The 144,179-nt window shown below is 48.0% G+C and overlaps 3 protein-coding genes across 5 annotated transcripts; 1 reads left to right on the top strand and 2 right to left on the bottom strand.

Moving 5' to 3' along the window:
* Positions 1 to 36,592: 36,592 nt before the first annotated feature.
* Positions 36,593 to 91,355, bottom strand: LOC105699429 (ankyrin repeat and sterile alpha motif domain-containing protein 1B). Of its 3 annotated transcripts, none has more exons than XM_012424407.2 (18): positions 91,145 to 91,355; positions 81,956 to 82,036; positions 81,459 to 81,615; positions 80,721 to 80,866; positions 80,287 to 80,409; positions 76,178 to 76,404; positions 75,767 to 75,986; positions 72,798 to 73,016; positions 71,464 to 71,737; positions 70,342 to 71,010; positions 66,584 to 66,758; positions 47,073 to 47,387; positions 46,238 to 46,365; positions 45,752 to 46,129; positions 43,337 to 43,633; positions 42,764 to 42,922; positions 42,171 to 42,308; positions 36,593 to 42,040 (listed from the first exon to the last, which is right to left on the bottom strand). In XM_012424407.2, the coding sequence occupies exons 1-18, from the start codon at positions 91,246 to 91,248 to the stop codon at positions 41,465 to 41,467; spliced, it is 4,386 nt and encodes a 1,461-aa protein (XP_012279830.1). In that variant the 5' UTR covers positions 91,249 to 91,355; the 3' UTR covers positions 36,593 to 41,464. The 3 variants fall into 3 exon arrangements, with proteins under 3 accessions (XP_012279830.1, XP_012279831.1, XP_012279833.1); XM_012424408.2 differs by having other exon boundaries at positions 43,337 to 43,630; XM_012424410.2 differs by lacking the exon at positions 72,798 to 73,016.
* A 402-nt stretch (positions 91,356 to 91,757) lies between these two features.
* LOC105699579 (transmembrane 7 superfamily member 3) lies at positions 91,758 to 99,164 on the top strand. Its single transcript, XM_012424709.1, has 8 exons — positions 91,758 to 92,007; positions 92,406 to 92,777; positions 94,544 to 94,812; positions 95,668 to 95,839; positions 95,974 to 96,120; positions 96,426 to 96,578; positions 98,339 to 98,596; positions 98,742 to 99,164. The coding sequence occupies exons 1-8, from the start codon at positions 91,908 to 91,910 to the stop codon at positions 98,864 to 98,866; spliced, it is 1,596 nt and encodes a 531-aa protein (XP_012280132.1). The 5' UTR covers positions 91,758 to 91,907; the 3' UTR covers positions 98,867 to 99,164.
* A 5,242-nt stretch (positions 99,165 to 104,406) lies between these two features.
* Positions 104,407 to 133,757, bottom strand: LOC105699322 (paired box protein Pax-6). Its single transcript, XM_012424194.1, has 9 exons — positions 133,745 to 133,757; positions 125,045 to 125,297; positions 124,328 to 124,508; positions 120,891 to 121,167; positions 114,641 to 114,805; positions 113,850 to 113,932; positions 108,654 to 108,877; positions 108,060 to 108,295; positions 104,407 to 104,495 (listed from the first exon to the last, which is right to left on the bottom strand). Exons 1-9 carry the CDS (start codon positions 133,755 to 133,757, stop codon positions 104,407 to 104,409), a joined length of 1,521 nt encoding a protein of 506 aa, XP_012279617.1.
* Between the last annotated feature and the right edge of the window lie 10,422 nt (positions 133,758 to 144,179).

Raw genomic sequence — 144,179 nt, 5'->3', positions numbered from 1 at the left:
GGAAGAAAATCTTAAGGTGTTATGAAAGGGTCATTCTATGTATATTGTTACATATAAGCCGACCGGGCACTTTTAAAGGATGCGGAAGAAAATCTTAAGGTGTTATGAAAGGAGCATTTTATGTATATATATTGTTACGTATAACCTGATATATATCATCTTATCTAATCATATCATATCTAATCATGTATCAGCTTATATATATATTTATGATTATATATTATATATATATTAAACGTCAAAATATTTTTAACTTTTTTTTCAAACTGAAGGTCCATTCGTTTGAAACTTCAGCACGTGATTATGGAGAGCCTAAGGAAGAACGCGATGCCTATGAAATTTCACTTTTAAAAGAAAAGCTTTTTATTTATCCCAGAGTAGAGCCAAGGATATATATTTCTTTTGAAATATGAAATTTCATGAGTATTGCGTTCTTTCATACGGCCTCCATAATCATGTACTGAAGTTTCAAGCGATTCGGTGTACCCAGTGTGGAGATGAGTTTTGTATATATTTTGGGGTTTTGATATATATAGGATGACCCTTTCATAACAACCTAATCAATTTAATGAAGGTTAAAGAAATTTTACAGACTCTTTCGGACGTCAAACAAATTCAGGGGGTATTTCTGAAGGACTCAATCCCAGTGTTGGACACCGTACTAACAAAATTCAAGGGCAATGGTGAATACTTTTCCCCATAATTAATAAATTAACTACGCATTAAGGGATTTTTAGCGGTTCTCTTAACATGCCCAGTAGGTCGAGGAGGCGTTTCCAAAGGACTCGGTCCCAAGGATGGGCACCGTATTGGCAAAATCCGAGTGAATCAGTGCGCACGGCCCATTGGCCGCCTAATACAGCGGTTAGCCGCTGCACCGCCCTGGAACCGCGTCCTCATTGTGGCGGACCCGAGGCTTAATGGGCTGTGACCCGTGGCGCATAGTGCTCGGTCCCGCAACCGGCAGAACCGAAACTTCGTTATTCCTGGGAAGGCGGAAGACCGAGCGTCCCGACGCCGCGACGCGCCCGCCAGGCGTCTCCGGTCGCGTGGCTTTATTGCCCCGTAAACCCCCTCGAAATCGAAACCGATCCCCACTGCCTCCCCCCTACCGTGTCGGAAAAAAAACTCCATACCCCTCGAAAGTTCCGTTCACATTCTCCTTCGATCACCAACAAGAATGATTAACCCGTTATCTACGAAGCGTGATAGTAACTTGATGTGGAGCAGAAATTTATCCACGTTTAGTATCAACCTGTGACACTTAATCGGTGTTTTCGGCGCGGATTAAGTGCTAACTCCTTCATTATTTAACAGCGAAACAATTTTTGCTCAGTGACATAAGGGTTAGAAGATTAGCCGAGAATTTTAAGGCAGCCAAAATCATGAGAGATGTGGAGCACAAATTCATCCGCATTTAGTATCAACCTGTGACACTTAACCGGTGCTTTTAGCGTGGGTTTAATGCTAACTTCTTGATTATTTAACAGCGAAACAATTTTTGCTCATTGACATAAGGGTTAGATGATTAGCCGAGAATTTGAAGGCAGCCAAAGTCATGAGAGATGTGGAGCACAAATTCATCCGCATTTAGTATCAACCTGTGACACTTAACCGGTGCTTTTAGCGTGGGTTAAATGCTAACTTCTTGATTATTTAACAGCGAAAGAATTTTTGCTCATTGACATAAGGGTTAGAGGATTAGCCGAGAATTTGAAGGCAGCCAAGTCACGAGGGACGCGGGACGCCGATTAGACGTCCAATCTTGAGGATAATTTTCCCGTTAGCTGTGAAATCCAATCAAGTCGGTGGGGCGGAAGAGACCCGTGCCCTTCCGGAGACGTCGGCTGCATCCAGCAGGAGCCAAGAGGAGGCTGGAGGCGTCCCGAGGAGCCGAAGGGAGAAGGTGGGAAGTCGAAGGTCCCTCCGCGCTCGGCGGCCCGGAATCGAGTTAACCGGCCACGGGTCTTTCTCACTTATTTCGTAACCCGCGCCACATAATGCGATTCCGCGGCCGCCCTGGAAGACCCTTTGTTTTCTACGAGAGCCCTTCCACGGGGTAAAAACTCCCCGAGCGAGGGAGCGGCCATCCCTGGGGAACCGGGAGCGCCGGTCTCCTCAAACGAGCCGCGAGATGTCCTGCGGGATCGCCGATTGCGGAGAACGGCAATCTGCACCCGTTATCAGGGGGAAACAAAAGTCAGGGTGGATTGCTGGATCTCTTTATTTCCATTCGATGAACGGACAAATTGAATTAAACCGACGGACAGGTGGTAAAGGAGAGTGCCCTGTTTATTAAGGCGACGTGAAAGTGGCATCAAAGAGGTCTCCTTGATGACTCCTATTTTTTTTTTTAATTTGTTTATAAATGTTTTAAAATTACAAAAAGAAAAAAATGTAATCTCACATGTGTCAGGACCTCCTTTATAGCCTTTATGATCGCGATGTAGTGTTTCGAAATGGGGCACCCAGTTTGGAGGAAAGTTTCGTTAACGATAGACCCCTCGGATGCTCCTTTCACATCCCCTTAATCGGAAGGAGCGAATCGAAGTTGAAAGAAAAAGAAAGAGCGCCGCTATCATTTATGTATTTCATATTTTTAATGACTGGCTCCGCAACCCTTGAAAATATTGTTGAATCCTGTTCTCCGTAGTGTTCATCCAGGGGACGATTTCGTCGAATCCGGCGATACGTAAAAAAAAAAAGAAATAAAAAAGAAACAGAAAAGAAAAACTGTAGGAGGAAGCACGAGTTCCAGGTGATGCTTCCTCACCAAACAATGACACATCCCGCCGGAGAAGAGACCATGGGAAAACAAAAGTTAAGAACAAATCTGTTCATATCTCTAAATTCTTTAACCCTCGCGTTTCCCACGTCTCTTGGAATCTTTCACTTACACCTTTATCATCGCGATTTCTAATTCATCATTTTCTCTCCCTTACACCTTTGTGTAAGTTGAAAGAAAAAAAGAATTTTGAAGTCAGCGGCATTTAGTAGCTAAGAAGATAATCCGGATAAGGGAATCTCAGTTGGAAGAAGAAGGAAGAGCGCCGCTATCATCTGCGTATCACAGAATTGTGAAGCATCCGGCTCCGCACCCTGGGAAATATCGTCGACCCCCGATTGATCGATCTCCAGGGGACGATTTCGTCGAATCCGGCGATACGTAAAGAAACAAAACGGGAAAAAAGGGAAAAGGGAAAAACCGTAGGAGGAAACGCGCGTCCCGGGCCCTCGCGGCGCGATAGGCGGGATCGATCAGCACTTCCGGCGGCGCTCATCGGCACGCGTTGTTCCATATTACCCGGAGCCATTCTTTCCGCTCGCAGGAGGAATATCCCATTGTGTACGACCCCCGGACGCGAGTGATACAGTCGCATCCCCCTCGCGCGTCCCGGGGTGTCTTCGCCCCCGACCCCGCGGCTCGATTCCTCCGTACTTCCGTCATTGTGCCAAGAGAAGCTGGGCGCACAATATCTGCAGCCCCGTAAATGGGGGAGAGACGAGTCCCCTTCCCCTCGCGATCCCGGTTCCGGATTAAACTTTAATTGATTCAACTCCGTGGTCTGTAGTCAGCGAGGCGCGCAGAAGAGAGGAGGGCACTCGCCCTCTCTTCGCCGTTCTCTTCGGGACGAAGGGGCAGGAGGTTCCGGAGGTAGCGAAGGGTCGCCGAAGGTTCCCGGAGGTACTCCTGGATGCGCCCTTTTTTTTTTCTTCCCCCAACGTTGTTAACAAAAAACATTCATACACTTTTGGTACATAAGCAACGTAGTGAATTTCGATAAGGGGGTGTCAAAGTGGCATCCGAGGGGTCAATCGTTCATGAAATTTCGTTTCAAACTCTACAATGTGAATTTGCATATGCTAATGAAAATTGCCGGAGGTACTCCCGGATGCGCACTTTTTTTCCCACCAACGTTGTTAACAAAAAACATTCATACACTTCGTACACTTTTGGTATATAAGCAACGTAGTGAATTTTTTTAAGGGGGTGTGAAAGTGGCATCTGATGAAACTTCATGAACGATTGACCCGTCATTTCGTTTCAGACTCTACACTGTGAATATTGAAGTTACAAGGAAGGTCTTGCACCCGTGGAATATCATTTTTCTTATTATACCAAATTTTAAAAATGTCTATAAATTAATTTAAAACAAAAAAATTGAAATTTCGTAGGGGTCAGGACGTTCCTTATAGCCTCCATATTCAGGTTGTAGAGTTTGGAACGATATGGTAACCCAGCTCGAAGGAGTTTCATAAACAAGACCTCTTTGACGACACTTTTACATTCCCTTAATAACATAGTACTCAGAGCTCAATTGTCAAAGTTCAGTTGTCAACTCAATTTCGTTTCATTTTAATTTCCAGTACTTCATTTTACATTACCATCCCTTATTTCCACGTTTCGTTTCACGTTACACTACTGTAAGGAAATTTCGAAAGTCGTAACGAAAGACAGGGAGAAAAAGAAAAAGGGGGTGAAATTATATACACGTGGAGGGAGAAACTTCGGGCAGAGAGTTCCAGCTCGATACCTGGCGAGTACTTTGGAATAGGTAAGGAGGCACCGAGGAATTATTCCCGACTCGGGTCCGGGATCGAATAATTTCAATGTATAAACCACCTCCGCTCTCCCTAACGAGGCAGAATCTCTTTGCTCCCCCAATTAGGTCCCATTCAGCCCCGGCCTTTCCTTTTTCCGCGATTCCTAGTCTCGAGGCCGCTCGACCAATTGAGCATGCCTCGGTCGTTAGTAGATTAAACTCCCCGGGAAGAATCATCCTTCGAGGACATCGGGCTTTCGCGGAAACTTTCTCACCCTTTCATTCCCCGATTATGCCGTGAGTCCGGGCCAAAAGGAGAGCCGGAAAGGGCGGATAAAAGGAAGGAGACGATTTCCGATTCAGAACTCGACGTCGGTCGCCCCGATCGAAGGGCGATTAATTAATAATTAATTAATTATTAATTATTTTACGAAGGGGAGGCGCTCGAAATCATCCAGGGAAGAACGGAAGGGCGCCCAGGAAGTGGAAAACTGCGAGCAATTATCTCTCGTTACCTCTCGTAAATTATCATTTATTTTTTCCCTCTTCCTCTGCCTCGGGAAGAAAAAAGGCCGGATTAACGATCGATGTTTAAGGGGGCTCGTAAAGTCGGTGTTTTTACCCTGTCAATAGGTATGAGGCCTCTTAAGGGTGTCTAAATGGAGTCGATGCTATATTTACATGTTTTGTTTAATTTTTCTCTGTACCTGTAAAAAAAAATCGGTGTTTTCACCCTGTGAATAGGTACGAGGCCCCTTAAGGGTGTCTAAATGGAGTCGATGCTACATTTACATGTCTTGTTTAATTTTTCTCTGTACCTGTAAAAAAAAATCAGTGTTTTCACCCTGTCAACAGGTACGAGGCCCCTTAAGGGTGTCTAAATGGAGTCGATTTGCCCATCAGGGAACTCGGGGATTGCTGGATCTCTTTATTTCCATTCGATGAACGGACAAATTGAATTAAACCGACGGACAGGTGGTAAAGGAGAGTGCCCTGTTTATTAAGGCGACGTGAAAGTGGCATCAAAGAGGTCTCCTTGATGACTCCTATTTTTTTTTTTAATTTGTTTATAAATGTTTTAAAATTACAAAAAGAAAAAAATGTAATCTCACATGTGTCAGGACCTCCTTTATAGCCTTTATGATCGCGATGTAGTGTTTCGAAATGGGGCACCCAGTTTGGAGGAAAGTTTCGTTAACGATAGACCCCTCGGATGCTCCTTTCACATCCCCTTAATCGGAAGGAGCGAATCGAAGTTGAAAGAAAAAGAAAGAGCGCCGCTATCATTTATGTATTTCATATTTTTAATGACTGGCTCCGCAACCCTTGAAAATATTGTTGAATCCTGTTCTCCGTAGTGTTCATCCAGGGGACGATTTCGTCGAATCCGGCGATACGTAAAAAAAAAAAGAAATAAAAAAGAAACAGAAAAGAAAAACTGTAGGAGGAAGCACGAGTTCCAGGTGATGCTTCCTCACCAAACAATGACACATCCCGCCGGAGAAGAGACCATGGGAAAACAAAAGTTAAGAACAAATCTGTTCATATCTCTAAATTCTTTAACCCTCGCGTTTCCCACGTCTCTTGGAATCTTTCACTTACACCTTTATCATCGCGATTTCTAATTCATCATTTTCTCTCCCTTACACCTTTGTGTAAGTTGAAAGAAAAAAAGAATTTTGAAGTCAGCGGCATTTAGTAGCTAAGAAGATAATCCGGATAAGGGAATCTCAGTTGGAAGAAGAAGGAAGAGCGCCGCTATCATCTGCGTATCACAGAATTGTGAAGCATCCGGCTCCGCACCCTGGGAAATATCGTCGACCCCCGATTGATCGATCTCCAGGGGACGATTTCGTCGAATCCGGCGATACGTAAAGAAACAAAACGGGAAAAAAGGGAAAAGGGAAAAACCGTAGGAGGAAACGCGCGTCCCGGGCCCTCGCGGCGCGATAGGCGGGATCGATCAGCACTTCCGGCGGCGCTCATCGGCACGCGTTGTTCCATATTACCCGGAGCCATTCTTTCCGCTCGCAGGAGGAATATCCCATTGTGTACGACCCCCGGACGCGAGTGATACAGTCGCATCCCCCTCGCGCGTCCCGGGGTGTCTTCGCCCCCGACCCCGCGGCTCGATTCCTCCGTACTTCCGTCATTGTGCCAAGAGAAGCTGGGCGCACAATATCTGCAGCCCCGTAAATGGGGGAGAGACGAGTCCCCTTCCCCTCGCGATCCCGGTTCCGGATTAAACTTTAATTGATTCAACTCCGTGGTCTGTAGTCAGCGAGGCGCGCAGAAGAGAGGAGGGCACTCGCCCTCTCTTCGCCGTTCTCTTCGGGACGAAGGGGCAGGAGGTTCCGGAGGTAGCGAAGGGTCGCCGAAGGTTCCCGGAGGTACTCCTGGATGCGCCCTTTTTTTTTTCTTCCCCCAACGTTGTTAACAAAAAACATTCATACACTTTTGGTACATAAGCAACGTAGTGAATTTCGATAAGGGGGTGTCAAAGTGGCATCCGAGGGGTCAATCGTTCATGAAATTTCGTTTCAAACTCTACAATGTGAATTTGCATATGCTAATGAAAATTGCCGGAGGTACTCCCGGATGCGCACTTTTTTTCCCACCAACGTTGTTAACAAAAAACATTCATACACTTCGTACACTTTTGGTATATAAGCAACGTAGTGAATTTTTTTAAGGGGGTGTGAAAGTGGCATCTGATGAAACTTCATGAACGATTGACCCGTCATTTCGTTTCAGACTCTACACTGTGAATATTGAAGTTACAAGGAAGGTCTTGCACCCGTGGAATATCATTTTTCTTATTATACCAAATTTTAAAAATGTCTATAAATTAATTTAAAACAAAAAAATTGAAATTTCGTAGGGGTCAGGACGTTCCTTATAGCCTCCATATTCAGGTTGTAGAGTTTGGAACGATATGGTAACCCAGCTCGAAGGAGTTTCATAAACAAGACCTCTTTGACGACACTTTTACATTCCCTTAATAACATAGTACTCAGAGCTCAATTGTCAAAGTTCAGTTGTCAACTCAATTTCGTTTCATTTTAATTTCCAGTACTTCATTTTACATTACCATCCCTTATTTCCACGTTTCGTTTCACGTTACACTACTGTAAGGAAATTTCGAAAGTCGTAACGAAAGACAGGGAGAAAAAGAAAAAGGGGGTGAAATTATATACACGTGGAGGGAGAAACTTCGGGCAGAGAGTTCCAGCTCGATACCTGGCGAGTACTTTGGAATAGGTAAGGAGGCACCGAGGAATTATTCCCGACTCGGGTCCGGGATCGAATAATTTCAATGTATAAACCACCTCCGCTCTCCCTAACGAGGCAGAATCTCTTTGCTCCCCCAATTAGGTCCCATTCAGCCCCGGCCTTTCCTTTTTCCGCGATTCCTAGTCTCGAGGCCGCTCGACCAATTGAGCATGCCTCGGTCGTTAGTAGATTAAACTCCCCGGGAAGAATCATCCTTCGAGGACATCGGGCTTTCGCGGAAACTTTCTCACCCTTTCATTCCCCGATTATGCCGTGAGTCCGGGCCAAAAGGAGAGCCGGAAAGGGCGGATAAAAGGAAGGAGACGATTTCCGATTCAGAACTCGACGTCGGTCGCCCCGATCGAAGGGCGATTAATTAATAATTAATTAATTATTAATTATTTTACGAAGGGGAGGCGCTCGAAATCATCCAGGGAAGAACGGAAGGGCGCCCAGGAAGTGGAAAACTGCGAGCAATTATCTCTCGTTACCTCTCGTAAATTATCATTTATTTTTTCCCTCTTCCTCTGCCTCGGGAAGAAAAAAGGCCGGATTAACGATCGATGTTTAAGGGGGCTCGTAAAGTCGGTGTTTTTACCCTGTCAATAGGTATGAGGCCTCTTAAGGGTGTCTAAATGGAGTCGATGCTATATTTACATGTTTTGTTTAATTTTTCTCTGTACCTGTAAAAAAAAATCGGTGTTTTCACCCTGTGAATAGGTACGAGGCCCCTTAAGGGTGTCTAAATGGAGTCGATGCTACATTTACATGTCTTGTTTAATTTTTCTCTGTACCTGTAAAAAAAAATCAGTGTTTTCACCCTGTCAACAGGTACGAGGCCCCTTAAGGGTGTCTAAATGGAGTCGATTTGCCCATCAGGGAACTCGGAGTCACAACGTCGACTCGTTGGAACAGACGCTTATGATATCGCATATCATCCCTCATAAGCACTTTCGAGCCACCCTCCGGGCGCGCTCCCCTAATATCAAGTGCACCCCTCCGGATGAAGGTTGCACTCATTGAATAAGAAAAATGTTGATTCAAACAAACTATTATATGGCCGCATAGCCGGCAAAACTGTTGACAAACATTTTGCGATCCAGGAGGGGGGTAGAGAAAATGCAGGGGTAGCTCTACAAGGCAGGGGATAAAGCTCTCTTCCATTAGGGAATCCGTCCTTATCTCCTCCATGAAGTGTCCCGTCACAATGACGGCATAATCCCATTAATAATCTTGACACTTATAACAAGAGGAAACAATTTGCAGGTTTCCTCCTGTTTTAAAATGAAAAAAAAAAAGAATAAATGTGCGTAAAGAATCTCACCTCTCAGACCGTCATTACCAAATAAAATACGGACAAGCATACTCAAGCATAAACCGAATAAATTCTATAATTGCACAAGTTAGTGTTTATGGAAAGTACTGTCGTTTTTGAACACGTACACTTCTTTACAAAAAATTGACAGAACTTTCCCTTACATCTAGCATATTCACTATACACCGCTGACATACACCAACTACTCCCGAAGCTCATATAGAAGTCTTTGCAGCTGAGATTACGATAATGTGCAATGCGAGATGAAATAAATCGGATTTTTTATTTATGAGGCCTGACATCATTTTATCATTAGCGATATTTGTTAGAGTATCTTTGGGGAGCCCGATTTTTATTTCGAATTATCAGAAAATAAAGGAGGGGAGGCCGAAATCAAGGCGATTCCTGGTTCAAGAGCAAGCTTACCCAAGTCGGCCTTTCTTTATTCTCTTCACGGATCGGGCGATGTCTTCGGCTCTTCTTGGGATATCCAATCACCCGAGAGGCTGCTGGATATCTGCCAAGAAGTAATCCACGGACGCGAGACGCCATCGTGGCATCGAAGATTTCCTGGAGCACCAAACTCATATGGTCCCTGTTTACCAGAAATCGAGAGAGAAAGAGAGAGCTGCCGGAATACCCGAGGAAGAAGTTAAATTAAGAAGAAATGCCGCGTCGGTACATCCTGAAAACCGAGGGAACAGTGGGGAAGAGGAAAGAGGAAAAGCGAGCGAAAACCGCGAGCCCAATATCCGCGGGGTTCTTAATAAGAACCGTCAGGCCGTTTTAATGAAAAACGCAGCGAGTCTTTTTAATAGATCGCCATCTTGGAACAATGGCGGACCGCGACTCGTCGTGCTTTCCCCTCGACTCTCCTTCTCCCCTTTTTTTTTTTACAAATGCTCCCCAAACTCGGTGACCCGTGCGGTAATTTCTCATTTTTTCCACCCCCCGGCACGGACAAAAGCGCACTAAATCTTATTGTTCTTTTGTCGGTAATTAAGGAGCCCGAATTAGTTCGCAATTGTTCTCCCGCGGATAATAAATAAGATTCCTGAGAAAATTCCGCGCGGTTCTCCCTTCCTCCTTTTCGTCCCCCCCTCTCTCTTCCTCTCTCGGCCTGTTCTCTCCGTCTCTCTTCGTCTTACCGGCGAGATTTCCCTCCCAGTTTCGCATTTCCGCAATCTCGCTACGCCCAACTGGCCGCGTAGAATTAATGAGTACCGAGGCTGCACCTTTACGCGGCCGCTCTCCTTTTCCAAAGCGATCGCAATAACGGATCCTTGCGAGTCCCGGCTGAGAGGGAGAGGAAAATTGAAAAGAAAAGGAGGAATCGGGAACCCTACCGAAACCGAGGGAATTTTCGCGCCATTATGGTCTCCGATGCCGAGCTTTTCTGCGCCCGCCATTATGGTCTCCGCGAAAGCGTCCAAACATTTCGCACTTTTCTCTTGTTTTTTTTTTTTGCGGAAAAATTCCGCTCCTTCGCTGCTCTCACTCGAGAGTCGATGAAGCATTGAGTTCAGCGACTTCTTTCCCGAATGCGGAGAAAATTGAAAAATAGAGAAAAAAAGACAATATTTAAGAAGTGGGGCTTACATTCGTTAACGATTTTTTTTATTCTCTGTAAAGCGATCGCAATAAGGGATTCTTACGAGTCTAGAAAGAGAAAACAATTGAAATAAAAAGGAGGAATTGGGGCCTATCAAAATCGATGGAAATTTCGCGCCCGCCATTATGGTCTTTACAAAAGCGTCCAAACATTTCTTTCTTTTCTGAAAAGAAAAAAAACAAACATTCAGTTCCTTTATTCTCCTCACTCGAGAGTCAATGAAGCATCAAGTCCAGCGATTTCTCTGCTGAATGAGGAGAGGAAGAATGACAGTATTTAAAAAGCAGGGAATAAATTTTCAATTCCTTTCCCCATTGTTCTTTTCATAAAAGGGAAAATGCAGGAAGGGGATTCTATTTTTCTTTTATTCGAGAGATTCCGCGGATAGTCAACAGTTCACTTTGATTTGGTAATGCGGAATGCCGAAGTTGCGATTGCAAAAACTTGTCTGCCCAGGAAACAAGGGAATCTCTTCAAGGGGCGAAAGGACGTCCCTCCGAAGTCGAAGTTGCATCCCAGGACCTCGGACTGTATTTCGTTCCCCCCTAAAAAAAAAAGTCTTCCCTCCCGACAGTTCGAACTTTATTATCCAGCCCTTCGAGAAAGCCAGAAGGGAACCGCGATCCATACTTGGCTTTAGCTCTGTCTTAAATTCAGAATAATGGAAAAGAACTGCCCGCAAAAATTCCCAGCGGTCGGATGAATTTCATTGTCCTTCCTCCACAATGTTATCCGAAGGACGCGATAATTTATTAAACACACATTTCCTTAACAATCCTCTTCGAGACTCGTTAGGCTCTAAACAAAAGCATTTGCCCTGAGAAAAAAAAAATTAATTGCAACTCCGAAAATATACAAGAGAGACCCTTAAATATAAATATGAAAATATTCGGGACGACGTCCCCTCTGCAATGTATCAAAGTTATATGAAAATCGAAAACAACCACCCCCGCATGCATAATCACTTACTTTTTAAATCCACTCACGTTAATGTCATCCCTTGGCCGATCGTGTTTCTCATAATCCTTATCGTTAGTCCTCGCCAATTAAATTGTCTTGACCTAACTTACAATCAAAGAATTAATCTCTGTATCAACAGAATATTTTTTCGGTTAAATGAATTCATTTTCTCCTCGGTGTAAACGCTGGACAGAAATATTCTAATCAACCAGAATCGCGAATCTTTCCGATTAATTGACATCTTGAATTGTCACCGTTATCACTGGTCCATGGTGGACGTTGAAGGCAGCTCTCGTTTGCATGCTTAAATCGAATCTCCCGTCGGTATGTTTAGGGTTAAAAAATGGGAAAAATGGGAAGAAATGGGAAAGGAAGAAAAAAAGAATCGCAAAGAAGTCACTGGAAAAGGTTGGGTTAGGGTAAGGCGAAGTCGGGCGGGCTCTTTCGAGGGTGAAAAGTGAGACCGGCCGTCAAATGGGGGGTGGTTAATCGAGTTATCGCAGGCAGTTCGAGATATCAGAGGGGTGGGGTTTGACAGCCGCGGCTGACACCGCGGGTCCCGGGTGGGTGGGTGGGTGGGAGGCCGGGAGGGGGTGGCGCGGCCCGCGCGGATAGCGGCGCTGATTGCAGCGGGTAATGACAGCGTGGGGTGAGCAGCAGCCCGGAAGTAAGTTGAAATTTTAAATTTAGTTACGGGGTACGCGTGTGTTTGCTATGCGGCCGAAGGACGTGACGGCCGTTCCCGTAGGATGAGTCAGCCTGCGGGTCGCGTCGGGACACGGCCACTCGCTGATAACGTCCCCGCACGGTACGACACCCGTTATCACTGGGCAGATCCTTCGCTCGCTTACCTTCCCCGTTCGGAAAAAAAAAAAAATACTCCTCATCCCCGAGTTGTCCTTGTGGCTGAAAAGATTCATCCCTCTCTTGCCTTCCCTCTTCGAAAACCATACTCTTCATCCCCGAGTATTCTCCTTATCACTAAAAAAATTCCTCCGTCACTTATCTTCTCCGCTCGGAAAGATACTCGTCATCCCCGAGTTGTCCTTGTCGCTGAAAAAATTCATCCCTCTCTTGCCTTCCCTCTTCGAAAACCATACTCTTCATCCCCGAGTATTCCTTATCACTAAAAAAATTCCTCCGTCGCTTATCTTCTCCGCTCGGAAAGATACTCCTCATCCCCGAGTTGTCCTTGACGCTAAAAAAATTCATCCCTCTCTTGCCTTCCCTCTTCGAAAACCATACTCTTCATCCCCGAGTATTCCTTATCACTAAAAAGATTCCTCCGTCGCTTATCTTCTCCGTTCGGGAGAGCACTCTTCATCCCCGAGACAATTCCTTCTCCCTCCCCGCGTTGACAAGGATTCTCGATAAAAAAATCAACATTCCCAGATCCCTGGAAAAATTCTCCACATCCTCCTTCCGCGAGTGTAATCTCCATCCTTAAACACCCCTCATCACCTGCGAAATTCCCTCTCTCCTTAATTTTCCCTCTCTTACATAAGAGGTACCCCTCCTCTCAGAAGTACTCCCCCTCCCTCTCATCCCTGAAAAAAATTCCTCTCCCACCCCCGTAAAAATATTCATCATCCCCAAGGTTCCCCTAATCGCTGTAAAGATTCCTCCACTCTCTCCCTCTCTTTCCAGCCCTCCATCTAAAAAGTGCTCTCCCTCTCTTTCCCTCCAGCCCCCGGTCTCAAAAGCACCCTTCATCCCCGACTTTCCAGAACCGGAGGACCAGAGGCGAGTCGAAAGGAGAAAAGGAGTGAGCAAAGCACAGGAGAAAAAAAGAAAAAAAAAAAAGAAGATGTAAGAGCACAAATGAAATTCCCAATCCGGTTCTCGCAGGACTTCGATTCCCCGCTCCCCTCCCCCCTGCCTCTCCTCCTCACCCCTCCAATCGGCGCATACGGGCGCACGCATGTAAACGACGGGCAGGGGGTGCGAATCGCAGGCGCCGAGGACAGCGCGGGAAGGACGGATAGATGCGCGCCCCAATGGGAGCGAGAGAGAGGGACCGATGCACCTATGCGGGCGGGAGAGAGAGAGGCAGATAGGAGAGAAGCGTGTAGTAGGCAGTAGTCGCGTTACTTCCGGCCGAGCGGGCGCTGCGCCTGGCAGCTGCGGAGTTGCCGTGGGGTGGGCGGTTGTAGGAGCGTAGTCGGGCCGCGGGGAATCCCATCTACGCGCCCCTTTGCGTAGATCCCCCCCGCCCCCCGGTATCGCCCATATCGCCACATCGGTTCATTCACTAATTCGATTAGTTTAAATGGCATTAAAACAATCCCGGGCGGGCCTCCGTCGGCGCAGCTGCAGCTGTTCGGCCTCGAAGCTAATTCGGGAGACGGGACGCTAATCCAGGATCTGGGGAGGACGGGCCAGGGAATGCGGAAAGACGGATTTTCCGAACGGCGGAGAGTATCTGGAGTTTGAATGGGACCGTTACAGGTTTTCTGATCTCATTGGATCGAAGGGAAGGAGGAGTGGGGGGGCTTTTGGCGCCGGCCAATGGGACGGCGCGAAAGGGTCACGTGGGTTGGGCCCACGTGACCTCGCTCTGCCGATGCGCTCCGCGCGCGCGACTCGAACGGCAGTCGCCCGCGGGCCCTGGAGGAGGGCGCCTTGGGCGTGCACGGTTTGGGGACCGACGCCGTCGCGACGCTCTCTGCGCCATTAGCCTCGTGAGTTATGGGACGAGTTCTGATACTCTAATAATCCGAGCCGTCTATCGGCCGAAGGGCGCTCCGGACTCCCTGTCCGAAGACTCCCTCTGGCTCGCCCTCGGTTTTACCGATGTCTCATCATTTATCCTTGACTTTTCATTACTATGACTATTCAGGTCTTATTAAGGTTTAAGCACTTCTCATTATTGGGCGTAGCTTACATGACCTTTGAACACGGATACGTGGTCTCACAAGGGCATGGAATCCATTTCTGGTTTTTTCTTCGTACATTCTATTCATATGATTTATCTTATTCATTATCAGTCTCATTTCGTTAGTCTAGGTCAGTCCCCTAAAAGGGTTAACTTTCTTAAAGTTTAGTCCTTACTTCCACTTCGCGGTGGAAGGATTACGATGCTCTCCGAGACCACGTGTGTATGCTCGTGGTCCTAAAAAGACATATCCATTGTTAAGGGCTTATCTTGATTATCGTCTAGTTTTAGATCTGCAATTTATCGTATCGGGTCGTTCCTAAAATGACGCCGTTTTTATGGCACACTTTACAAAAGGAGAATTAATCAATGATGTATCACGTCTGCAAAACAGATAATGATTATCAGAAATCGCGTGAAATTACCTGCGTAGCTTTTGAAATTACCTAATATATTTATCTCCGAAGTGCCCATATGGAGCATTGCGCTCTTGGGCAAATAAAAATAGCCTCTCCCTCCCGGTCCATATTTCGAGCGTCCCCTTCGGCTCGCGAAAAAGGGCCTTTGCGGATGCGACCCACTCGGGCCAAGTCAGTGTGAAATTCGGCAGCCCTTATTAAAGCTTACGCCCTTGCGCAACAAAGCCAAACGCCCCGTGCGAGCGATCGCTCCCGCGTAATCGCTGAGAACCGACGCGTCCGACCGGCGTTGCGCTCGCTCGTTGCTGAAGGGGATCTAGATCGGCACCCACGCCCGGAAGATTCGACTCGAAACACTTGCAGCCCCCAAAGAGCCCAGGAATCCTCCCAGAAGGTTTTAAATGCGGAATTAAGGGGGGACGAAAGTGGCCTCTCTCTCGTTTATGAAAATTCTCTCCGAACTGGGTGTACCGAATCGCTTCAAACTTCGCAACGTGAACGCGAAGGCGATAAGGAAAGTCCCGACACCCATGAAATTTGAATTTTTTTCAGAATTTTTTTGTAGATAATTTTGACACTTCATGCCACGTGTCCACGTGCTCGCGAGAGTTTCTCTCAGACAGTTCCTTCCATAGTGCGTTCAAACTTCGCAACGCGAACGCAAAGGCGATAAGGAAGGTCCCGACACCCATGAAATTTGAATTTATTAAAAATTTCTTTGTAGGTAATTTTGACTTTTCTTGCCATGTGTCTACGTGCTCGCGAGAGCTTCTCTCAGACGGTTCCTTCCATAGTGTACACGGTCCTGGAAGTGAACTCGTGCAAATTTATCGGTAGAGTACATGGAGTTTCAAGACTGCTCTAGGAAGAAATGTCGCAAGTTACTTGCACTTGCATTACAAGACAGGAAGTTCCATGGGTGTCCCTGTTTATGGCTCTCTACGTGGCTCTATCTCTTCTTTGTTCCCTTGCTCTCTCATTTACCGCCAAAACGTCTTCTTGACGGATACAAAAAGAAAATAGATAGCATCCCCTCCGTTCTCGCTCCCATCCTCTGCCGTCATAGTAGGTCATCGAGGACCTCGCATCTTCCCGTAAACGCGGAGGAATCTTTGAGGAACTCGTGGGTGGAATTTTTCAAAGTCCCTTTTCCTTCTCTTTGACAGCTCTCCGTCTCTCTTTCTCGCTCGCGCGCGTGCGCAGGGAGCGCAGGAAGCGCGCGCCGTCGACCCACCCTCCGAGGCCGAGCGCGGCTCGCATCCCCTATCGACGTCGCTCCGCCTCTCGTGCCACCCCTCTGGGGGTTGGCCGCTCGGGCATCCCTTTCTCCGCGGGTGGCAGCCCTTCCGCCCTTCCGCCCGCTGTCCGTCCACCTTCCGCGATCTACATTCCGCGCCATCCATCCGGGATGCCGTCAGCCCGAGATCCGTCCGGAGTCACGTAGCGTGCCGCCGACGCACCCCCATCTTGGCTGCGACTACCCCCGACGCCTTGGCGTTGAATCAATCTGGGATATCTTGGAAAAATCGGGAAAAGCCTCCCTAATTCATCCTTGACCTTCTGAGAAAATGAAAAAAATTACTTAGTTACAGGGAGGAAAATGCCGCCGACCCCCGTCTTGGGTGCGACTACCCCCGACGCCTTGGCGTTGAATCAATTTGGGATATCTTGGAAAAATCGGGAAAAGCCTCCCTAATTCATGCTTGACCTTCTGAGAAAATTAAACAAATTATCTAGTTACAGGGAGAAAAATGCCGCCGATGCACCCTCGTCTTGGGTGCGACTACCCCCGATGCCTCGGCGTTGAATCAATCTGGGATATCTTGGAAAAATCGGGAAAAGCCTCCCTAATTCATCCTTGACCTTCTGAGAAAATGAAAAAAATTACCTAGTTACAGGGAGGAAAATGCCACCGATGCACTCCATCTTGGATGCGACGCCTCGGCGTTGAATCAATTTGGGATATCTTGAAAAATCGGGAAAGCCTCCCTAATTCATACTTGACCTTCTGAGAAAATGAAAAAAATTACCTAGTTACAGGGAGGAAAATGCCACCGATGCACTCCATCTTGGATGCGACGCCTCGGCGTTGAATCAATTTGGGATATCTTGGAAAAATCGGGAAAAGCCTCCCTAATTAATGCTTGACCTTCTGCCAAAATTAAAAAACTATGGCATTTTCTTTATCAAGAACACTTCTATCTGTTGATATTTGGTGTCCAGTCAACCTGCGTCACCCTGTAGGAAATGAGGTTATGATGGCTCCGTAGATGTAAAGAGCTTATGTAGTACATAGTGGAGGAAGCGCGCATGTTAGTTCGCGGGTGCGCCGACAGGGGCGCTGGCCTCGCTCTTTTCCCGGCGGCGGCGCCCCGCCCGTTTCCTCCCGCGGCGCGTTAGCCATTTCTTTGTTTATGGACCCCTCTCTTTATCCGCAACCTCCGTACCGTCTCGATTCGAGCTCCATGGACGACGCCTCGACGCTCACGGCCGAGATTTCGACGAAGTTCCACGCCATAACCCGACTCCAATGCGTCAGAAAGAGACGGACAGATACGAGATTGGGGACATAGAAAGAGACAGAGAGAAAGAGTGGACAAGAGTACCTGTAGAGGAAGGTGCCCCCTTTTAATATCTCAATTAACCTCCCGACGCGATGAGATCCCATACGTTAAATCCATCACGCTTGAATTCCCGATTACCTCGGTTCTATTTCAGATAACGCAGGGAGATAGCCCGAAAACATCGAGACATTTTCCCAAACGAGGTCCCAACGCGTCGCGTGCCGCCGCCATTTTGTCTTGCCGCGAAGGGAAGAGTCAGGCACTTCGGGAAACATTAACCGAAATATTTGCCGGCCCGGTAGGTGCGATAATCGCGGGCATCCCGCGTGCCCACGGGCGCAAACTTTGATTAACTCATAAATATGATAAATGGCTCGCGGTCCGTGCAATTAGGCCGCGATGCCGCGGATAATTTAATCCCGTGAATTCCACTTCGCGGTCCCGCGAGGACAGAAGAGACCGTCCTGGTCCCCGTTGAAAAATCCTGGACAAGCAAACGGTAGGAATTATTCCGTCAAAAATCTACACGCGGAGATTAATGTGTTCCTACGAGTATAGTAGTTCCTACGAGCATAGTAGATGTAGGTTCGAGCAGGCCGGGAGGGCGGCCATCTTGGATGGGACCGGTCGGGCCCATCTTCAAAGGGGCCGAGAACGAGTTCGCCAACAGGTCGGACACGCATTAAATGCTTAAATGGAGGAGGAGAAGGTGTCCTCGGAGATGAGGAGGCGAGATAAGGTCCTCTCGGAGAGGGATCCTTAGTTTCTTCGAAGACCGAGCCATAAGCCACGGCGGTGGCGGGAGGGCCGCCGGGCGCGGGCTAAAAGAGGACACATCGACTTTAAACCAGCCAACCTCGGGGCCGAGTTTCCTTTCATTAGTCGGAGTAGGAACCGGTGTACCAACCAGCCAACCAAACTACCAACCACCAACCAACCAACCGGCGAACCAACCACCTATCCCGTCCCGCGCGGCCCCTCCGCTTCGAGATCCGCTCTCGTTCCTGGCTCTCATCTTGCGTGCGGTTGACTCGCTTTCAATGAATACAATGCCGAGCAGATCATATTGAATATGAAAACGGAAAATCAACGAGCTGCGCCCCCTCCCACCCGGCCACCCACCCACCACCCCCCCGATGCAGATTTCCAGCGGGTCTGCGCTTTGTCGGGGGGGAGGAGAAAAAAAACCAAGAAAGGAGAGAAAACGACCGACTGGAGGGGAGCAAAAATTGGGGAAAATGGGGAAATAGGGGAAATCGCCACCGGGGGAGAGGGGAGGCATGGGAAGAAGGGAAAATTTATTATATATATCGCGCCCGGCCTTCCTGATACGCCATGCCGGATCGGCCGAAATCTGCGCCCCGATTTCCGACAATGGGGCTTCAACTGGCACGCGAGAGGGATTGCTGGGGACATCGGTCGAATTGCCGATCTTTTTTTTTGGCTAGCCCAGTGTCCGCTTTTTTTTCTTCTTTCTCTATTTTTTTTATTCCGCCATGCGGACGCGGATTTGACCGGATTGCCGGCACTTTGTCGGGAGGCCGCAAAGTCGGGGGCCAGGGATTTCGAGCCCTTGTCAATGACCTAGGTCAACAGATAACCGATATGTAGGAAGATATTTGGTTCTTATTTAATTAAATATGTTTCCGCCTTTTCCCTCTTATCGCGAATTTAAAAGCACCTCTTAGACTCCCTTAAAAAAAAAAATGGAATACCTCTCGCGCAATGTCCTCCAATATCTCGTCTCACAATTTATCCTTCATAATCACCGGGCAAGATTTTTTTAAACGGCAGATAGTTCTCCAAAATGATTCGAGAGGAATTATACCGAGGATGACTTTCAGCCCCGATTTCCGGCCTCGAAATCAGAGGCGACGCGTGTCCGGGCTCTGGAAAGCCGGTGTTTTTTCCGCCCACCCAGGGGGTGGCGCACACCGGAGGGCTTTATCGGGACCGCCGACATTCCCGTGTCCCATTTCCATAACACTGGGGACTCGGCCGAGCTTTTTGATCCCGTGTTTTTATCCCACCCACCCCCACCCGGTGGAGGGTGGAGGAAGGGAGGGGGCGGCGGATCTTGCAGAGGCCCGATTGAATTTTTCGCCTGCGGCCTCTCTAATTAAAAGTTCATCCCGGCCGCGACGCGGAAACGGTTGCGGGGCTTTCCCTCCTTTCCCGGGGGTTCTCCTCGTTTCCTCCCTTTTCCCTGAGCCCGAGAGAGCCACGGGAACACTGGCGGATACTCGTTATCGAGTTTCCATCGGGAAATCCCGGACCCGCCCGGGAACGATCCTTCCTAGGGAGGGGAAGAGAGGGGGAGGGCTCTCGGCCGCTCCCGAAACCGCGAGGCAGGAATCCCGAAGGATCCTCCGGAGCACCCTGGCGATCGGATGGGAGAAGGACGTTTTTCGGAAAACCGAAGATGCCTCTGAAAGAAGGATAAGCAGGGTGGAGGGTTTATGAAAATGAAGAAAACCCTGATGGGCTCCAAATGGAGTCCAGGATGGAGCCTCCACCAGGGTGATACCCACCCATCCCGATGTTCCGATTTTTCCACCTTGGTTACGAGGATGCAGAGGACCCAGAAGAGCTCCAAAACGGTGAAATCGTGTCTTCCACCCCTTCTCTCTTTATCTCGATCCGGGCTCCCTGGAGCGCCCTTCCGCCCCCGAAACGTAATCCTCGATTAAACCGGCCCGAAAGGGCGCTCTCCCTGGAGCGACGGAGACGGAGCGACGGGGCGCTTCGCGGGGGCGAGAGAGACGCCGATAGAGGTCCTTTCCTGTCCGGGCCGAGACGGTAATTAGCTTTCGGTTTTTCGACAACGAGGTCTGCGTCTGGCGCGAGGACCCGCCCGGAGGATCCTCGATCCTTCGAATGCCCGCGTCAGGAGACACACTCTGGAGGAGGTTCTCGAGGTCGAGAGAGAGGAGAGTATGGGGCTGCATGGACGCAGAGGGAGACGGAGATGGAGGCAACCGAGGCACAAAGCTTATTATGCCGGTTGCCTCTCTTGGCTCGACTCGTGCTCCTGGGCCGGGATCGCTGGGCCGTGCCGCGAGTTAACTCGATGGCCCTCCACGGTACGTCCTTCCTCTATCTGCATCCTCGAGGACGTCGACGGCGAGAGGGAGCTTCTTCTCTCGGCTCGGTGCCCTCGCCGTCTCGCTCCGAGCCCGAGGAGCCCCGAGGAGGGCCGCTTCATGCCGAGGACCTCTTTCCTTCGGAACCGGGTCCCGGGACCGAGCATCCCCTGGGACGCCCTCGGAAACGGATCCTGGAGAACCTCTTCGGGGTCCGCGCGAACTTCCTTTCAAGAACCACGGGATCAACTGGTATATCGGGCCTACTCGCAGGACCCGACGGATTTTTCCTATTTTCTTCGTCCAGGGTGATTATGGTGGGTATGTAGACAAAGCTGATATCGAACCTCCTCGTAGGACACGCAGCTTCCGATAAGACTGTTCTCTTATCACGGTGAACGTGGATAGTATGTAGCCAACAAGGTATCCGATTGATAAGACAAATTGCTCGGAATGCGCGCCCCAAATCTCGAGGATTATTTAGGGTTAACTTCGTCGTTAAAGATCGATTGAAAATCGATACACCGCCCAGGATCATCCAGGTGAGATGTCTCTTCCTGTTTCCTTATCAAGGTCCTGACAAAGGGCCTTCGCGCGCGTCCACCACGATGCACTCTCAGTCGGACCAGTCGGTTCGGATCGTCTCGAAATGGCCGAAGATCGATTTTTCTTCTTTTTTTTTTTCTCGCACCCCTCTTCTGGTCCAGGGCGTCTCCTTTCCTGGGGATGCTGCGCCGGCGAGCTCCCCGGGTCGACTGATCGCCTCCTCGTTCGAAAACCCTTATATAGGGTTCCCCGAATTTTGTGGTCCACTTAACTAGAAAACCTCGTGCTTATCCAAGTCGGTGCCGCTGCAAAATTACACGCTTCGGGTTATCAAACCGTGAAACCGGTATTAAGCGTCAGGCGAACGGCCCGGTAAACGCGGGAATCCTTCGCGTCGGCTGCTCAATGCATCGTTGGGTTTCTGGGTAGAAGGTGTAGGTCAGTACCTACACGGAACCTGGATAGAAGGTGTAGGTCAGTGCCTGCATGGGACCTGGATAGAAGGTGTAGGTCAGTACCTACACGAGGACCTATACAACGTCCTGGCGCCCATTCGGACGTGGCTAAACGGCCTCTTGTCTCCAGAGTCCTTTATTTTTCCCTCCTCCTTGCTTCCTGTCTTCTTTAAATCATTTTTTCCTGATTTTTATTTACACGTCATTCGGTATTAATGATTATATCGCATTTTTTTTCCCTCAGTACCTACACGACGTCGAAACGCCCATTCGGACGTGGCTAAACGGGCTCTTGTCTCCAGAGTCCTTTCTTTTTCCCTCCTCCTTGCTTCCCGTCTTCTTGAAATCATTTTTTCCTGATTTTTATTTACACGTCATTCGGTATTAATGATTATATCGCATTTTTTTCCCTCAGTACCTACGCGACGTCGAAACGCCCATTCAGACGTGGCTAAACGGCCTCTTGTCTCCAGAGTCCTTTATTTTTCCCTCCTCCTTGCTTCCTGTCTTCTTGAAATCATTTTTTTCTGATTTTTATTTACACGTCATTCGGTATTAATGATCATATCGCATTTTTTACTCCTTCAGTACCTACACGACGTCCAAACGCCCATTCGGACGTGGCTAAATGGCCCCTTGTCTCCGGAATCCTTTATTTTTCCCTCCTCCTTGCTTCCTGTCTTCTTGAAATCATTTTTTCCTGATTTTTCTTTGCACGTCATTCGGTATTAATGATTATATCGCATTTTTTACTTCCCCAGTACCTACAAGAAGGGCGTCTCTAGTAATGTGGCAATTTTTTTTCCTCTCATTGTCAGTGTCGATACCAGTGTTATTATTCCTTTTAAAATTTTGATAGTTATTTAATTTGGATGATTTTGATACAAAATCAATTTCTTCGAAGCTTTTTTCGTGACTGGGTAATTTCTTTCCTTGACGGTGATAATATTTTACTTGTCATTTTAAACATTTTGAAAGAAAATCAGACTCTTCAGGGAGTCTCCTGCGATTGGCGAATCGCGGCCCCTCGGCCAGGTTACGCAAGCGGGGAATCGCGCGACGCCGCTGCAATCGCATTTGCATGATTCGCAAATAAATATACATGGAATGTAAACCGAATCGGGCGACCACGTTGCAGGCTGCCGTCGAAATCGACCGTGAAGCGACAAAGCATTTCCGTGCTCTCGTACACGTGCACGAGTTGGTACCTCCTCGTGTCCTCACGTACTCGTCTGTACATGCATGCATCTCTCTCACATATATGATAAAATATGTATAAATGTAAATATAACGCGGTAAAAATGTGTGAAAGTACTGCCTAAAAAGCGTCCCAAATATATGTCCGTACATACATGTCCCTTGTATATAATTTTTTTTAATTAATACCTCATGTATATGCATGCATCCCTCTCACATATATGATAAAATATGTATAAATATAAATATAGCGCGGTAAAAATGTGTGAAAGTACTGCCTAAAAAGCGTTCCCAGTGGATGTCCGTACATACATGTCCCATATAATTTTTTTAAATTAAATCCTCATACGTCACATTTGAACACATCACATTAGCTCACGTTCTCCGGAAATTGTTACTGCTTTTAAATTGGGAATTTTTGTGGGTGAACCAGTACTGTGGTTCATAATTCCTCTCCGATGATTCGGATACTGTATGGACAGCACATGATAGGAAGAAATTGGAAAAGAACATACGTGTATGTATATTGTAAGAGTATTTCATTATTCACTTTGACGCGGTTTTCCACGCTCTTACGCGGTTCTAAGACCGTTTCTGCTCTGTCTCGATCGGCTCGCCGTGTTAGTTGTGATCCGGGAGGATTTCCGGTGGTAAAGTCGCATGAAGCGACACGTGACGTTTCGCAGAAATCGCGAAAGGACGGGGGACGCGGATGACGGAAGGATGTGACCTCCGCGTGCGAAAGACCGGCTGCAGCCAACCCCCGGTCGAAACGTACTCCACCTTCGACGTGCCTCCACCCGACACCTCGATCCACCCCATCTGAGTTTCCCACATCCCGATAAATCTCTGGCAAAATGTATCTCACTTTCAGATACAAAAATAGAAAAAATATTATCGGCATTAAATTCTATTTTCAAAATGGAACCATGAAGATTAAAGGACGTAGTGTTTTTTTATAAGGCGTTCTCCACCTTCGACGTGCCTCCACCCGACACCTCGGTCCACCCCATCTGAGTTTCTCACATCCCGATAAATTTCTGGCAAAATGTATCCCACTTGCAAATAAAAAAAAAATGGAAAAAAAGGTTATCGCCATTAAGTTCCATTTTCTGTTATCTGAGACGATTGAATCGAGTGAGGCAATAAAGGACATCCTGATGAGTATTCCATTTTCAAAAAGGAACCTTCAAGACGAAACATCATTTTCATAAATCAACATATCTCAGCGGACCAGTTATATTTTCATTTTACACCCAATTTAAGAAGACTAATACCCAGAAGAAACCCTAGGCGTCAAAAGACATCCTTTAGTCATTTAAGATAATGTCTTTTAACGTTAACACGTATGAGCAATGCAGTATACAAATAGAAGAAATTCATCCTTTCAAGTGGACCCACATCTTTTACTCAGGATTTCTGAATATAAATTAATATCTTTTAATCAATTCAATGCGGCGGTGCACGTTAGGGCTGTCGAAGATGAATCTCAATCCAAGATGGCGGCCCCGTGATAGCTGGCAAACCGCGGACGGACGCCTCGTTTTCGCGAGTCCTGAGGGACGCATCGATTCCGGGAACAATGGTCCCGGCGTCGGGATACGCGACTCCGAGCAAGTCAAGCGTTCGGCATACAATGGAAGCGGCTTAAACGGCAGTAATTATATTTGCGGCTGAGTGGCGGCTGGATGGGCGGTTAGTACCGCGGGTCGCCGCCTTGCGCCACCTACAAAACGCCAACCTACGACCTACAACGCACACGAGGACCCCATGAAAGGTGCTTAGCAAGTAGCAACTGATAATCAAGTAACAAGTCCAATACAATGTACACTGATCGAGAGCCTAACCTAACCCAAAAGTAAAAATGCCACAAATGAAGGATCAGTGATGGCCAGGCATGTAACGACATATCGTAGCGACATTGCGAAATGTGCAGGTAACAATGTATAATCAAATTTTTAAATAATTTAGGTTCCATTAGTGTAAAGACCTTCCTTACAGTCTCCACATTCACGTTGTAAGCTTTGAGAGGATTCGATGCACCCAGCTCGGAGAAAAGTATCACAAGGAAGGCCCCTGAGCAACTTTCACACCACCTTAAGGTGTAAATCCCAGAAGCTGCGGTAAGGGGTAAGGAAGAGGGGTAAAGAGAGGTATCCCGAGGTTAAATTCGGGACAATGTCGGTTCGGCAAGCAAGGAGGAACAATCCGAAGTGCGACACCGGTTCCCTGTGTATAGCTACCAGGAGGAACGAGGTCCACGTCAAGCCCCGACCCCGGTTGAGCTCCCCTCGCCGATTATTAATGGCAATCCAGAATCTCGAGAGTCATCGAGCGCTCTTCAATCTGAATGCCTTCTGCTCGTGACGTCACGTTGCGCGCACCACGGCCGTTTCTTCTGTTTTTATTCCAGCGAATGACTCAATCGTTTCGGGGTGTGCATCGGCCGAGCCCTAACTGGGTGGGGGGCACTCGAGGGGCAACCGCCCCCGCGGCAGGGACCTTCAATTAACTCCGCTGATTGCGCCGGGAACCTCTTTGACGTGGGTGCGTACCTCCTGGAATTATTCCCCGCCGCTTTCGGCACCGTCGAGATGTCTCGCCCCTCGATTAAGGTGGTCCACGCTTATCAGTTATCAGTTATCGAGGGTGGACCATCGGATTTATTGGAGGGACCCGGTGGGAGGGGATTCCGAGGCGCGCCCTCGAGTCCTGGAAACTGGTTACTGATGAAGTTCCTAATTAAACGATTCTTCAATTTAAAGGGTTTGCCTCGGGCCCTTTAATCGCGACATCAAAGTCTTTCCCATTCCCACCTCCGGGCGGAGAGATCTCTATTAGGTGTTCCGGGATAACGACCTCGGTCGTCTACGTCGGGCCTCGACGTTCCAGCGGATGGGTACGTTAACACCGGTTACACGAGGTCTAACAATAAGTACCGTGGCTGTTACCTGATGAAACTAATATCTAGGGTAGACTAGAGTAGGTGATGGTCCTCTGTATCGGGCCACATAACCAGGGTGGGTGGCCAGATCATGTCTGGGTGTCGATGACTCCACCTGCACCAGGTCTCAGTCGTCTTCACCAGGCTTGAACATCATCGCGACCACTTGCGATATACTTCAACGTCATGGTGGCTATCTACCCCAGATTTGAACATCGTTACAACCCTGTAAGCCACACCTGAGTTTTATCACAAGTACCTACATCAGACCTAAGCATTACAATGATCTTCCACTCCAGGTCAGAGCATTGCGACGGTCACCTGCATCAAATCTAAGCATCGCCACGGCCATCTACACCAGACTTAAGCATTGGAGCTAGTCCTTACCCCAAACCTGAACATCATGGAAGCCAAACCTGAACATCCTCACAGCCTTCTACCCTAGAACCGAGAATTGCAAAGACCACCTACATCAGATCTGAACATCGCTACAGCCATCAACACCCGATTTAAGCGTTACAGTAGATCCTTACCCCAAACCTGAGCATCATAGAAGCAACCACGCCAGACCTGCACATCACCACGGCCTTATACATCAAACTTAAGCATTGTAACGTCCACCTACGTCAGGTCTAAGGTTCGCTACGGCCATCTACACCAGATTTAAGTATTGGAGCAGGTTCTTATCCCGAAACCGGGCATCATAGGAGCCACCATCACCAGACCCGAACATCATACCATACCACCTACCCCAGGCCTGGGCATTGTGCGCATCCTCCAGAGCAAGCCTGACATAATGCCAGCCGACCCACGGTGCACCGAGCCTCGGTAACGAGATGCAGGAAGTGCAGAGGGCTCCGAGGATAGGCTGGACCAGGGGCGAGGGTTCCGATATCCGCCCGAACGACTGCCACGTAATCACCGGCTAATTATCCGATGGGTATCCAGGAAGAGCCACGGCTGCGACTCGCAGACCCGTCTCGGCGGTTCCATTGACCCTGCCATTTTGCTTCACCCTGTACATCGAGCTATTGCACATGAAATCAATCCCGTCCCCCGTCTTCGGCGGCGTTTCCGAGACAACTTCAGATCTGATACATGGCCTGGCGATAAGTATAACATTTCTCTCGAAAGATTAAATTCCGCGAGGTCCAAGGCCTTCGTTAAGAGTATATGAAAGAGTCAGCCTGTACATATCTGAAAAGTCAAATCGTTGGGTATGAAGGCCCTAAAATGAACGTGAATATGGAGGTCCTAAAGTAGGTCCCGAAACTCATGAAATTTCACCTTTCATCAAAAATGTATAAAACTTTTCTCCATACTGGGGGCACCGAATTATCTGAAACTAACACGTGATTATGTAGGCTATAAGAACGCGATGATCCTGAAATTTTATTTTTCGAAGAAAAAAATGTTTCTTTTCGTCCTTGTCCGAGATAAGTGCAAATCGTTTTTGGAAAAATGAGGTTTCATAGATTTTTTCACTTTTCTATACGTATGTCACACTTTTGTACCACCTTAAGTGGAGACGTAGCTTTGATGGTTAGAAGGGTTCGAGTTGAGGCGATCGAGGTCTGGCAATGCATGCAAATCTTTTTTGGAAAAATGAGGTTTCACAAATATTTTCATTTTTCTATACGTATGTCACACTTTTGTACCATTTGTTGGTTAGATCGGCTCGAGTTGAGGCGATCGAGGTCTGGCAATGCATGCAAATATTTTTTTGTAAAAATGAGGTTCCACAAATATTTTCACTTTTCTATACGTATGTGACACTTTTGTACCACCTTAAGTTGAGACGTAGCATTGTTGGTTGGAACGGCTCGAGTTGAGGCGATCGGGGTTTGGCGTAAGGCTCGGTGGAGGTCCCTGAATGGAGACCTCCATTCGCAGACTCACCGAGGGGTGCATCGGGAATAATTAGTCAACGGCTCGGCACGGGCTCGGGAAAAAGGGAAAGGCCTCCTGCTCCCAGGACTCGATACCATCTTGATCCTGTTCCCCCGGCTCCGGGGCACGACCTAAGCCTGACTGACGGGCATTGTGGAGGCGTTCATGGGTGTCCTCGTCCGAAGTGGCTCCTTGCTCGAATTGCCTCCTTTGCGAATGGCCTATTTGTCGTCGCGCGTTACCGTCGCTTTCTGCGGTCCGACTTGTCCCCAAGGAAAGCTCATGGCGTCCCGAGGGATGATCATTCGGGGAAGGTCGCTTGTGCCGTGCACCCTGGAAGACATGAACGCCTTCTTTCTGGACATTCTGCCACCACTGAGAGAAATATCTCTTTGAACAGTACACTGTTAAAAGGATTCATAAAATTCATTTATTTTTAGTACATAAGGTTGTAATGAAATTATAAACTTGACGTCTTAAAAGTGGATTTTTTTAACAGTGCACCAAAGAATAATTATCTGACTCGAATAAATTGGATGAAACGTTTCTTCGGGATTGTGACAATTTATTAATGTTTATTCGAGTCAAATGATTATCCTTTCAATTAACAAAGTACTATTAGGTGGTGTTCAAAGAAATATTTCTTCGGTTCAGTGACTTCTTTTTCTTTCTTACATTTAACCCCGGCGGAAAGTCTTGCAGTACATGTTGGGCTTTAGATCAATTGATGTTATTGAAAATGTACTCGATAATAGGATTAATGTTTCGACAATGAAGGTACAAAATTAAGGCCTAAGTGAGGTACATTTGCGTCACTAACGCTTCGGTGGTAAAATGGAAAAGCGGTATTTTTGCAAAAATTGTGGGAATTGTATGAAAACCCCAAATGCACCGGTACACTTGTGTAATGACTCCTTTTTAAAGTAACGGGTATGTATGGATTTTTAGGAAAATTGGCGTAAATAATATCGCCCGTTGGGAAATATATTTTCGGTTGTTACAAATTAAATCCCCCCCATCCCACGGGAATAACGAAATCCCTCTGGAGAATGAAATGTTTTGACATTCCGCATTGTCAGTTTAAAATTGCCCATAAGATAAATTAAAATTGTGTAAAAATTTCTTTACTGGTATTTGAAAAATTTCTTATTAAAAATGATATTTCATGGGCGTCAGGACCTTCCTTATAGTCTCCGTATTCAGGTTGTAAGGTTTAAAACGATTCGGTAACCGCAGTTCAGAGAAAAGTTTCATGAACTATGGAGTCCTCGGATGCCACTTTTACATCCCCTTAAACAATCTCTTTTTGTAGCAATGCAAAAGTTCCAGGGAGCATCCAAAGCGTCAGGGACAGTTCTTATACTGTTTCGGAGATCAGGGATGAAAAGTTGGTAAAAAGCGGGGAAGTGAAAAGTTAAGACTGGAAAAAGTCTCTTTCCTCCTGGCGAAAGAGGACGGGCATTTTTTCCGTCGAGCCCGATTATCGGCGCCGTGGGAAGATTATTCCGCCATCGAGGCGGCCATCTTTCAGAGCCGGCCAGGACGGTGATAAAAAGGGAGACGAAAGAGCCGGCCCGTTGCCCGATAGAAAAATACGGCCAGTCATTCGAGTGAGGAATTTCAATGAATATGAAAGTGACGGGAGGTAATCCGGGGCAAATTTATCTGACCTCCGTCGGCGTCCCGACGCCACCCCAGGTCCTCCCGAACAGATAACGTATCGCAGCCACCGCCCTCGCCGAAGACCGCCATTTGTTTTATCCAGTGTGTATATAGAAGTGTATATATATGCCTATATGTACATATATGTACATACCCTTGTGGGCTACCTAGAGATTGATATACAGCCCGTCCATAATGACGTTTCCCCCACACTGTCGAGCCAGCGTTAATTAATCCCCTGTCTCAGGATCGGCCTGCACCGGCGAGTGTCGATAGATCCTCGATTTACTCCCGTAATTCCGCGAGATATCGAAAAACGCTTCGGGAGAAACTTGTTCCTCGCCTTCTCGGGGACAACTTTCGTGGGGAACATTTTTCTCCTAGTCGACCCTTTCGCCGGGAGTCACCCCCCGATTCCCCCGCATCGCTCTGCTACAGGTCGCCGAGACCCAGAGGTCCTGATCTTCTCCCTCGCTTCACGGGAAAAAGAGATGCGGTATGGAAAAAACGCTTCAGGGGAAAATTGTAGCTTAGGTCTCTGTCTACAAACTTTGTAGATAGCGTTTTTCATTCTGACGTCATCGACGCGCGGTGTGTTCAAGCCTGCTGCCGATAAGCTTCCCTGAATCACTTTGTACCTACTCTTCTTCCCCGCTTCATCCGGAAACGCGTCGTGATATGGAAAAATTCTTCGGGAAAATGTTGTAGCTTAGGTTTTTAGCTATAAACTTTGTATGACACGGTTTTCTATTTGAAGGCTCTGGAGGGAAATGGAACGTCGGATGTCACCCGACGCGCTGTCCCTGAATCACTCTGTAGCAGTCGAGTACCACTCGGCACAGAGATTGCCGGAATAACCCGTGTGACAGTCGACGTTCGAGGCCTGCGTTTCGAAATTGGACGCGAGAGGGAACGCACCAAAGCCGGGCTAAACTGTTAACTGTGGAGGGCGCAATATTACACACAAGCCCGCGTTCAATTATACCGCCGAGGCTGTTATATTACAGTCTGGCATGCCCTCTCCTCCGAATAACCCATCTTCGAAATTGACCTCTTTAGTCAGCCCTTAACCTCGTCGGATTCCCTCCAATCAAAAACCCAAAAACGCTCCTATCCCTTATCCAAAACAAATTAAAAAAAAAACCAACACAAAAAATAAAATCTTTTATATCGTTTATATAAATCGAGGAGTTGTATCGAAACGACAAATGTGATATCGAGATTGAAATTAGTACGAGACGTTTTCAGACGAGTTTTCAATTTCATGAAACTTTTCACGAGGGAGGAATAAAAATCCCAAAATGCCAGACTAACCAACATAAATTAATAATAAAAAATAAAAAAAGAAATTGGGGAATGTAAAAGAAGTATTCTTGCGCTAATGGAGGCCGTTCGATGGCTTTGAACACGCGAGCTTATAAATATGAATATCGAAATAGAGGATTTTCCGATTTCCCGATGAATGTTTCAAGACTTGATCCGCAAAGAAGAATGATTTCGATTCCGATCGGCGAATTGTCGACGTAAGAAACTCGCTCGAGGGGGACCGGGGCGAAAAGGCGCGGCGATTTGTCCGGAAAATCGCCGGTGACGGAAAGAAAAGTCGGGGATCCCGGGGGCGGAAAAAAGGGGCCGCGGTGCGTGCCACGCGTAGAAAGTCCTTCCACGTTTCTAGGCCCGATATCCTGTTGTTTGCACGCGCTTATATAACAACGTCACGCACATACAGCTCGCTCGTTTATTTCTTTTGTTCCGCTCTGCAGCCAGGGGTGGCAGGGCGTCACTTCGGGGATTGCCGTAGGGAGGGAGAAAACTTCGCTCGGTAGACGCGGAAAACCGCCGCCCGATTTTTTCGCCCTCCCTCCCGCACCTTACCTTCAGAGCCGTTTCGACATTTCCCGAAGTCCCAGGAACTCCATATCCTTCCCAGCCTGCAAGAAGAGTCTCGATGGCGAGCGAATTTTCCCGCAGGATCTGAATGTCCTTCCAAAAAGAAAAAAAAGAAAAAAAAGAAAACGAAACCCAAAAATCGGCCTTTTGTACCCGGAAGTGGGCCTAGATCTCCCCCAAGCGAACCAAGAGCTACCCTGGCCTTTCCTGGAGAACCTCGGGCACTTCCGAGGACCCTTCAGCGTCTTCCTCGGGAACTCCAGGACTCCCTGAAAGAAAGTTCCGGGAAAATGCCAGTCTTCGGCATCCGGGGGAGCCGTAACAATGGCATTTCCAATGGTAATGGTAATGCACAACGAAATTGTACGACGAAGGCCCCCCTTACTCCCCCCCCCCCTCCCCGCGAGAGTTTCCATTATTTCCCGCGGTATTCGCGCGATCCGCGATTTCCGGTCTGCTCGGTAAAACAAATCTAACGAGGTCCGCCCAGCCCGGAGGGGAAAACTCCTGGGCATCGTGCAACAATTTGCCGGCTAATCGAAAAACTTTGTTAAGACCGAAACTTGGTTAATTAGCATCTTTGCCGACCCGCCTGCTTACCCTGCGGCCCCGTCTCTCTCCTCTCTCTCTTTGCCAGAGAAGAGGAAGGAGAATTATTCAAAACACAAACGCGGGGTCCCTGTTGGCTCGCCTTTTTCGAAAATGCACTTCCCCTTTCCCTTCCCTCGGGAATCCCGCCGTCCGGTGGCCTCGGGAAAATCCTATTCCGTGAAATAAGGGCTCCTGCCAACTTCGATAAATCCAATTCACTCTGGATGTTTGGTTTACCCAGTTTACCATTTTTCGAGTCCGTGAAATAAGGGCTCCTGCCAACTTCGATAAATCCAATTCACTCTGGATGTTTGGTTTACCCAATTTACCATTTTTCGAGTCCGTAAAATAAGGGCTCCTGCCAACTTTGATAAATCCAATTCACTTTGGATGTTTGGTTTACCCAATTAAATAAGGGCTCCTGCCAACTTTGATAAATCCAATTCACTTTGGATGTTTGGTTTACCCAATTTACCATTTTTCGAGTCTGTAAGATAAGGGCTCCTGCCAACTTCGATAAATCCAATTCACTTTGGATATTTGGTTTACCCAATTTACCATTTTTCGAGTCGCGTTTACCGTGCTCTTGGACGTACTACGCTGAAAAAGATTCCCGACACTTGAAAATAGAAATCAAGGACTAACCGCATATTCCGTACTGTTAAAAAAAAAAAAGAAATTATAAATTCGATGTCTCAATAGCGAGTTGGTGTACATTTATCCCGACATTCTAAATAAACTTGAAATTTTATAACATCTCGTCGTCATTCCGTCAAACTGCGGAGAGATATGACTAATTTGATATTCGGATGTCATTTAATACGTACTGTTTATAATTTTTCCTTTATATGAGTTTTCAGCCATATGATCGATTGTATATTAATATTTTAATATTTCTTTTAACAGTGTAAGATAATGGAGAAATGGCGAGTTAATTTCGGCATAGAAATAAAAACGTGCAATTACCGAGTTCTGATCGTATCTGTCATTATGCCAAATTTATATGGTTTTGGCGAGAAGAAATACAAATACGTTTAAAAATTGTTAATACAAACATCATTAATGTGGATTTAGAGATATTGCATGTTTTATTTTTTTTTTTTTCACTTTGGAAGGAACAGGGGAAAAGGTCAGGAATTAGTCGGACGACAGCCGGCACTTCCTAAACGAGGAAGAATGATTTCTTGAAATTAATAAAGTGCACAAATTGCGTGGTTTTAAATAGTATCAATAGTCTAATGATTGTTCAAGTGATCTAATATCCTTTGGTTATTTAATTAGAATATGACGGAACTTTTTTTCTTCCCCGTAGCAGTGCCGGCCTAATCGCTGTCGCAGTCCACGGAAATCCACATAATAGTCTCTGATTTATTATGTATATATTTATACATATAATTCTAATAAACATGAACAATAATAAATATAACGTATGCGAGAACATAGGAAGTCTGCGACTAATCAGGCTGAATCAGATTAAAATATGTCCCTAGAGCGCGCCTAACGACGTTAATGAGAGCTTCGGAAGAGCGATCAGCTGTTCATACAAGCGATCAGCTGTTCATATCAGCGATTTTGATTTTGGACGACCCTGTTATCAGCTCTTCCCGAAATCGACGATGCGAGATCCTAAATGTACACCTGACAACACATCTCGTTGAGAAAACGAGCCAAGCTCTCTGCTCTCGATTAAATCCCCATTAAGTTCGGAATGACTGAAAACCAAAGATGAAAGGAAGAATTAAAAAGGAAGAAAAATGAATGAGAAAAAAAAGAACACGGAACGTAACGAAAAATAAAAATCGTCGTTCGTCCCCCGCTCTCTGATAAATTAATTAATAATTTTCCGGCTTCCGCTACGGAGGCAGCGAAACGCCGCGTATACCTTTCGTTCCGATAAATAGTGAATTAAAATCCTCCCCTCCGAAGACTATCATCTTAATATTTATACGCGGACATTTAATTGCTGCAGAAATCTCGATACGTAAATCTCCTCTTCGAGGGACTCGCCGAGAAGGACCGACCGCTGATTTATCCAAAATTATCGGTTTTCTCTAATGCGCTGACTAGGGGCTTCTCTTTCTCGGTTTTTCTTACATGTACGTGTATATATATATAAATAAGGATCTGGTAAAAAAAAAAAAACAATTATTGCATATTAAAAACGCCCATCACAGCGGTTGATCGTCGCCTCGTCGAGTCCCGGTCGTCGGAATCTCTCGGAAGGTCTCGAAAGTGAAAAACGAAATGATAAAACGATCACACGCCTCACTCTTTCGTATCTAATCACACATGTATAGTAAGACGAAATTACCTCTCCTCTAAAAATCACACCGAGTGCAGGCGGGAGTGAGTATTTTTTCTTTATTTTTTATTTAAACATTGGCACTTTAAACGCCATGCTACGGAATCTTTCAAAATCCTTCGTCGCAACCATCGGCCCGAAAATGGCGACCACGTGGCATAAAAACCCCACACATATCATCGAGATAAACATGAATAAACACTAAACATAGTAAAAGTGGCGGGTAAGATCGCGAAACACTGAATAACACCAAGAGAATGTCACTTAATTCGAGGTAATTGAGGTTACGAACGAGAGGACGAGTTCATTATCCTTTGGACATAGCGTCATGGCCGCCATTTTGTCTTTCCCCTCAGGCTGCGCTAATCGGCGGATCATCTCCCTTTCTTTTCTCTTTTTGAGGTTAGTTCTTATATTTCTATTTCTAAGACTCACTGCCGCCTTTTCTTATGCCGCCTGGCCGCGAGAAGCGTCAGAGGAACGCAAGTGTCCTACGTACGGGTAAATTGCGGGGTTACTAATATCGCAAGAGTTGGAAAATATAGGGGAAATCCGTCGCGGGGCCTTTATCTAATCTAAGGCCCCTTGTCGAGGTATGAGGAACTCCGGGCGAGTACTTGCGAGGGTTAGAAATATCGTGTCGAATGGTGTCACCGCCATTTCTTTGGCGCCATCTCTCCCGCCATTTTAGTCCCTAGAGCTAATTTCACTAATCTCTAGGTCTAGTGACAATGGAACGTGGAACTACATTCGTTATAGCGAGGTCTGCTCGAGCACCGCGCACGCAAATTCCGGCTGTAAGAGGTGCCGCCATTTTGGTGCACGCATCACATAGTCGTTACGCGGCGACTGAACGTCGAGGAGGGCTTTAAACGAGAAAAAAGAGAGAAACGGATGAAAAAAGGAAGAAAGCAGCTCCCTCGAGGTAAACTTAATATCCGGGAGAAGGGCGAGGCGTTTTTTTCGAGCATTTACGAGGGAAACTCGAAAAGGAAGAGTCGAACCGGAGGAACCAAGATGGCCGCCGGGAGCGTCGCTTCCGCCAGCCGATACAGATAGGAATTCTCTGTCTTCACAACTCTATCAAATGTCCTCTAATTACAAATCCGACGACAATCATTCCCCAATTTTACATTTCCCTATTTACACCCCCGGAGAGCGGTCACTAACTTCGGAAGGGCGGAAACCTCGCCCGGCGACCTCGGGCTAGAAGGTCGCAGGGAAAAAAGAAAGTAAAAAGGGAGAAACCAGGGCGAAAAAAAAGGGACAATAGAAGGAGAAAACGGAAAATGCGACGGGACAGGAATTCCTCGACTCGAGACGTCGAGAAAGTAGCTTAAAGTTAGAATCTAAGAGGCGGCTGGAAAAATCCTCCCGAGGGTGGCCTCCGCTCCTTCACCCCGCCATTTTGGATTTCCACTTCTCCCCTTTCCTAAAACAATTCTCGATAAATCTCTCGATCAACTCCCCCGAGCAATTCAAGAAAGATTCAAAATCACCCCTACCGGAGTTTCGCGAGACCCACCTCCGTTATCCACCCTCTGGCCCTTTTGCAATCCAGATGACTGATTAAAAAAAAAAACGCATTATTTTTCGGGCAAGACCTTCCAGCCACCTCGGCCTACAAAATATTGTCACGAGAGGAAATACAGTGCGAGAAAGAGTCGAAACGCCGAGTCCTCGACGCCCCTGATTTTCCGAGGGGGCGAGTTCCAGATTTCATCCCCATTCGTTACACATTTCCGCCGTCTTACATATTCTCGCCGTTTTCTTCTTTAAATTACCATCTTCTTCGGGAGCGCCACGTGTATCGTTTTGCGAGTTGATAAGTAAATGCCCGCAAATATTGCTGCGTTTAGAGAAGCGGACGGGGTGCGTACCGAGCGCGGGTGAACGCTCCTTAAACCGAGCGCGGGTGAGCGCTCCTTAATCCGAGCGCGCGTCCATGCATTTATGTATTTATATTTAAATATATATATATATATATATACGTATGTATAGAGATGTATGTATAATATCACACCGCTACCTAAACTCAACGGATTACGCGATTTCACACCCCGTCCCGGAGCTGCCACAATAGCTGCCGAGGGAGTCGACCCTACACGCGCGATTCTCCCCGTGTTAGCGCGTTTATTCAAAATAATGCAGCTTCGAAATATACAGTGCCTGTATAGGGCGACGGCCCCGGAATCAGTTCTCATGAAGCGATAAATATTCCTTTTCTTATTTTTTTCCCTCCCAAATTTCCTCCATTTCTTCGCACCCCTCCCTCCCACGCCCCAACTGCGACCTCGGATTTGCATCCTTTATCTCATTCCCTTTTCCTATCTTGATCTTGAGAAACAAAAAAATCCCTTTTCGAGTCTCCGGAATCAGTTCTTATCAAGCGATAAATATTCCTTTTTTCTCCAAAATTTCCTTCATTTCTTCGCACCCCTCCCTCCCACGCCCCAACTGCAACCTCGGATTTGCATCCTTTATCTCATTCCCTTTTCCTATCTTGATCTTGAGAAACAAAAAAATCCCTTTTCGAGTCTCCGGAATCAGTTCTTATCAAGCGATAAATATTCCTTTTTTTCCCCCAAATTTCCTCCATTTCTTCGCACCCTTCCTTCCCCCCCTCGGAAGAAATTCACTTTCGACTCTCTGGATCGTCATCAGAGATTATGAACAGACGTTTATCAATGATACTGGTAAGAATTAGAACGTGACCCAAAATGTATAGAACAATTAGCTCAAAGAGGTGTACACGAGAAAGTGCGGACATCGATAAAATGAAAAAAAAAAAAAAGAAGAAGAAACATCACGAGTAAAAAAAATTTCTCAATGATAGTCGTAAGAATTAGAACGTGACCCAAAATGTGTAGAACAATTAGATTAAAGAAATGTACACGAGAAAATGTAGACATCGATAAAATGAAAAAAAAAGAAGAAACATCACGAGTAAAAAAAATTGGTGAAAAAGGGGGAAACGTGTAGTCCTCGATAACGCGACAAAATGGCCGACCCGATCGAGTATCGCGAAATAATTGACGAGCAGAGATCGAACACCAAAACGCGCGATAATGGAAGAGAACGGTGATAACGCGGCGCGACAAAGAACGATTAATATCGACCATTGATTATTGGAAAGGGTTTATCGTTATCGCGAGTGCGACGAAGATATACATAGAGACATTAAAAGTCCGGATACTGTAAAAACACATAGAAAAAATTGTGCGGAACGATCGGAATCGTTTCCTCATTGCAGATCGTCGATGACCGATCGATCGATCGATCGGCTCTTTGGTGTTGGGGGGTCGATTCCCCCCTCGGTCTCGAACTGATTCCTGGTGGCCGTTTTAATAAATTAACTAATTAGTTAACCCTTTAAATACAGTGCCTACCGATGCTAGCCTACGCTCATCCTATTGTTAATATTAATGCTCGACCGCTAATCACATAAGGTATTCAGGATTGGTATCGACGAGCGACCCGAATGACAATTCGCCGTCATTGTTCCCGGCTACGATCGCTGGATTAATTAACGTAAGTCTTTCTGGTAAGCCTTATTATTCGTGCGGTCGTTTGGTCCGGAATTTCTCCTGGCTTTGCGCGCGATTTGCCCGGCTTTCTCTCTTTCTCTCCGTTTCTTTTTCTTTCTCGGCTTTCCACGGAAACGTCCACCGTGGTGCGCGATTATGTCACATGGACGATATGAATGATAGAAATGTTAGAAAAACGAGGAAATGCGACTAAACTAGCATAGTCCCGAGACGTGAAATATGAATTAAAAGTTTATAAATCTTTATTTAACCCTTTGAACACGGAGCCATTTCGACATATGTTCCATCGTTAAGACGGAAAATTACAAAATTCATGGATTAAAAAGAAAAAAAATTGTAATTCGCAAAAATCATTCAACACAAAACAATGGATCTTTAAGTTAAATAATTGAAAGTTCCTGAGGGAAATCCTTGGTAATGAAAAAAAGTAAAAAATTCCTGAATTCAAGATTTAAGATCCAGAAAGTAATTCAACACAAAAGGATAGATTTTTTTTAGATAAATAATTGAAGAATCCTGAGTTAAATAGAAGTTCCCTTGATAGTGTGAAAAATCAGATAATTCCTTGATTAGAGGAATTAAAATTCAGGAATTTTTCCGCGTCATCCACGGTGGACCTTCCACTAATTAGACCGCGTCTTTCGGAGATTTGTGCGATGCAGAATATCTAGGCTCGACCTCAAGGTCCTTAAAAAGGACCCTTGATAGTCCTTTGGCCGGTCGAGGAGCTTCATCAAAGGTACCGCCCTACCGAGTACTACCTATCGATACAATCGACGTGCGCGGAAAAAAAATAAAAAAACAGGAAACGTCTCCTCGCAAATATGAATAACGATAAAAAGTGGGCCCGCGAACGAGCGTCGTTCCTCCCTAAATTTGGCAGTTTCCGAAGGCCCTCCCTTGTCGCGGTCCCGCGTCGATTCCTCCCCCTCCCTTTTCTCGAGCAAAAAAAAAACGAAAAAGAAAAGTCACAATCCCCAAAATCACCCCCTTTTTTCGATCCCTCTGGGATTCGTCGATCCCGTCGAGGAGTCGTCCGAATCTTTCGCCCTTCTTCGTCCTCATCGAATTCTCGTTCTATTTCCTTTTTATCTTTTTTTCTTTCATTCTCTCGATCTAGGGGAGACATCTTTCCCTGGGGACTTTTTTTCTCTTTCCATCCCCAGGAACCGCGCGACCGACCTGACAGGTGCCTCGACGATTATTCGACCCCCTTAACCCTTTGAACACGGAGCCATTTCGACATACGGGCGAAATTCCTCTGACCGTGCAGGCAATATTGGACCAAACGTCGGGCGCCTTTAGGCGCTCTTAGTAGCCAAAGGGTTAAATTAGGGGACAGCCTAGCTCTTTGGTTGACCGCGTTCTAAGTCTTAGTCGAGTCCACGATTACGCTAGACTCGGTAATTATAAGTCGTAATTACGCTCGATTATAATATCACCACGCCGACTGGCGACGCGACAGTCCCCTCCTTAGGACCGTTCGCTGAAAAATAGACGTCGCGACGCCGACGGCCAAAGTGCACCCCCAGGTGGGTCCGAATTTCAGGGCCTCGTAAGACTCCAGTTTTATGGAACAATCATGCGAAATTATCCTCCTAAGATACATCTGCCGAATCTAAACATTTCGCAGCCCCTCTATAAATCCCACCGTGTTTTTCTTCTTTTTTTTTTTTAAACTCATATATACTCATCGGAAAATTCTTATCGCAAAACTCGCAAAACTTCCAGTTCCACGATAGAACTTCAACTGTTTGCTCTTCTAAAGTGCTACAAAACGATAATCCCATAAAAAATCCACGGTGTAATTTTTTTCGAGGGGGAGGGGGCGCAACATTGCACTCCCTCGATGAAAGTTATTCTGAATTTTCTTGGGGTCTCACAAGATTGAACCCCCTTAAGAAACAGAGTATCCCTCTGGAGCCTCACAAAGTAGCAAACCCTCGAAAAGTTGCACATTTCTGGGGGCGAGGTTCGCACATTGCCGCCTTGGTGCACATATTGAACGGCTTAGACATCGCCTTAAAAGCGTAGCTCCTTAAAAGCGCGGTACTTTGGTATCCGAGTGTCAGCTCCGACACCCCTGGTTATGAGGACCCCTCCGAGTCCTCGGATCGATGCTTAATTAAATATCTAAAGCTTATCGATAATATATTTCGACCGTTCTCCAGGGGAGGCCCCTCTCCCTCGGAGGTCATCGTCGGGTTCCAAATTTTCCGCATTCCCCCTTGATCTTTTTTCTTTTTATTTTTTTTTTTCCCTTCCTTCCTGACAATTTCCCTCAAAGTAAAACGTCGACTCTCCAGGAAGGACTAAATTCAAATCTATAATCTCGTGTGAGATTGATAAGAACCTCCGAGACCCTCCCCGAAAGAAGGGCGGCACTCCCCCAGGTGAGTGAAGGGTAAATCGCACCTGTCCCCGGGGTTCGACAGCCCTTTAACGATAAGTCTCCCTTATTTAATTACCGCTCCCACCTAATTATTATATCGACAAACGACTCGTATCAGTCTTGGAGAATTAATCAGCGAAGGGTGTCTCTGCGCGATACGGACGCGCCCCTCGAAAAATGCCGCCCGCCGTCTTGGGGGGATTTCCCTAGGGTTTTACAAAGTTTACAAAAAACCGCGAACACACTTGTCGGAGGTCGGATGCGGCTGTAAAACCGGCTTAAAGCGAGATTGAGCAGGTGCGTTTGTCGACTGGCAGGGGAATGTCGCGAGCGTTCGATATATCGACGGCTGATCGGCCCCGAGGGCAGGTGTATCGAGTACCGATATCGATGGTATCGATCACAAAAAGTGCCTTTCTCATAACTTACGTCGAAGACTCCTAGACGCGAAATCCCGAGATATTGCTCGGGATTTTCTGTGATTTTTTCCGATTTTTTTTTACCATTTTTTCGCATCTTCTTCGGCGATTTCCGGGGAATTTTCGATCTCGTATCGAGGAGCGAGCGACCTTATCAATCGGATTGGTCGTGAAAGGTAGTGCCTAGATCGCCGATCCCGCCTCTGCAATCTACTCGCTAATATCTACTCGTGATAGCCGGCCAGAGGTCGAAAACGCGAGAGGCGGCACGGCTGACCTTGAACCGGGATATTTCAGATTAAGGTCTCGCCAAAGCGCGAAACCACCTCCAGCCTCGACGTTTGGCTGGTCAGGTGCAGGCTGAAGGTGGCTCTGTTGAGGATTCTCAAAAAAGTGATTTAATTTCCAGTGAAAAAGCGGTATCTCGATCGGTATTGCGCTCGACCCGACAGGTGTCGAGCGCCCTGGGCTCTTTCCCCTCTAGGGGAGAGGTACAAAAGTGAAAACGTTGCCGAGCGACGATCTCGTAGGTATCGCTGCCACTTACCTCGACGATAGTCAAAGGTCGGTACCGACCGAGACCAAGGTGGAGGAAGGTCAAGGTGGTCTTCACCACGTTTCAGGGTCGCTGCACAGTCGTCGCAAAAATTTGGCCAAACTTCCACCTTGGAGGTACTCCGCGCCCACCTTCATCCAAGGTGTAGGGCGCTCACATTAATGACAACCAAAATGCATCTTCAAGGTACCTCCACCTAATTCCTCAAGGTCTAGGAACCTCACGTTTGTAGCCAACTTCGTTTATCTTTGCCGAAGAGACCATGTGCGTGGAGAAGGCCTCCCTCCAGCAATGAATCTCATGATCCCTGAAGCCTCCCGGTTGCTGAAGACGTGGCGACCTGGCTCCGCCACCTCTGGACCACCTCCCAGCAGGTTCCCACCTGGCTGGGGGTCACCTCGGATGCAAAGCCTGCTATCCGATGGAATTACAACTCCTCGGAGAGGACGATCGGCGCCCGGAACCCTGGTTTGAGGTCCTTCATGTCCTTAACCGCGATCCCGATGTCGTCGACCGGTGTTGGGGCCAGCTTGAGCTGGTTCCCGTTGACTTTGATGTCGTTTACGGAATGGGACCTCCCATGGGTGACCTGGGGCTTCGCGTTGGGGTTCGAGTTGATGCTAACCTGGTTGGGGCCCGAGTGGCAGTCGGAGTTGGAGTTGGAGTTGGAGTTGGAGTTGGCACTGGGGTTGCCGGCGACGTTTGGACCTGCGTGGAGGTTGGAGCTGGGGTTCGACTTGGACCTGGGCTTGGGCTTGGGGTTGGTCAAGGAGTTCCCGGACTGCAGGATCAGGTCCGAGTCGTGGTTGAGGTCGGGCATGAAATCCGGGGTCCCGGCGTTCCTGTTGGACCCGGGGACCGTGTTCGGGATCCCCGTCAGGCTCGTCAGCTGATTCGCGGATTGGGACCGGATCGTCTGGCCGCCCAGCTTATCACGCAGGGCCATTTGATAAGCCACCTCGAACGCCTGGCCCAGCGTCAGGATCACCTCCGTGGCTTGGTCCTGAAAAAAGGTCCCCTCCTTCATGGCGCGATCCTATTTCATGCCAGTCCGTTTCTTCCTCCCTTTAGCTCTGATTTGCTTTGCCCTCGTTAAGGGGATATGAAAGTGAGAAATTGAAATCATCACTCACCATTGTAGGCACGCAAAAGACGTGGCAAAAGTGCGTACGGCTCGCGTGGTCCTTCGTGATATACGCAAAGTGCGTGAGGTCGTCCGCGTCCTGGCAGGCGCAATGAATATTCCGAATTTCATGCTCGCAGATCGGTTCCTATCAACAAAAGTCACGCCAAAAAAATCATCATTACATGTACCATACTGTCCACTCACCAGAAAAAAATTAGAAAAAAAAAATAAAACACCCCCCAATTAATTTCTTTGCCATATAAAAATGAAATGTCACAGGATAAAATGAGGGTCGTGTCTAAGGAAAATTACGAGTACCTCGGTAAAACGAAGGAAATAAAAATAAGGTCAGATAATAAATAAGAAGGAACAGGAATAAATAAGATAAAGTCAGATTAAAGCCCTTCTTGCTCGGTTCCAGGATTAATTTTCCTGTCTCAGCGAGATGAAGAGCAAAAGGAGAAACGAGAGAAGGAGAAAGAGCGCCTCGGTGAAACGAATGAAATAAATGGGAATAAAGTCGGAATAGATAAGAAGGAGTAAGAAGTAAGATTAAATCGGATAAAGTCGGACTGTAATTCCTCAGACTCTGGTCCTCACATTCGTCAGGGTGTTCAAGAAGCGGACTCCGCGGAAGGAGATGGCCAGGGTGATGTCGGGCGTGACCCTGGGGTCGCGGCAAGTCTTCTTCAGCTTCTGAATGGACTTCTTCGTCGACTCGGTTCCTCGGAGTTCCTTCACCACGGTGGAGCCGAGGTACTGCAACACGCGGAAATCAAAAGGGGGATGACATTTCCCTTATATTAATTATTCTCATCTATCCACTATGAACGAGAAATTCCGCCACCCTCTGAATTCCTGTTTCCCTTCCGAAAAAATTTAAAAAAAAATAAAAATACGCTACACTTCACATTTTTACCCTAAATTCACAGTAAATCTTTCATAGAATTAAACTTGTATGCAAATGTTTAAACAAAAATTGAAAAAAAAATTAAAATTGAAACTGTTTGCACGAATCGACCAAAGTGTTTCGGTGAATCGTTTCGTTAATTTTCCAGAGTCTCTTGGTAAGGAAAATATTCCGATTATTCCTCTCGACGAATTAGATTCTTCTCCGGGTGCGGAAAAATAAGAGAATAATTCCCAGAAACTTATAGGAAAGTTTCCGCTTACGTTGGCGACATAAGTGACGCAGCCAATGACTAGAGCCTTCGGCTGGTGCCTCCACTGTGTCTTCAGGGTGGAGGGCACGCCGAAAAGAAGTTCGGAAGGTGCCCTGATCTCGAGTTGCTCTGTCGAGGAGATGGCACCATTATGGGAGCTGGGCCTCTGGGGGGGTTGGGGGGCGGGCCTGTTTTTACGGTGTCTGAGGGTCCCGACGTTGGTCCCAGTTATGGGGACCCCGTTCCCCTGGGCGCCTTCCGGCAGTTTCTCCCGGATCTCCTCCTTTAGCTGCTGGATGTTGGTCTTCTGGAGAGGGAACCAGACGCGAAAGGAGGAAAAATACGAAAGATCAGTAAAATAAGTAGGAACCAAAGAGAAAAGAAAAGAAAAGAAAAAAAAAGAGATACAGCCTTCTTGCATGTATTAACGCAGAATGTCCGGACGATGCAAAAAAAAATTAAAAGGCGGCTATGTATGCATTTTTTTTTTTATTAGGTGACAAATTATGACACCATATGACGAAACGTGACGAAACGAGAACATGGAACGCATTTACAGGTAAATGTAAACATGTTACCCGACAAATTCATGGGGCACCAGGGCAATTGGTAATGTTTCTGACAATCGCACCTCCCCATTCTGCACAATCTGCACCCCGTACCAATCCACACAATCGACCAGGAAAAAAAAGAAAAAAAAAAGAAAACGTACTCCAACGTCAAAGCCGGAAAATCTCGCCATTTTCCAAGGTTCCCCTTCGAAACATCTGACGAAACAGAAATATCCCCGAAGGGGGCCAGGAACCCCATAGTCTCGCGGAAGGGTGATCGATCGGCTCGTTATCGCGGAATAGCGAAAAAAGAAAAAAAAAAGGGGGGGGGGAAGAAGGAACCCGAATGAAAGGGGGGTAAAAAAAGAAAGGGTGCAATTTGCCACGCCACCCCCCGATGGGCACATTAGGCGAGCTCGATAAGCTAATTAACGGGGATCCGGCGATAAAAGGCGAGAAGTGGCGCGCGGATGAGGTGGCGGGAACAGAAAGCTCCCCCTGGAGGGGGGTGACGCTCGAGCAGCGGTGAAAGCCACCCCCGAGTGCCACCCCCGGCACAATGTCGGGGGGCCTCCAATTAGCCGCGATATTTACATTATAACGCGGCCCGGCGCGCGATATCGGATGAAAAACCCTCGGGATGATCGCGCCCCCCCAAGGGGGTGGGGGCGATGGGGGAGATGCGACCCTTAGGAGGCGCCGCCACCCCCCGATCGCGACACATTGTCTCCGGGAAGCTCCCGTTGTCGCGCGGCGCGCGCTGGAGCGTGCTCGAGGATGCCAACCCTTAACGGAGACGTCTCCATCGAGGGGGTGCGGAGAAATGGGAGAGACTGGGGGGGGGAGGAAATCCGCGATTAAAATCCGGGACAAGTCGAGTGGGGGGGTCACGGGGGGGACTTATTCCACCCCCCGAATTCCGCGTAACTCGAGAGCGATTAGGGGGTGTCGCGATTAATGGCGCTGCTGAAGGGGTTCCGGGGGATAAGATCGGGTCGCGGGTCCTCGGGGATGATTACTTTCCCCGGATTTCAAAAGAAATGGGCTGAGAGGTGGGACGAAAGCGCAGAGGGGGTCTCTCGTTTTCGAAATTCTACTCCGAGCTGGGCGTACAGAATTTTGGGAAACTTCGCGAATTCGACACGGAGGCCCTAATTCCGCGTTTTCGAACGCGCGGAAAGCACGCGGAACTTCTTCGAGGCAGCCAATTCCGCGTTTTCAAACGCGCGGAGAGCACGCCGAATTTCTACGAGGCAGCCAATTCCGCGCTCCGCATCGCGTAAGGGAGGAAGCTTAAGGGAGGGCCTGACATCCGTGAGATGAAATTTTTGTTATTCAAAATTTAAGGAAATTTCATAAACAAATGTAAAAGAATAGAATTTCAAGGGTCCGGGTTCAAAGGACCGCTTTGGCGTGATAAGAAAAAAAAGAGAGACCGCTTTAGCGTGATAAGAAAAAAAAAAAGAGAGACCGCTTTAGCGTGATAAGAAAAAAAAAAAGAGAGACCGCTTTAGCGTGATAAGAAAAAAAAAGAGACCGCTTTAGCGTGATAAGAAAAAGAAAAAGACCGCTTTAGCATGATAAGAAAAAAAAGAGAGACCGCTTTAGCGTGATAAGAAAAGGACCGTCGATTAGCCCAGAGGAACTAGCCGGGGGTTACTTCGCGTTCCTTTATTTCGTCCGCAGAGTCCGCGGTGTCCTCAGGGCGCCTCCAGGAGGCGAGGAGGCGAACGGCTTCGGGTGTTTCCGAGTGATTTGATTAGGACTGATTTGGTCGGGAGAGGCGACCGGGACCTCCCCCAGGAGGAGGGTCGCCTCGGCAAACTCATGTATAATGGATACAGGGTAATCACCGTCGGCCTAGAAGGACTCACCAGGGCGTTGAGGTCCTTGTTGAGGTCCTCGAGGTTGGGGCCCCCCGGGTTGCGGCCGGGGGCCCGCGGATTGGGCCCGCTCACCGAGGCCAGGATCCGCTTCCGGTGGGCCGGCTTCTGGATCTCGAGCACCGCCGCCAACTCCACCTCCCACACCCTGCGGACCCTCTCCATGTCCGTGTAGAGGTGCTTCCTGAACGTCTCCACGTAGTTCTCCAGGCGGATGCTCTTAAGCCACTCGTCGACCGACTGGCCCAGGGTGCCGGTCCTCCTGTCGACGCGCCTCTTCAGGGTAGACGCGGCCTCCAGGACGGAAGCTCGCTCCTGCTCGCTGCCGATGCCCATGTCCTTCAGGTCGGACTCGTCGATCACCCCGTTCTGCGGATAGAAAAATCGGAACCATGACAAAATTGAGCACGACCCTACTTAGCTCGGTAGAGTTTCGCGCCAAGTATGTTACAAGAGCAGGTGGGAATTCCCACTTACGATGAAGTCCAGGTCGTCGTATCCGTAATTGACGAAGAGCGACTCGTAGTCGGACAAGTTCATCCCGGACAGCCACTGTCCCACGGTGGTGGAGACGACCGGACTGCTTCCGGAATCCGAGCTCAGTCCTGAAGCATTCCACAAAATAGTCTCCATTGAGGTTGTATTATTTTCCCGAGATTAAAAGAGGAACCAAAAAAAAAAAAGAACAAAAAATTACCGGATAAACTACCCTGTCTTTTTTTGGATCTAACTTTTGTGGTATTCTTTGGTTCATCTTTACCCTCTTGCTTAGTCGCGTTTGGAGCTCCCCCTCGAAATCGACGACATCCACAGTGTAAATTCCCCTTCAACCCTATAACTTCTCTACCCCTAAAAAAGCAAACTTCACATAAAGACCCAAAAACTGACGAATCTCCCTTTTTTTTTTTCCTTGGACCGAATTATTCGCATTATTCCTATATTAATCTTCCCCCTTTCCCCGTCACGTCTCAAACATCCCCTCGAAATCGACGACATCCACAGTGGAAATTCCCCTTCAACCCTATAACTTCTCTACCCCTAAAAAAGCAAACTTCAAATAAATACCCAAAATCTGACAAATCTCCCGTTTTTTTTTTTTTTCTTGGACCGAATTATTCGCATTATTCCTATATTAATCTTCCTCCTTTCCCCGTCAAACATCCCCTCGAAATCCTATCAACCCTATAACGTTTCTACCCCTAAATTAAACAGCAAAATTCAAAAGAAATACCCAAAAGCCTGACGAATCTCATTTTTTTTTTTTCTTGAATCCAATTATTCGCATTATTTCCTTATTATCATCCCCTCTTACCCAGTCGGGTCTGGAACTCCCTCTCGAGCTCGGTGACGAAGACCGACTCGCGGACGAGTCCTGTCCCGAAGGAGGCCATGATCTCGGAGATCTTGGCCCACTCCTCCTGCTCGTCGAAGGGACTCATTATCCCGAGGGTCTTCTCGTCCCTCTCCCGGTCCCGGTCGGCCATCCGGAAGGAGGCCTCGCCGTCGTCGAGCCGCTCACCCCCGGGGTCCGCCCCGGTGCCCATTCCGCAGGAGTTCGGCGTGCAGACGTTCCGCAGCCGGCGGAGCGTCCGGGGCCGTTCGGCCGCGACGGAGCCCTTCAGGAGTCCTGTCGAACAGGCAAGGACTACTTCAGGAGATAAGGAAGATCGATCGATCCTCTTAAAATCAACTTGCCCCTTTTTTCCCTCCATTTGCGGCCCATCAAACTCTTATCGCGCCTCCCACGGGGCATCTTAAGGCTCGATCGCTCGATAAGAATGATAACCGCAATAAAAGTCAGGATACGAGTCAAGGTGTTCATTAATAAATTAGTCCCCCCCTGCATCATTATACTCGTCCATTAAACTCTTATCGGACCTCCCACAGGGACACGTCTTGCGCCTCCAATCTTTTCAAATTAAAAAGAAAATTAAAAAAAACTGATATACCAATTGTAAAAGTGAACGATATTAATCTTCCGACACTAAGTAACTGTTTGCTTAGAAATTCAGAATTTACGCATATCTCTGCAAAATTAAGACCTTCGTGAAATGTTTAATTAATAAACACATCCCTCGGTTACGAAAGAGCGGCACGAGAGAGTAAGAAGTTTCATTAAGTTTTCCCTGAAAAATCGTATAAGAGTAAAGGAAGGCCGATATACAGGTACGTGGCTTGGAAATCATTACAGGACTGATAAGCGCAATGAGAATGACAATTACGAGTCGGTGCTCGTTAATAAAACAGTCCACGTAGCGAAATCCACCTCTCAAAGATTCTGATAAAACCTCCCGTGACGACACCTTAAAAATCATCATCGCTTGATAAAAATGATAACCACGATAAAGATAGCAATAAGAGCCAAACTCTACAGCCCCGAAAAATCTGATCCTCGATATCACGAATCCTTACACCCGTGTCCCTAATTATCCTGCCACCTCTTACCGCACCTTCCACGACGACATATCCTAATCATCTTAATTATCATAATAACCATACAATAAAAAGGGCAACCGCGATAAATAATCACGACAAGAGTTAAATTTTACAATTAACACAACAGTCCTTAAAAACCTGATCCTCGCCGTCGCGAAACACGGGTCACCTCTCGTGCCCCCTCTTCCTCCACCTTCTGGGGGGGGGGGATCTTATTACCGCGCATTATTTCGCCCTCTCGGAGGACAATTCGTTTCTCGCCGTGAAATTTCTCCCCTTCCTTTTGGCCCCCGTTTCCTCTTTCACCCTGGGGGGAGGGGTGCTCTTTCACTCGCGACCCGCGAATGGGGTGCCTCCCCCCGCCGCGGTCTTCGCGGGGGGTCGCGCGCGCTGGCCATGTCTGCCTTTCAGAGATGGCCCCCCGCCCCTCGGCCCCACCCTCTGGTACGTGTCCGCGTAATGAAAAGCTCATAAAAATCCTAAATAAAGAGGCGACGCCGTTACAGGCGCGAACCTACGTAATTTTAATTAAAGCCACCGCGGCAAGTGAGNGGGGGGGGGGGGGGGGTGGGGCGTATGCACGCGGCCCTGTATGGATTTCCTCTGTACGCGGGGGAGACGTACCGCCCCCCCCAAGTATATTGTGCGGGTAGTTATTCAAGTCGTATACGTGTAATTACGTGGATCCCCACCTCCTCGCGACCCTCCCTGGGGGGGTCGGGGGCAAGGCCCCCCAAGGACCCCTAAGAGAGGATGTACACCGGGGTTACCTTGGAAGGTGACGCCTCGTCGCTTGGAGTATAAGGAACAGAATTATACTAGGAGAAGAAAGGAGAGGAGACGAGACCTCGTAATGGGTATTGTAACTTAATTCTGTTAACGGACCCCGAATTAACGCGGGGGCACTCTTAATAAGCCATTGAGATTAGAGATAAGTGCATCCGGAGATGCTTTCTTCTGTCGTTACGACAGTTATCAAGGACGACGTTCGCCGTTGGTATATCGTTATGGCGATCCGAATCCGGCGTCCTAGGTGTAACGTTTATACGAAACGCTTCCCTATTATTATTATTATAGTAATTAGCGGCGTTTGAAGTGGAACAAAGGGATAAGTAGTTTCGCTGCCAACTTTTTTTTTTCTCCTTCTTTGTTATTGTTCTTTTTTTAACGCGCCGTTAATGCCGTTTAACGTCGTTACACACTCGGGGAGTTTCCCGAGGCAGTCTCTTTTTCCAGATGACGTTCGACCGCGGCCAGCCGTGAAATTTCGAAATTCCGAAATTCCGGGGACACACCTCCCGGTTTTGACGCGACACAAAAGCCCCCCTGTACCACCCACCCACCCACCCACCCCAACGGCTCGACGCCCTTTCGCGTTAAATCAAACAAACGCGTTCCTCATATTCAGCGACCGATAATTGCAGGAGAGAGAGAGAGGGTGAGAGTCCTCCTTCGGTCCTCCCCGAATAATAGTCGACGTTCGGACATCGTTTATATTAATTTCGGGAATCGGTGGAACGGTTGAATCGATGTTTGATCACGTTCGTCGATTCGTTAAAACAAAAACGAGACCATTCAACAATTACGCGCAATATTGAAACGAAACTCTTTCTTTCGCGTTAAAATACGAGGTTATTTATACCTGGTGACAATTACGTTAGACTAATGATATATTAACAAGATTATTGCTTCATTCAAACCCCATCTCTGTATATGTAAAAATGATGACCTCGTGATAACTAAAATATGAATCGCATATATTCTTGACCGTAAAGTATATAAATATTTTGCTAGTGCAATCGTTATTAATTATTAAGGTGCACGGAGTCAATGGCGGACCCTTAAGGTGGTTATATCCGTAACGATAAATCGCTACGATAAATATGTACCTACAAATCGATCCGTACGGACTTATCTGACGCGTGATTAAATTTCGACTCGACATAACTATACAGATTAGAAATCGCTACGATTTATCGTGCAATTTAAGGTTCATTCATTACCGGCAGCATTTTGTTTCTTAACGAATATCGTTAGTGGTAGATCACGAAGACCGGTCATGAAATAATCGTAACGAGGCCAAAAACCATTTCCCTTCAAAAGAGATCGATGAAGGATCGTTCTTAGCCAGGCTGAAGCGTTTTACAGTGAGTTCTTCGACGGATTGTAAGGGAAAGAGAGGCCGAGTTGACGCTAACTGCATAAATTCTCCGGCCGTTAAACGGCGCCCTTAAAGCGAGATAGGGCCGGGAAAGGGCTCCGTTTCGGGCATCGGGGCACAAAAAGCGACAAAGTAAGGGAGCGGTCGTCGGTAACGATCCCGTGATCCTCATAGGAGGCATGACTGTTAAACCAATCCTTGCGTAAGTAAGTGCGCCGCATAACGGCGGAGTTTGCGCCGCTAAAGAGAGGTCCTCCTTCCCCTCTCCCGTAGAGCGTATTAAAAGTCTATGGCTCCTCGAGGGATCGTAAAAGCCGCGTCGTAGCGTCCCCAAATCGGTCAGGGCATCCGGGTGGCGGTTATTAAAAAGCTCGCTAAACGAAAACCACCCCCTAGGTCGGAAACGGAAACGGGAAATGGCCGGCTCGACGTTAATCTAATCCCCCTCATCGAGATGTTTCCCTGAGACGCTCGTTTTCTATCCGAAGCGACTTTTCTCTTCTTAACGACCAGGCGAATTTTCGTTAATTGTTTGACAATGAACTTCGTTTAACGGCTGAGGTATATGAAAAGTGGGAGTGATGAGAATCGCTCGTTAAAATCGTCATTCAGGACATAGTGTGCTTCGGTGGACGCAGAAGTGAGCATAGCCGCCGTTAAACGGCAGATCACAGATTGGAAACGCCGTTAAACGGCGCATTACAGATTGAAAGCGCCGTTAATCTAATCTCCCTCATCGAGATGTTTCCCCGAGACGCTCGTTTTCTATCCGAAGCGACTTTTCTCTTCTCAACGACGAGGCGAATTTTCGTTAACTGCCTAACAATGAACTCCGTTTAACGACGGAGGTATACGAAAAGTGGGAGTGACGAGAATCGCTCGTTAAAATCGTCATTCAGGACATAGTGCGCTTCGGTGGATGCAGAAGGTAGCATAGCCGCCGTTAAACGGCAGATCGCAGATTGGAAACGCCGTTAAACGGTGGATTAAAGATCGAAAGCGCCGTTAAACGGCGGATTACAAATTGGAAACGCCGTTAAAAGATAGCTTACAGATTGAAGACGCCGTTAAATGGTAGATTACAGATTGGAGACACCGTTAAACGGCACATTACACATTGGAAACGCCGTTAATCTAATCTCCCTCATCGAGATGTTTCCCAGAAACACTTTTTTCCCATCCGAAGCGACTTCTCTTCTCAACGACGAGGCGAATTTTCGTTAATTGTTTGACAATGAACTCCGTTTAACGACCGAGGTATATACGAGAAGTGGGAGTGACGAAAATCGCTCGTGACTCGTCATTCATCACAGACTGCGCTTCGGTGGATGCAGAGGTGGGCGTAGCCGCCGTTAAACGGCAGATTAGAGATTGAAAACGCTTCGAGGAAGGCCTTGGCCAATCATGGAGCTTAACAACGAGTCGCGAATGAGGATAAAGCGAGTCCTTGTCGGCCGTTTCCGGTTCATTAATTCGTTTAACGGATTGATCGTTTGCGTTTTTCCGGCACTTCTGCGTTAAATCATTCGATACGGCAAAACCGCCGTATGTAAACTCAGGACGTAAGCCGAAGACGTCTGCACGCAAGGCGACCTGTCAACGTTGCCGAGTCAATATCATTCTGTCAATATCATTGTGTCAATATCCCCTGCCAACCGGGTTTGAATAATAAGATCGTGTAATCTCGCCCACCAAGACTCTCCGTGTCGAGTTCCCGTCGAATGAATGCAAAACAAAGATACGAGTTCGCTAAGCGTCCGCGAATGAAATTATTTAAAGATATTTTTTTAAATTAGTTATTAAAAAAAAAATGAAATTTCTCGGGACCATCTATACAGCCTTCACATTCACGTTGTAAAGTTTGAAATAACTCGGTACACCCAGTTAGGAGAAAATTATTAATTTCCGATCCCTCAGGTGCCACTTTCACGTCGCCTTAAAGAAAATGGAATGAAAAAAAAATGATAATTAAATTATGAAAGATGGGGATAAGAAAAAATTGACTCGAGGACCTCTGGGCTTATTCTATCGATATGATTGTATGAAGGAATGTTTATGAATAGGTTACACGTTTTTTTTATATTAATTATATATAAGAGCGTGAATTGTTGAGGTCGTCAAGGTGGAGAGTCAAAGGTCCCCCATTTTTTTCATTTACTTTTTATCGGTTTGCGGTCTCATTGCCAGGGTCTCCTCCTTATCGGAGCATATTTAACGTTCCGTACTTCTTTCTTCAAGTACGTCCCCGGTGTTATCACGACCTCGTCCTAAAAAAAAATCAACTATCGCGTGCCCCACGTGCTGGACACCCGTCCTAACCTAAGATTTCCTATTATCGCCTGCAAGCCATAATCTTAAATCAGGACCCAAGCCTGCCGGAAGTTTCGGCTTACGAGCATGGGAAAGAGAAGCTCCCTTGTATGTTGACACGACCCGTAATCCAAACTAGGGAAAAAAATTTATAATTAAGGGGCTTCATATCAATCAATGGTGTTGAGTCTACCCACTTTTCAAACGGATACAAGAATAAACTAAAAGGACATTTAAATACAGTTTACTTGTGTTATCAACCGTACTCTTAGGTACCAATTGATACAATTGATATAGAACATTATTTACGATACTTGTGTTATCAACCGTACTCTTAGGTACCAATTGACACAATTCATATAGAACATTGTTTGCGATACATTGTAAAGAACCGTATTTTTTACGTACATCCTCGTTTGTCAGAAAAGATGGCATTAAAGTTTCAGGTGAATTTTTTTATGTAACATGATATGCACCTAAGGGTATGGTCAATGGATGGTAATCACTAGGAGTGATAAGGAAATTTCATGAAGATGTTCATAATTACTTATTTATCTCAGAAGGGAATTACTTTACACGGGGATCGCTTAGGTGAATAGCAACAAGGACGATGTAATAAATAATCCTTGAATAGGAGGGCGGCCTTCCCGGATGCGCAATGACGCAGGAAAATCGACGTGGAATTATGCGTAATGATCCCGATAAATTGCCGGCCCACGCTCGACTGATTTCGAAAAATCAAGGCCTCTTCTCACGCGACTGATTTTCCTGCGCCCACGTAGAGAAGCCATTCGGTTGAATAAATAAAATTGGTTGCCATACCAACCAAATGATTACATGAACAATCAGACATTTAATCGATATTAAAAAAAAAATTCTTCGGTTAATAACTTTTGATATCAACCATAGATCACGCCAAAATGAGGTACCCAGGTATAGCCAACCAAAGAATTTGCTTCATCGGCTGAAATACTTTCCAAGAATTAACGAAACGATTTAATTGATACACTTCGGTCGACCGAAGCAAACGGGCTCGGTCAAGCGAACGTAAAATTTGGTTAGTTCTACCGAAACGTTTTCGGAAACGCACCGAATGCATCGAACGAATTTGTTCAATAAGCCATTTTTTCTTTCCGACGCACGATCGGCACATTTGATCGCGACCTGTGGAGCGAACGTAAAATTTGGTCAGTTCCACCGAAACGTTTTCTGAAACGCACCAAATGCATAAAACGAATTTTCTCAATGAGCCAATGTTTTTTTTTTCTTTCTTTCCGAGGCACGATCAGCGCATTTGATCGCGACTTGTGGAGCGAACGTAAGATTTGGTCAGTTCTACCGAAACGTTTTCTGAAACGGACCAAATGCATCAAACAAATTTGTTCAATGAGCCAATATTTTTATCTTCCAACGCACGATCGGCACATTTGATCGCGACCTGTGGAGCGGACGTGAAATTTGGTCAGTTCTACCGAAACGTTTTCTGAAACGCACCGAATGCATCAAACGAATTTTCTCAATGAGCTAATGTTTTTTTTTTTCTTTCCGAGGCACGATCGACACATTTGATCGCGACCTGTAGAGCGAACGTAAAATTTTGTCAGTTCCACCGAAACGCTTTCTGAAACGCACCGAATGCATCGAACGAATTTGTTCAATAAGTCATTTTTTTTTTCTCAACGCACGATCGGCACATTTGATCGCGACCTGCGGCGACGCGTAGAGTGTTCCGCATGTTGATCTCTTGTCTTTGCCATTTCGGAAAGTTTGCAGCCGCACATTCCGCGTTACGATCCCACCACCACGGACCATAAACTTCCATCCGCGAGTTATCGCCGCGATTATTCGCGGCTCGAGTCGCGTCCTCCGCGGTGTCACAAAACCAGCTCCTATTCCTCCTCTCCCACTTACGGAGGAGCTCCGTCTAACTTTTGCCTTTTTACCCTTTTCCCTTTAATAACTTTGCCCCATAAAACGTGCGAGTATATTTCATTTATACAGTGGTATAACATAAAACAGTGAACCTGCAATACGACGTGGGTATCCATTTGGCATGAGCTTGTTTTGTCGAAACTCCGTACAAGTACGATCAGCCATATTTACGAGTACTTGATGTAAATGCGAAACGAAGTAAATGTGAAACAAAAATAGTAACGCGTGCTACGATGCATGCACCGATACTGTATATATATATTTTGGAACAGTAACTTTTGAGGGTTCAAAATGGTAACATCCCGTACTACTAGTTCCTCATTTATGAATGAATATGCATATTAAGCCTTCGAGTCTGTTAAAAAAAAAAATAATAATTTCTGTCGTCGGATCGATGTTTATGAAATTTAAGAATTTTACCGAGTGGTCCAGAATTTAGATACTAATTTCATATACTGGGTTTTTCCATAAGTTCATGGCCTTGTTTTCTTGCATTTATTTAAGTTCACTTTAGGAAATTAAATTTTAATAACGATTGTTCAATAATCCGCTTTCGTTGTCTTCAGCTTCTTTTCAACTTTCAGGCAACAGCTTGACAAAAATGAAATAAAATGTTGAGTATTTAAACGGTACTTATGGGCCAACTCATGTTTTATATAACGTGGAAAAGCTGCTTATATTTCATAAGACTCAGACATCTCATTTGTTAACAAATTCCGTTTACCTTAGAATTTACAACTGCATTCTCTAAAAAATTAATTAAAAACAACGTTTAGCTACAAATGAAGTGTCGTATAAAATCTTAGTACCATTATTTATCATTAACAGATGATGACTCAATAACATACATGGCCTCCCTGAGAGGCAAATAAACATCCGACAATTTATAAAAAAAAAAAGAAAGGGATGATTTTTAATCCCGAGTAATCAGATATTTTATCAGGTAAGTCTAAAGGTGCATTCATTAAATAATATACATTGTTGCTTTCAAGATGGCGGGAGCTTCTTTCAGGGCGGGTGTTATAACTCCATTACCGTCGTCATCGCCGTAATTATCATAAAGCGCTCCGGTCCCGGGGTCGTAAACCGGGAAATTTCATCCCGCGATTTGTCGCGGCATAAAGTACCGCGGTGCGCCTGCGCGCTCCTTTTCCCAGGCGCGAGCGAATAAATAGAAGCGCGCGCCCGCGAGTTCCGGCACGCGTGAGCGACCCCCCTCCGGTGTGACGTAACTATCGCGGCTATTATTACCGTGAACTCGTAACGAGCAACAAGTACCGCGGTTTTTGCGCGGCACGCCGGGAACGCGAGGCACGCGGGATTCCGCGGCGCCGCACGTGGCGCGAATGCGGGCCCTCTCCCTTCGCCGCCCGCTTTTATATCCCTACGGGGGGACCTTGCGTCTCTCTCTCGCGCCCTCAGTGCGCGCTAGCGCCCTCTCACTTGCTCCGCGCCCGAGCGCGACCGGCAGGGCCTCGCGCCAAACGCACGCAAGACCGAACACACCACGTGCAACCGCACCCCGGCAGATATATATATAATATAATACGCGATATTTTATACCCTCAATATATAATTTTAAAATTAAAAAAAAAAAACTAACACCGAGAGTATTACGTCGTTAAGAATACTTTCAGGAAAGATTTCAGTGTTACCTAGAGTACGTGGGAGGTCCTTACTTCAGTGCATCGAGGGGGCCCTAGGCGGGTTGAATTTCCGAGGCCCACCGGAAGCAGCTCACTTGCCCGGCGAGCAGTAACGTGCGTTTCCTCGACCGTCACCTGGTCAGTATGCATCGGATGGCTCACCTGAGGAAGCGATCCAGGGAGAGAGATATCCCGTCCCGAACACTAACCTCAAAATCCCGCACTGACTCACTCCGCGCGTCACCGGGCTTCGTCTCTTCGTCGCGTAAACCGAAACGTAAATAAACCGAGGAAAAAAATAACCGAGCAAGATTCGACCGCTTCTTTTGTAGGCTTATCACACTCGAGGTCGTCCGTGCGCGTGTGACCTCGCTCGGCTCCCTCTAGACTGGTGGTCGGACCCGATTAGCCCGTTTCGCCGTCCGGAGTTCCGAGGTACTCGCCACTGGCGCGACGACTGACTGCCGGCAGCCCGCGTCTCGCCGGTGTTAGTCACCGACTCGCTAACTCGCTCGCTCGGCCGCTCGCTCTGTCTCTCTCGCTCGCGCGCGGCCCGGCTCGCTCCGTCTCCCTCGCTCCGTCGTCGGGCCAGCGGCGCGCGCAGGGGCCCGGAAAAGTGACCCCGGCGGGCCCGACGGCCGCCGGGCCGACCTCTCGCGGAGCGCCCAGAAACTAACCGCGCCACCCCTCTAATCCTCCGTCCCCTGGTCATGTTAACTTTTTTTTTCCGTTCATCTCTGTACATTGTAAAACATTTTCTTACCCTATCCTATTTATAAAACTAGAAATTATTAAGGTTATAACCTCTAATCCTCCGTCCCCTGGTCATGTTAACTTTTTTTTTCCGTTCATCTCCGTACATTGTAAAACATTTTCTTACCCTATCCTATTTATAAAACTAAAAATTGTTAAGGTTATAACCTTTAGGAATTAAACCTAACCCTCGGGCTCTTCCACTTTCGAGGTTTTTACTTCCTTCTTCTAATGCTCTCTGGGAACGTCTCGTTATTTAAAATTGATTAGTGGATTGTTGTATGTAATTGCACGCTTGAAAGACTTTTTTCAATACGTCTCAGAGGCGGCAATGGAACCTGAACCTACAAAATTGAATTTCACTCGGACTTTCACATTCGAGAAAGCGCTCGAAATTACGAAATATCTAGTCAACGACCGCCCGGAACACGAGGAGTTGACACTGCTACAACCTTTCCTAAATTACGTACAATTTGTGTGTATTAGAATATTACACATTTCATATGATCATTTCAATTAGTACGTAGCGTTTGTAAACGTATGAAGAGGCCTCGTGTATTTCGACATTTTGTCGGGAATTGTTTAGATGATGAATGCCTCCCCTGCAGATACGACATCGCCTGTGCAGGGTGGGAGGGCATTGATGTCTCCCAGTGTACGAAGAATCGCGTAACGTGAAAACAGAAGTCGCAATATCTTCGACGCGTTATAGGAATTCTCGTTGTAAGGGAGTCTACTATATGGCGATAACTGATTACACCTATCTAAACATTTGCTTTTCGCATTAGGCCCTAACCTAACTTTTTTGGACCAGATGTTCGCTTCTCCTGACGAACGTGAGGAGTTCGGTACAATCAGTTAGGAGATAAGTTTCATAAACCAGACCTTTTCACACTGCTTTCACATCACCTTAATGTGTCTCACATTGTACAATGGCGGACATGAATGCCTCCCCTGCAGATACGACATCGCCTGGCAGGGTGGGAGGGCATTGATGTCTCCCAGTGTATCAAGAATCGCGTAACGTGAAAACAGAAGTCGCAATATCTTCGACGCGTTATAGGAATTCTCGTTGTAAGGGAGTCTACTATATAGCGATAATTGATTACACCTATCTAAACGTTTGCTTTTCGCATTAGGCCCTAACCTAACTTTTTTGGGCCAGATGTTCGCTTCTCCTGACGAACGTGAGGAAGCATCGACCAACACCGGCCTCCTCGTGTCAGGAGGCCCAAAACGGCCCCGGACATATCGAATGACCGTAACCGACACCGGAAAGGAACTGCACAACATCTCCGTGGTCATTACCTCCGGCAATGCTCAAGGGGAGCAATTGTTTCCCCTCTCGGGAAGCGTTTCCGCCATTGTTCCTTTTCCACGCCTCGTCGGCCGCGACGGAGTCTTGCACGAGTTACCGTATCACCCAGACAATGCACTTCCCTCCGCGTTATCTGTACTAATGTATAAAGACGACAACATTGTATGTCTCAATGTTCCGAATAATCTACATTAAGGTGAGAAAGTGACCTCTCGGTCTCGTTCATGAAACCTTTCTCCCACCTGGGTGTGCCTTGTCAAACATTACAATATTAATACAGAGGCTATAATAAAAGTCCCGACACCCGTGAAATATCAATTTTTTACAAATTTCCTCCTAGATATTTCTTTTTTAATTTTATCTAAAAAATCACATTTTCCCGTCGGGACCTTCTTTACAGCCTTCATGTTCACGTTACAAAGTTCGCTACGATTTGGTATATCTAACTTAATAAGTGAATAAAAATAAAAAAAAAAAACCCTGTGTTGGAATTTCACTGCAACATAGTAGTTTGTGACCAAACGTCATACTCTAGATATATCCTCCCAAAGAAATAAATTATTTAACCCCTTCAGCGCTAAGCACTATTGGCGTATGGGCGAATTTCATCAGGGCGTGCAAGCAATATTCGACCAAACGTCGGACGTACTTATGGAAGAAACGCTGAAAGGGTTAAAAATGATTTACTGCACCGTAGGGTTAGCATTGAACGAAAAAAGAGAAAAGAAGAAAGGGAGTAATCCTAGTCTTGGCCCTTGTCGATCGAACTTCATGCTCGCATAATTACGCGTACTTGACCTACGCGTCCCGGTGACGTCACTGTCTGCTCGGTGACGATCGCTGATAGGGCTCGTCGGGTTCGTTGATTCGCCTGCATTCCCGAGGAGAGCTTCCCGGAGGTCATGAGTAATCTGAATTGCGGCGAAGTCGGGCTTGCACATGCACTTGGCGCGCGCTCTACATGTGCAGCGGCGCATCCGCGACTGTTTCTTTTCCCCACCCCCCTGTTTCCTGATACCCTTTTTCGATCTCTGACTCTTACTTTATTTTCAGTTTGCCGAAAGGAAGGAGCAACATTCTGGGCCCGGGCCCCTTTGGGAGCGAAAGGAAAGGAGAAAGAAAAAGGAAAGTAAATTCACTCCCGGGAATGTGCCGGTCCATCCGGGAGACTGCTTTATCGCCGTTATCAACGCATCTGCACAGGATATAAGGCCCGAGACAGTTGCGACCGGAACTAACGTTCAGGCTCTACTGATAAAAATCCTTGGAAATTGCATAACTTAAACCAAGTTGTAGGGAAATTTGACATTCGATACCACTCATAACGTATAAAAAAAAAAAATGTAGCTGTCAACTAAATGGCATGGAAGTTCTAAAGTATTTGGCGAAAATTCTTAATTTAAGTTTATCACGAGGGGAAAGAGATTTTCACGATTTCTGCAATTAATCTAGGAAAGATGAATTTATTTGAGCGACTTTTTGATCATCGAAGGTGTGTTTTGAGGGGATTCAGTACACCGTGTATGAATGAAATTATGGATACAGGTTACAGGAATTTATTAGGTTTTTCTCTTTTTTTTTTAAAGAGACTTGGGAGGTTTAATAAAAAAAATTGATGGCCCCTTGATTGCGCGGGATTTCGGGTGGCCAATGAGAATTGATGAGAGCTTGTTAGGTGGGTACGTATTTGTTGTTAAGTAACGGAATCTCTACGGACAATTGTTTTCCCTCAGTTAACGCATGAGGCGTTATCTCGCTACGGCCATACGTCTCTCGATAAATCGACTCCGTAATGCCTCAATTATCGCCAATGTACCGGCGGCGAGATCAAAGCGTTCCCGGCTTACGTATGCCAGCACACGCACGGGGTGTCGGGAATATTCCTGTAATAATTATTCTTCTCGTTCCATAAACTAACAATACATAGACCATGCCCACGGTACAAATTTTCATTCATTTAATAAGTAATACCATTAGTACTCATTTTCACTTATTGCACTCGTACGCATCTACGTACGCTATCAAAGTGTTCTGTAAGTAAAGAAAAAAAAGGTTACTAATAAATCCGCAAAACATCTCGGGCCATAAACCAATAATTTAAGTGGTACTGCAACTTTCGAATAACCTGATATTCCCTCTTGCATTATTTTTATACATTTTAACAGCTGATTTTTTTTTCTTTCTATTTATTTCATTCCCTTCCCCGATTTATTTCCTCAAGTACCTCGGGTTTAAGTACCGGTACACCCATTATGTACTCTATGCACTTGTCGTATGATCCTCGGGTCGCGTAATTTGCACTTGTCGCACTTGTCGAGCAATCAGTCCGCGTTATCGCGCCGCGGGTCGCGCAATTGCGCGGGCTAATCGCGTGAAAGTTGGGCCGCGCGGAAGGACCGCGCGGAAAAAACGCATGAGTCAGATACGACACGGTATGATGTCATACGAGCAGATACACGTACACGAAACATACATGACCCGTTGGTGGGAGGATACGCTTCTGGCGTCTCTTCACTCCATTTTTTATTTTTTATTTCTCTCTATTCTTCTTACTGGAATTCGTCGCGACAATATCGACTTTCGAAGAGGCAGGATAAATCCGGCCGCAAAATTCAAATTTGAAGAAATAATAATTTTTAAGTGACAGCGAGATACTGGGATTACATATCGCCGACATGTAATAGCTGATTTCGCGCCTCGAGACGTTTTTTTTTTTTAATAAGAAAATTTGCGAAAATTATCCTATTTTTTAATGTAATAGTGAGCTATCGTAATTATTTATCGCCGACATGTAATAGCTGAAAGTTTTGCACCTCGAGACTTAATTTCTTTTTTTCAAGAAAATTAGAGGAAATGATAACAATTTTTAAGCGACAACGAGATACTGGGATTATTTATCGCCGACATGTAATAGCTGATTTCGCGCCTCAAGACGTTTTTTTTTTAATAAGAAAATTTGCGAAAATTATCCTATTTTTTCATGTAATAGCGAGCTATCGTAATTATTTATCGACGACGTGTAATAGCTGATAGTTTCGCGCCTAAAGATTGTCGAGTTGTATGGACGAGTGGCAGGCCTATTTTTCAGGGCGGCCAAGTAGTCTTAATGAGCGGAAATTACTCTCGACACAATGGAGACACTGACACACGAAGTCATGGTCCTCAAAGAGCGAGAAAGAGAGAGAGGGAAAAAAATGAAGAAAAAAGAAGAGCACCGAGTGTTAAGCGGATGGCTATTCAGAACTGCGACGTTTCGGTTCTCTTATTTTCTTTTTATTCCCTTTATTTTCTTCTCATTCCGCAATCCACAAGTAGCGACCTCAATTGATCAATGGCGGAAGCAATTTGCGGAGATTCGATTCGATGGATCGAAATAGGCCCCGATAATTTATCTCTCTTCGCTAGGGTTTTGTTCTATTTCGGTAGAAAATGTATATCATGTATAAAATAATTATATAAATGCATGGATATTAGGACGGATGGATAAGTTCATTACCTGATAACGATTTAAAAGATTAGAAAAAAAAAAATTGATAAGGCGTCGAAGACTGAAGAACTGTCGTGGTCCACGAGATGTAAAATTGACAGAGAATTGGCAAGGAATCCTAACAAAAAAAATCTTTGATATAAATAAGGATAAGTTCATTACCTGATAACGATTTAAAAGATTAGAAAAAAAAAAATTGATAAGGCGTCGAAGACTGTCCTTGCTTTTTGCAAGCGAAATCAGCGACATTAGGGGCGAGTGTCAAAATTTGAAGATCAGTAGACAGTGATATCGATATTGATATCAGTGGACATTGATGTTAATCGTGAAACAATTGTTTACAGAGCTGATCGATAATCGAACAATGGAGTCAATGGATTTTCAACGAGAGAAGATATGCAACTCGAGGACCGTCGAGTGTCTGGCACTCCACCGGATGTCGTAACGCGACTTGTCTCATTGTCCTCGAGTTCATTAACATTCACGGCTCGTCGTAAACTCCACAACTGACAAGGAAGGACGAAAGTGAATTAACTGAAAATTAAGAGGCCTGTCAGCGATAACGAGACTTTCTGAACGCTCCTTTGAAGGACCCTGCCCAAGAAAGTACCCTAAACTCGACCGACATTATCTAATTATACGATTATCAAATTCATCACTATCAACTGACTAAAAAGACTTAATAATAAATCCCCTCATAGTACAAACCTTTATCCACCAATGGATTTAATTCTTACAGGCGCTAAATAGTATAAACTCTCCGAAATAATTCTGTACGAAATTCCTGTTTACTTACGGACTTATGTAGAAGAGGTGGTTGGATTATCAAGCGCACGCGTTTTTAATTAACAATACCACACGGTTGGTAATTATTTTTTTTTTTTTTGGGCAGAAATAACGCAACGCATGCTCGCGTGGAAAGACTGTCACAAATTGTGGATAAAAGAAGGAAAGGTATCGACGGTGCAACGAGTTTCTCGAAGAACGTGCAGATAACGTTATCAGCCCGTCGAATACGTACGATTCGGACAAATGATAATTGCCACCTCGTGAATGACACTAAATGATCATACAAGAGCGGATTAAACGCCAACCGGGTATTTATTTCCCCGTAAACTCGAATCTCGGTTTCTGATTGGTCGGTAGATTCATGTACATTGCGCCCCTCCGTGCTCGCAATTACCTAATGCACGTACAGTGACCCGTTTCCGCCGGTTGTACATTAAGCTCCAATTAAAGCGCCCCCCCTGGTTCGTCGAAAAATATCAGACCTTAATGATTAATAGGAAATTTAATTTCATCCCTTTCCTTTCAATTTTAATAACCGCGAATGACCACACACCAACACTCGATGTAATTACACGTGCAAGAAAATTTAAATACCTTGCCCCGAATAAAAATGAAATTTCATATTTTCTTTTCTTACGCGTACTCGTACAGAGATTGCATTTTAATTCTTATCAATTTTCATTCAGGCGCCAATTTCATATATCGGCGGTTCAACTTGAAGCTTATTATTAAATGAGCATACACAATGTGACTTGACATCTAACAACCATATATAACATTGAAATTAATAAATTTTCTTTATAAGACATGCGCTCTGTTTTCCTTTTTATTTTTTTTTAGTTTTTAAAGTGGCATAGGGGAATTTTCACGTACATAGAAGAAACAGGTACTGTCTATTTGTAGGAATAATTAGGCAATCGATTAGTACTTGCTAGTGCATATCATCTTTGATTGGCATTTAATCAAGAGGTATGATCTCGCGTCTGCGCAATGACGCGTGTACCCACGTACGGCCTCGATGCAATGACACGCTTAAATCGCTCGGAATTGCCAGGAAGAAGGATGTCGTCATTACGAGAGGAGATCTGGGCCATGCTGCCAACAATTGGCCGGATTAAACATTTAATAACAACGGGACAGTCCGCTCTGCGAGGCTATCGCGCCGGGGTTCGATGAATAATTTAATCAGTCGCGAGCCTCCTTTCATTACCTCCGCAAATGTCATTAATCCCGGCAATTGCGCACCTCTGCGTGCCCCCCTGAAGAAATCCGTAAAACACGAAAAAAAAAAAATAAGAAAAAAATTTACGACATATAAAAAGAGTACTAATTTTCCCCTCAGGTTTTCAGCACAACCAAGTACACGTTAGATATTAAAATAAACAATTATACATTCCTCCACGTGCGAGGTTGCATCTCCTGGGATTTTTTTATCATCGGTGTTGATTTTCAAGAATTTTTGTATAATTAATTATAGTGAGTTCAGCCCCAAGTATTTCGGTATATATATATAAACAATAACGTTCCGTTCACCCCCAGATATTCATGTTTAAATAATTATGTATCATTCATCCCTAAGTATTTATGTATAAATAAATACTTTGAAAAAGCTGTACTTTTTTAAATGGCATTTTCAAGAATTATGACATTGGAGGGATCATTTTAATCCTGAGGGAAGGTATGGTGCAGGTCTGATATTTCGGCATGATTCTTATAACCCATCACCATGACTTATCAAACTTATATATACACTATCAGCGTACTCACGTTCGCTGATAACAGACCATCGGGCTTAAGATCTTCTACAGGCTAGCCGGCACATACACTGATACAACTGACAACCTCAACTCGCCGAGGCAAGCAATAAAATAAATCAAGACATCGGCATACGTAATAGCATAATGTTTATTGGCAAATCAACGGTACTTATAATGCACTATATAATCGCTTAGAGAACACACGCGCGTGTGCACCGCCAATTATATACTTGTGCGCGTTTGCGATTTCTACGTACACCTCAGCCGTACAAGTACAATAAGAGCTATCAAGCGTCATTCCGGGAAACTGATAACAAGCTGACAAGAAACAATTAGTTCGTTTAGCGAGACGTAAACGCGAAGGGAAACGTGAGACATACGTAGATATATATATATATATAATACGTATTGTACATATATAGTATTTTTTGTACGGCTGAAAGTGAACCTTAGACATTACACTTGGTCGCACCGGATACACCACGATGCACATTACCCAACGATAAATACAGTACACATTACGCAAAATAAAAAAAAAAGGTATGCAGGGTAGATAACAATGGGGTGGAGTTCACACCTCCGCGACATGCGAATTAGGAATTCTCCTCTCTTCTATTCGCCGGCCATTTTTTTTTTATATCCTTCGCGGAATACTTGTAAAGGAATATCCGATAATAATACTTTTCTCGGGTATTAATTATAATTATTTCCGATAACTGCACCGATAATACGTGTGTGTGTATGCATATAATATATGTATCACAACATACATGTGCGGCATTTAGTGGCTTTGACAGAATACTTGTGCACTTATTATTTATTTATAAAATATCTATTCGCGATAGCAGTAGGATATGCTTGATAAATAAATGTATATGTATATGAATATCGTTATCTGAATCATGGGCCTTAATGTAAATAATAATGACCCTCTTTGTACAAATTGTCAAAGCTAGGATATATGCTAATAGACGATTAATTAGACGATAAACCTATCGGTTGTTAATTATCACCCTCGAGATATGGCAAAAGACTGTTATGGAAGAGACTGTAATTGCGATAATTGTCCCCGGAAAGGAGATGAATGATTGCACCAAGATGACTGTAAGATAAAACTAAATATATTTCTCCGTCATCTTCAAGCAGTTTAAATTCCATTTTTTTCTAATAGATTTTAGCAGATCTTTTTTTTTTCTTCTTTTCATCGAACGAGACGAAATGCGCTTTTTCCGCGGTTTCGAAATTCCTGGCGAAAGTTGAAATGCAATTTTTGAAAAAACATGTCCGCTGCACTTTTTCACCATGTTTGAGTATCAGATACCTGGCGGAGGTTGAAATTCGATTTCCAAAGAAATTTTTCCTAATAAATCTTTGATTGCTAAAACGCACTTTTTCCGTCGTTGAAATTTCATAACCTAGCAGAAGTTTAAATTCGCTCATTGAAGAAGCCGTCTGTCTATAAACATTAATTTCACGAAACTAAACAACATTCCCTCCATTTTCGAAACTCCAGAACGTAATAAACATTTAAACGCGACTTTAGAACAAAGATTCACATACTAACGGGCAAGATCCGCAGCCGAGCGAATCTCCATTATCGCATCCCGACAAGTGGACAATGATAACATAAAAGTAAAGGCCAGCCTAATAATGCACAAAGGCCATCGATTACACGTACGCAGGATTCGGATCACAGGTTATGAACTATTAAGCCTAATAACTACCGACATCTAAGGAACTAAGTACTCTCCGAACAATATCAGGAGACGTGATATGATAAATATCGCGAGAGAGAGAGAGAGAGAGAAAAAAAAAAAGAAAATCGCTAACCACCGATAACCACCGTGACAGCCCCGAACTAATCGACAAAACCCGATAGGACAATATAAATAAAATAAAATAAAATAAAATAAAATAAAATAAAAAATGCCCATTTCCTCTTTTTGCGTAAATCCTCGGGAAGATTCGCCAGGACGGAAGACCACGTGTGTACCAAAATCATAACTGAGTTATGAATTTAAATTAATACTCAATAAATACTTTTCTCCCCCTTTTCCCTCGACCGATAGAAACACCGTATCTCTTATCCATCTATTATTAATCAGTTTTTCCTTTCTCGGTGGGTTTTCGACTCCACGGGACCCCGGGGATACGATTGCGCAAACCAACGATAAGACATGCACAATTGGCCAGGAAGCGTCATGCGGTGCATCCAAGGGATCGTTGGGGTTTACCTGCGAAGGGGACGTCCCCAAAGAACTCCTCGACATTGTCCGTGGACATGCTCTTGTCCGAAAGGGAGACACTAGACAGAGACCCGCTGGACGCGTCCAGGGAATTCCCTGCCGGGAACTGGAGCAGGTCCTCCTCGGTCTCGGTCTCCATGTCCCGGGAGCGACGCTTGTACACCTGTAACCGAAGAGCAACGAAATCTTGACACATTAACTCTTTGGCTACTAAGAGCGCCTAAAGGGGCCCGGACGTTTGGTCCAATATTGCCTGCACGGTCAGAGGAATTTCGCCCATATGTCGAAACGGCTCCGTGTCCAAAAGAGTTAAAGAGAGAACTTTCCGATCATTTCTTTTTGCCAAATTTCTCAACCAAAAGAAAAATAAAACTTTCCATAGAACTGAGTGTCTCAAATCATTTCATACTTTAAAACGTGAATATGGAGACTCTAAAGTAGGTCCTGAAACTCGGGAAATTTCATTTTTTACAAACTATTTTTTAAATACCTATAAACAAATTTTAAAAGAATTGAAATTTCACGAGTCTCAGGACCTTCCTTATAGTCTCTCTATTCACGTAGTAAAGTATCAAACAATTCGGTAAATCGATTTGGGAGAATTATTTTATAAACAAAACCTCTTCGACGCCACATTCACATCACCTTAATGCACAGCGCGCCCTGCAGCGCAACAGGGCCTGGTCCAGCGAGTGCATCGGGAGTGGGCGGATAAATCGGGTGGGTGGTATATGACGATGGCGAATCCCTTTAGAACATATTGCACGCCATCGGGGCGGAGGGACGCCCATCGCCGCGCTTTATGACATTCTCGCCGAGGTAACGTAAACAGGCCGACATGATGAAAAATCCCTCGGCGAGAACGGGCGCGCGTTGGGCGGGCAGTAGGGGGTGGCAAATAGCGGAGGGGGTGGTGGGACAAGAGAGGGGACGCTGATTTTTAATCGAGTGGCCCTCGTCTTTGATCCCCGGAATTATGACCGTTTGATCGCTTCCTGGAGCGCGAAATGCGCGCGTTACACTCCGGGGGTGGGTGGGTGGGTGGTTGGGAGCAAGGGGTAGGGGGTATTTTCGCGTGCCGTATTTCCGCGAAACACGGGGGGGGGAGGGCGGTAGTTGATCGCGCTCCTGGATTTCTCTTTCATTTTTTATCCTTTATTTTAACCCCTCTTTTCCCCTTTATTTCTTTTTTTTTCCTTTTTTTTTCTTCGACCCCTTGTTTCATGCGACGGCCGGGATCCCATTTGGGGACCATTACTCCCTACTCGCGTTGCGCCTGCATTTCGCGAATTGATATTCATCATCGAGAGCGGGTTTTCATAGGGAGTCGTGCACACAGATAGTCGATAAATGATGGGCAGAAATAATACCGAGCACCCATGGGCGGGAAATTTTCGCGCTTATATATTATATATATACAAACTCCGGTGGGACGTCGTCGGTTTCCTCCGAATGTAGAGAAGATGCGCAAGAGACAGAGAAGATCCGGAAGTCGCGTCCGCCACGTCTTCTCTCGTTAGTAGAAGACGAGGAGGGGTACAGAGGGGGGTGCAGAAGGGGGCGCGATATATCCCGGAAGCCATCGCTACAAATTCGGAGATTTCCCTCGCGGAGCTCAAAGAGCGAAGTCAGACAGGCATGGAAGCCGAGGGCTTCATTATTCAAAGGGTGTCGGCGTCTTGCATTCTGCCGCTCCGTCGGTTTCCCAGCGGAAGTTGACGGGCTGAGGTCCCAACTCTGCCCCCCCCCCGTCCTCCTCCACCCCTTCTCGTCTTCGGTATCCGCATCCGCGTTTGCATCCCGCGGACCACCCACCCACGTCTGCCCCACCTCCCTCCCCCCGGGCCGACGTCGCGCGAAACGATGCACACCGAACCGTTTCCGATGCACTTTGCGTGGGGGGGGGTAAACGGGAGGGAAAGGGGGAGGGAAGTGCAGGGTCAGCGCTGACCAGCGAAGAGCCGCTCGGCTGGAGATTCGACGGAGGGCTCGGCAGATCGGCCTCTGGACTACAGTTGGGATCGCCACTGGGAGGGGAGGGTCCAGGGGGAGGAATCACAGGAGTGCCTGGGATGATCCTTGGAAGTGGTCCTGATGGGTCGCTTCTGCTGGAGGTTCGGGTCCTGAGGGCTGATTGAGGGGTTCGCGGGGTTCTTCAGGGTTCTCTTCGGGGCTCTCTTCGGAGTACAGCGGATAGATGGGGAGGACTGGCCAGAAAGTATGGATCTAAGAGCATGCAGGAGTTTCCGAGATGATCCTTGGAAGTGGTCCTGGTGGATCGCTTCCGCTGGAAATTCGGGTCCTAAGGACTGATTGAGGGGTTCGCGGGGTTCTTCAGGGTTCTCTTCGAGGCTCTCTTCGGAGTACAGCGGATAGATGGGGAGGACTGGCCAGAAAGTATGGATCTAAGAGCATGCAGGAGTTTCCGAGATGATCCTTGGAAGTGGTCCTGGTGGATCGCTTCCGCTGGAAATTCGGGTCCTAAGGACTGATTGAGGGGTTCGCGGGGTTCTTCAGGGTTCTCTTCGGGGCTCTCTTCGGAGTACAGCGGATAGATAGGGAGGACTGGCCAGAAAGTATGGATCTAAGAGCATGCAGGAGTTGCGAGAGTTTCCGAGATGATCCTTGGAAGTCTGGTCCTGGTGGGTCGCATCCGCTGGAGATTGGATCCAGAGGGTTGATAACGGGTTTCAGGGGGTTCATCAGGGTTTCCTTCAGGGTGGACCAGCTGGAACCAGGTGGATAAGAGGGGGACCACCCATGGTACCAAAGAGTCACCCCCGCGAGCCTGGAGCGTTTGAGAAATTCCACCGGGGAGATGGATCACCTCTGCCGTGCGGCAATCCCGGATTGCGGGCTGGGTGCGGAGGTGCACCTCCGGTGACATCCGGAGGGCCCTTTTCCCCCTACACCCCCCGCGATGTCACGCTTCTCCACACATCCTCGGGCGGCAGGAGGTGGAAGCGAAAGGGAGACGTCTCACAGCAGAGCGATCACAGGAGGACGCCGGCAAACTGGAAGCGGCCCCGCCACGCGGGGCGGGGGCGGCCGGGACGCGGAAGAGAGACGCTCCTTGTAAATCGCATCACAGATCAAACACGCTTGTATATTAAACGCAACCCGGGGTAGCTGCCGATGTACTGTCCGGAAACTGCGGCAGGTTGTTGCACCCCATAAGGCCCAGGGTTGGTCCCAAATGAGAAGCAAGGGGTCACCAGCCACCGGGCCACCTGGGACCAGGTGGACCCTCGGGTTGCGGCGGATTAACCCTGCGGAAAACGCATCCGGATGCTCCGTCACACCTGTCCGCGCAGTACTTTCCCGGGTACCAGGCGGGAGTCACCCTCTGTTAGGTGGAGGAAGGGGCTGACACACGACGACGAGATGCCACACTTCCGGCGCAGCGGAGGGTGTCGAATCGAGCGCCGTTTGCCGCGGCGTTTCCCCCACACCCCCCAAGACGGAGGCCCGGGGAGAACGCCCGGAAAAGGAGCAATGACTCCAGACCCCGAAGAGAAGCTATCCTGAGACATTCTCACTTAACTGAGAAGCTAACTCGATCATTGATGAACATCAAACCCTGAGGAGCAGCCATCCCAAAACACGCTCATTTATCTAGGAGGCCAAATACGATCAGGGATCGATGTCAGACCATGAAGCTATCCAACCTTACCTGGCTCAGAGGCCGAACGCGATTATTAATAAATGTTAAACCCCGAAGAGAAGCTATCCTAAGCCATTCTCACCTGGCTGAGGGGCCGGATGCGGTCGTGGATGGACTTCTCGGCCTGCAGGGCCGATGGCGGTGGGTGGTCCGGGGTGGGTGGCTGCACGTAGTGGGTGGGGCTGGTGGGCAACATCATCTGGACGCGCCTAAGCCGCTTGTCCGTGGCCTCCCGGCCCTCCAGCGGGTCTCGCTTCTCATCCAGCAGGCTCTCCTGGGAGGACTTGAGGGTCAGGAAGGCGCTCGAGACGAAGGTTCGCTCCTGGCCAGGTCCGCCCTCGACGCTCGACGGCGACCCGTCCACCCCTGACTGGCCATCCGGTTCATAGTTCTCGTAGGGCCGGTCGCAAAACCTGCGCAGCTTCCGCCTCGGATTTTGTGCCTTGATGGGTCGGTTCTCGTATATCGACGTGATGGCCACCGGCTCCTCGTGCTGGTCCCGCTTCTCCCCGTGGTGGCGCGCCTTCATGTCCACGTACTGGTCCACGCTTCTCGTGACGTGACGCAGCTGGTCCCGCCGGACCTGCAGCTGCTCCAGGTCGATGTGGCTCCGGGCCCCGCTGCGCGCCAGGAAGAGGTACTCGTAGTTGCTGGGCCCCAGAGAGCAGTCCGCCGACAGCGACATCTGCGTCTGCAGGTGCGTCGGCGACACCGACAGGTTCCTCCGGGGTGGCTTCTTCGGCGGGGTCGGCTGCAACCGAAAAATACCCCCTTCTTCATCTCCCAAACCTCCACCTATCGCTATACGTATATAAATTACCCTGAAGAACCAAAAAAAATGATGTGTGGCATCCGAAGGGTCAGCGTTCATGAAACGTTCCTCTGAACTGGGTGTACCGAGTCGTTTGAAATTTTACTAAGTGAATATGGGGGCTGTAAGGAAGGTCCCGACACCCATTTCCGATTTATACAAGATTTAAGAAAAATATCAACAAATTTTTAAAAATTGAAGTATCATGGGTGTAAGGACCTTCCTTATAGCCTCTGTATTCACATCGTGGGTATTGAAATGATTTAGTACAACCAGTTTGGAGAAGAGTTTCATGAGCGATTGATCAATCACTTTCCCATCCCCTTGCGCTGTTCAGAGAAACTTCACCGAGAATATGAAGGAACAAAAGTGGAACCTGGGAGCAACGCTTACCGAGACCTTGCTGTTGGACGCAGGGCTATGCAGGGAACTGGAAAGCGGCGCCATGGGCAAGTAGATCCCAGGGTTGGTCTCGTTGGGGAGGCAACGTCGGTCCCGAGGGCTGGGTCCACCCACGCTCGAGGACGAGGAGACACTCAGCTGATCGGACTCCCGACCTCCCCCGTACCCCGGGGGCAGAGTCAACGAAAGGTCTTCGGATGCAAAGCCGCCCTCCATCGGGCCCCTTGGTGCTGGGGGGGTCTGATACAAGCCGCTATCGGAGCCCCTGCGAAAATCAGACAACTCGATTGCAGAACGTGCATATCCTGGTGGACCATCTCGGCGAACCACACAAGGTCGCAACCCATGATACGCAAGGTGGACCACTAACCCATGGGTTCCCCTGGATGGTACCAGGAAAAGAGACAACCGGGAACCGCAACGGCGGGTTCCTTCGGGCCTGGCATTCACGCATATGCGTTTTGGATGCGGCCGCACCGCAGCCGCACTAAGATCGATTGCCACCGTTGCGGTTCCGGCGTGGATGCTGAAGCGATGATTTTGGTTCTCGAGGTCTCTCGAGAACAGGGATCGAGGTGCAACCAGAGATCCCCGTCCCCGACCTAGCCGAGTGATCCACGAGGATAGATCCTGATCCTGATAGGTGTAGCTGGTCGCGGCGTGGCAAGCCTCGCTCTAGTCCTAAGATCTACCTTCGTTGGAGCGTGTCCACGATGCCAGAACCCGATAAAAAAATCTCGGACCAACCCCCCGTTCAACTTTCCCACCCTCGAATGCACCCATCAAGTGCTCCAATCAAGTGTACCAAGTGAAGCCAGGTGTAATCACGCAGTAACACACGAAGCAATAACCCCTATGTTCGATTCCACAGAATGTGGCCGCAGAAATCCCAAATTTTCGCTTAAGCAACGATGGGAGCGCCACTTGCGGAGGTTTTCAGAATTTTCATACTACGTCACCACAGCACTTCCTACGGTGAATAGTCTAAAGCGCTTTTAATCTCGCAATTGCAACGCTAATCCGTGCGTAACACACATAATGTGGCGGTATTAATACGCTAAATACTAGAAGAAGGTAATTACAAATTGCGAGGTTCAACCGAAGCATTGAACCAGCGAAAATCCGAAGATCTTGAACCGCCTTCGATGCGAGGCGTTGCATCTCCTCGTGCCACTTTGTGGGTGGAATAGATAGTTGATGTGGTATAGGTTTAAAAAATGAGATAAGGTGCCCTTATCATCCGAGTTCTTACATCGATTCGGTCCAAGATCTCGGAATGAGTTCTAGCATTGTGGACACAGGCTCCTAGGAGTGTGCAATGTTACCGTGCGGTGTCGCGCGGTGGATGTGGTGTGGTATTGTCGGTAGTGTTTAGCGGTCTGTCGTCTGGGGTTCGGTCGTAACTTTCGAGTGTGTTTATGGAGTTGAGCGTGTCGGACATGGACAAGATGGCGCTATCGAAGACGGAGCTGAAGTCGGAGTCCTCCGTCTGCTGGGCCCCGGTCCCGGGAGAAAGGTGGTTCCCACACGGTGGTTCGTCCTCGCTGAAAGGTGGTTCCCACACGAGACATATATAGATCAGGCCTGGTCGAGCCTGGTAGGGTCTAACCGCTGGTAGTCTAGCCTACTAGATCCTAGACTACCGTCTAGAACTACTAGGCCAAGTCCACGGGCACACCTTACCTGCACTCGTCACCTGACCCCACCCTGGTCCCGGGCCAGTCTTGCACAATACCTCCATCATACATTTTGGGACATTTATCAATTCCTAAACTTCATGATGATCGCCCCACCGACATAAATTATACTTGTTAGGGGGTTAATTAAACTAAAAAAATCTCGTTTATGAAACTTTTCTCCAAACCGAGTGTACTGAATCGATTCAAACTTTAGAATGTAAATGTGGAGGGTATAAGGAAGGTCTCATGAAATTTCGTTCATAGACATTTTTAAGATTTGTTATACAAAAAATTAAATTTCAGTGTCAGGACCTTCCTTATACCCTCCACATTCAAATTGTAAAGTTTGAAACGATTCGGCACACCCAGTTCGGAAAAAAGTTTCATGAACGATTGACTCCTCAAATGCCACTTTCATATCACCTTAACACCTTAATATACCTGTTATATAAATTAGTAAATAAATTAACCAATGGACAGTGACGTCACCTCATACAGTCAAGGTACCGTCCCAAGATATATGATCGCCAGGGCGATTACTTAATTTTAGATCGCAGCGTAATCTCGATAAATTAATAGGAGCAACTAGGAGTAGGATCCAGAGGATGACGCCCATCGGGACTCTCGTCTGGAGAAGACGGGAAACAGGCCAGCCCGAATTTCGGAAGGCACCAGCACGGCCCATCCCCTACGGGCCACCGGGCACCAAGAGGTGCACTCGTGTTCCCCGAGTGGTAGCCGTCGAGTTCCCGGCAACACTCCAGTACCCAGTTTCCCCCTTTCCACAAAAAAAAAAAAAAAAAGAAAGAAAAAGCAAAAACGAATCCCACTTGTCTACGAGTTTCATCGCGAGCTGGGATCGAGAGAGGCGCAACCAAAAAATCGGGGTTCCGAGTGGCCCCCTTCATTTCCGGGACCATCCCGACGTTCCAACTTCCTGGACTCGAAAAGTAAAGCGAGCCGTCTAAAAGGTGGTGCGGTGTCTCCCTTGGGTAGATATGTCGCGCCGAGATAGGAAATAAAGGGTCAAAGAGATCATCCACAGAGCCAACGAGCCCGGGCCGCAAGTGCAACCGCAGTAGGCTCAACCTCGTCCATCCCGGCCATGATCTTCAGGATGACCAACCTCGAAGAGCACCCTGAAGAGCCTCGACCAGGAAATCCGGCGATCGGGGCGGCCGAGTTTACGGACACTCCGGCCGTTCTCCGCATCGCGGAATCCGCCCCCCGGACCTAGGGGCGAGGGTGGCGGAGTCCTTAATGAGGAGGGACCGTCGGCCCGGGCCGAGTTGCCGGAGAAACCGTTGCGGCGGGGGGGTGGTGCGCGGCAACGGTTACCAGTTTTATGCTGAGACGGGCTAACATTTACATTGTTTAACGCGATGGATTCATCCCGCGGCCGGGCCGCAGCGGGGCCACCGACGTCGGGCGTCGATGGCGCCGGGGGTTGGGTTCCGGCCGGGGCTTTAGCTGCCGGTGGCGGTACCAATGGAGTCGAGTGGTTCAGGAAGGGGTGACCCGGGGCGAGCGAAGCGAACCGAGCCAGAGGGAGAGCGAGAGAGGGAGAGTGAAAGAGAGAGAGGGAGCGGACCCACCATCGCCTGCCTACATCAGGAAAATTAAACCAAGCCAAGCGGTGCTTAACGCGCTGGGGCTACACGCGGCCGCACCACCTCCGCCATCTCCGCGCAACCTTCCCTCTTCCGTTCCCTTCTCCCTGGCGCGCGCTCCCTTCGACCCCGACCAACCGCGGCCGCGGCTATATCTCTGCTTTTGTTTGCCCACATCTCCTATATTAAAGCCCCGGTCCGCCCCCGTATATATCGGGGATTTCCTGAAATATTACTAGGACGCGAGATCGGCGGCGAGGCGCTGCGGATCCCGAGGACCTCGAGGTGGACGCGCTCTCCCTGGTGATGGGTGACACCGCTTGGGCAGGAAGGAAGTCCCTCGGAGGTCGGAGCTGGATTACGGGAGGCTGGGTCCATCACCGATTGGCCTTGGGACTGACGCGTCAGGATCAAGCGTGACCAGGGACATCGATGTGGTCCAGGAAGTGTATTCTGGACGGTGTAACGATGAACATTGACTTGGTCCAGGTGGTTCGTCTTGCATGGAGTGGTGGAAGGTATCGACATGGTCCAGGATGGTGTAATAGAGGAGGCTGGTCTGGTTCAAGACGTGGATCCCGCACTGTGTAACGAAGGATTTCGGTATCGACCGTGATGTGTACCCTGGCCGGTGTCGTGAAGGATGCTGCGGTAACGCATCTTGCACTCTGCATGGTATTATATGTTGGGTGCACTGAAGGATAGCGACCTGGGGGAGCGAAGGGTGGTCAGAAGTAGGATACTGGTATGATCTAGGACGTACATCCTTGCAGTGAAGAGTACCGGGGTAAGGAAGGGTACCTCTCATTGCCAAACCTCAGAATGAAGGTACAAGGATCTCGAACCGGAAGCGCGGGTTCCCTTACCTACTTACAGACCCTGAGGATGCACCAGCAAAACTCACTTGGGAATCGCTTGGGCAGTACTTTCCCCGGAGACTCCAGCTTAGAAGTCACAGTGAAAAAGCCAGGATACCAAACAAGGAGAGCTCATGCTCATACGTACAAGGACACGCAGGAGGTGCCGGACACTCTTCGGTCGTCGTCCCGCGGCTTGTGGTAGAACTGCCACTGGGTAGGGGACGTTCCCTCCCCAGGGGACAAGTCCTGGCCAGGGCGGACGTTCTCGTAGGGGCTGCCCAGAGAGTCGCCGCCACCCTGCACGGGGATCGGTGGCAGATTCTCGCTGTCCGCGTCGCTCTCCACCCCAGATGAAGATCTGTGTCCTGCGAACCAGAGGAAGACCCCTTAAACCATCTCATTGGACCGTCAAAAATCGTTCAACGTCATCCCCGACGCCCATCACAACCAAAGTAAGAACCTTAATAGAGTAAGGACCGCAAATGCCACTTTCGCACCCCCTTAAGGGTACTCCACCCACCCGGACAAAAATGAAGTAATTAAAAAAACGACGTACTCTTAATAACAGCAGTGATGTCCTGAGTAACGTGAGGCGGGAACTGTCCCAGGAGGTCGAGCACCGTGTTCTGTCTGGAGTCCCGGATGGCCAGGTCGACTCCCCGGTCCAGGAGGGTGCGGACCACCTCCATCTTGCCACAGAGGGCGGCCTCGTGCATGGCGGTGCCCGCGGACGTCCTGGTGTTGACGTCCACCCCGGCGGCCAGCAGGACCTCGACGACGGCCCTGAAGACGACCAAGAAGACGACATGAAAATCCCACTCCCACTTAATCTCCCACCCCGGAGCCTATTAATTTCATAGAAATTAAAAATAATACTGAAATCAAAGATGAAGAGTCGAAAGGACTCCAAGATTCATAAGGGCCTTCCCTTATAACTATATTTACACATACATATTTCCACGCCATAAGGAATACCTCCCTAAAAAAAAAACAGTAAATAGATTATAAAATCCAATACTTAATGACGTTACATTAAATACAAATCATTGAAATCTATTCCTACGGGATAATAGGGCCGCAAGGAAACGTTTAGGAGATACTAAAGGAATATAAAAAGGTATACGCGGGGCTGTAGGACACTCTCCGATGGTTTGGCTTTCGGCGGGGCCGCGATAGGCGGCGGCCATCCATCGCGTCCAGGGATTGGGGCCGGGATCGGATTCGCGTGCACCTATGTTGTTATTACCGTACCATAGGGGTATTTGTACTGGCTTACCGAGAGCAGCGATATTGAATCCGATAATTGACATTACCCCGCCCATGGCGGGCCACCGGCCGAGCCCCGGCGGGGCCGCCAACCGGGGCGCGAGGCGTGCGGGAACGCGCCTACGCGCCGGGGGTGGTCGCCCGGTGCATGGTGCGTGCATAGTGAGTGCAGGGTGCATGTGGGCCCACGCACTAGCCACGGGGGTCTATCGATTAATTTCCGATAGCCGGGAAAATGGTATTCGACGGGGCGACGCGGAGCCAAAAGGGACGGAAAACGGGAAAAGAAGGAGAAAACGATCACCGAGAGGAGACGCGGCAGAGCTTCGCGCCAAGTGCAACGAGTAATGCAATTTCGATACAGGAGAAAATCGGATAATTAATTTTTAGAATGGTTAGTGGTAACTTGTGAAAAGGGATTACTCTCTGAGAGGAGGCGCGGCAGAGTTTCGCGCCAAGTGCAACGAGTAATGCAATTTCGAGGAGAAAATCGGATAATTAATTTTTAGAATGGTTAGTGGTAATCTGTGAAAAGGGAACACTCTCTGAGTGGAGGCGCGGCAAGTGTATCGAGTAAAAAGTGTCACTAAATCGTGGAAACATTTTACACCCATAAAATTTCAATTTCCACCCAAAGCTTAAGAACATACCAATAAACAAAAATCAATAAAAAAATATCCAAAAGAAAAACTGAAATTTCATGGCTGTTAGGACCTTTTTTATAGTCCCCATAGCCACATAGTTAAGTTCGGAACGACTTGGTACACCCTGTTCAGAGAAAAGCGTTATACTCTCGACGAGACCTCTCTGTCTTCGCTTTCGCGTCACCTTAAGCCGGGAAGATCGATCCTCCAGGATAAATGCTAAAGATCGGCAATAATCCTCACCCGGGTCGCCACGATGCGGAGAGAAGATCGCGGCACACCTCCCCCAGGTCGTGATATTTAGCCCGAAATTCGGGCGATAAAATGTCAGTCGGTGCGCCGATGCACCCACCCGACTGTATCGCGATGCAATCGCATTACAGCCGGGCCGTGGCTAAAACGATTATTCCGCGGCCCGTATAAAAACCGGCGTTATACCCGATTACAATGTAACCGGCGTTCGCGGCGATTCCGATTCGCCCGTTCCGATCGGCGGGCGATTATTTTAAAGGATTACGGGGGATTAGCGGCGTACGCGGATCGCCCGCCGCGGGGGGGCGCGTGCCCCACGCGGGGGTGATAAGAGGCGTCGCGTCGCCGGTGCGGTACGCCGCCGTCCGCCCTCGACTTCCCTCTTTACCCTACTCGCAAAAATCCTCCTCAATTTCTTCCAATTTAAGTACATTGTATTCTAACATCGAAATGCCAAACTTGACATTAATCATTGAAATAAGTAACGCTAGTATCATTACACGGCACAACTTTCGACTTTTACCAGCACTTTACAGGACATCCCAGCTTGTAAATATTAATAACCTTATATATTAAGTATATTCATAATTGTGTATATATACATATATAAACTATATTCATCATTGTAAATTCGATTGAAATTCTGAATAAAATCTGAATCAACTTTTTTCATCCCTGCAAAGTGGGCCTGAATATTCGAGGTAAAGGGGCTTTTTGGGGCCTCCGTCACGTTAAATACTAATTACTGCTGTAATTATAAGCGAGGTATGTGATGAGATCTGGCGGATCCACGGATTGGGGGGGGGGAGGCGTTGGGATATGCTATGGTAACGCGGAGGTTCGCAGGGGGTCGTATCGGGCTCGGCGATTCCGCGTGCACATACACGTACAGATATATATATGGATATACATATATATTCCGTATATGTATATACATATATATATGCACCGGTTGATGAGATTACGCAACGCGGGTGCTCTCCGATTGGCTCTAATCGGCGGCGCTGCAAATGGCCCGACATCGTTACGGTCAGCTCGAACGGGCCCATTGTTGGGGGCGCGGGCACAATGCGCCCCGCTAAATGGCCGGTCTTCGTCAGACGAGTAATTCCGCTTCTTCTCGGCCCCCGAGTGGCCCCGAACAAGGAAAACCCCCGTTACAACGTAGCTCCGTACCTCTGGCATCAACGAGGAGACATAGGAACTCTTGCGCCGCCCCCTGGTAGTAAAAAGAGGAAATTGAAGGAAGAAAAAGTAACCTCGCTTTCCCGGACGAGGCTGAGTTAAGAGGCTTTTCATGGAATTTTGCGAATTTACAAATTAAAGTAGGAGGACTGTCGGGTGTTCGGATTATAGATCTATTTGAGGTGGAAAAATAAAAAAACAAACATTCAGGTAATAAATGCATAATTAATGGTAATATTGTTTGACGATCATGGCCGGTTTTGTGGATCGTCCTTCAGAATAGCTTCGGTGTTAAAGAGCCTTGCGTCGAGTATACTTACTTTCAAATTCGTTTTTAAGGACTGAATTGAAAAGACCAAGGGAAATCCGTGGTTCTTGAATGATAACATTCGGGTATTAACGATAAAGTAAATGGAAATTGTAGTAAGGTTTGGTGATTACGGGTACCTTTGGTGGACCGGCCGATTAGTTCGCCGAGCTGCCGCGAGTGGCGCTGCCGTCGCGGCCAGAGCCGACTGTCCAAACACGAGTCGCCGCTGATTCGACGCGGCCCGGTGTTTGTAATGCGATGCAAAATGAAATTCGCGGCCGCGGATCGAAGCGCACGATCGCAGCCCGACGCGTTACGATCGATCATTGAATCAACTTAATCGAATGAAGAGATCGCACGCGAGGGGCCCTCGACGCGCCGACGTGGCACGTCTGCCTGGTGGAGCAGCCGAGCTCGAGCCGACCGCCATTGTCACCGCGAAGTAATTAATAATGGCGACGAGTGGTGCACCGCGACGAATCGTTATCATCGAGCAGGGCCAACGGCATCGAAACGAGTATTTCGTCGTCATTTCGGTGATACCGGCAATCGAATTCGTGTAAATGCTAACTGGATAGAAAATTATGTCCAATTCCTTCCTCAGATTCCCGGCAGAGGGCAGCTCGATACCGCTATGGCGGCACTGAAGCAAAGAATTCAGATGTTCTATAGAAGCCTAGACCCCATATTGGCACTTAGTGCTATGAAAATGTTTCTAACGGACCAGGGATGATAGTAAAAAAAAGAGATGGCATGTTTTGGTCGACGGTTCTTTTATATACATAAGGGAGATGCGTATAGAAAGCTGGGTATGGTACATCCCCGTAAGATTAAGAGAGACGGAGAGATGATTACAACGCCTCCATCTGTCGACTAGTATGCTATTTATCCAGGACGAAACGTCCACATCCTTCCGGGCTTCTATAGAGACCTGAATCCACTGCCTGAAGCCACGTGCGCATTGGCCGCAGCGCCGCAGCGGGACGCTCTAGAACTAGCGGGACTGACCTGTGTCCATTCCTGGAGGCGAGATGCAGCGGCGTGTGGGGAAAGATCAGAGATGACGAGGAGTTTCGCAGGGGTTCGATCAGCTCCGGATGCGTCCGGACCAGCAGCTGCACCGTCTCGAGCCTGGAAAGAGACGGAGAACAATAAGTATAGGAATATAATGATAGGGAAAAGAATCGGGTCCCGAGGTGTCGCGACGCCGTTCGATCCGCACCCCGACGACATCGCCGACACCTTCCCGCCGGCGCCGAACCTGCGGGAACCAATTTGCGGGCGTATCGACCGACACCGTGGCCAATGTTTGCCGATCTCTCCGCGGCAATCACCGGCTACAGGGTGGCGCAAACTACGACCGGAAGTGCTGCGCAGGGGGCCCCACCGTCGCTCTCGCGGATCTCGCCCCTTTAATCGGAAAATTGCCGGGCGTTATTTACCTGCCATATTGCGCGGCGAGGTCGAGGGCGGACTCTCCGCGGCTGTTGCGGATGCTGGGGTCGCATCCGTACTGCAGCAGCTGCGCCACCACTTCCGTGTGCCCGTACTGCGCCGCGCAGTGCAACGCGGTCTCGTTGTCCTTGGTCTGCAACCGAGGAAGAACGGAAATGACACGGAAATTAGGACACAGAAAAGTTGCCAAATGGCTAGGAAACTCTCTTCATCAAAGGTACTCCTCCCCGACGGTGAAGCGAGACGGTGAAGCGAAGTCAAACTTACGAAACTCCCTGGATTCATGGTTTTGATACTCTGATCAGATCGCAAGGCCATCTGTTGCACACAGTGCTAAGCTTCCCCTTAGTCACGTACAATTGCGGATTTTTCTGTCATTAAAGTGACTCGGAATCATCGCATGAAGGTCTTGACACTATCGTCTCTCACGTGAGAGCCTTGGAAAATTGTATATTGATCGAGGTGCGCCATTTTGGTCCTGGCCTAGCCTAACATTTCCTTTGAAATCTAATTTCGAGGGTCGAGACCTTCCTATGGGACTCATGATCCATGTACTGAAGTTACAGGCGTCTCGGTGTACTACTCTTAAAACAATTAGTCTTATTCACCTGCTCTTCAGGTTTCGCTTCACCTTAGAGGGAATAAAAAAATGTAGAAAAATTAAATAAAAATGGGAAATGGAGGACGATCGTTGAGGACGGCTCGACGACCCTGAAGAGACTCACCGCGAGGTTGACCTTGGGCACGGACGGTCCTTGGCTCAGGATAAGTCGGACTATTTCAGCATCTCCAGCCCACGCCGCCAGATGGAGCGGCGAGGAGCCCTTCGCGTCCACCACGTTGGTCGACGCCTCGTACAGCAGCAGCACCTTGACGACATCCCTGAAGACAATAAAAAAATCCCCTTAATATATAAAATCAATGGATCCAAATAGCAGAACAGGTGAAAAGGAAATCCGTGGGTTAATTCCCTTTCGTACGACCAGTCTTCCGGCGGGAATTTCCGCAAGGAGTGCGTCACCCTCGAATCACTTACGATAAAAAAGAAAAGGGGTGGAACGGAAGAGAGGGTGGAGGCGAGGGAAAAAAAGAGACGACAGAAAAAGTCAAGAGTGCATCGTCGTCGACCGGTCGCTCCTCGGGCTAACGAGCCCGTCGGCTAAGGTCGAGGAGAGGCGCTCTTCAAGAGGCACCCTGAGGAGGTCCCTGAGGAACGACTTACCTGTGGCCATTTAAGGCGGCGTGATGGAGGGCCGAATAACCGCTGGCATCTTGCACGTTAGCTCCCGGGCCCCGCCTTAAACTGAAACATAAAGGCCCGAACCACCAGATTAATCGTCAGAAACCACTAGCACGACTTAAACGAGAAAACTCAAAATATATGAATTTTTATTCAATACCGAAAACTACAAAAGACACTACCGTGTAAAAAGCGTAATTACGAATGATTATGAATCCGAGCCAATAAAGGGAGTAGCTGATTCATCGGTAGAAAGGGATGAGGTGGTTGCAGGAGAGCACTAATTACCCTTCTAACCCCAAAAGATACGAGCACTTGCATTTTCAATTTTTTTCCCCCCCATCTTTTAATTTTTATTACACAAGTTTACTTCCCCATTTATTAACGGTTAAGAATTGCTGTCAATGCAGGGGGTTAACTGGTGTACTATTGGGCCGTAAGGGGAGGTCATCCCCTGCTTGCAGGAGAGATCATCCCGCAGGAGGCAGCGACACGGAAACTCATCCGGCCTGACGAGCTCGGCCCAAAATCCGACACATGCTCTCTCATTACGTCTCTATTGTTACCCCGACGATCTCCTGAAACGCCCTGTAGACGCAACCGCGTCCCTCGGGAGCCGCGGACGCAACTCCTGTTTGCCCGGCCTTGCGACCCCTTCGTCGAGGAAGACGCACCCCCTGTGTAAACGGGTATCCGGGGGTGGCCGTCGAGACGATACGCCCGGAAATAAACGTGGGCCCTTCATCCCCCAAGTGACGTTCGATCTGCTTTTCCGGCGTTTATCCACCGTTTCCGCAAAATAATTCTTGAAATTAATTCGATAGAAATCGGACATAGAATTAAAACGCCCGTTTGCTCGGCTACGCGACCCTTTATCGACGAAGACATACTGTGTAAATCGGTTTCCGAGGGTGGTCGTCGAGACGATATCTAGTTAAGAAGAGTCGCCATATTGTTACGCGTGGATATCCCTAGGGTGAAACTCGAGGATTATTGTTATATGAGGATATTTGCCAACTCCTTCGAAGGACCTCATATCGCGAGAGGTCCCTCCACCCGACACGCGATTATCCACGAGATTCGATCTGCAAGAAAAGCGCCAATAAGTCATCCCCCCACCCACCCACCCCCCAACTACCCTAAATTATTTCTCCCAAGATGTCAATATATTGCGAAACACATTTCGCCAACGATCCGAGATGGTCTACGAGATTCAGAGAGGATCGCGGTGGAGATCGAGGGGGAAGGTTGAAAGACGGAGGGGGGGGGGGAGTTCACCCCCGCGAAATGGGACGGGGGCCACTTTTTCCCTTCCCGGAGTGCATCTTCGGGGCTTTGATGCCGCCACATCAAAGCGCCTCCGCTCTCGCGACGTTGCGACCCCCTCCGTAAAGGGGGGCGCCACGCGACTTTGCGAGCCACCCCCTGAGGGAGGGAACGATTCGCTTTTTACGGCCGGGGGTAACGAACCCCCGCGAGGTCGCGTGCCGCGGATTAAAATGCCGCGAGACCAACGAGTCGCGATCGGAGAGGATTCCCAGCGTAGACCTAAGAAGTGCCGAAGGGGGGGCACCCTCCCGGGGGGTGACTTCTCCCCGGTACATCAAAAAACTTTGCATCACATCCACCGTCCCGCCCTTGCAATCCATACTATCACGAATTTGTCGATCGAATTGAATAAATGATTATGCCAAGAACCACCCCCTCCACCCAATCGTTACTGTCCGCGGAATCGATAGACCCAGGACAATCGAATTAAATAATTAATCCGATAAGACCACCCACCCGACCCCCGAGAACTCGAGGGATGCCGAAGAGAGGTCGCGGTCGCGGCCATTTTGCCGCGATCGGGGGCACGGGGGGGGTGGAGGGGGTGGTTGGTGGTGGTTGCATCTTCGGCGCTTTGAACTTCGCCACATCAAAGTCGCCCCTTCGGGGTCTCCGAGTGCCTGAGGAGCCACCCCCCCCGCGAGCAGGACGGGTCGCGGGGGGTCCACTCCCAGTACAAGGAGGGGGGACGAGAGGGGGGGGGGGCGGCACGCGACTCGCGCGGATCATTTGAGAGCGGGGTCCATTGTGGTCCAGATCAAACCCACCCACCCCCCTCTAGAGGGTGAGTCAAGGCGAACGCGCAACTTAAAGAAGGCCACCGAAAAGTGCAGCCCCCCCCGCCACCCCCCAGATACGCAGGGGTTATTCCGACCTTAGGCGCTCTTCTCGAGTGGCGGCCTCCGGGGGTGTTTGTTTAACGCACCCCCTCGTCGTCGAGGACGGGAGGTCGCGACTCTTAAAGCTACCCCTCCCACCCCTCACAGAAGTCCCTTTTCCTATGTCGGCCCCCCTTGACATATGTGGAGCCCTCCACCTCGGTGGCAAATACGTGCGTGTAATTAAACGCCCCCCCCCCCCTGAGGGGGGTGGCACACTGTCAACAATTGCGACGGAAGTGCACGCATGGTAATTCCTCGATAAGACCGCGGTAATGCCGCGAGAGCGTCAAGAGTGGAGGGTGAACGGGGGGGAGGGGGCTGCGGTGCCCCCTTGATGTTAAAAGACAATGCTCCGGGGTATGTGTTTATAAACGCTTGGAGTTTATCGCGGACAATTGGTAAGGAGGTGCGCGTATGTTGGTTCCTTGATAAGGGGGTAATGCGGTGAGAGGAGGTGGAGGGGTACAGGGGTTGCGGTGCCCCCTCTGATGTCGAAAGACTAGGCTTCAGGGTATGGGTGTTCACAGACGTTTGGAATAACATTGCGAAAGGTTACGATTTAAGGGTGCGGGGTTCGTTAATTCGCGTTTTTCGCATTTTGGGGATACACTTAGGAATAATTGTGGGAGCGCGTATGTCGAACCCTCGATAAGGGGTTTTTATGCGGTGAGGGGATGAAAAATCGGGGGGACCGGGGCACGGTACCCATTTGACATTGACATAGGCTCATAGGATCATATGTTCATAGACGTCTATGATATATTACAAATTGCGATGAAGATATGATCTAATTTCCAGAGGTACTATCCAGCGAGGAAGAATGGGGGGGGGCGAACGGGGGGTCGCGGTGCCCCTTCGACGTCGACGATCACCCCAATGTTTCGATTTGCGCGTCACTTTGACATATTTACTTTTAGTTTCTCCTTAATTACCGGTATCAAGACCCCGGCGATATTTCGGGAGGTCGTTTCGTTAAGGGTCGACGAGGGGGACGTGCGTAACTGGGCCCCCCTTTTATAACACCCCCCCCCCGGGGGGGGGGCGTCGCGATGAAGACCTTCCCGGGGCCGATTCATCGCGTTCCTTGATTAAACCGGGAGGATTGCCGGCAAAAAGGACATCGTCGGCCGTCACCGGATGACCCCCGGGTCTCCCGAAGGGGACGTCACTGCTCGTCCGGACCCCTCGGAAAACGGGGGCCCCCGCTTCTTCCAGGACTTAATTAAGACTGGACCCGACCGGGAACTCGTAATCCAGGAGCTCGGTCACCTGGCGAGCCCCCTTACGTGTCCCCAATTTACGCCAAATTTAATTCCACTCCCCGGGTGCTTAGTACTTATTGCGCCACTTTTAAGGCGACATTAAAGTGCCACCCGGGGGGTTCAATATCGTTCATGAATGTCTCGTCCAGACCGAGTTCGACAATTTTCCACACAAGTGTGTAAGTCCTGACAACGGTGAAGTTTCACTTTTTTTCTTACTGCAAAATTTACAAAAAACTTTCATGGACAAATAAACGTGAAATTTCGCGAGGGTCGAGACCTCCCTTAAGGCCTGTACGTTCAAATAAGAAAAAAATGTCAAATGAGTCTGTATACCCGCCTCGGGAAAAAAAAAAAAAAGTTCATATACAAGACCACTGCATAAAAGATTACAATTTAATCCCTTGTAAAACAAAGACATTCAAATAATACATATAAAGGAGTAAGAACTGAAATTTCATGGGTGTCGTTCGACGCGCGAAATTCAAACGATTTAAATTCACACGACATTAATCGTAAACCAAATGAAAAAAAAAAAAGACGGGTAAAAATGTGTCCTTTCAATTTCTTAAAAAGAAGGAACACTTGTACAATGTGACGAAGTCAGTAGATTTTTCCTCCCGCCAAAAGTTCAATCGTTTCGGAGGGACCTAATATGTCGCGATACCAACACGCGTGGAAATATTTCCCCAAAGTGGAAATCCCATTTCCTCTCGTAACGAGGCGTTTACAGGACGGAACTGATTAAAAGGGGGGCCGCGCCTCCTCGGAGGTCCCGGGTTGACACAATTTTCCCCGGCGTTTAACCGCGACACAGGTAAAAGCCCCGCCGCGCAAAGAGTGTACCGGGCCTAGGCCCGAGTTCTCCGGTGCGAACGCACCCTTAGGCCCGAGGGAGCGGAGAGGAAAACTAGGCTGAGAGAGGACCAGGTGGAGGGTGTGTGAGGGAGAGAGCGCGATACGGATCCAGGGCGCGTGAGAGAGACGGAGCCAGACTCGGAGAGGCCGAGAGAGGCCTCTCTCAACGCGCCCGAGTGTGCGGGTGTGAGCAAGCTCGTGTGAGTTCGTGTCCGTGTGTATGTATGCGGGTGTCGTGTGTATGCATGCGGGCGTCGTGTCTACGGATGCGGGTGTCTGTACATACGCATGCGGGTGCCTATGGACGCATGCGGGTGTCTGTATAGACGCATGCGGGCGTCGTGTCTATGCATGCGGGTGTCCGTGCCTATCCATGCGGGTGCCGTATCTATGCATGTACGTATCCGTGTGTGTGTGCCACCGCGAGAGGGGTGCTGAGGCATCAATCGATAGTTTCCTCCGTCGGAGAGGAATAGCGATATGTGCTGACGGAGCTCCGTGTATCCTGCCCCCGCGGATACCGAGAGGAGGTCCGGAGGGCCCTCGAAGTGGCCTTTAAAAAAAGGTAAAAAAAAAGAGATCCCCTCAAATTTCTCCCCCTCCCGCCCGTACCTTCGTCGCAAAAACGCCGCATTTTTCCTACCCCCTCGTTTTCATCCCCCAAATTTAAATCACAATCCCTTCGCCTGAAATTCTGAAATGAAACAAAAAAAATAAAAGGGAACCACTTCAACATCTCCCTTATGTTAATACTCTCGACTGATGATGGAGGAAACATAGTAATAATAATAAATCAGACCTCACCGCTCATTTTCATTTTCAAACCTGAACATTCTAATCTCGACCTCCCCGCTTGAAATATTGAAAAAAAAAAAACAAAAGAAACAAGGAGATAGTTTCATTGGTAATCAGTAAAAATATCGATATCAATGATCCTAAGTATTTTAAAAATCGCGGTAAGATTTCTCCCTAGAAATTCAGGGAGGGAAAGGAAGGATTCCCTTTTTTTCTCCACTTCTTATCAATTCCCTCGATAATGGGTATAATGATAATAATAAATCGGTCGATTCCGCCGACAGTCGCGGTTTTCGGAGCGCGCTTTCCCGATCGCGAACGTAGAAGGGGGAAAATGAAAAAAACGACGCGATAGAGAGGGGGTTGGAAAAAAAATGGAAACGGGGGTTAGAGAGAAAGGGGCGGGAAAAGGTGGAGGCGACGTTTCGCAGCGGAGCTTTGTAGTTAGGAACAAGTTACACGACGCCGCCGACACGAGGGGCAATTTGTTGGAGGGGCTTGTTTGTCACGATACATTTAGGGATCCCCGAACCCACTAACCCGACTTTTTCCAGGGTTCGGTTTGTTTTTCCCTGTTTTTACTTTTTAGGGTTTTCTCTTCCTCGCCTCCTGATCCGCGATTTTATACGAAACCGCGTACACGCGAGGCACGTGGATTCTGCGATCCGACGTGGTGCCGCGGCGGAAAACGCACGCGGAATTTGAGGGGAGAAACGTCGAAGAGGTCCCATCAAAATGATAAGGAGAGAAAAACAATAAGTCAAAGAGAATTATTGGATATTATTAACTTGATCGTTCCTTCGTGAAGTGCCATTACGCGTTTAGAAATGTTCCTCCTGGGCATGACTATTTATACTTTTTATTATTTTTATTTCACTTAAGGAAAATAATCGGAAAAGATAAAGCGCAAATACTATCGAGAAGATTCTCGGTAATTCTGCTGATACCAAAACGCCATGAATATAAACGGCCGAGAAGTGTCAAATTAAAATTAACGCAAATCGTTCCAATGTATATATACAAGGGTGGATGTAAATGATAATTAACGGTACGAAAGAAAGTGTTTCATTTAGTGAAACGGAGCCTTTTCGTGTCACATGGATATTATACGTACTGTATAAGTTTCCGACGGTATGAATTCAAAGAAAATTCCGAACCTGATTTTAGAAACGTTAATTTCCTTCCCCAGGGAATATCCTGCAGGAATTCCGAGACAGGAGTCCCGAGGGGGCTCGGGGAAACTCGCCGAATTCAGAAGGGCAGAGCTTTTTCTCGACTTAATTAACGAAGCAATCGACTCCCGGAGGGGCGACTTCAGGGGAGGAGAAAAAGGATAAATAAATAAAGGAGAGGAAGAAGGTGCAAAAGGTCAAAAAGTATATCGAGAGGAAATTCAGCCGGGGAATTAGGTCCTTTTTGCGCGAATTCTAGAGGACGGGAGATGAGGTGCATTCCGCGCGGTCGTGCAGTTGCAGCTGCAGTTGCAACTGCAGCTGCCGGGAGAAATAAGATGCCCGTTTTGCGAGTGATAAGAAAAAAAAAAAAAGAACGGGCCAGTTATCACGCGTCGTTGTGGAGCTAAAAAGGGACGAACAAAAAAGAGAAAAAATAGGGACCTCTTAATTCGGGAGTGAACTGGGGGAGGAATTACGCCAACTCGTTTTGTGTAATGAGGTAGATAGATAAAAACAAGGCAAACAAGTGTAATGAGGTAGATAGATAAAAACAAGGCAAACAAGTGTAACGAGGTAGATAGATAAAAACAAGGCAAACATTGTACCACCGAGGAGAAATTTGTCTCGGCACTTTGGATCTCGACTCCGTCCACTCTGACTCATCTTAGGATTATCTGCGTTTACGAGAAGCCAAGTGAATAATTAAAAATTCCAATTAAGTCCATATGTACAATGAATCCCATACCCGGAAGTAATCTTCCGATACTAATCCTAAATGCGATGCCTCATTGCACCGTACGTGAAGACTTCGAATCTTGAATTTAAATTTCCTTTTTGACAAAAACAAGCATGAACGACAAAAAAAATAGATTTTGAACCCTGACTCATCTTAAGATTATCAGAGTTTATCTACTGGAAGCCATGTAAATAATTACAAAAATTCCAATGATTACCCGGAAGTAATCTTCTGATACTAATCCTAAGTGCAATGTCTCGTTGCACCACTCGCCAAGATTTCCAATCTTGAATTTAAATTTCCTTTTTGACAAAAACAAGCAAGAACGAAAAAAAGAAAAATATTATATATAATTACAAAAATTGCAATGATTACCCGGAAGTGATCTTCCTATACTACTCCAAAGTGCAACGTCTGGTGGAAGCGTGGAAAGTTTCGTAATTCTGATATTTAAATTACCATCTCGTGGACAATAACCAGCGGAAGCGAGGAAACAAGATTCAAGGCGCCTCTTAGGGTTCTTGAGAACCATCGAAAATATAATCGGGGCCCGCTAATTGAATCGTAACGTCGTTGCCTCGGCGGTCTCGCTATTGATTTCTTTTTACTACGGTGGAATAATTTTACGCGACGCCGTAGCACGCCGCGAGCTACCGGAGGGAGACATTACGGAAAGTTTCATCTCCTCGTCCCCGAAGACGTGACTTTAATCGGAGGGCCCTCGAAAAGTACACAAGTGACCGCGGAAATAGATTCCATTATCGGCCGCCCGAAATAGAAAAGGGAGCGACCCGATAAGCCTCCTTTTCCAAGCCAGGATCGGAATTAGATGCAGCTAAGCCTCGAATTCCCCCGTACAATAAACGGGATTAAAAGATAACAATCGATTAAAGTCCTTACGCAATCGGGAGACAAAACCGCCGGTTTACGGCGTAGTCATTTAATGACGTGAACGCCGGCAAAAAGTAAACAGCGAGATATCCCGGAGGCATTCCGTTATTAGTTTGTTATGCTTCCTCGATGGCTTCCGACCTTGGGTCACGTTTACAACGAGAATTAGTCACCAGTGACGTTGAGGGTTACTCAAGCGTCTCGAAGGACCCCATTTACATCTCCGTTTCCTAATGGTGTTTCCGACGCAGGGTATATAACCTTTCCCTGGTATTAAAGGGCTGGAAAATAGATAAATATAACAGAGGCTACTTAATGTTTAAGGCTATTTCCTGGAGAATTCGGGATTTAAAGAGCCATCAGGGGGAGGTTAAGGGCGCCGCGAGTTACGGCCCTGGGTGGAGGGACTTGAGAATAAAGGCCGATACCCATTATCAAAGAACTTTGTCAAATTTCCCATCCATTTAGATGCCTTAGGTGTTGCTTCGAAGCCATACAAAATTAAACTAAGATTTCCGCTTATTTATTCATATGTTCGATTACTTTCACCGTGCATCCGTTAGCCATAACTTAAAATTTCTGCGAAGGTACAGATGAATACATCGAATCGAAGGAAATTACGAGAATACATAATTTCTTCTTATATATCTTATACGTATAGATATTTCATAATTGTTCAATTTTCTCATTATTTATACTAGTTTACTAAATATCTCTTTTACTTTCCATTCCTGACGATTGCCCCCTGTATATAAATGCTCCGATTCTTGCATTCTGCAACTGTGACGTACCCTGGATGGAAAAGTGTGACCAGCTGCATTCTTTGTCTCGTACTAAAGCATTCTTTCGAACTTCTAGTAACATATCTATTTGACGAAGTTCATTGATCGTGGACACAGGCCTTAAGTGGCAGCTTGGGCCTTCCCAAGACGTGATAAAGGATGCACATACCTCTGGGGATGCTAGCGAGGACGAGGGCTCTTTTTCTAGGAGTAATGTGCCGGTGGCTGGTCGGGATTTAAAGGGCTGTCAAACCAAGACTCGGGGCTCCGCTCTGCGTGGCCCGGTCCTGGCCCGAGGGAGGATTGTATATTTTGAACTCTCCAGACGTCCAGGACTCTCGGCCTGTCCCAGGAACACTCCGGCACCACGCCAGGACGCCGCGGATGAACATGAGACGTCCCGGGGCGCGTCGGGAGGCGTAAATAAAAAAGTAAGGAACGCCGAGCGGTGGTGACACCCACCTTGCCAGGGGACCACTCCTCTTCGCCCGCTGACCCAGAATCTTCTCGACGACGGTGACGTTGCCGCTGCGCGCTGCCTCCAGCAGCTCCTGGTCCTTGCCCATGGTCCATTTACTTCGGGGCAACCCGCCTTCCGGGATTCACCTGCGAGCACCCTCGATCGCCAGTTTATCGGGATCGCGAGTCGCGAGTTTCATTGATCCAGCGCGGCCATCTTGGCAGGCCGACTGGGGCGCCGCGTCGCGGCCGCCGAGAAAACCACGCCGCGCCTACCGGCCCGCTACCCATCGCCGTACGCGGTCCTACTGGCGATAGCCTGCCTCTTTCGCTTCCCCCTCTCCCTACACCGAGAGACCATGCTATCCTCGTCGCACTTATTGCCACCTATGAGTGCGAGAGAGAGAGCGTGAGGCAAGGAATGGAGCAGAAGCGCTGGGTCTTCTGGTTTCCCCTTGAGAGGTTACGGTGAAAGAGCAGTGGTTGGTACTCTGCAGCGTATTTTCTGTCGCATCGGCGCCGGCAGCTGCGCTGGCCAAGATGGCACCACTAGAGTTTTAGGGACACCCTAGGGACGTCTCCAACAGATCTAGGGATTTTCGCCGCATGTGCCGGCCAGCTGTTGCTTGCTTGCTTGCTTACTTTTTGTCGAGCGGAATTTTACTCACGAAAATAAGGCGATTTACGCGATTTCGCGGATTTTAAGTCGGGGGAAATGAAGGTGAATAACGGCGCTCAGTGTCTTCGAGGTTAGAGTGCCTGAATCATGGCGACGAGGGGACGAGGTGGTTTTGCCGTTTTGATTTTTGTCTTATATTGTTTCGTCCTCGGTAATACTGGGGATTCCCCACCAGAGGATATTTTCGGTAAGTCGGCGGTTATGATGTTTTGGGCCTAATTGCTCCGAAAATGTGGGCATTCTCCGGAGAGATTATTTATTTCTTGGTCCCGTGGATAGTTCAACTTATGTACACATTTTGATATTTTAAAAAATACGCCGCTGTTATGAATTTAAAATGGATTGAGATATCGGTTTGGGTTATATTATCAATGATAATGATGCTTAAGTGAATAAGAATGCAATCTACAATTTTAATAATTAATTATGGCTGAATGGTGTTTACATATGAAATAAAAGAAGCGTATTGAAAAATTCAAATTCTCTATTAGTTAAAAACATTTTACTTACAAATCGGATACAAATCATTTTTGCTTTCCCGGTGTTACAAGGGAATTAATTTGTCTCATTTCTAATATTTTACAGATAAGGGTGCTGTAACCATTTCTCTAGAAAGTTACAATCGCACTAAAAGCAACGGTCAAGCTTTTACTAAAAATGTTACGTTACCAGGGAATAGCGGTGTGATCGTTAACATAAAGACAGTTCCTCCAGAAGTCTCCTTTATCGTTATTCAAGTGCACACACACTTACTCAATGTCACTTTATCTTATGATAAACCCTGGTCCATCTCAGTGTCAAAAGACAGTGTCAATGGCACGAACATTGGCCTCGTCGTAACAGTAAATCCCTTGGTTTACTTACCCAGTTCCTTAATGGGAAGAGCAGTCGTTGTCGATAACTATAACAATGGATCGGTCGAAGCTCTGTTGGCGGTCGTGGCATACACTGTAAAAGGTAAGGCTGCACAATTAATCACAGCGATAATTAAGCAAACAAAACAATACACCACTTGCGCAGCAGCAAATCGCAGTGTTCAAGTATCGCTTCTCCACGTTGATTAATCATGTTCCGAGACTTAACGAAGTTAATAAAGACTGCGATAAGGAGACCCACCAGAGCGTGGCGGCGTAAACAATGGGAAGAAATGTAGAATTAACCTTGACTCGAGACTCAGGTGGCAAGTGTGCAGGCAAGGCTGGTGACGAACAAATGCAAGATCGAGACCAACAGCTTGGTAATCTTGGTCTTGCTCTCGGTCTTGTGTTTTTGAAAAGATCAAGGCTGATTTTTCTCATCGCTAGGTCAGGCAGGGATGTCAGATGCACTCCGAGGCCTTGGTAATGAAGGCTTGCATCGAAGGCTTGTCTCTATACCACTTGACAATTAGGAAGGAAAGCCCGCTTATATACAAGTCCATTTGATTCGGCGATGGCACAAGTGGACAAGGGGCGCGCGGACGTCAAAGAGCACTTGTAAAACAGACATTATATGTGAAATCTCGCGCACCCCTTTTGCGGCTCGGGGCACACTAATGGAGAGCCCGGCATGCCCGGCACGGGTACGCGTCGCATTCACCGAACACCGCTCAAATATTCTCCCACTCGAGTTGGGAAAGGGGACGCGACATAAGCCAGCTCCGGCAAATGTTGCGTCTCCACCGGTTGAATATTTCTGTCCCAATTGCCGTGTGTCGGCGCCCTCAATTAAGGCACCTCCTACCCTCCGGGCGTTTCTTTCAGGGCGCCGAGGACTGAGGCGAGGAGTAGGGCATTAATTCAATGCAAAGGAAACCCTGGGAAAACTTGTCCAAAACGGGCTTTTTATCCACTTGTGCCTTCACTCCGTGACGATAAAAGAATTCCACAAATTAATATAAAGGCAGACGAATTTTATTAGAAAATCGGACCCCGCTTCCAGCAAGTGTAACTTCTAGTCTTAATTATTATTACGTTATTAGACATTATTTATTATTAGTCGGTCTTCGACGAAACGCCTGTTCGGTACTCCATGGACGTAATTGTTTTTATTTCCTACTTGCACTATTTTTATTCCACTATAAACGTCAATAATTAACCCAGTGTGACGCGCCAGTGCTAATGGAAGGTTTTACGCAAATTGTCTCGATACTAATGTATAATGATGAGTGTAAATGGTAATGAACTGTAAATTTACGCAAATTGTGCCGCTACCGAAACCCAAAGATGAAGGTAAATACTAATTAGTTGTACAAAAATGAATTTAACGTTTCGAAATGGACCCCTCTTTTACAACATGCGAACTTACACGTATTATCGTGCTACAATAAGTTTCGCGTAAAATTTACTATTAATTTATATCCCGCTTTGTGAAAACGTTATCATAATTGTAAGCGATCCTCGCGGTAGATCAACACTTAGAGGAAGATAGATCTAAAAAAAAAGGAAGCTCCCCTTCCAGCGCGCTTGGCGGCCACACATTAATTTATTTATTTATACGTCATTAAGCGTACAAATCGCAATGGGGTCCGAGGGGGCGTTCTTCGAGATCGAAGGGGGGCCCGATTATTTCTCGAGTGTTTCGGCTATTAAATTCCCGGCGAGGCAGCCGTGAATCCCAGGGAAAAATCAATGGCACGTCGGGGAAGAGAATGGAGAAAAAGGAGGAAATAAAAGAGAGAAAAAAAGATATGTGGAACAAAAAGTGGTCCACGCATCGATCCATGGTACGTTGTATATCCGCAGCACCGATACCGGGAGGATGCAACATGGAGTTTAACGTCGAAACGTCACCGTTTCAACGATTGATCGTGACCGAGGCGACCGTAATCGTCGATGCTCAACCGGCATCGGCTCCGGCCGTAAATGGAACTGAGCCGTCCTGCGAGCGACATCCTGTACAACATCAAGCATATCGGTTGTACCTACCCGAGCATGACATCACCCCCGAGACGTACTTTTCAGCGATTAAAACTATGCTGACGGCGGAGGACATTGCTAAAAACGGCGTCAAGGTATATACAGAGACATAGGTGTGCATACATGGAGAATGATATGCAAATGACGTGCCAGAATGGATAGAAATCCTGGTTTCATTTTTAACCCTTTCGCTGCCACGGCATCAAGTTGTATACACAGACGTACGTGTATATACATGGAGAATGATATGTGAATGACGTACTAGAATTGATAGAAATCCTGGTTTCCTTTGAATAGTTCCACATTTTCATTTTTAACCCTTTCGCTGTCACCGTGGTCCCATGGGACCAACTTTTGCCTTCTCATTTGGGCCATGGTGCTCACCGACGACCACCATGAGTTTGTCCACTAAGAACCAATGTGCTTTTCGCAAGATTATACCTTTATTTTAATATATTTCGCAGTTATTAGCCATTATAGAATTTTTAATATGAAATTTGTATCGTCGCCGACTGGTGCAAGTTCAAAAATGCCCGCGGCAGCAAAAGGGTCAATCGTAGAGATTGATTTTTAAAAATGAAAGTAACTTTTAAGAATTAAACTTTTTGTGGCGAGCGAAATGATTTCCTGACGAAAAAAAAATTCAATATCGGCTTTGGGCATTGAAAATATTCCGCTTCAAAACTGAAAATATTTCACTTTTTTTTTTTTTAACCGAAGCAAATTTTACGTAATTTCAATCAACGTCAAAATCCTATTGCAAGAAGTCCTTCTTTTTTTTTTGTATACAATAGAAATTTATATTTTCGCTCACTACGCACACCTGTCCTGGCCCTGCAAACAGGTTGCCCTATTGAGGGGATTTTTTTTTTCTCCCCTTTTTTCCTGGTTATTTCATTTTGGGAATTTCGGGGTATTTTGAGGGATGTGGTTTTTTTTTTGCCGACCAGATACCTGCCGCCGCAATGGGGTCCACCATGAGGCGGATTTACAGCGCTTATCCTGGTTTCGGATCGGTTTACGGTGTCGTGGCGACTTATGGCGGCCAATCCGCAGCCTATGTTCCGGCTTTTACATACGCCTGCAACGACCCCGTGACGCCCGATACTTGTCCACCATCATGTACGTTTCATGGACGCGATTGGAATAGTTGTTTTTAACATGCCAAGGGGGTGAAGTAAATTCCAGGGAGACGTTTCAACGGGTCATGGGGATTACCCTGGGTGATGGTTAAATGTTCATAAGTGTTCTTTCAGTTACCATTATGGCGAAAATGGTCTGGGCATTCATGATCTTCATCGGCATCTACGTCACCTTCTTCGGGTCCCTGTTGATCATCGTCCTGGCCTTCCCGATGGGCATCTTCTACGGGGTCGTCATCAGCTGCCTCTTGCTGAACACCGGTAACTTGGACTCCTTAGGTACTCCGGGACGCTCCTTACTCGGAGGATCGTTGTGAGATGAAGAGGACTCCTGGTTGCGCGATGCAGAAGTTCCTATAACCCTTTGGCTCCTGAGAGCGCCTAAAGGCACCTGACGTTTGGTCCAATATTGCCTGCACGGTCAGACGAATCTCGCCCATATGTCGAAATGGCTCCGGGTTCGAAGGGTTAAGGGGTCCTGCTGGTGTCTTCCAAGTCGAGGGGCGTCCGGTAAGTCCTGACCGATGAGTCGATTTAACGCCGCCTTTGTCGATTCTACTTTTCAGGGAGCGTAGCCGTGATCCTGCCGATCGGTCTTCTGTGCGGAGTTGCGGCGAGCTACGTCTGCAAGTACCGGCAAATGCCGTTTCTGATGACCTTCCTGGTTAATGGAACACTGGGACTCCTCATGGCCAGTATCCTGTATTACAGCACGCCAGGTAAGACCGCTTAACCAACCATTTCACCCCAATCCCTTCTCTCGGTCTTCTGGCACCCGTGGAAGGGGGGCCTTGCGCAAGGGCATTGCTCGCCGAGACCGAGTTTTCGTGTAATAAACTTAATTTTATTTATTCCTCTTTTTAGGAACAGGGGAGTAGATAGTTTCTCTTTGAAGTAACGCCCCTGAAATTGACGAGCCTTTCCCGAAATTCAGTTCCTTTTGGTACCCACTCCCGCCACGCAGCATCCATGGAAGAGATGCTTCGCGCGAGGGAACTCCTCGGCGAAACCAGGTTCTCCTATTTTATCAAACCTCATTACCCGTTCCTGTTTTAGGGATTAAAATGCCCGTCGGTCTTTAATACGACAGCACTGACCGAGTGGTGAAAATTAAATGCCCGCTGGCAAGATGTTTCGAGTATAAGAGTGGTAGCGGCCATGAACTTGTCTGAATCGCTACCGCGTCTCTTCATATAGGAATGAAGATAGCTATACTTAGATGAAGTAACGTCCTCAGGGTTAATCATCGTTTCCCGAGAGATCCAGTTCCCTCCTGGTACCTTCACCGCTCTTCGGCATCCCTGGAAGAGAGATGCCTTGCGCAAGGGAACTGATCATCATAATTTGGTTCTCCCATTTAATCGGACGTTACTTTATCCATTCGTGTTTTAAGAATCTAGGAGAGGGGACAGCAGATACCTTAATGAAGGTAACTGCTCCAGCGTTAGCTAGCGTTTCCTGGGATCCAGTTCCCCTGACCGGGCCAATGTTCAGGGGGGACCGTCGAAAAATTTCTACGGGTTTCTCCCCCCGCCCTGGCCGGATTTACGCACGACGGAGGCTGTTGCAAATTATAGGAAAATAATGAAAGCCAGCTTAAAGCAGGGGCTGCATGGGGAGAGAAGCTCCCTACGAAGTTAGCCCGGAGTTTGGCGAAGGGACCGAGAGGCGCACACACGCAGCCAGTCCCTTCCCGGGTTGCTTCTATCAATGTTGCCCGCTCATGTGGAAACTCGCCCATCGAATCCCCCATGCAGAAGCGGCGAGCATTCGCCTCCTCTTCCCGCCTTTCTCACCGTAACGCTCTGCCTGCCGACCGACCCCCTTCAACGTGGAGCGACCCTCGCAGTGGAAGGCCGAGGTCCGTCGACCGGGCCGCGAAATGCTCTAACCAGCTTGGGAGGACTCGCATTTACCTAATTGTCTCCCCGTATTTATTTAGCGCGGCACCCATTTGGATTACACGCTCGGTACATGCGCAACGAGACGAGGTGTCTGGGGAATACCCGCTCTCCCCCAGATCTGGACCCCGAAGAGCGATTACTCGCCGCCATCTTTTTTTTTTTATCCACCCGCTTTTTCGACTCAACCCTTTCTCTACACCTAGAGAAAGATTACCTTCCTCTCGGAGAGATGGGACATGTACTTGAAGTGTAACGACACACCACCCCTCGTGGTGGTTCCTTAAGGTGGGATGAAAGTGACCCTTGAGGCGCCTCTTAACCCTTTTCTCCTAAATGTATCTACCGAATCGTTTGTAACATTACCATGTATGTACATGGAGGCCATAAGGAAGGTCTTGACAGTCGTGAAGTTCTTTCAAGTTTCTTTATGACTTTCCTTATAGCCTCCATATTTATGGTGTGATGTTTTTAACGTTTCGGTACGCTCATTTTGGGGAAATGTCTTGTGAACGACTGACCCCTCGGACGGCAGTTTAAGGTCGCCTTAATGCTCATCCTTGGCGTCTCTTTTTCAGACGGCTTCCCCCTGGTGAGCGTCAACCTAAGCTTCTGGCTTACCTTTCTGCTGATGGTGGTGCTACATCAGTTACTCATCTTCGTGCCCTTCATCAGAGTGTCCATTTCTTGCGCCGTGCTCGGCTCCTACATGGTGGTCGTAGCGATCGACTATTTCGTCGGATCTGCTCTTAAATATATCGTGATCAACGTCATAAGAAGAGCCACCGTGCCCAATTTCGACGTCGCCATCATCACGCCACCGTTCCAGACGAACGGTACCGACTGCCTTTTGGATGTACAGGAGTTATGTAATATAACCGCGCATCGGTTACGCAGGAAGCTGCAAATATCTTCCCTGATGTATCCGTCTAATTGTGGTCGTACTTTGTAACGATTTTGGCCATTTTTTTTGTTCTTCAGAGATCTGCCTTACCTTGTTCTGGATCGTCATCGTGGTCTTCCGGATGTACATGCAGCTGAAGTGCTTCGGTCCGTTCGGCGGAACGGATATGGAAAATTCCCCATTGTTACACTCGGAAGCATGAATATAGGCGTGACGTCATCACCTTCTTTCTTGTCATCTCGTTTTAGTAGTCAACGGGAGAAATGTATTGCTCGTTACCGCGGTAAGGTACTGACTCGAATTTAAGTTTATCTCCCTTGAAACTAGGCTTAATTACTCATCCGTGCTATCCACGCATATCAAGACTGTGCTTAAGTGATTAATTGATAACCGCTCATATGATTAGTTCGTTAGGATGATACGTGTAGCTTCAGAGGACCTCATTATGCGGAGCTTTCGATTTTGTAAGATTGGAAGGCGTCCCGCCTATTAATAAATGATGTGCGTAATGATTTATATATACATGTATTTTATTTATTATTCCCAATTGTGTGTATATATTAATTAATTAATATATTCTAGACGTCATGCCGGATACGCAAGGTGGGAATGTAGGGGTGAATGCAATGCGACACGCTTTGGTAAAATGAAATAACATTTATTGAATCGAGACAGTGACACCTAACAGTGGTTCTATTAGCTACTACTTACAATCTTAATGGTAATCACAGCAACAATATTATCTCATTATTCACAACACTTACATAGATTACTGCCGCAATAATATATTATTCCCGTTAATAAATTTGTTTATACTCGTACATTGTGTCTGTTACTATTATTATTATAGATAATAAGAAGGTGACGTTACCACTTCGGCATCGAGGAGGAAGAAGGTCGTGTCGCGGTTCACTAAGAAGTGGAGGTTGGGGATTAATGTGATAAGCTCTTAAGGCGATATGAAAGTGGCGTCGAAGAGGTCCCATTCATGAAACTTTTCTCCAAACTGGGTGTACCGAAACGATTCAAACTCCACAATATAAGTATGGAGGTCTATAAAGGTCCCGAAACTCACGAAACTTCAATTCCCTTTTTTTTTTTTAAATTTGTTTATATGTATTTTCAAAAATTTTTTTATAAAAATTGAAATTTCCTGGGTGTCGGGACCTCCCTTATGGTCTTTACGTTTACTTTATTAAGTTCGAAGCGATTCGGCGATGCGGATCGGAGAAAAGCTTCGTAAATATGTCGAACCCTCGGGTGCCACTTTGACGTCCCCTTAAGGGATGTTTTTGGGGGATTCTTGGGGTGTCTGTTCTACGCCGGAGTCAATGCAGAAGTGGTAAGACTCGGGTTAAATTATTCTCTTCAACCGGGCATGTACCCCGTCGACTCGGTGAGTGTGAGTATGTAATATGCAATAATACCAGAGAGCACGACGCTACTCGTTCGCACGTGAAAAATTCCCCCAACTGTTGTCCCCCACATTTTCTCAACACTTTAGTTCCTTTATTCTTCCAAAAATATAAATTTAAGACTAATGTACATTATTCTCCCCCCTTAGGGCGTAGTCGCGCACGTCTTTACCGTCCGGATGGCAAAAGGGAATCGTCGCAGCTTCTATGGGGAAATGTAAATTGTCGATCTCTAGGCGTAATCCGCGGCGCCGAAGACCGGGACACCCTGGGGGAAGTTCCACCGGTGACCCCCGCTTTTTCTCTTTTCCTTTTTATCTTCCCTTCTTTATGCGCCGTCGAATTAAGGCGATGCGAAAGCGCCCTCGAAGAAGTCGCGTTTATGAAACTTTTATCCGAAATGAGTGTACTGAGTCCTTTTGAACTTAATCGTATGAACATGTGGGCTATAAGGAAGGTTCTAACGCCCGTGAAATTTCAAATTTTTAAAATTTGTTTATAGATAGTTTCCAGATTTTTTTTATAATAAAATGAAATTTTACGACTGTCGGGGCCTTCCTTATTGCCTCCATGTTCATGTTGGAAAGTATGAAATGATTGGGTACACCCTATTTGGAGGAATGTCTCATGAACGATTGATCTCTCGAATGCCACTTTCGCATCCCCTTAAGGTGATATGAAAGTGTCATACATACATGCGAAAAAGTCCAAATATTAATAATACTTTTCTGCACCGAATCATTTGACACTTCATCACGAAATTATGGAGGCCCTAGGGAAGAACGCGATGCTGGTGAAATTTCATTTCTCGAAAAAAAAAATGTGTATCTCGGACAAGAATAGAAAAAAAGACATTGTTTTATTGCCTCATTTATTTCATGAAATTTCACGAGCGTTGCGTTTTTTATCAGGGCCTCCATAATCACGGGTTAAAGGTTTCAGGTAATATGGTGCACCTAGTTTGGAGAAAAGTTTCATAATTATTTTCCCGTTTTTATATATATAAAATGACCCTTTCATATCACCTTAAGTCCTGTCTGTTGAAATCTATGTAAAGTGGATGGTGTTTCCCACGACTTGTTTCCTCGTGTTGATTACGCATTATTACGCAGACGGTACTTCTTATCCTTATTACGGGTACTCCCTCTACTCGGGTATGTAAGGGGCTCGAACGCGACCGGTATTGTTCTCACTCGTGTATGTATGTACAATCGTGGCGGGCTCGGCTAATGTACACGTACCATGGACTAACGAGAATAACAAATGCTATTTTACAGAGCTATTGTACACGGAATCGCATCAGGAGGGCGGCTCTCTCGGGCGCGCCGCCATTACCTCGGCTTCTCGGCCTCCATGGCGTCGCGGCGCCTTCCATTTTCAACGTTAAAACGGATTACCGGGACGACGCTCCGCTTTCCCGTAACTTAACGCGCTAACTTAACGGGGAAGCTTCGCGTTAAATCCCGAGATCCACGGCGAAAAGTCGCTCCTCCACCGGCGCCATTTTGGTACCGGAGACGCCGCTTCTCCGAGAAGCCCCGATTTTCCCGATTTTCTCCGACTTTCCCCATCCTCGCGTCGACTTCCTCCCATTGTACGAGAATTATTATTAATAATTAGACGATTAAACCGCCGAGATTTCGGAATTAACTCGCTTTGATTAACCCCGTTCAACCTGCACCTTGTCTTACGGTCGGCCATCTTTGGGCGAAACAATTGGGCTTTTAAAATCGAGATATAATGCCGAATGTTAGTACATTAGTGACCGTTTCTCTGGGAATTTCAATGTTGCGAGGTGTTACGGAAATTCGTCGGATTCGTCGACCTGGGGAACCGGAAACGCGATTTAGAGGTCGATCCTTCGCCAAGGACCATACACCGGCGAAACCCATTTTTACTCGCGTTTACAGTGTATACGGCAGCAGCGATCGGTAAAAAACTACACCTGATGTATCGTTAAAACCTCGGTGAATTGTATATCATACAAAAGTGCCCGCGGCGAGTCGCCGTCCGAGGGCCGTCGAGGACTTCTTCCGCCATTTCCTTCCGCACGCCTTACGCAGCTTATCGCGACTTAATGGCCGATCCCACAAATGTCGATCCATTCATGAATTATCGAACCGTATGTTAAAGTAAATGGTACAACCGAGGGAGCGAGGGTTAACTCGTTAACCGAGGCTTGTGGAACCGGGCCCGATACTTTGTTGTGCCCACTGATCTATATACCAGCTGATATCCATTTATTGAAATATCATTCGACGAATGCACGGCACCCCAGCGCCACTACACGTGGGCGGCGGTACTAAATAGGTAACGAGTGCGCATGTGCAAAAGCTTCGAACCGTCAATCCATTAATCAATTCGGGTAAACGTTTAAGGTATAATGAAAATTATGCGTAGGGCATATCGTATCAGAGCTTCGACTGAAACAAAGTGGCAATTGTTCTCTTCCGGTGAATTAATTTAACACCTCATATTGTATATTGTTGTGTGACGCGTTGTTTTGACGCATGCGCGGATACTGGGATATTAGTTTATGTGCCAATGACGTTTTCTAGGATATCAGCTGTACTGATAGGATGTAGATCAGTGGTTGTGCTCCAGGATCGCCGCTTATCTGACACCCGGGTGTGGCGATTCGACGTTCTCTTTGGAGTTCGACGAAGAGAGAGGGAGACTCTGAGAGGGGAGGACACACCCAAATATGCGTCTGCGTTATCCGTGTACGACGCCATGTCTGTCGATAGACGCAATGGCTGCCGAAGAAAGCAACCCTCGGCGCAGTTATCAACCCCTGTGTGTGCTCGGGGACCTCCCCTTCGGCCCCGACCTCGCGACGAGCCCTCGATGGAGGGACTTCCTCCCTTCTTCCGTAGACCCGCCTTTGGCTCGAAAATAATCCCTCCGAGGAGGACTCCCCGGGTCCTTCGGGTCCTCCGGAGACATCCTCCCCGGAAATTACGAACGAATTCCCGAAAGTCCCGCCATGCCTCCCCTTTCATCCCTCCGAAGGGACTATGTGCATGGGTGTCCGAAGATTCACGGTGGATTTTTCAAAATTCATTAAAACGTCTTCCCGATTTATTTTTTAACTATTTTTGAGGTGGCGCCTCCCCCTTCATCCCTCCAAAAAAATTCGACTATGTGCAGGGGTGTCCGAAGATTCACGGTGGATTTTTCAAAATTCATTAAAACGTCTTCCCGATTTATTTTTTAACTATTTTTGAGGTTGCGCCTCTCCCTTCATCCCTGCAAAAAAATTCGACTATGTGCACGGGTGTCCGAAGATTCACGGTGGATTTTTCAAAATTCATTAAAACGTCTTCCCGATTTATTTTTTAACTATTTTTGAGGTATCGCCTCCCCCTTCATCCCTCCAAAGAGACTATGTCCACGGATGTCCGAAGATTCATGGTTGATTTTCCAAAATTAATTAAAAAACGTCTTCCCGATTCGCCCTGTTGTCATTTGAAATCAGGCAATCGGCTCTGAAGGAAGGAAATCCTTATCTGTCCTCGCGATAAGCACTAGCGGCGCGTTAAGGTGATATCAAAGTGTGATATGTACATAAGCAAGTATCGAAATATCTATAAAACTTTTCTCCAAACCGGGTGCACCGAATTATCCGAAACCTTAACACGTGATTACGGAGGCCCTAAGGAACATCACGCTGCTCATAAAATTTCTTTCTTCGGAAGAAACTTTTGTACTAATCTCGGACAATAACCAAAAAGAGATATTTCTCATTTCCGAAAAATGAAATTTCACGAGCCAGCGCGTTCTTCCTTACTGCCTCCATAATCACGTGTTAACTCTTTGCGGACTACCGCCGCATATATGCATCCGACGTTTGGTCCAATATCGCCTGCACGTGTTCAGGAATTTCGCCCATATGTCGAAAGAACTCCGTCCTCAAAGGGTTAAAGTTTTAGATAATTTGCAGCACCCACTGGAGAAAAGTTTAATAAATATTTGGACTTTTGAGTATGTTTATATGACATTTTGGTATATCACCTTAATTCGTAGGTCTTGAAGGAATCCCGACGGACCGGTCGGCGACTCGCGCCTCCCCCGGGAGCGTGCGATCCCGGGGGACGTACCCTGCGTGACCCGGGTCAAGCTCTCGCGGCGGCTATCACTCACTCGCGTCGGAGGTGTGGACCGGGGTGGTCGCCGGCGTGGAGGGCTGGTGCTGCGCCGGCTGCGGGGGGATCCCGAGGGAGGCGAGCAGCGGGCGGGACACCCCGCCGGGGGCGGCCGGCGGGGGTGGCGGCGGGCTCTCCTGGCCTACGAGCAGACTCGCGGGCGGGAACCCGAAGAGCTGGGATCACTGGAGCCGGGGCCAGTAGTTGCCCGTCAGGTCCGGAGTCTGCGAGGGGATCTGCACCGGCACTGACACCCCCGCTGATATCACACCTGGAACATGCCGGACACCAAAGGATTAGAACAACGCAGAGGGGGATCTTGGGTTAAGATCGATCCTTTACATTTACGTATTTTATATGTATATAAATATGTACTGCACAATACGTATACATATGTAACAACGCGTATACGTATTGTGCAGTACGTGTTTTATATGTACCCACCGATCCTTTACGTATTTACGTATTTTATACGTAGCAATAGCAACGCATATACGTGTTTTATATATACCCATCGATCCTTTACATTTATGTACTTTATACGTAGCAATAGCGTATACATATTGTGCGTATTACGTATTTTATACGCAGTGCCAAAGAAATGTTCCGTCAATTCAAAGAACAATTATTTCACTCAAATAAATCGTCATAATTCCGAAGAAACGTGGCATTGCAATTCATTCGAGTTCATTCAAGTGAAATAATTATTCCTTGAATAAACGAAATATTTCTTCGGTTCAATGGCATTTTTTTTCTCTCAGGATTAAATTCTGCACTCATCCCTATGTACGAAGAGGGTGGGGCGGAAAGGGATCTCAAAAATAATTACGGAATAATCGTGCCAACCTGTTAATTCAAAGAATAATTTCAATTGTTCGACCCAAATAAATTGTCGCAATTCCGAAGAAACGTGGCATTGCAATTCATTCGAGTTCATTTAAGTAAAATAATTATTCCTTGAATAAACAAAATATTTCTTCGGTTGAATGGCATTGTTTTTTTCTCAGGATAAAATTCTGCACTCATCCCTACGTATAAAGAGAGTGGGGCGGAAAGAGATCTGAAAAATAATTATGAGATAATTGTGCCAACCCCCTGGGGGGGTGTCGATATCTCGGAAAGGCGGTCGGCGACACCTTCGAGAGGGCCCGAAAGGACTCGACGGCGAAAACCATGCCGCGACGTAATTAGCGTACACCGGGGATGCGTTGGCGCGACTCGGTGCCCGAGTGCATCCCCTTCGGGGCTGCACCCCGGAGGGTGGGCCGTACATGCTCGCACGATTGCGGCATAATGCTGCCTAGCGGTGCGCGCGAATACCTGTACATTACGTGGCCGCGTTCAACTCGGCTACGGAAAACAGGTGGGTCATTACAAACTCCGCCACGCGGTTATTTAGCCCGCGAGGTGAAAGTTTGTTGCGGCCCGGCCGCACCGATGCACCCCCGAGCGGCGCATCGGTTTTCCCAAACTTTTCGAGGATCCGACGGGGATGCGCCCCCGGCAAATTTAATAACAACGGCCGTCCCTGGTAATCAAACCGATGCACGAACTTCCGCCCTCTCGTTTCCCGGGGGAGGGGCGGAAAAAAAAATAAACTAAGGAACTGTACAGGGTTCACTGATAAAAGTATTCGCGGATTTTTACGGTGCGTTATCACCCGATAATTACAAATGGAAAAGTTAGAGGAAGGAACTGTACAGGGTTCACTTTTAGAAGTACCCCTATTTAGCGGATTTTTACGGTTAATTGTTGCACCGAAATTACAAATCGGGCTTAAGGGGATGTGAAAGTGGCTTCCGAAGGCTTAATCGCTCATGTTTCTCTAAGCAGGGTACATAACGATAACGCATTGCATATAATTTTCCATCCACGTTTAATTCCAGGGGTAAGTCCTGGGGCGGCATTTTCGGGATCCTCGAAAAATCGGGTGTTCCTTCGGAGAGGTTACGCATCCAAGATGGCCGCCCTCTTCTTTCGGCTTCTCAGGCAAAGGTGTCGTCACGGGAGCTATTCGGTACATTTTTCCCACACTCCGCGGGGAATAAATGTCGCGGATTACCTTCTTCTCGAGCGGGGTGGGGTGGAGGGCGGAATTGTTAAAAGGATTCCCAAACAAATCTCGCATGGCGGCCGCGGCCGAATCGGGGAACGGGATGTGTTATCGGCGGTTTCACCTTCCCCGTCGTCCTCGAATTTTCCATTTTCTCGATCCCGCCGGCTCCGTTCGTTTAGCGAGGCCTCCGGGGGCGGGGGTTGGCGGTTGGCAACCCTCTTGGTGCCGGGGGCGAACGGAGGACGTGGATGGGTTGGGTCTCGCCTCGGCTGGGCGAGCGCTCAATAACGTGCGAACCCAAAGGGGGAGGAAATACGGGGCCGTACACGCCGGTTCCTCCGGGAATGGAGCGGAACGCGGAACACGCCCGGCGGAATCTGTCTCGTGTCCCGCCGCGGACGATTTCCACCCCCGCGAGAAAACCCACCCCCTTAACGTGATATGCAAGTGGCATCGCAGAGGTTTTGTTTATTAAATAATTCTCCCAAATCGATTTACCGAATTCTTTGAAACTTTACAACGCGAATAGGGAGACTGTAAGGAAGGTTCTGAAACTCATGAAATTTCAATTCTTTGAAAGTTTTTTTATAGGTATTTTAAAAATTGTTTGTAAAAAATGAAATTCCACGAGTTTCAGGACCTACCTTAAGGTCTCCATATTCACATTTTAAAGTATGAAACGATTTGAGACACCAAGTTCGGAGAAAAGTTTTATGAACGATTGAGCTTTCGGATACCAGTTTCACATCCCCTTAAGCCCGATTTGTAATTTCTTAAATTCTGATAAATAGTTTATAAAAAAATTAAATTCCGCGAGTTTCAAGACCTATCTTAGGGTCTCCACATTTACCGTTACTAGATTTAAGGGTGTAGAACGTGAATTTTACTGTTTTCTATTTATTGAGTTAGTACCTTCAATTGTAAATATTAAACGAGGTTTGATACCCTTTTATATGTTTGAGGTCTTGAAAGAGCGAAACAGGACCAATAGAGGTCTTACAAAGTGGCCCTTACAAATCTGGTACCCCCGAATTAACACTCCGGGGAATCGATATCGACCGTGAAACCACCCCTGAAAAACCACGAGGGTAATTTAAATCTCGTTTCGGATCGATTTAGGCGTCCCAAGAGGTGATGTCGACGTTCTCACCCTAATAGAGGTTCCTTGATATCGGTGAACCCTAAAAACCCCGAATTAACGCCCCAAGCAACGTCTACGCCCCTTCCAACCCTATTCAAGATTTTAATGCCACGATCCAACAAATTTAAAAAAAACGTCAAAAAACCATTCGCTGATCAGTGTTCCTTGATACCAATGAATCGGAAAAAAAAATCCGGAAAAAGATGCGGCCCGCGAAAATAGTGTGCAAAAAACCACGAAACTTAAATGGAGTCTTGTTCCAGGTCGACCGGGACGCCCCTCGCGGCTTTAATACCACGATCCAACAAATTTAAACAAAACGTCAAAAAACCATTCCCTGATCAAGGTTCCTTGATACCAGTGAACCGGAAAAAAAATCCGAATTATCGCCCCGGACAAAAGACGCCGCTCGCAAAAACCAGTCGGCAAAAAACCGCGAGACTTAAATGGAGTCTCGTTCCAGGTCGACCCGGGCGTCCCGATAGGCGACGTCGGCGTCGCTCGGACGCCCCTCGCGGCTCTCGGAGCCTACTCGAGGCTTTAATCCCCATGTCGGACAAATCCGGAACACGCAGGAGGCCGCGAAGAGCGCGAAGGGCTGCGGCCTCGGGGGGTGGCGGTGGGTGGGCCAGACTTACCGGTGGCGGTGGAGGTCGTCGGCTGGTAGGGCGCCCCTCCCGGTCCCGAGGGCTGCCCTCCCGGCGTGGTGGGGGTGCCGCGGTGGGGCTGCGAGTGCGCGGCCGTGGTGTGCGCGTGGGAGTAAGACTGCGTGAGGGAGTGGAGCGGCTCGTGGAACACGTACGCCGGGTAGCCCTCGGCTCGCTGCTGGAGGCAGCTGCCCCCCATTGACCCGCCCAGGCTACCGGACATCGAGCTGAAACGGAAATGGATCGCCGATTTTACTCTCCTCGTCCTCTTCACCCCCGTTCCCACCTAAAGTCTCTTTTACTCCTACTTTCCCAAACGCCTCCTTTGCGGTGACTTGAATTATTTCATTCCTCCCGAAAAGACCGTTTGCCCTTAAGTAGGTCTTTTTTCATTCCCACTTTCCCTAACGCGGGAAAAAAAAATAAATAGGAGCCTTTAAAAGTTAAAAAGCCGGAAGTCGTTCTTCGCGATACGGTTAAAAACAATCAAATTAACGGATTAACCCAGTTAATTTGACTTTCTTACATGTACACTATNAAATTTATCAGATTATCTTTTATCTACGGGGTAACAACCCCTCTCACCTGTAGGTGTCCGGCATCGTGGCGATGGGCTGCGGGATGGACGAGTACATGGCATTGAAACCTGCGTTCAGGGGCAGCCGGGGGGTCGCGGGGGTCGCGGCAGGTGGAGCGCTGCTGCCACCCCCACCCGTCGCGCCACCCACCACCTGGTCGACCGAAGCCCTCCGCTGGGTGCGCAGCTTCTCCTCCCTGCGCCATTTCGCCCGGCGGTTGCTGAACCAGACCTGCAACCACGCCAGAGGACGCGTTTTGTCAGGGATTTCTGAAAACCGCGAATCATCCCCAGCCACTCTCTCTTTCTCTTTCTCTCTCTTTCTCTCGCCACGTCCTCTCTCCCTCTCGCTCGCGCACAAAACGCACCCCCCTCGAGCCGGCCCGAGTGTACTCGTTCACCTACGAGTACGTGTATTTACCCCCGCCCTCCCCTCTGTACTCTCTGTACGCCGTAAGCGCGCTCGTGTGCTTTTTTTACCCCATTCTCTCTCTCTCTCTTTTTTTTTTTTCAACCCGCCCCCGCGCGCTTTTCTTTTTTTCCCTTTTTTTTACCATCCCCGAGTTTGTTTGAGCCTCTCCTGCAGTTTGTTAATTGCGATTGAGCAGTTGTCAGACGGGAAATTGAGTTACTCCTGCCCGGATTCGCTCTTTCTCCCCTTTTTACCCGAGGTCCCCCCCCCCACACACACCCCCCTTTGCACTTTTTCCTAGTCGCCCTTCTACGAAGAACCGTTGTCTCTCGTTTAATCCTTTGCCACCTTCCTCCATTGCACCTCTTTGACACGCTTTTTTTACTACTTGCGATACCCACGAGCTTTTCCCACTCCTGGGATATTCGGAAGTAGGGTGATAAGAGATAAAGATGTTTTCTGAAGGTTTTTGGGGGTGTCGACCCAGTTGGGTGGTGTTTAACTCCTAAATTTGGCTCTATGTTTCCTGATGCGAATTCCTAAATTTGTTGAGTTATATGAATATAATTATATACATTTTGTTCCTAACTTGGTGAGAAAATTCCGAATATATATATAGGCCAACGAATCTCTCAGATTTGCTTGAATGAATTAAGCTCTTGAATTTGTTAAGGACTATTCCTAGATTTTGCGAGAAAACGCCTAAATTTGACAATTAAACTTGAATTCCTTGATTTCTTATTAATAGTTCCTAAGTTCGGGCGAGAAGCCTATATCTATATCCGTTGAGTTAGAATCAATTTCCTAAATTTTGTAAGAAAGTGTTGGTACCTTTAATTCGAATTGAATTAAATTCCTTAAATTTGGGGGCGTCGGTGTTCATCATTTCGGCTTCGTCTTTTCTTTCTCCAAGGATTTCGTCCTTCCTCAGGGGGGTCTGGAGGATTCCGGAGCGGGCCTTAGTAAGGCCCGAGACCCGATCCGGCAAAGTCGCCGGAGATGGAAAAAAGGACTACGCGCCGTTGCAAAACGGACAAATTGCTAATCGGATCTTCGGGATCGAATCGGGACACCGCGTCCTGGTCGGGATGTCGAGTCTTATCGAATGCTCGCTCCGATAGAGACGACATCGAGCCGTCACGGGATGAGAAGAGACGTGCCGACATTTTGGCGCATCAAAGACTCGAGGGAAAATTAGAAAGATATATCTTCAATTGGAAAATACCGAAGTGTGGGGGAAATCGGGACCTTTCGTTTATGAAGCCTTTCTCCAAACTGAGCTCGGCCTAATCGGTTTGAAATATCACCGCCGTGAATTTTCCAGGATTCAAGGGATTTCCCTTAAAAAAGTGCATTTTAAAAAATCCACGCCGTTTCCCTCCCCCCTGGGGAGGAGCGACCTCGACTCGCCGGGGTAATTCTCCCTCGGGCGGGGGGAATCGATCGGGAGGATTATACGTTCTTTTTCCCGTCCTCCGAGCCGGGCGCGGAGAGACCGAGAGGGAGGGAGCAAAAATGTCGGCGGGCGCGCGGCCATCGCTGAAGGGCCGGGATGATAATCGGCCCTAGGCGCCGGAGATAGGCGCCCTCGCGGTGGCGCGCGTCCCACAGGACTCGAGGTGTAGGTAGAGAAGCGGCCCGGCCAATCGGAGGGCAACCTCCCGGGGGATAGGAGGTTGCCATGGTTGCCGGTCCGAACCCTCTTAGGCCTCGGGTCCTCCATCAACCCTGCCGACCGAACCCAGCCCTTCGTGCGTACACCGCCGACCCTCCGCAACCCAATTTCCCCGATCATCTTTTTTCCCCCTCGTCTTTTCACGACTTTCTATTGACAAATTTGATATTTTTCAACACCCCATAGTTAAATGTGACCTCGGTTTAATTTTCCTATGATTTTTTTGCAATTTTTTCTTGAAGATCGAAACCAGCCCTTCGCGCGTACACCGCCGACCCTCCGCAACCCAATTTCCCCGATCATCTTTTTTCCCCCTTGTCTTTTCACGACTTTCTATTGACAAATTTGACATTTTTCAACACCCCATAGTTAAATGTGACCCCGGTTTAATTTTCCTCCTATCACTTTGCGACTTTTCTTCTTGACATTTCTTCAATCTTCGCAGATTCTGGTACGGGGTTGAATCCAAGGGAGGGCCAAGACTTGCCTTTTTGGTTCTTCAGCCTAATCGGCATGGACTAAAGGGCGCCCAGCATGACCCTTGCAGATGATACTCAAACTTGCAAGGTATCCATCCGAAGATGGGTTTTACCCTACTGCCCGAATGCTTTACCCTTTTCCTAGTTACCGAAGTACCTAGTGTGTCCTAAGAGAAATTCGGTGCTCCCCCTCAGATCCACCAGGTATCCTCGCCAATCTAGATATCTGGTCGTCCCTAAAAGAAATTCCCAACCCGCCCATAACCCCTTCAAACCCACCAGATACCCACCCAAGGGTGCCCATCAGCCCCCTAGCCCACTCTCTCGCAGGCCCGCCTCGATGTTCGATCTCGGGTGTCTCCCTCTCTCTCGCTCCCGCGGACCGGCCGCTCCCTCCATCTCTCTCGCTCTCCCGGTTTCCTGCACTTAGCAAGATCAATACCAGCCAACGAGGCTTGAAAACATGCGTCAACACGGTCTTGCACTGTTTGCACGTCCACATAACGCTCCGCCCGTGCCACCCCCGGGCCCGGCCGCAACCCCTCGTCCCCCCTCACCCCCTTTGCCCCCGTTCGCCCTGCGGGGCCCTATCGACGCGTTCCCGGCGCGACCAAACAATGTCCGACAGGGCTTCGAGTACATATTAGCTTATACCGCCATACGTCACCCCGAGGCTTGACCGCCGTGGCATTCATTGAAATAATGCCTCGACACTCGATCTCGATACACCCCTCCGATCGCTCCCCTATCTCTTATCACTCTGACCTCATACCCAAAAAAAGTTCCATACCCCCTTACTTACCCCCAATTTCCATTTCCTTTAATCCCACGATCTACAATTTCTTGTTTTCTTTTTTTTTTTTTTTCAAGAATCTTTGTATAATAAATTCAGAAGTTCAGTTACGGTGGAAGTCGTATAAATTAATGATTAGAGTTAATAGTACAAATTAGGGTGGATGGGTGTATGTTAGTTCATTTTTTTTTTGTTTCTTTCCTCATTGAGACTACCTACAATTTTTCAGTGGTAGTACAGGCAATGTGCGAGGGACTAAAATGATGACTAAAAATTCATTCGAAGGTAAATGGGAATTAATTGTGAACTCTTGTGTATATTTATTCGCCGAATTTTTAACAAGGAATAGTTTAGGGGGGAAGGCGCGATGCGGATTAATTCGTGGAAATTAGGGAAATGGGATGATGATTAAGTGAGATTGCACGAAGAAAGGGTGGCTCGATACGAAGGGTTGGAGTCGATATATACCGGGGCTGTGTCAATCTTTCCCTTTGTCGTGCAAATCCAACAGCTTATGGGGCATTATATGACGATGTTTGGACGTGGGGGTCGCGCCCAATTCGGTTGACTTGAGGGGCTCGAGAAAAGTGGGCCTCGATTGGTGGAGGGTCACTCTACTTGTCGCTATTACTCGTGGGGGTCAAATTGTTCCCGGGGGTGGGGGCACAAAAAAGATTAATTACCGGGGCGAATTCGCGAAGGAGATCCCGCGAGGTACCTTTCGATCGATCCGCGGCCGCGATTCACCCTCGCCCCCATTTCGGGGGTGGAGGCGACTCGGCGGTACACGCGTACAATTGTTACCACTCGATTAGAACGAACAATGGTCGCGGAACAATGCGCGGCTCTGTCGCTCGAAACCTACCGTGGGGGGTGGGGGTGTAGCCCCCGTGAGAGGGACCCCAGGGATCGACGAATAAATAAATACGAGCAGACCGTTCAACCCCTCAAAGACCGCCGGTCTAATCGAGAGGGCGATTATTGGTAAGGAAGATGAGCCTTCGGTCGAACAAGTCCCATGGGGTGAGTTTGTGTACCTCTGTCTGACGTCTAATCACATCTGTGATAAGGACTCTTCAGGGGGCACGCGCGAGGTTTTACCCACGGGGGTGGAGGGACATTCACCCTTGACTATAGGAAATGGTTTTGATACCATTTTTTGTGAAGTCTCTATTTTTATATTAAGGGGGTTAATAGAGCTTCCAGGGTAGTTAATATATAATAAATAATTATACCCCGGGAAATAGAAAGACCCTTAGATAACACTTTAATTCCAGAAGTCGATTTTGATAATTCATTATGCGGGGTGGGATGTCTTATCAAGAGCGAATCGCAAGTCAATCCACCCCACCGAGTCCATAACACGTCTTAATGCACGTTTACACGTGCGCATACCGTTAATCCTGGGTAAAAGGCGATGATAACCCCCTACCTAGGGTCTAATAACTTGGCTGATAAGAGCCCGCGACATCCGCGGAGTACTTTCGTACCTTTAATCGCGGGAGAAGGTCCGCTGAAAAGCTCCCCGAGGGGGGTGGAGTGCACTCGTTAAGGGCAGGCCGGCCGGCGTTAAATGCACACGCGTCTCCGCGTAACGCCGGTTACACGTTAAAGCGTTAATGAAAGGGCGGCGTGCTTACGCCGGCCGGCCGGCCCGTAGGAGCGAGAGAGTGCGCGCTAGCGCGCGCCGCGGGAGTGCGAGAGAGAGGGCGATACCCCGCGAGAGCCATGCGGGGCATGTAGGCGGGGCCGCGCGAGAGCGAGCGCGACGGAGCGACGCAGTCGCCGCGGGTGGGAGGAGGACGCACTCTCCCCCGGCATTCGCGCCCACACATTCACACTCACCTGGATACGTGCCTCAGGCAATCCAATCTTCTCGGCGAGACGCTCCCGTGCAAACACGTCCGGGTAATGTGTCCGCTCGAACTCTGAAAAGACCGAGATAGACGGTTTGCAACAAGTGCACGGTTAGTCGGGGGTCCTCCCCAGGGGGGCCCCTCGCCCCCGCGAGAGCGCTCTTTGGCCGCTTTTTAGCCGCCCCAAGTAACGACACCCGACCTCGAAGACCCGATTTACGGCAAGCCTCCCTTGGGGGGTCGCTTTTCCTCGAGAACCCCTTCCTGGGTAATTCGGGGCGAGCCCTGGACGCGGAATGTGTGGACCCCGTAAACCTCCGGATTTTCTTCGCTCGCGGAGATTGCAAATTAAGAGAGAGCGAGAGAGAGTATATTCCTCTTTAACCGGGGTGGAGGGAAAGAAAAGAGCGGACAAGGGGCTAATTCTTCTCACTTTTTCAGCCGTGAAAGCGAAGGAGCGAACAGAGGGGCTCTCTCTATCCTTTGCAGATGCGGTGGCGAGAAAAAGGGGAGAGAATAGGGAGGCTGTACCTTCTCTTTCTCTCACAGCTCTGAAGGTGGGGAAAGAAAGAGCACACCGACGGGGCAATTCTTTCTTTCTATCTCTCGCAGGTGCTAGGACAGTGAACAAGAAGAGGAAGAGAGGGTGTTCATGGACCTTGTCTTCGTGGTCAGATCGACGTACATGGTCCACACATCCTACGTCCATGTTCTTGGCGCCAAAAATCGGAAGGCTCCCAGGGGGCTCGATCGTCTTCCATTTCCAGGGGGGATACAAACCTTTCTCCAGACTGTCGATCTGCTCATTGGAAAAGGACGTCCGGTTGCGCTGCAGCTTCCTCTTCAGCCTCAGCCTCACCTGCGAGTCCTCGTCTCCGGAAGAGTTGTGCTCCGAGTTCCCGTCTGAGGTCGTCTCCTGTTGGTGCGACAACAAGGATCCGGGATCTGGAACGAGAAAAAGTGACGTTCAACCCCTCCCTTGAGAATCTACAATTTTTTGAAAGCACTTTTTTTGAGAGTAGTTTTTTTTAGAGCACTTTTTGAAACACATTAACAGGTGTCTTTTCGGGTCATCTCGGGCTTGGGGAGTACAGGTGCATGCCGAAGAGGACGCAGGACCCCGATGTTGGTCCTTTCGACACTCGAGGAGGGGAACGTCCTTCATCGGGGGACGGATCTGGACCATCCATCATCTAATCTCGAACAAGTGGCGCAACTTCGGGACCCTGGAGCTACCTCGGCCCGGAACTTCGAGTTTTAACGAAGTGCGACCGACGGAATTGGACGAGACCCGGACGGAGGGGACGATTATCCATCATACTCTTCAGGAAACGCGGAGGTGATCCCTCCGAAGATAGGGATCAGGGTGGTGGACTTTTCAGAAATAGCTGGGGGAAACTCTGGACTCCGTTCCTCTCTCCTACTCGACAATGGAAGATCTACTCCACCCCGGAGAATCGTTAAACGAGAGAAATCCCATTTTTTTGTTTGGAAAATAAAAATGGCTACTGGATCCCCTCGTAAGTGAATGCGCATAAGTGCACTAAGTAATTCGGAATTTTTGAAACTGCTAGAAAAATTTTCAACCTCTTTCCTATTTTCTTTCCACTGTTAAGAAGATAACGAAAGGATCACTCCAATAAGGGTGGCTTTTGGACTCCCTCTCATGAATGTACCTCGCAGGGATATCTATCCCAGGACACTTGGGCTATGATAAGACAACCCAAGATCTATTTAACGGAAATAAATTGTTTCACCCGAAAGAAAATTAATTTCCTTCTTCGAACAGGGGTGGCGTTTTGATTTTCTACCCCATAACCGGACACGTATGGAATATCCACATCAGGACCGTCAGGAGATGTCAAAATCCTGGATAAATTTCTTCCACTTTTCGATAAGAAGATACAAGATCCAACCCACCCCAATCGTCACCCATTAGAGCGTTCTTTCATATTTCGGCGAATAGGGGTGGCTTCTGGACTCTCTCGCCCTCGAACGGGGGCGCATGTATACGCACGTCAGGACCATCCAGGACGTCCAGGATATTCCCGGGATATATCCAGGATCTACGGATACCTAACGCATCGACGCAGGAGGGTCGAGGCTCGAGGGGTGTGTGCCCGTACGTAGGCCTGTCAACCCCCAACGTCGCGATTACCTTCCGCCTCCGCGCACCGAACCCCTCGGTTCGTTTCCACCCCTGCGAGTGCCGGCGGTCGCCGGTCGCCGGTCCGACCGTCAGCTGTTCGCTTTCCCGCCGTTCACCCCCCTTCGCCTTCGACCAAGACCGCTCGACGACCCCCCGCGAGGGGAGGATGGAACCACCCTCGCCAGCCGAATGCCACCACCCAACTATCGCGCCGCCACCTATCGAGCCCATCCCTGGAAGATCCACCCTCGACTCTCTGCCCGATGCTCTTTTGTTTCGGGAGAAATATTTCCATTACCGCGATTATTCCTCCGGTACCGTTTAATATTTGTATACAACATTTATAGAAGGTTTTTTTATCCGATGCTTTTGCGGGTTTCACAAAAATCGGATGGGGTGGTTATTAAATTATTATTTGGTCTACTTGGAAATTATTAACTTGGCATCTGGTTTACATGGGAATTATTCAGACACCATTTCCCCGTTATCCATGTAGAAATTATTGAATGAAAAATGAAATAGCGAGACAACCTACGTAGAAAATCGGAAAATTGCCATTGAGGATCGTTGCATAATGGAATTAACTTAGAAAGTGGTCGATATGGGTGCCGGCAAAAGATCTACGAGTGGACGGAAATTACCGTAGACCGTAGACCCGCCGGAAGAGGTCTTTTTCGACGGATCGAAGCCGAAACGAGAGAGCGTACCCGGGGACCTCCATCGAGGGCGGCCAACAAGGGCGGATTTCCTGGCGCACCAATTGCTCGACGTAAATTACCGGGGGAAACCATCTACAACTGGTTGCACCCGACCAGAGGACGGATCCACCCTTAAATCCCCCAAATCGAAGGACAGTTGATCGCCTCGGATACGGATACGAACACAGGATCGCACAAACGAACGAGCGAACGAACACTCCGACCGAGTTTTTCCTGAAAGTCGATTAAACGACCGCGTTCGATACCGCGAAATGAAACCCCAGGAAAAAGGCCCCCTCCAAAAAAAAAGAAAACCTGTCGATGAAAACCCGAGACGAAATTTCCGCTTTACAACAAGAAAAATAATTCACGGACATAAAAAAAAAAAACATTTGACATGCTCCGACAAATGGAAACCACTTGACAATAGGTCAGCAACATTTTTTATTTCCAGAGATATTTTCGCCATATAGACAACTATTATTTGTTAATTCAGGAAGAAATTTTCTGTCAGTTATTACTGTAAAAGCGAATTTTGTCAGCAATGATGTCTTAAGAGTGAAAATGTCTTTTCTTTTCCGGTAAGGTTAAACGTGTACGAAGTTGCAGAAAATCTAGGAAATCTTGGAAATTTATTTTACGTAAGCTTTTTCCTAGAGATTAGGAATGATCTCACAATTTGAGAGTTGATCCCCCTTTTTTGACGCGGTTTCGTCACACCGGATTCGTCACGCAGATTGGGCCGCGCGGCAGAATGGCGATCTCGCAAGTGGGATTATTTTGCGCAAGCAAATCCCCGGCCACGACGACAGATTACCGGCACGTGCCTATTGCTTAACGACTGAGCCAAATGACACAGAAAAAGCCGAGCCGCTACTGGAAAGGTTTCCCCGGCGTGCAAACGATTGTCCGATTTCCATTCCGGGACACGACTCGGCATTTTTCTGTCTCTATTTCGCTAATCTTGGTCCCAGCATTCACTCCGGGCCCACGTAAATAAACCCCAAAAAAATCATTGCGCGTTGGACCCCAAACTTTCATGTTAAAGTGACTTATTATTAATTATTCTTAACTATTCTTTAACAAAATGTCCTTACACGACATTCAGAAATGACAGCACTAACAATGGAACTACCGTCCCATGAGCAGTTTCGCGTTAAGAAAAGAAATAGAAATGGAAGAACGAAACGGCTTTTGTCAATTTCTATAAGGATTCACCTTAAGACCGAATCTAGATTCGAAAAAGAACGGATTCCCGATAAATAAGAAGAGAGGCGCGGATACAAGATGGCGGCCGCGTCAATTTTTCCACGCGCGTCGCATGAGAAGTTTCACGTGAAAAAGAAATAGAAATAGAAGAACAAAACAACTTTCGCCAATTTCCCTAAGGCCCTTCACCTTGAAGCTGCATGGAGATTCGAAAAAAGCCGGATTCTCGATAAATAAGAAGAGCGACACGAATCGAAGACAGCGGCCGCGTCTTTTTCTCCACGTGGAAATTACCGTCGCATGAGAAATTTCACGTAAAAAAGAAATAAAAATACAAGAACGGCACAACTTTCGCCAATTTCTCTAAGGACCTTCACCTTGAAGCCGAAAGGAGATTCGAAAAAGGCCGTATTCCCGATAAATAAGAAGAGAGGCGCGGATATCCAAGATGGCGGCCGACCTCGCCTCGACTCGGTGTCGGCTTCACGGCCACGGCGACCACGGCTCGGCTTTAATAATCTGTCTATTGAGCGTCGCCGGGCGCGGAGTCGTCATCCGCGACTTAATCCGTGCCGCAATCTCAGCCGCCTGGCCGATTTCGGTTATCCTATTACGAGGACGTGGCCTGACGTTGGCACGCCAGGTACGGGTTTCCAGCCCCCTGGAAGCCGGGGGTGAATCGTGTCCCGCACGCACGGCGGCCAGGTGTGCGTGCAGATTTACGCGAACGAGCCTCCCCTCGCAATCCCTCTGCCCAGGGGCCGGGATATAGCCGGATTTTTTCCGGATTCTTATCACGCCTCTATTCAGTCCTCGAGCGATACATCTCGTGACAAAACGGCGTTCTCGTACACTATCTCTGCCCGTAGATATGAAAGTGGTATCAAAAAAAAAAACATCACGTTATTTATATTTTAAACGTGTCCAAAGCAAGATCTAGGATAAATTCACTTACTCCTGTTCCTTTTTTTCTTTCTATTTTCTTTTTTAACCTCTTCGCCTACAATGTCGCGTGAGAGATGTGGTATATCAATAGGGCCAAACGTGAACAAAACGTGTAAGAGACGTGATACGTCAATCGTGCCAAACGTGTAAAGAAAACGTATGAGAGACGTGTGAGACTTTGAACGTTCAGGCCAAACCGTGAAATGGCCCGATGTATGACCGACATTTTTCTTCTTTATGGCACGCGCTATTGGAATTTAAATCGTAAGGCAAGGGTTTAACTGGACCACTTTCATGATTACGGCCACGATGTGTTACTTATTTCTGATTTAACAATAAGAGATCTGAGAAGGGTATCGTGTGAAGTCAGCCGACACTTTTTATGTTGATCGAGCACTTGTAGGTCATACCTAAATTATATCAAAACATGTACTCAAGATTATCGTTATATCCGTTTGAAAATGCGACGTAAGATAGCCCCTGGTTCCTCGTTTTCCCGCCTTGAGCGCCACCGTTCGTTCATAACCTCCCCCCTTTCCCTTTCATCTCCACGATCCACCTAACCTAAAATAGATATTTCGTTCAGAAGAAGCCTTCACAGGGAGGGATTATCAATTCTCAGGGAGTCATCCCTCGTAGCATTCCGCGTCCCTTTTCCGCATTCGGCCGAGCACCCATTTTTTTTTTCATTTTCCACCTTCCACTCCCTTTCTCTCCGGGCGTTCACTTCTCCTGGGGTTTATTGCGTGCTCCGGGGACGCACAAAGGCGAGGGGGGAGGACGGGGAGGGAATTTAACGCGGGGGCCGAGGGTGGCACGGCCACTTCGTGGGTTCCGTGTCCCGTGCGCCTCGCGTGTCAGATCGAGATCCTGCCAAGTGGAGCGTGCTGGGATTTAAATTGCGCGCCACCGCGGAGAACGGTCCGGAGGACAATGGGGTGCCGCGAAGGGGGTGGTGCGGATTCTTTCGGGGCGGCGCGCGTCTTGCCCTGCTTCGACAAGAGGGGGACCAGGGTAAAAAAAGGGAACGCGGCCACTGGAATTGGAATCGACCGGGTGAATCGCAAACGGGGAATTTAGAGTCACCCCCCTGGGGCGCGTAATGTGCGTCACGTGGGCCGCCCGATGAATTCCGACCGCGGCGGGCCTTTCGATTACAGCTTTTAGCCCTTCAAAGCGCCCGACTTGACGAGGTACGCGGAAAAAGAACATTCTCACTTGTCCCCGGAATGATTGGTCCATGATTTTCTGCTCTGTCTTGGGTATGTCGTCCTTAAATGTGCTTCCGATTAGGCGGGAGGTTACGCGCCGCTCGCGGGGACTTCAAGATGGCGGCCGCGAGGAGGGCGCGGCGCGCGCAGCCAAGTGCTGCGCGCGCACCGGCCGCGACTGTTGGCCAATAACGAGGCCCGAGGAAGCAACGTGAAGGTATCTCTCCACCTGCTCGTGATAGGACGCGTTGGATTGGTCGGAAACGGACGGTTTATCAATCCGAGCTGTCCAGCGACCATGTACGGACTTTCTGACAGGACGAAGAATTAATCGGTACGTTCTACCGTGGATTTGTTCGCGTTGTCTGCACTCTCTACCCTCGAGGGCAACGAGGGTACTACGCTTTTCTTGAAAGGTGCAAAAAGGTGTATCTACACTTTCAAGGTCCCGAACGTCGGAAAGCTGAAGAAAGTACAAGATGTCTTTTTCAACGGGACAATATACGCTTTTGGAGCTATTCGAATCGGACGATGGTGACGATGAAGATGTAATGTTTCCTCCATTACATCTTCCAGCAAATGACGATAACATATGATGCAGTGGTACATAATGATTGTAAATAAATAAATTGCAAATCAATACGCGATATGTAATAAATAACGATCGTAGCATTTTTTCAAGGATTACGTATAAAATTAAAACGCCAAATCGCGTCTATACATGAAGAAAGTGTATTAATCATTGTTTCTATTTATATTACGTTATTGCTTGTTTTTCTCGGTGCATGCAAATGAAGAGACAAAAATGGGAGACTTACCGCTCCTCTTGAGCAGCGGGTCGTCTCGGCCGTGGAGCTGGCCCCCGGGCAGGAGGGACTGTCCCGACCCGGGGGTGGCGGCCGTGGGGATGCCAGTCGCGAGGGAGTGGTGCGAGGGTGTCGCCGAGTACCAGGCCGGGGGCCACCCCGCGGCCGGGCCGCTGAACATCCTGAGCTTGTCGTAGACGTTCTCCGGGCCCTGGTGGGCCTGCACCGCCGCCGCCTGCTGCTCCTTCTGGGAGGCCAGGTTCCTCAGCACCCTGTTGATCGACGAGACCTGCGGCAAGAGAACCGCGAGTCCTGTTAATCGACTGGCACGAAGCGTCCCTTTTAGTATTATATTGTAAAGTAGGAGCGTTAAAGTAGGAATATATATATATATGTTACAGTGAAACACCGAAATCTGGAGAATGTCGACTTTCACCGGTGAATGAAATTCACATAGTCGCTTCGTGTATGTCCGAAATATTTGCTAAATACCCTTATTTCTGACATCCACCGGTAAACGTTGACATTCACCATGCACTAATATCTGTGATTGTCGACACACACTGGAGAGGGCCCGAATGTACAACAATGTAATGAAATATTCGATCTTTCACCGACGTATTTGGTATCTGTTGTCATTCACCGGTGAAAGTCGACATTATCCAATTTCGGTCATTCACGGTAACATATATATTATATAATGGATATGAAATCCTAACTCATCATCTCCAGATCCGTCCGATCGATTCCCAAGTTCCTCTAGACACCTTCCCCTCAAAGATGGTTCCCCAACTCTCCTAAAAGATACCCCTGGACCCGGAATCAGGTCCAACCCCGAAGTCCGATCACCAAATCGGCTCCCAAGTCCCCAGGACCACCTCCCCCCGAAGAAGTCCCCCGCCTTAAAGTAACCCTGAACACGAAATCGACCGGTCGTCGCCGGGCCCGCGAGATCGACCAAGAGAAGGGAGACGGCCGGATAGACACAGAGGGAAAGAGCGAGGGGGCAGTCGGGACCTTTCAAGGTACCCAGATGAAAGGACACCGCCATCCAATTATTATAACATAAAACGCTCTCTCTCTCTCCCTCCCCTCGCCATCCCGGTTCCCGGGCTGGGTGCGCCTTAACCACCGCCGGCAACCAGTGGCTAACTCGAAAGTTATAACGAGCCCGCGGGCTCCAGGGCTCCTCGAGGTACATAATAGTCCTTGCCGGGGCACAAACGTCTCGCCGCCGAGTCCCGGTCCGCCCGGAGGAGCCACCGTCGCCCCTCCCGGATATCGGGGCGGGAGGGAGAGAAAGGGACGCCCCGGGAGGGCGCGGATCAATCCAAGCGCGCGGAGCCCGAGCGAAAGGGAGCGCGCGCGTTCGCTCGTCTTAATTACGACGAGTCGCTGAAAGGTTCGACGAAAGGGAGTTATAGGACGGGGGAGGGAACATGGAACTCGGGCCAAGTGGACGCGGAACGCCGGTGGTCCTGGCGGGCCGCGATTTACCGCGATTTCAGGTCATTACAGCCGGGTGAGGGGGAGGTTCAAGACCTCGTCTTAATTGCTCGTCCCCGTGGAAGGTTCAACGAAGGATGCCGTTCAGGTGAACGGGGAGCGCCGTATAATGGCGCAGGGAGTGGGTGGTGGGTGGAAAAAATGGTACCCAGGTTAAGATAAGTGAGATCCCACGGATAATTTACGTATTTACGAACCAATCACGCAACTTTCCAACAATGCGATATTTCTCATGCGAATCTATCCGCGTGCGAAAGAAAATCGAACGAACTCGACAGAAATCGAGAAAAATCGAATAGGAGCCCTGGACATTACCAAACGACCTGTCCTTCCACGTAAAACCCTTTATTTACCCATTTGGCATAAAAAAAAAAGCTCTCAAGTGACACATCACACAACCCTAGCGATGGGTGGGTGGGTGGGTGGGTGGGTGATTGGGGGTGGCGGCGGATCCGCAGGAGCCAGGGCCAGCGTGTCCCGCCGCACAACGGCCGCAGCGCGCCACCGACGCGGACCATTACGCGCGCGACCGGACACGAATAATTGCGCCGCAACACGCTTAACTGATCCCATTCACCCCGATATTCCCCCCACGCCCCACCGCGTCCCGTCTTGCATTCTGGGGGGGGGGCACACGAAACCAAGTCGAGGGAGTCGACTCCGGATGCCACTCGACGTCTCCTCCGAGTCCCGACTAGCGTGTGCGTGCGTTTGCGTGCGCGTTGATTGATCACCCCCTTGTGTGGGGGGGGGACGCCGCGACGCCGGATAACGATGCGTGCGCGTGCCGGGGGAGGATCGCCCCCGCGGAGGGAGAGAAAGAACCTCCGCGCTGCCTTCCGCAGCTGCCCCTTCCAGCCCTCCCCATGCATCGGCGCGGGGGTGGCAACCCCCCCGAAGAAGACGCCTCTGGATTCCCCTCCCCCCCAGAAAGAAGGGGCCCTCCCGGGGACAATGCCGGTCCGCGTAATGGACCGATTACCCCGTCCCCTCGGGCTGCGAGGATCGTATTGACGAGACTTTGATTAGGGTCGAGTGGCCGGATCCGATGGGTAAGTGCCCCCTGCCCCCTCCCCCCCGGGGGGCAGGGGGCAGGGGGCGGCGATGTGGAGGCTGGGGCAGACGCGGTGGACGTGGTGGACAAGCGGTGGATGCGGCGAGGGGGGCGCTGCCCGAACCAGTGGCGGCGCGTGCCTCTGGTCGGGGGTGATCACCCCCCGGGGGGACCGGCCTGATGGACCGTGTCTTTACGAGTCCCACTCTCGCTTTTTTTTTTCTTTCTCTCTTGTCTCGCACGGTGGTCCGAATCCTCGAATTCCCGCTTAATGAAGATTCGGGGGTGGAGAAGGAGAGAAATATCCGTGCGGCCGATTTGGGCCCCTTGAAATTCGGATTGAATGCGGTACTTCCGATTTAACCCGAGTTATTTGAGATTATTCGTTATTCTTAATTATCCTAGCGCGAAATGCCCCGACAAATTAAGTCCAAACAGATTCGCTAGATATTGATGTGACAATTTTTTTTTTTGTGACACTGACATCTACGTATATAGGTTTGCACATAAACGGATGATTTTGTTATACTTTGCAGATGATGCTACATGTTACAACGTAATTATGGGGTAATTATTTTAATTTTCATTACTCTCGTTTCACTCTGAATATCGATCATTGATCGAGAGAATTACGCGGCAAGGATAATAAAAATGTTCACGCTGATGTACGGCGGTGAATGTAAATGGTAATTAATTTATATTAATGAACCGCCTTTAATAAGCGTTTCACTTTTCGTTACGTTGTCATTATTTTTTTTTTTTTTTTACGTATGAAGGTACAGTGCTGTGATATCAGGATTTTCACTTGGAAATGGGGAGGAATTGTTTCTTGGAGATGAATTCTAGATGTCTGAACATCTCTTGTTCGAGTGGATGGTCCGATACTCACGCTGGGTATGTTGTCGTTGTTGCAAACGCCTTCCTGGAGCAGCCGGTCCCTGATCTCCCAGGCGAAGATCGAGGGGCACTCGCGCTTGTAATCGGCGATCTTGTTCACCACGGGGGTGGTGGCCACCCTGGGTTTGCTGCCCCCGATGGCGCGGGGCTTTATCGAGCCGGTCTCGTAGTACCTGAAGATGGTACCAAAAGGGGTGTCAACGAACAGGTGACAAGACTAACAAGGAAATTATTCATCGCCGAATAAACGCAAAATAGTGGAAATATGCACGGTTGAAAGGTCACTGAAAGTTGTATAAACAATATCTTGCAACGAGAGTTGACGATATGTGCCCATAATAATGAAAGTGGTCTAAGTCAAAATTAAAAAAAAAAAAATGAGTTTATCAGTTATTTCACGCCATATTATTTCAAACGAAATTAATTCGATGTAATTTCGAAACAAATAATATATGACTTAGACCACTTTCATAATTATGGGCACATATCTAAAAGGTAACAATAGTCGTACAATCACCAATTAAAAAAACAGTTGCAGCCCCTGACTTATAATAAATCAATCAATAACGTGCGTTCCGCTATCAAAAATCAGTTTAACGTTATCAGTGTGTTCGGTTAACTCTCTTTACATGTTCTCTCTCATGAGAGAATTTCTCTGAGATTTTCTTTGTTTCCTTTCTTCCTCTTTTAAATAAATGTCGTCACTCACCTGCCGAGGATCTTGGAGACGCATCCGTTGCTGACCTGGAGTATCCTGGAGATGTCGCAAGGCCGGGCCCCGCTGTGGGCCAGCTCGACGATCTTCTGCCTCGTGGAGTCCGGCAAGGGTCGCCCGTTAACGTATACACCGCCGAGCTGGTTGACGCCGCTGTGTCCCGCGGCCGAGCACCCGAATATCGAGTTCTGCCCGACCATGGAACCACCCCCGATGCCCCCGCCGCCCCCGTGCATCAGGTCCTCCTCTGTGAACCGAAACGTATAATGTACCCCCGTCCTCGTAACACACGGCGAGGCGGGTGTTCCGTGCCGGTTTGACCGACGGTGCCCCCCGAAAAGCCGTCCACCCCCCACGTGCCGAAGAGTGAGGAACAACGTACGTTCACTTCTCGCGAAAACTATTCCTACAATTAAGCCCTTCCCTGTAGATGAGCTAGTTACACTCGGACAAAAAAGAAACGAGAGTACATAAATCATCTGATTATCTGAATTGAACCTGGCGAAGTCGGTTCGACTTAGATCTGCGGCTAAATCGCAATCAGGAGTCGAACCGACTCCTCCATGCAATTAATTAAGCTCAATAATGAGTAGGAGTACCTCAAATTGAATCGCCCCCTGTTTCTCTTCATTAAAAGAAGAGAAGAAAAAAATAATTTGGGCCTTATCATTCCCAATTTTGAAGGGGCTCATAAAGAGGAGTGCAAGGGGGCCTTCACCCCCGGGATTATTACTTCCCACAGGGTGTATAAAGAAGAAGAAAAGAGAAGAACGAAGGGGTTGTAAGGGGGAGGGGAGGGGGGGGAAAGTATGTTACAATCGCGACAAAGCGCGCGTCGCCCCCGACCCCCACGGTCGAAGTCAAAGAGCGGATCCTCCTAGCAGTCTCCCCTTGTCCCTCTTTGTCTCCGGGCCCGTCCTTTTGACTCCCGCGGCCTCCTTTTGCCCGGCTTCGTCCGCGTCCGCCCCCGCCCCCCATCCCAGCATAATGGCAGCAGGAGGGGCCCCACGTTCGCGCTCGCCCCACCGTGAAAGGTCTAAGAAGAGGCCGCGGGCCGCCCGGCGGGCGAGACGCGCTAAATGCATCCTGCAATTAACAAATTTAATTAATCCCCACCTAAGGGGAGGAGTGGGGTGGGGGCGTAGCGACAAGGAATAGTCGGGGGCGCAATTTAAATGGCCTGCGCGCGCTTTCAATGACGACGACCCTACGCCGCTCGTCCACCCCCGTCGTTCCTTTTTCGCCAGCCCTTCGATGGAACGGAGAGTTCCAAGGATTCCCAGCTGGTGGAAGCGCTAAGAAGACCCGAATGGGAAGTAGAAAAATAAAAAGGAAAAAAAAAGGATAAAAAAAATCCGACGTCCCCGGCCAGGGCGCGATCCTGGGACCCCGCGCGGAGCCCCGGTCGCGGGTCGTGGGTCGCGGGTCTCCGGGGGGCGCAGCTGCAGCTGCAGCCTCGCCGTGACACGTCCGAGAGCAAAGCGTAGCCGGTGACGAGCCCTGGAAGGAGAAAGAACCGAGGGGGAGGGCGGGAGGGCGGGATGCCAGAGACTTGGCGGACGGCTCGCGCCACGTACACCTCCTCCCTTTTTATTTATAATTTTGCGTTAATCCACGCGACGACCGGCAAAAGCGAGTCGTGCCGCAAAGTGAGGCCAAAAAGGTTCCACTTGGCCGAGCGTGAAACGGTACACAGATTAAATCCCATCCTAGCGGCGCACGACGTCGGGACGTCCCTCCTCCCCTGCGCCGCCACCCCCCTACCACCACCTCTGTGTCGTCCTCTCGTTTCCGCGCGCCCTGCGCCTCTCCCCCGCCCCCGACCCGCGCCAAACAACCCCCAAGCCCCTCCCGCGCCACCCACACCCCCTCCGACGCCTCGCGGACTCATCCGACCCTCCCTGCGGATCCGCCAACCATGGCGAAGGCACTCGGGGGAGGGGGCGCCCCGATCGCGGGGCAAGGGAGGGGGGGTCGTCGTCGTAATCTCATTTGGGGGTGCGTTTTGTCGCTCGGAATCCGCCGAGGTGTCTTCGCCCCGTCTCGCGAGGGACTCTTCTGTCCGCCCGTTAGGGGTGGCGAAAGTCATTTTCGGCGGTAACTCCGGTACGGGGACGTCGCGACGCAAATCGGGGGGAGGGGTGCGGAATCGCTACGCCGCGGAACCGCATTGTGCACCGCAGTGCAGCTGGGGCGGCCCACCCGTCGGGAAGATTTACACCTCGCGGATAATTCGCGCAACTCCATGCGGATAATTAGATCGGGTTGGAGGGCGGGAGGAACCCACCCACTCCCCCAAGACGTCGCGACGCCGGGTGAGGTACTGAGAAATCTGTACTCTCGAACGGCCTCTATAACATCTTCCGGTAAGGGGGATTTTTTCTTTTTTTTTTTTTATTTCCTTTCACTTCCCTTCTTCAATTCCCTCTTCACTTTTGTCGTCGACGAGCTATTCTTGGGGGGTGGCGTGCGTGTCCGCGCGTTTACCTCCCCCCCGGGGAGGGGGGGTGGCTCGAAGGAACGACGACGAGAGGAGGGCGCGGAACGATGTAACGAGGAAGCGAGGAAAATTATATCGACAACGGGCCCTTCGCCTCTCTTTGTTCCCCGGGGGATGCGTCCCTTCGTTAGCGCCGTATCTCCGTATGTCGGGAGGGGCTGGNGGGGGGGGGGGGGGCGGGGGGAGGCGACAAAGAGCTAATGAACGACGTCGCACCGATCGACGTTTCTTATTCTCCGGCGAACCGGAAATGGAAAATTGCTGCTCCGCTACCGTCGTGGGACCCCCACCCTATTTTTTATTCTCTTGCGCATTTTTTCTCCAACTACCCCTCTTTAAGGCGTTTTCGACGCCTCCACGCCGGGTGAACGACGCGAGAGAAATGACTGAAATTGTTAAGAATTAATTTTTTTCTTCCATGTTAATTTAAATATCATGTAACTGTATGACGTCACGTAATTGAATTTATAAGTTAGTAGGGTGTAATTGAGTCTTTTATAAATAAATTGATCTTTTTTATTTTTTTCCTTCAATTTGACGTTAATTCGCGTTACGCGGTGATTCCTACCTGTTGGTCCATATTTTATAAACACATATATCGGGTATGTCACGGTGCCACTTATGTCTTAATGTGTCGCATGTGTCATGAATTTACTAGTCATGGCTCCATGTGACACATAGAGCATGATGGATGGTCATATCTTGACAACTCATGCACGTCACGACTTCATTGGTTACGTGTTGACTTGCCGTGTTCATCATGACGTCACTAGTCACATCCTAATATCTTCGATATATCATGATATTACTAGCCGTGTTATGATTTATCGGGTATATTTTAACACCACCGGTCATTGAATATACATGGCGTCACTAACCATGCCTTGACACATTTAATTTATCCTGACGTCACTGGCCATACCCTGGAAGGTAACCTGCGCGAAGTGCCCTAATTTTACTATTTATCCCCCGATATATCGCAGAAATGACGTTATTGATCGTTTTCAAACATCGCATATATCATGTCGTCACTAACCATGCCTTGACACATTTAATTTATCCTGACGTCACTGGCCGTATCCATGAAGGTAACCTGCGCGATATGCCCTAATTTTAATATTTATCCCCCGATATATCGCAGAAATGACGTCATTGATCGTTTTCAAACATCGCATATATCATGTCGTCACTAACCATGCCTTGACACATTTAATTTATCCTGACGTCACTGGCCGTATCCATGAAGGTAACCTGCGCGATATGCCCTAATTTTACTATTTATCCCCCGATATATCGCAGAAATGACGTCATTGACTGTTTTCATACATCACATATATCATGTCGTCACAACCATGCCTTGACACATTTAATTTATCCTGACGTCACTGGCCGTATCCTGGAAGGTAACCTGCGCGATATGCCCTAATTTTACTATTTATCCCCCGATATATCGCAGAAATGACGTCATTGATCGTTTTCATACATCACATATATCATGTCGTCACAACCATGCCTTGACACATTTAATTTATCCTGACGTCACTGGCCGTATCCTGGAAGGTAACCTGCGCGAAGTGCACCCGCGACTGCCGGGCAGGTACCGGGCTCACTTCCCAGCAGCGTTACCTCCCATCGCGGGTTTAATTTGCGCCCGACATCAAAGATGTCGGTCGGAACATTCTCTAATGAGTTGAATCGCGGTGAATGGGTGCTCCGTGGCTCGAGTGTCGAATTCATTAGGCGCCAGTGTTACCGGCGGATTCCTCTGAATCGCGCGGAGCGCGTTGCTGCGCTGACTATTCATTATCCCGGGTATATTCCCCCGACTGGCGTCAGCTGCAGCTGCGGCCAGATACCCGCAAGAATACCCCCGTCGCGAAAAGAAACCCGATTTGCCCAGAAACGTCGCAAAAGAGATAAAAAATTTCCTCGGTAAATAACGTCGCCCCATGAACTTACAAAATTACCCAATTATTACTAACCCCCTTAAGACCCAAGAAGAAACATACACATGATGTAGGAAACTGAAAGGAGGCATAAAAACACGGGAAAAAAAAAAAGAAAAAAGAAAAGACATATCGAAGGAAATTCCCGCCCTCGCCACGAGGCGGCGCGAGGGCCATTAAGGCGGTTCCCGAGGTGAGGAGAGAATCACTCGTGAGAAAACGTGCCTCGAAAGACCTGGGGGGCTTTCCCGGGGCAAGAGGTTCGTCGCGGGGAGGATTTAGAGGGGGAGGGTCGGGGCTCGTGCCATGGGGCCCATTGTGCACGGGTGCTACACGTGGAACGGGCCGCGCATGTCGGGACCCATTGCACCCCATGGAAAGGGGGGAAAGGAGGGAAGAAAGCTCCGGCCACTCGATAAAGTGCGTAATTCAATCTGGAGCACGCCGGTTATTATTGGAGCCGAGTAGAGGGCGGTAGGTGTTCCTAATTGTGCGCCGAAAGCCACCAAGAGGCCCGTGTCTTGACTCCGAGGAGCCGCGGCGGGTGGTGCCCCCTTTTGTTCGTTAATTTAATTGCCATTAATCGATCGATCGGCGGTGCATTGTGCGCGGGTGCGTCGAGTGCACTTCCCCCCCGATCACAATTGCCCGGATCGAGTTTCGAGAATCGGGAGGACGGTTCATCCCCTTCTCAGAGCTTGATGTCACCTCCCTCGTTCATTGAGGGGTTAAATAATTATTTAACGGCGGTTCGAGATTTATTCCCGAGGGATGGGTTATAAGGGAGGTTTTCGAATGAAATGCTGAAAGGGTACGGAATAAATCTCTCAGCCCCATTCCCAGAGCTTGATGTCACCTCCCTCGTTCCCTGAGGGATAGGATAATTATTTAATTTCGATAATTATTAAGATTCCACCGTTTCACATTTTTTTTCATACAGGGTGGAGGGCAAGATGCGTTTCGGTAAAAAGGATTCCTTCTCATAGAAATTTCTCCGAGATTGCAAGAAGGGAGGTTTCAATGGTGGAGAAAAATCAACCCCATCGATTCCTATCGAGCTGGAGAATTTTACTTTAAGCCACACCCCTGCTCAAGAAACTTCCCTTAATTATAATACGGTTACCTAATTAATATTCACCTTGTAGGGATATTCGAAACGGGATTTTTCTTTAAGATGTTCAAGGGATGGAGGGTAGGTATTTGATCGTCATAAACAGTCCCTTTTGTTTACAGGAGATTCCAAGACCACCGGAAGGGGTGGGATGCAACGATGATGGGGCAAATCAACCCCCCAGGGTTCCGTCGTGCAGGGAAATTTCGAGGGCTCGAAGCCACATCGGCGGACACCTCGAACGCCCTTGCCGAGGGTGCGGACGAGGCTCAGGTGAGAGAATCGAGCGGTGTCTTGTGCCACCCTTAGATTACGGGGTTGCGAGGGGGCTGTTGGCCGACGGAAGCCAGCCAACTGCCGGGTAGGGTTACGGGGTTAACTTGGGGGTAAACCACGACTGAGAGGCACGATCGCACGACGGTACGGCCGACACCCCTTTCCAGGGGGGTGCGTCTTGCCAATCCGGGGGGGCAAGCCCCCCGTTCCGCCGAATCCTTCGAATCGTCGCGAACCTGGTGCGGATTCAAATCCCGAGATAGGATTTAGATTTGCATCCGGATTCCCCCTAAGAGCCCTAACGAGGTGCGAAAACTCGCCCCCAACCCGCCCAGGAGGCTTTTTCCACCCTCTTAGGTGCATCTGCTCTTTTATCCTCTTCATCCCCGAATTTCTTCTATCGGCTACCAAATAACAAATTTCCAAAAGAAATGCCGAAAAAAAAAAAATATACAAAATGCGTCAAGAATGTAGATTAAAAAATGATATCGCTAGTTCGGAGGGGTAATTAACCCTAAATAGTGATTTTCACGCGGTACGTCTAAGGTGTAAATTACAAATATTGTAATGTAATCTTGCATTTCTAACGAGGAGAAAGAAAAAAAAAAAAAGAAGAACCCTTGAAATGAAATTTGAGAATTTTCATCCCTTATCGAACAATCGGAGAGACTCCTCTCGGTGGGGAAAAATTCATCGGGATAAGTTCCTCCTCTTCAGGAGTCGCCTCGGGGACCCGGGAACCTTTAAACGGGACCAAATTGACTTTCAGTGTTCCCCGAACGGGATCCGGGATGCATTAAGCGGCGAATATCGCGGTTTATCCCGAAAATCGCGACAACCCGTCGCGCGGGTATCGGCGCGCGTCGAACGCCGATCGCGGGGATAAAAAATAGAAAAAAGGAGAAAAAACAAAATGCGGAACACGAAGAGAAATTAAAACGACCCCCTGGTCCCCCTCGTATCGCGATCCACGGTTTTACGCAACTTTCGCGAGTATTCGCCCGGGGAAAGTGGATTAATGCGCCCGGCTTCAAGGTTCATTAATTATCGGACGTTTCCGGTTATCAGTTTTCTGCGCAATTAGCGGGAGAACCGCGACCGGACCGATCGGCCAACTTCGCGGTGGCGGAAAGTTTGTTAACGGGATTGCATTGTAATAGTTGCATTAAAACCCCCCCGATGTCGGAGGGGGGGGGGGGATTCGTTATGCCGAAGCCTCGTCAAAAATGAAAGCTTCCGTTAAAAATTCACCCCCCTGCGAGCCATCCCCTTTTTCGAAATCTACAGGTCGATGGTTTCGATCGAATCGAAAGGGATGAATGGAGAGAAAGAAAGAAAGAGAAAAAAAATGAACGGACGACGGAAGAGAAGAAGTGACTGAGATTTTCTCTAGAGATGTTATTAACGCTTGATATTAATATTCCCGTTCAAGGGATTTTCTCGTCACATTAATATTTCTTGGACTGACAAGTCTTATCGTAAGATTTAATATTTTCAAAATTGTCCATCCGCCGATTCCGAGGTCGCGCAACATTTTTTTTTTTTTCTTAATGGGATTGCAATCCAATTATTTAATTGAATTAATCTTCTCATGAGAAAGAATTTTTATCGCATTATTAACACTCTCAAAAGAACGATGTTTGTATATTAGTGCTCCCGTTCGAGGGAACTTTTATCGTGATATTAATATTCTCGCGATTTTTCATCTCACAAATTTACCTTACGAGATTTCATCTTATTTTTCATTTTATCCCGTCTAAAGCGCACCGTCAATTTTGTACATTTATTAACGACACCGCACTGAAATAACGACGTTAAGCTCTTCGATATATTGAATTATCACGGAAGGAGAACTTTTATCGCAACACCATGTCCAAGATCCTTCATTTCGGATTCTGATTCCACCTGTCCTCAACACACGCGAGTCGACATCCACAAGCCCGCAAATCGCGTACATGAACCCGAAAAGAAATAAGAGAAATAACGACGAAACCTTGAGAATCAATTGGCCCGGTTTGCGGTTCGATTTCCGTCAATCAAAGATCGGAGTGCCAGTTAATCCCTCTCGGAGAAATAATTATCGCAAAATTAATATCCTCGAGGGGGGAACTCGGAGGACGTCCCGCAAGTCCCATGAAACGGGTTCAGGACGAGTTCGCGACAAGTTCGCGACAAGTTGGACACGCGAAAGGATCGGAGAGCTGGTACGAGTGCGCAAACAAAAGAGTGCGAAAGGGGGCAAAAGCCCCCCCGGAGAGTGGCGTATATGACTTTGCGCGCGTAACGTTATCGACTCACCGCGAACTCGAGAAACAGGAGAAAAAGGAAGAGCCTCGACATACGACTTTGCGGTGGAAAAATCGACATTCCGGAATCGTGGGGAAGGAGTGTGCATGCGAACCGTACCTGCGAACTGGGCTGTCGAGAGTGGTCCCTATCTCTTCAGGGTCGGGAGTACTTATCAGCGACTTTGCGCATAGCATATGAGAGCGTCGGACGTCATGGGGCGAATGGGGTACCGACGCGACATGAGGGAGCATATTAAGGGGGTAGTGAATACGAAAATACGACTCCGGGGGCGGCGGTATTTTTGAAAGAAGCCCCGAGAATAGCCGTCACCCCCGGTCGGGATTTTCCGCCACAGTGGTCCGGGGGCGGAAAACGCAAGGGTTAGCCACCCCCAGGGGCTGCTCGGGCCCGGAAAATATTCACTCAACGGGTGGGGTTTGAAATTAGTGAATATGACGAGAATTGTACGACGCGATTGGAACTTTAGAAATTATAGAAATCGTTAAGATCGTCAGAATGATGAGGGATAGAAAATGAGACTTTAAGGCGAGAGCGAACGTCAGGGGGCTAACCTTTATGAGGCATCTTCAAGAAGGGCGGCTCGGGGGTGGAATCGCGCCCAGGAAATGTTTATCGAAGGAGAGGGGATTAAAAATCATATAAATATCAAAATTGTAATAGGAATCAGGATTTCAAATGTTACGGAGACAATAAGTCCTATCCATGACGTAGTTTTAAGGTGGCAGCGAAATTTGGCGACTAACCTTTATAAGGCATCTTCAAGAAGGGCGGCTCGGGGGTGGAATCGCGCCCAGGAAATATTTATCGAAAAAGAGGGGATTAAAAATCATAAAAATAAAAAAATTGTAATAGGAATCAGAATTTCAAATGTTACGGAGGTGACGATGAGTCTATCCATGTACCGGTATCAATGACGTAGTTTTAAGGCGGCAGCGAAATTTGGAGACTAACCTTTATGAGGCATCTTCCAGAAGGGCGGCTCGGGGGTGGGCGAGCAAGGGTTGGCCACCCCCGCGCCCAACAGGGTCCTTGCCGCGTGCAGCGCCGCCGCCGCCGCCTCCCTGCTCCTCGCAGCTGCAGCGCTCGGCGGGTATTCCGCTATGCCGTCACTTCCGGCACCGACGACGCCGCCGGTCCCGCTTCCGGTTCCGCTTCCGCAGGGGCGTAAGTGGAGGCTCAGCCGCCCGCCGCCGCCGCCGCCGCCGCCACCGCCGCCGCCTCCGCCGCCACCTCCGGCCACGCTAACACAGTGCTGGAAATCGAAAATTAAAACGTTCGATCAATTGAACATCCTTAAAGGTCTTGCTTTCGAAACTTCTCCAAAAAGGGTGTACCGAATCGTTTCAAACTTTACACTCTGAACACGGAGGCCTTAAACAAGATCCCGAAACCCATGAAACTTTAATCTTATAAAAATTTATTCATACGTGTTTTTACAACTTCTCATGAAAAATTAAATTCTATGGGTGTTAGGATCTTCCCGATAGCCGCGACAATCACATTATTAACCCTTTGAACACGGAGCCATTTCGCCATATGGGCGAAATTCGTCTGACCGTGCAGGCAATATTGGACCAAACGTCGGGCGCCTTTAGGCGCTCTTAGTAGCCAAGAGGTTAAGTTTCAAACGATTTGGTACACCCTGTTCATCGTCATATATTTTTTTCCCCACACTTAATGTACAAAATCGTCTCAAACTTCACACTATTCATCTTCATCCTCGATAATGCTCTTCATAGACATACTTAGTGAATCAAAGTATTGATTTTTAAATTACATGTCACAATGACGTTTTTCCTTCCTAGGTCCGATAACGTCGCTGCGACGCAGGGGAATTGTCGGCAATAAACGCACACGTTGATTTCCTGTATTCGGCACGGATGTAATTTTTATACGTAGAAAGGATTTTCCTGCGTCTCAAGGGAAGCTGCAGCTTCCGGGGAAGTTTCCGCGCACGCGCGGCTGCACCGCGACTCCGTAATGGGCCGGGAGTTAAGCGCGGTTCCGATTGTCGCGGGATTATGTGCAACTTCACGCGATCCAATTGGAGTTACGTCAGCCATAAGGCGGGCCGCTTCATCCCGTGCGGAAATCCACCGCGCTTCCATTCCGCAGCGTTAACGCCGGCGCGTTATGCGCGCAGAAACGGAACGATCTCCCGGCAGAAATCCCCGCAGTAAACCGCCCCGCAATTACGGCCATACGACATAATCTTAATATATCTCTTATATCCAATGAGCATAATCACCGATACATTTAATTCTGGTACCCCTTATCATGCGACGATCGATTTTCGGTGATTTTTAATTTTTCCTTCCGGACATCTTGCACCACCGGACGCCATTTTGGTGCACCAAGAGATTAAGTAAACCGCCCCGTAATTACGGCCATACGACATAATCTTAATATATCTCTTATATCCAATGAGCATAATTACCGATACATTTAATTCTGGTACCCCTTATCATGCGACGATCTATTTTCGATATTTTTTTAACATTTCCGTCCGGACTTCTTGCACCACCGGACGCCATTTTGGTGCAGCATAAGGTTAAGTAAACCAACCCGTAATTATGGTCATACAACATAGTCTTAATATATCGGTACACACAATGAATAGAATCACCGATACACCCAATTATGGAACCTCTTATCATGCGACGATCGATTTTCGGTGATTTTTAATTTTTCCTTCCGGACTTCTTGCACCACCGGACGCCATTTTGGTGCACCAAGGGATTAAAACGAAGTAACTAAATCCCGGCCACGAAGTGCTAGAACACATAACGCCTACGACTATTCCCCTAGAAACTAACCCCGGTATCAAGCCCGACCAATCTCGGCTTATAGATACAAATACCCCAAATCAATTTCAATATTGCACATAAAGTTCGGAACGTGCAACGATGATCCGCGCACATCAACCAGAACATGTATTTAACGCGATAAAGACTAACATACGATACACGGCGTTGTATCGTTTAGCACTATATTCCCCGACCCTGACGTTAACTTCTTTGCATAATCAATGTACATCTTATCATAAGAGAATAGGATAAGCGTCTCGTCTACTTCGTTCTCGAATGTGGAACGATCTAGGGCGGAATGAATGACTTTCTCCCTCATTTTCGAAACACCCAAACTGGACGGCCCTCCTTTTCGGAGCGCCCGGCGCGACATAACTCACCCCTGCAATTTCCCCGGAATTCGCGAATTAATTTCCCGAGGCGACGAGGGGGTGTCGAGGGGGTGGTACCGACCGAGGGGAGGAAAAGTGGGCTCGCGTTTACCGAGTCGCCGCTTTTGGACTTTGAGTGAACACGAGAACCGCGTCGCTCGGCCCGGCTGGTTATATATTTATATATATATGTGTATACGTATATACATATATATTCAGGAAGCCGGCGTCGGGCAAAGAGGGCCTGTATTTAAGCTCCGCTTTTAATTTCATCCCTCTCGGGTGCATTAAGCTGGCGGCCTACAATGGGTGTTAATTGTTTTGCATCTCCTAGGATCGTTAAGCCCTCCTTCGCCGGGCTGAAAGGGCGCGAGCGAGCGGCGAGCCCGATGAGACGCGTCGTCATTAAAACTCCCCCCTGGGGACCGCCGCTTAATGATTCCCCGAATTAGTGGGCGAGTCGATGGATCCGAGGGCGAGGATTCGTGGGAATCGTTGGAAGTACCGTAAAACGCCGTTTATTTTGTCTAAATCGGAGCCGAAGAAGGAGCGCCGAGCGTGAACCAAGATGGCGGCGGTAGCTGCAGAGGTCGAAGCGGAGAAACTCGAAGGAAATCATACTAGGACTTTATGGGGTGCCGGAAAGAATGGGGATGATTTGAGGGAGGATTATGACATGAAGGGAATTATGAAAATATTCAAGTCGATGGTAAGAGATGGAGCGTCGGGCGTGAACCAAGATGGCGGCGGTAGCTGCAGAGGTCGAAGCGGAGAAACTCGAAGGAAATCATACTAGGACTTTACGGGGCGCCGGAAAGAATGGGGATGATCTGAGAGAGGATTATAAAATGAAGGGAATTATGAAAATATTCAAGTCGAAGGTTAGAGATGGAGCGCCGAGCGTGAACCAAGATGGCGGCCGTTTACGCAAGTAATGGAAACGGAGAAATTCGAAGGAAAAAAAAAATAACGCAAGACTTCAGGGGATGCTGGAAGGAATGGGGATGATTTGGGGGGGTGATTATGAAATGGAGGGAATTATGAGAAGATTTGATACCGAAGGTAAGAGGGCATCGTTGGAGAAGGAAATGGCGGAGGGGCATATCCCAAAAGAGGGGATGCTCCGAATTTGATTTTCTTTGAAGTCTCGCAGATTATTACGTCCTCCCCCCCAGGCATTGCCGGTCCACTTCACCGTTAATTCTTCACGTGTCTCTGATTGGATTCCCATGGCGGGGCGCACAAAGAGTTATTTGCCCTGGCGCTAAACGGAGACGAAGTGCGCGCTTTTGACCCGGTCCTAATAGCTTCCGGCTGAAGTGAACCGGGCTCGGGTAATGAAGTTACCGCGTCGGGTGAAGTGCGCCCCGAGGAACTGTGCAAACTACACGGTGCACCTGCAGCTGCAGCCGCCCCCCCGGCCTCGGCGAGCCGACGTCGCGCGAAGGGCCCGCTCGCCGAGTTATTTCGCACGATTTCACGACACAAGTCATTCCCGAGGCCGGAAAGAAAAATCTCGAGAAGCCACAAAGTACTTACGCAACTACGGGAAAAATCCGGGAGACCGGGAAACGCCGTTTTGTTGTGGAAAAAAAATAAATGAATACCTATAAAAAGAGGTCTACAGCTCGCGAGGCGCGGGACCGCGCGGCGCGACTTACTTCGGGGAAGAAAACAGAAAAAAAAAAATGCAGAGACATCGGTAGTCACTTTGTCGCGGGGACAAAATTCAGAGGGGGAGGGGATATCCTCCTTTATCTGTAAAAAATTCCAGGATATTGATGGATTGCCTAGGTGGTCGCAAAAAAAAAAGGAAATTAAGTAATCGGGAATAACTGACGCGCGCGCCTACTTAGGGTTTTCCGTTGCGCGTCGCCGCGAATCGAAGTGCATGACAAGTGCATATACATCTTCGGAGTTTTTCTTCTTTTTTTTTTTCTCTCTCCTCTCGACAGACGCTGCATCTCGTCCTCGTGAAATCTAAAAGTGTCGTAACCTACATAACTCCACCGTGACGTGATCGCGCACTTATCCTAAGGTCGTTGCATTCGCGCGAACTGCACTCGGGTGCACTCGGCTGCACCGGGAAGCGAATCGGATCGTTGCGTTTCATTAATCCCGCTTATGCATCGCGTCCCGCATTTGCAAGCTCCATGGAACGATATTTAAAACAGAGCCCCCGATGTTCCTCAACGATTCCCCGATAAATAAATAGTACTTTTACAAAAGCCCAAAGATGCGGAAAGAGTTTTTCGCTGCAATGTTGCACCGAGATGCAAGTGATCTCCTTGCGGGTTCCGATGATTAGAAACTCCAGCCACGACAGAAAACGTGTAAAACTGTCAATCTCAGAAAGTCACGGTTCCTGGACAATTTGTCAATAAATAATGCCAATTTTTAACCAAAGAATTCCCACAAGATAAACAAATTTTTAAAAAATCGATCTCTCCGCAGAATACGATCACTGTAATTTACGTCGCTGCACGAAACTGTTAAAATGAATATATGTCGATCAATTGTTAACAAATGCGGAAATCATTTTTTTAATTTAGGAATTTTTAATTGCAGCTCGGTGAAATCGGATTATAATGTTTATGATTAATGGCGCGATAGAAAGTGTCATTTAATGATGTCATCTTTGACATGTCACTTCCGCAGCGGTTATCGGTCATTCGGGGAGCGATTAGAATTTCCGCACGAGACACGGCTGTCAACTTGACACCCCATCGTGACAGTCCATCGATTAAGCAGAATCCGAACCGTGACTATCGGACTGATTAGCCGCATACTTTTCAACACGCACGATACTTATCGTGATAACCAGAGTTCAGATCGCTAGATAATATTCCGGCACATATCTGCACCCTAAACCTTGCAATTACACTTGACGTAAAAACGTGTATTAATTAAAAAAAAAAAAAAATTCAAAATATTGGCTGCAATGTCAACACACTTCTCCCTTAATCGTGATAACTAGAGTCCGGATCACGAGATAACATCGATCTTTCCCCGCACTGTAAATATTCTGAAATTTGGGTATGCATAAAAATTATGCCAATTTATAAAGAAAGGTCCTTAATCAGCGTCATTATTTATCACGATAACAGAAGTTCAGTATACGAGATAATGCCTATCACTGCACCGTAAGTCTATCGGGATTTAAGTTAGCATGATAATTGTGCCAATTAAATGAAAAGGATTAACCGCATTTTCGGAGCACACAATCTTTTATCACCGTAACAGGATTTCGGATCACAGGTAACGTCGGCTTATCACTGCACTGCAAATCATCCGGAATATGAGTATGCACAAAAATTGTAGAAAATTAGAAAGAAAACAGGGATTAGCCTCATTTTCAAACGCGCGTAATCTCTTGCCACAATAACAGGTTTCCCGACCACGAGATAACCGGCCCAGCAGTCAATCAATTTTCCATAATTTTCCTGACCCTGTCTAATCAACGGAACCAAACTAGTCCTAAACCGCGCAAGTATTAACGAATATGATTATTCGTTATCACGACACGTAGCGAAAGACCACCAAGCTATCATTACACTCCAAAGCCCCCAAAACATGTCATTCGAATGCGCAAACCCTATTTTAAATTTATAAATAAATAAAAAATGATAATTACGGACAAGCCAATCTGCACTTTGAATCCAGGGTCAAAAAGCCGTGTTAAATAAAAAGCGAAAGATAGAAAGGAACAGTTTCATCCGTGGGGAAGATCAACCCTAGATATCTTTGCCCTCGATTCGGAGCTTATCAAATTGCGGCCTATCAGTCAATCAATTTTCCTTTACACGGGGCTTAGGGTGGATCGATTTTCCGAAAACTGGGGGGTTGGCAAAACGGCGAAATGCCGAATATCTAATGGCCGTGCGGGATTGGACGTTAAGCCCGATACAGAAGCGAGCGACGTCGGCGATTTTGCTGCCGTGTTATTCGAGAGTGGACAGAGAGGCCGGCCTCGTTCCGGTGAAATGTAAATGGGGCTGTACCACCGATTCTCTCCTGTACCCGCGGCCTCCCGTTCGCGAAACAATGCCGCTACGATTTTTCCTTCCCTCTCTTCTCTTTTTTTTTTCCCCGCTTTCCGGTCAGCAAGTCGCAGGAACGAGAGAGAACAGAGGAGAGAAGCGCGCCGTCGATTTGCGACTCGTCGAAATGTCGCAAAAAACGGGGGCAACAAAAATTCCCCATCCGAGCAAGGTCCAAGTAATTCGATGTAGTGATTTTTAATCATCCTACCCTGAGCGTAATTGGACGAAATTAAATAACTCCGGCTATTCAAATGTTTTCTTCTTAATGAAATTTTCTTTACTTTGAATACGGGGAAAGACTGCGCTTTCGAGTTAGGACGAAAAAATTCGATGTAGTCATTTCTAATCATCCGTAACTCTTAATAATCGCGTATTTCCGTAATTTCTAATAACGACTTTTAACGCGAGGTAATTCTTAATAACACGTACTCTTCAATAACGCGTTTTGCATATACCGCACAGGTACATAGCATGCCTACATCTTCGTAACACATAAAACTGTTAATAATTGTGCATAATTCGTAATTCCCATTAACTGGTACATCTTCGCAATACATATAAAACTGTTAATAATTGCGCATAATTCGTAATTCCCGTTAACACGTGGATTCACGTGAGCGGCAATAAGGAATAGAATTAAAAATGACGTGAATTCACGTCAGCGGCAACCAGGAATAGAACTTGAAAAGACGTGAATTCACGTCAGCGGTCGCGAGTGTGTTAATAACGCGTCTATATATATACCGCACAGGTGCGTAACACGCCTACCTGTTAACGCCGGGAGCAGGACTATTTCGAGAGAGCCCATTCTCAAATTTGATCCTCCACAAGGAGAAAGAAGGAGAGAGCGAGAGAGAGAGGCACCATCGACAGGTGACAAAGCCCCGATATTCCTTCTCGGCTTTCAGCGTCGGCCATTGTGGTCGGCGAAAGGTTAAGCATCGTAAAAGTATCGGCGTGCCATAAATATCCGCCTTTCAGCCGAGGCACAATTCCTCATTGTGCTCGTTAACGTGCTACCATAATTCCCCTGTAATTCAGACGATTCCCTGCCCCCTTTGTCCGCCCCTCTCAACGAAAAAAGCCCGTAGGAAAGAAGAAGCCAAAACCCATCGAACGTATCGAAGCTTAGTCAAAGGTCTCTCGAATTCTTTTTTTTTTCGCCTCTTTTCCTATTTCCCGATTTTCAAACTACAATTCAAGACATACGACTCGATCTTTTCTAACCTCTCTTTAACCGCGAAGGGACCGTCAGGGAAATAATTCACCGTGATTTATTCCTGAAACCTGACATTTTTTTTTTTCATCCATTTCGATAACATTTCTAAATGTTTATCGACTTCAATAGTTGTCTCAATCGTTGTTATTTAATATTCGTTAATGTCGTTCGGGAGATAAGTACGGGAGTTAAGGTCGTTAGGATGTAAATATTCTTTTGGAATTTCATATGCATGTCGTGGAAAGCCCTCGGTTATTAGGAGACGGGGGTTCTATTATTAATGATTACACTTTCAGGGAATGTTATCAAAGCAGGAACCGCCGGCCGTCGGAAACGCGGTGCCACGGGAGCTAATCAAATTTGCACTTTTACCGGGCTTTGGAGAAATCGTGGGCACTCGTTCAAAGGAAACTAAATCCCTGGTAGAGTCCACGTTCATGTAAAGAGACTCGGTCCTCTCTCGAGGCTGTGAACTTGTCGGAGACGCAACCGCGTCTTCTGATCGGTACCATCGAGCGTCGTATCAACGTCCGTCGCACAAGTGTATAAAGTAGTAACAAAATGTCTCATACATCAACGTCCGTCGTACCGCGCGTTGATTTCAACGTTTTGAGAATTGATTCAACATCCGTGATAAAAATATACCACGACTTATCATGACGACTATCTACCCAACATTGACCACCATTGTCATTCGTCAACGTCCGTCGTAACGCGCGTAGTTTTCGACGTTCCTGAGGGCGTCTGAGAATCGTTTCAACATCCGTCGTTACGCCCATCATAAAAACATCCCAAAATATCCCAAATCCTATCATGACGACTATCTAACCATCGTTTAATGCCTTTGTCATACGTCAACGTCCGTCGTACCGCGCGTCGTTTTCGACGTTCCCGCGGCCTCATCCTCGGATTAGTCCTCCTCGTTTCCTCCCGTCGGCCGCATAAGAAGTCCCTCGTCAACCCGTCCCCCAACATAAAAATCCCCTCCTCCAATATTCAAAGTAAACCCGTCAATTATCTCTGTATCGACTCCCCAGGTACGACTCATTGCTATCCGGAACAATATCTCCTCGCGATGTTCAAGTGAACCCATAAATAAATCTCTCTACCAACCCCATTTGTTGCCATACCAAATACTCCCTCCTCGTATCATTAGTTCCCATACGTAATACTCCATCCTCGCGATATTCAAGTAAACCCCTAAATTAATTTTTCTACCGCCACCACTCGTTACCATATCTAATACTCCCTCCTCGCGATATTCAAGTAAACCCCTAAATTAATCCCTCTACCGCTACTACTCATTCCCATACCTAATACTCAAGTAAACCCCTAAATTAATTTTTCTACCGCCACCACTCGTTACCATATCTAATACTCCCTCCTCGCGATATTCAAGTAAACCCCTAAATTAATCCCTCTACCGCTACTACTCATTCCCATACCTAATACTCCCTCCTCGCACCATTACTTCCCATACATAATACTCCATCCTCACGATATCTAAGTAAACCCTAAATTAATCCTTTTACCACCCCCATTCATACCCATACCTAATACTCCCTCCTCGCACCATTAGTTCCCATACATAATATTCCATCCTCGCGATATCCAAGTAAACCCCTAAATTAACCCCCGTACCGCCACTACTCATTCCCATACCTAATACTCCCTCGAGTAACCCTTAAATTCAAGTAACCCTTAAATCGCCTCGGTGCGCCTCCTGGAGTCGGGCCCCGCCGGCGGCGGGGATGGGACCTACCGTGTCGAGAATGGCCGTGGTCAGGCCGGATGCTGTCACGCTCGGTAAGCACACTGGACGAGGCCACGCGAGAGAGCACAGGGCGTGGAGCACGCGCCGGAATCCCTTCTCACCACTGATCACAGGTCACAGGGGGGTCGCGGTCGCCGGTCGGGCCCGCGGCCGCGGGGCCTGGCCCGCGGGGGCCGGGGGCAGCTGGCGGTGCAGGCCTCGCGTCGGGCCCACGTGCGCGCGCGCGACTCTTTCGGGTACTCCGGACTACGGGGTGCAGTGACGCGTCGCTGCTGCGGTGCGCGGCGCCCGATTGACCACCAGAGTCTGCCTCGTGCGGCCGAGAGAGCGGCGCCCGGCCCGAGAGAGCGAGCGGCGCCGCCGGGACGCCCCCCACCCTCCGGCGCGTCGTTGCCGCGCCACCGACGTCCTGGGCGGGCCCGGGGCGACGCCAATCGCCGCCCGGGACGCGCCGTCGGGGTGGGGAGCGCCCCCGGGGGCGGCGCGCCTCGGGTGGGGCGCCGGCCACTGCCGGCCGCCATTGATCGCCGGCGTCGCGCCGCCGCCGAGGCGCCCGGCGCCCACTCGGCCCACCGCCGTCGCGAGTCGCGCCCGCCGACAATTTTTAGGTTAGGCCGACGAGACGGACCTCCGCTTGCCCGCGAGGTGCCTCCTCGACTGCGAGGGACTTTCGGTAACCCATTGGCTTTGATTCCACCCTGGGACGCCTGATTGTCCAATTTTGGATTTCTTGAGCAGTTAAGAAAATTCTCATTTCTTTTTCTTATGGTTA

This window comes from Orussus abietinus, unplaced genomic scaffold (assembly GCF_000612105.2).
Source record: "Orussus abietinus isolate OABI.00-Male unplaced genomic scaffold, Oabi_2.0 scaffold8, whole genome shotgun sequence".
NCBI lineage: Eukaryota > Metazoa > Arthropoda > Insecta > Hymenoptera > Orussidae > Orussus > Orussus abietinus.
Note: the sequence above shows the minus strand (reverse complement) of the source record. Positions and strands in the feature narration are given on the sequence as shown.

Bases quoted from the DNA above. Each gene is read 5' to 3' on its own strand.
- LOC105699579 (XM_012424709.1), top strand. From the start codon at position 91,908: ATGGCGACGAGGGGACGAGGTGGTTTTGCCGTTTTGATTTTTGTCTTA. The intron at 92,008-92,405 runs GTAAGTCGGCGG...AATATTTTACAG, and splicing joins CCCACCAGAGGATATTTTCG to ATAAGGGTGCTGTAACCATT. The intron at 98,597-98,741 runs GTACCGACTGCC...TTTGTTCTTCAG, and splicing joins GCCACCGTTCCAGACGAACG to AGATCTGCCTTACCTTGTTC.
- LOC105699429 (XM_012424407.2), bottom strand. From the start codon at position 91,248: ATGGGCAAGGACCAGGAGCTGCTGGAGGCAGCGCGCAGCGGCAACGTC. The intron at 71,738-72,797 runs GTAACATTGCAC...TGATTTTCGCAG, and splicing joins CCACCGCGCGACACCGCACG to GGGCTCCGATAGCGGCTTGT. The intron at 47,388-66,583 runs GTAAACCCCAAC...CCTGTTCGACAG, and splicing joins TGGGGACGTCCCCTTCGCAG to GACTCCTGAAGGGCTCCGTC.
- LOC105699322 (XM_012424194.1), bottom strand. The intron at 121,168-124,327 runs GTGAGTATCGGA...CTCTTGCCGCAG, and splicing joins ACAACGACAACATACCCAGC to GTCTCGTCGATCAACAGGGT. The intron at 104,496-108,059 runs GTAAGTCTGGCC...GGCATGTTCCAG, and splicing joins GACGACCTCCACCGCCACCG to GTGTGATATCAGCGGGGGTG.